Source organism: Neomonachus schauinslandi, chromosome 6, assembly GCF_002201575.2.
Source record: "Neomonachus schauinslandi chromosome 6, ASM220157v2, whole genome shotgun sequence".
NCBI lineage: Eukaryota > Metazoa > Chordata > Mammalia > Carnivora > Phocidae > Neomonachus > Neomonachus schauinslandi.
Window position 1 is genome coordinate 119,620,112 of NC_058408.1, and position 144,179 is coordinate 119,764,290.

The 144,179-nt window shown below is 39.4% G+C and overlaps 1 protein-coding gene across 2 annotated transcripts; it reads left to right on the top strand.

Moving 5' to 3' along the window:
* The first annotated feature begins 36,545 nt into the window (after positions 1 to 36,545).
* TNKS2 (tankyrase 2) lies at positions 36,546 to 104,406 on the top strand. Of its 2 annotated transcripts, none has more exons than XM_021699497.1 (27): positions 36,546 to 36,862; positions 51,653 to 51,877; positions 54,245 to 54,340; positions 57,462 to 57,498; positions 57,658 to 57,733; positions 58,105 to 58,199; positions 60,654 to 60,720; positions 64,403 to 64,589; positions 65,645 to 65,766; positions 68,334 to 68,425; positions 68,517 to 68,595; positions 71,429 to 71,600; positions 74,701 to 74,780; positions 77,693 to 77,838; positions 78,714 to 78,879; positions 79,839 to 80,058; positions 82,709 to 82,818; positions 83,524 to 83,712; positions 85,386 to 85,638; positions 86,493 to 86,575; positions 87,895 to 88,015; positions 90,700 to 90,797; positions 91,654 to 91,728; positions 94,554 to 94,659; positions 97,373 to 97,559; positions 101,087 to 101,243; positions 102,065 to 104,406. In XM_021699497.1, exons 1-27 carry the CDS (start codon positions 36,664 to 36,666, stop codon positions 102,125 to 102,127), a joined length of 3,501 nt encoding a protein of 1,166 aa, XP_021555172.1. In that variant the 5' UTR covers positions 36,546 to 36,663; the 3' UTR covers positions 102,128 to 104,406. The 2 variants fall into 2 exon arrangements, with proteins under 2 accessions (XP_021555172.1, XP_044772041.1); XM_044916106.1 differs by having other exon boundaries at positions 36,649 to 36,862; positions 85,386 to 85,650; positions 86,499 to 86,575.
* Positions 104,407 to 144,179: the final 39,773 nt, after the last annotated feature.

Consider the following 144,179-nt stretch of genomic DNA (forward strand, 5'->3'; position numbering starts at 1 on the left):
AGAGCACTACCCACTTACCAATTCCAGTTGGATAATCAAACAAATGCAAAAGAAAACATTTTATATTATTGTTGGAAATCAGGGAAGAATGCCATGCACATACCAGAAGACACTGTGGCAGAAGAGATGGCCCTGGTTGGTCACACTCATCTAAAAATGTCTGAAACAAATTTGAAGCTCAGCTGAGAAACTCCCTCCACACACACTACATTAATATTAGACAAAATAGAATCCAATGGAAAAAATAATTTTTAAAAAAGAAAAAAGGGTAATATTAGATGGATAAAAGGGAAAATTCAACCAAGAATACAGTCATGAGAGCGCCTGGGTGGCTCAGTCGTTAAGCATCTGCCTTCGGCTCAGGTCATGATCCCAGAGTCCTGGGATCGAGCCCCTCATCGGGCTTCCTGCTCCTCAGGAAGCCTGCTTCTCCCTCTCCCACTCCCCCTGCTGGTGTTCCCTCTCCCACTCCCCCTGCTGGTGTTCCCTCTCTCACTGTGTCTCTCTCTGTCAAATAAATAAATAAAATCTTAAAAAAAAAAAAGAATACAGTCATGAATGATCATGTACCATATAACATAGCATCAAAATAGATAAAGCCAAAGCTGCTGTAAATACAGAGAAAAGTCTAAAATTGCAACCGTAATAGGAGGCTTCAACATACCTCTCCCTTCTTAGTAGATCTAGTTAACAGAAACAAACATGGTTAGTGTATAAAAGCATAATTGAAAGCTTGAGTTAATAATATATATCACACTTTGTACCATAAGCTTTGTGTATTGTATCACATCCTAGTCAACAAGATTTCCACACATTTCAAAAACTAAAATATTGTACAGGCTACATTTCCTAACCACAATACAATTAATAAAAGGAAAAAAAACCAAAAAGGTAAGTCATTTGGTATTATTAAACACTGTCTTAAATAGTTTGAGCCACAAAAGAATATAATATTGCAGTTACAGAATTGAAGAAATAAATAGAACACTACATATCTAAACATGTGGAGAAAAAATGTGAGAAAACGCAGAGGAAAATGTGAAGCTGCAAGTATTTGTATTAAACAAATAAATAAATAATTCAAATATACTTTATTCGAGGAGCTGTAAAAAGCACCAAGAAATAAAGGAAATATGAGGAAAGACACAATGCAGCAGCTCACAGCGTAACCTAATCAATTCAAAGTATTAATTATTTTAAGAAATGGTTCATTTTTAAAGATCAATAAAACTGGGCGCCTGGGTGGCTCAGTTGGTTAAGCGACTGCCCTCGGCTCAGGTCATGATCCTGGAGTCCCTGGATCGAGTCCCGCATCAGGCTCCCTGCTCGGCAGGGAGTCTGCTTTGCCCTCTGACCCTATCCCCTCTCATGTGTTCTCTCTCATTCTCTCTCTCTCAAATAAATAAATAAAATCTTTAAAAAAAAATCAATAAAACTTAACTCTGGAAAGCTTAATCAAGGTAAGAAGAAAAAACACAAATGTACTACATAAGGAATGAGAAATGGGACACAAACAAATTTTTTAAATTTCAACTAAATAGACAATTTTCTGAAAATATGTATAGATATATATTATAAAATCTTTGGTGAAAAGATGATAAATCTAGTAGGATAGTAACCACAGGGGAAGCTTTTTAATGAGTCAAAAATATCCCCTCAAAGATATCAAGTTAGAGTCTCATGTTGTTTCACAGATTGGTTCTTGCAAATCTTAAAGAGGAATACATAATTTATATGCTCAAGAACACAGAAAAAGAAGGAATGTTGCCCAATTCATTTTACCAGATGATATGACTTTGATACTTAAACCTGAAAAAATATGCAAAAAATACAATTATCTAACACATAGATTCAAAATTCTAAATAAAATATTGAAATTATAGCCTAGCAGTATATCTTTAGAATAACTTAATTTAGAATTCAATTAATGTAATTCACCATGTTAACAAACTAAAAATGTAAAAGCCATGTGATCATCTCAATAGACCTAAAGAAAGCATTTGACATCTAATTCTCAGTGAACTAGGAATACAAGGGAACTTTCTCAACACATTAAAAAATACCTATGAAAAATGTACAGCTAATATCAAACTCAGTGGTGAAGGTCAGGAACAAGACAAGGCACTCTTAGCACTTCTAGTCACCATTGTACTGGAGATGCTGGCCAGTGCAATAGGTAAGGATAAAATAAAAAGCATCCAGATTGTTAAAGAAGAGGTAAAACTGTTGTTACTCACAGATGGCATATTTGTCTGTGTAAAAGTCTGACGGAATCTACAAAAAAGGTACCAGAAACTCATAAGTGAGTCTAGCAACATTGCAGGATACAAGATCAGTACAAAAGAAAAAAATCAATTGTATTTATATACTGCAATGAACAATGAAAATTTTATATTTTAAAATAATACTATTCACAATAACAAAATAATATTTTAGGGGGGGGCACCTGGGTGGCTCAGTCGGTTAAGCATCTGCCTTTGGCTTAGGTCATGATCTGGGGTCCTGGGATCAAGCCCCAGGTTGTCATTGGGTCCCTGCTCAGCAGAGGTCTGCTTCTCCCTCTCCCTCTGCCCCTCCATCTGCTTGTGCTCTCTCTCAAATAAATAAATGATTTTTTAAATTTTTTAAATATTTTAGGGATAAATCTGACAAAAGATGTAGAGTGTCTATGCTCTGAAATCTACAAAACCTTGAGAAAAAAATTAAAGAAAAACTAAATACATAGGCATACCATGTTCCTAAGTTTGAAAATTCAATATTGTTAAGATGGTGATTTTTCCCAAATTGGTCTGTAGATTCAACACAATCCCAATCAAAATATCAGCAATTTTTTTAAGAAGTGAACAAGCTAATTCTAAAATTCACATGGAAATACAAAGGACCTAAAAGCTGAAACAACACTGAAAAAGAACAAAGTTGGAGGACTAACACTAACTGATTTCAATACCTATTAAAGAGCTATAATAATCAAGATAGTGTGGTATTGGCTTAAAGATAGATAAATTGACAATGGAACAGAATAGAGAATTTAGAAAAAAATGCATACATTAAGAACTAATTTTTGGCAAGTGCAAAGGCGTGAAAAAATTCTTCAAAGAATAGTCTTTCCAACAAAGGGTGCTGGAAACTTAAATACTCTATACAAAAAAACAGCAACATCTGATCCATACCTTGCACCATATACAAAGATTAACTCAAATGGATCATAGACCCAAATGTAAGACCTAAAGGTATAAAACTTATAGAAGAAAATAGAGGATATATTTGAGACCTTGGGTTGGGCCAAGATATCTTAAATATGACAATGAAAGCACAATCCATAAGAGAAAAAAATGATAAATTGGACTTCATCAAAATTAAAAACGGTTATTCTGCAAAAGACACTGTTAAGAAATGAAAAAGATAAGCAACAGAAAGGGAGAAAATATTTGCCAAGCATGTACCTGAGAAAAGATTTGTATGCTGAATATATAAAGAATTCTCAAAATTTAACAGTAAGGAGACAAAGAACCCACTTTTTTAAAATAGGGAAAATTTTTAGGCACTTCACCAACAAAGATATATGGATGGCAAATAAGCACATAAAAAGATGGTCAACATCACTGGTCATTATGGAAATGCAAATTAAAGCCACAAGGAACTACCACTATATACCTATTAGAATAGCTTAAATTTAAAAGACTGACCATACCAAGTGTTGGTAAGGATGTGAAGGAACCGGAACTCTCATACAATGCTGAAGGAAGTGTTAAGTGGTACCACAATTTTGGAAAATAGGTTGGCTCTTTGTTTTAAAAGTTAAACATTCTTCTCAGGTTTCCCACCACAGATTCTTTTGCCTGTTTCAGAATTTCATCTAAATAGAATCACACAGTATTATTAAATCATTTTGGGTAAAGCTTCTTTCATTCATCACAATGCCTTTTAAGTTTATCTGTATTGTTGCATGTATCAGTAGTTCTTTTCTTTTTACCACTGAACAGTATTCAACTGTATGAATAAACTGTAGTGTGTTTATCTATTGTCTTATGCATGGACATCTGGGCTGTTTCCAGCTTGGGGTTATTATGAGTAAGGCTATGAATGTTCTTGCACAAGTCTTTCTGTGGACCATGTTTTCATTTCTCTTGGGTAGATGCCTAGGAATTAAATATCTGGATCATAAAGTGAGTCCGTTTCCTTTAATAAGGTATTGCGAGAACTTTTTCCAAAGTGGTTGTACTATCTTAGATCTTCACCAATAATGTACAGAAGTTTCTGTTCTGAGTAGGTACTGACAGAGCACAATTGTGAGCAACTTTCTGGGGTGCTGGAAATGTCCAAATCTTTATATGGGTTCTGGGAGGCACATATGCATGTATTTGTCAAAACTTAGCAGAGGTACACTTTTGTGTACATTTCATTTCATGTAAACTTTGTATCACAAGAAAAAACTGCAAACAATACTGAATACTGGCTAATGATTTGGTTACTGAAATATATAGGGGGAATCATACTGGTGTTTGTAATTTACTTTGTAACGCATCAAAAAAAAAAGATTGGACAGAAGGAGGTGGACAGAGTGATGATTGCATTGATATTTGTCTCATAAAGCAAGTAAATAAAATGTTAATGACAGAATTTTATACTGGGTAGAAAGGAGGTCACTGTAAAAATCTTTTCAACTTCACTATATGTTTAAAATATTTCAAAAAAATGCTGAAACTGAAAAAAGGTGCAATAAACATATACCTACAACAGGAGCCAACTATTCCACTCCACTCCTGGGTATCTACCCAAGAGAAATTAAAGCATACATCCATACAAAGACTTGTACACGGATGTTCAAAGCCACCGCCCCCCAAAAAAGTTCATACTGTATGATTTCACTTACATAAAATTCTAGAAGATGAAAACTAATCTATGGTGACAGAAAGCAGAACAGTAACTGCCTGGAGATAGGATGTGGGATGGATTGTGGGGAAGGGCAGGGAGGGGAAGAGGGAAAGATTACAAATGAGAATGAGGAAGTATTTGGGCCTGACTGTGGTGATGGTTTCACAGTTATGTACATGTGTCAAAACTTATCAGATTTTACACTTTAAGTAGACACAATTTAGGGTTTATCAGTTGTACCTCAATAAAGCTAGGGGGTGATTTGTTTGGGTTTTTAAATCCTAAAGAAAATATCAGAAATTTTAATCCATCTAAAAAATGTTTTAGAAGATTTTAATAATGTAAGATTTAAGCAATGAATGAAAAGATTATATAATATTGGAAAATTATTAATTGCTAAATTATTTAAAATTTTACATTTTAAGTATTTATTTGAGATAGAGAGAATGAGAGAGACAAAGAAAACACGAGTTGGGGGCAGAGGAAGAGAAGTAGGCTCCCCGCTGAGCAGTGAGTCTGATGCGGGCTCAATCCCAGGACCCTGGGATCATGACCTGAGCTGAAGGCAGACGCTTAACTGACTGAGCCGCCCAGGTGTGCTGAAATTTTAAATTTTAATTAATATTTAAAATTCTGTATTTTTAATTCTAAGATAATTCATAAATATTTTGTAAAATGATTTTTAGAAGTTTCTCAAGCTGATATCCAAAATGGTATTAATGGTAAAATCCTATATGGTTTCCCATGAAGTCAAGAATGCCCACTATTGCTACTTTTATTGTTTTTTTAATTAATCTGACATTCCTAACTAATAAAATTAAATAAGTAAATTGAATAAGAGATATAAATATTGGAAAAGAAGTGATAGAAATGTCGTTATTTGTACATGAACTGGTTTTCTACCAAAATTTGTAAAAATAAATCAAATGGAAGAGTAGTGGAAGAAATTCCAGTAAGTAGGTGGTTTGTTATGAAACATGTAAAAATAATCATTTTCATATTTACTAAAAACAACAAAAATACAGAATATTCCAGAATACCTTTAAAATAAATATGCAGACCTGGGGCACCTGGGTGGCTCAGTCAATCAAGTGTCTGACTCTTGATTTTGGCTCAGGTCATGATCTCATGGGTCACGAGATCAAGCCCAGCATCAGGCTCTGCATGGGGCATGGAGCCGGCTTGGGATTTTCTCTCTCCTTCTCCCTCTGTCCCGCCCCCGACCCCCCACCCACCACCCCACACCCTCACGCTTTCTCTAAATAAATAACTAAAAATGCAGACTTAATATGGAAAAAAGTTGCAAGTCTTTATTGGACTTGGAAAACTAGAGAGATGTTTTATGATCTGGAATAAGAAGGTTCGGTGGTAAGATGTAAATTCTGTAGAAATTAATCCAAAACAACACTATGACAGTAAAAATATCAACAGAATTTCTCTTCAGTTTGACATGATTCAAAATTTTATCTGCAAGAATAAACATACAAGAACAAAAAACAACAATGTTGAGAAGGAATATCAATGCCTGGAAACCTGCCCAACAAGTTAATAAAATGTACTAAGAAAGCACAATAACTTAAATATTAGGCTGGAATTTGGACAGTTGTAGGCAGATCAGTGGAACAGAGTTTAACATCCAGAGAAAGACCAGGATCTGATGACAGTAGCACCTCAAATCAACTCAACAGTATAAAGTGTAAAAACTGACAATAAAGACTGTAAACTTCTAACAGAAAATACCACAAACAAAAATGAAAAGACAGATTGTGGGGAGAAAAATATAACATGTGTGACAGAAAAGGTTAGTTATTCACATACAAAAGGATCTCTAACAAAATAATGTGCCTCATTAGAAAAATGTGCAAAATGCTAAACAGTGAATTTTTAAGAAATAATAATGATGAATAGACAAAGAATGAACATAATCATTATTATAAATCTGAGAAATGCATATTAAAATAATGAGATATTTTCACCTGTCGAATGGGCAAAGATACAAAAGCATAATAATACCAAATATTTACGAAAGTGACTTTTTGTTGCATTTGGCCAAAGGGAGGCACCAGAAAGAGATAGGAAGCAGGGGAGAAAGATTGGAATTTTTATTCCCCACATTAGGGCTGCTGTTTGCCATGCTGTTCTTCTACCTCTATCCACAGTACCCGTTAGATGGCCCACCAAGAAGCTACAGCTCCCATCAGGTTCTAATAATAGCTTCCTCCCCATACCTCTTCAGACCCACGGTAGAAAAGATTTCCTGCAATACCTAGTCCCTGGATATTCCAGCCTGCTGGTTCCCCTAACCCTGTCCCCACCCTTCTGTAAATGCTCCCTTTATTAAACTAACTCCCTTTAGCAACCTGGTTTCCTGACAGGACCCTGACTGATACATAACCCTACAGTATGAATTTATTGTTTAATTTAGTGTGTGTGTGTGTGTGTGTGTGTGTATGTATAAATGCAAATGTGCACTTACATGTAGGTAGAGACACTCAGAAAAATATCAGGATGTTTAAACACTAAAATGTGTTACGACAGATAACTTAGAAACACACATACACATATATATATACACATATACATATACATAATATAAATTCAATAAATGATAAAGAACGTAGGAAAGAATCAGTCCAAAAAATGCCATCACTTAGCTTTTTGTCCAAAAAGTCTATTTACACCTTAACTATAAAAAGATTATTTTAGGGGCACCTGGCTGGGTCAGTCGGTAGAGTGTGCAACTCTTGATCTCAGGATTATGAATTCGAGCCCCACATTGGTTGTAGAGATTACTTTAAAAAAATAAAATCTTTAAAAATATATTTGCAAAGACTATTCTAAAATTGCATGTGAAAAAATTAAAACCTTAAAAGAAGAAAATATAAATTAAAATTTACCCAATCTCGGAGCAATAGGAATTTATAAGCTCCACAGGAAGGTTGGATGGGGAAGGTTTGGAAAAGATGAATCAACCTACCATTTAAAAAACTTAATTTATACTGGCTATAAATGAAACTGAATAAAAGTGTATACAAAAAAATAATAATTATTATAAGACCAACAAGAAGTTCAGATCATTAATATAGAAAGGACAATAGCCAATGAGAAAAGAACTTGAATGGAAAGTCCACAATTTTTATACCTCCTTTCGAAACATTCAAGCCCCATCTCTTGTGGCCCCTTCTCAAACCTATGCCTGTTCCTTTGGCTTAGAATTCTCACCCCTTCCCAACCAAATGTTATCCCAAAACCCCACCTCCCCGGCAAGTCTCACCGTATCTGCCAACTTCACAGGCAAACATCTTACCTGGCAAAACCCCAGCCAGAAACCCCCACCCACCTCTGTGCCTACACCCAGGCAACTTATGTTGCTGGGGAAAACCACACAACCGTGCAGATGATTTGGCTTTGAGTGAATGACCATAAATCCCAATCAGATAGATATCCCGCCCTGTCCTGCTCTTAAAGACAGTAACTGAATTTTAAAGCATTGTCTACAAACTGGATCCACTTCCTTATCTCTTGTTCACTTTCAGTCTCCCCCCATCTACCCCCTTCACTCACCCACTCTAATAATGTGTTTCTTAATTAGGTTGCCAAATCCCATAGACACTTTTCAGTCTTCATCCTATTAAACCTCTCAACTGACCACATCCTCCGCATTGAAACGTCATTCTCTTCGGATTCTGTGAAACTTCACTCTGCTTTGTTTCCTCTTTACCAGGCCTCTATTCTGGGGTCTTCTCATTCTATATTGGATGATCTCATCCATTCACATTTATTCTAACATCAGTTCTGTGCTACCAACTTCCAGATTTTTACCTCCAAACCAGGTTTCTCTCCTGAACTCAAGACCCATATCACCGCTACATTCTTGACATCTCCATCTGGATGTCTTGTAAGCTTCTCAGATCTGATGTGTTCAAAGCGGAGCTCTTCCCTTTCTACACCCTCCCCCATCCAAGCCTGTTGCTCCACATGTCAGTAAATGACACCTCCATCAAACCAGTTGCTTAAACCAAAAACCTGGAAGTCCTCATTGATATTTCCCTCTTCCTTACCTTCCAGATCTAATCCATTACCAGTTTTTGCTCATTCAACCTCCAAAATAGATCTCAAACCTATTCTCCTCTACTGAGGACTTGGCCCCATCCAAGCCACCTTCATTTCCCTGCTAGACTACTTTCAGAGCCTTTTGACACTTCTCACTCCCACTGTTCCCTTTCTCCAATCCATTCATCACATAATGGCCAGGAAAATACTCTTGAAATGTAAATCTGATCAAAACTCTTCATTGGCTTCCTATTAAAATTAGGATAAAAATCCAGACTCCTCACCATGATTCTACAATGTCTGGCTCCATGTATGTTTTTTACTTCATTTCGTATCCTTTCTGACTTCTCATTCTACTCCAGCCACACTGCTCTTCTTTCAAGTCCTCAAACATACCAAACTCTTCCCATGTCAGGGAGGTCACGTGTGCTTTTCTCTCTACCAAACCATTTCCCATGACTCCTTGCCTGTCCAACCCCTATTTGCCCTTCTGGTCTCAGTTTAAAAGTCATTCCCTCCAAGCCAAGAGACTTTCCCCAACCACCACTAACCCCCCCAATCTAAATTTGGTCTATCTATTATACCATCTTATACTTTGCTTTCATAGAAGTTACTTTGGTTTGTATTATATACTTATTTATGCAATTATTTCTAATGTGTTTTCCCACTAGAGCTAGATCATATACTGCATGAGGACAGGTGCCAGCAAATATTTGCTTGGCTCATCACTTTTATAACCAGCACTCTGCCAGCACCTGGCACACGGTCTTGTTTTTTTTTTTTTTTTCCCCAACAATTGGATTAATGAATACATGAAGATTCAGCTCAAGCCTTACTTCTGTAATTTCTTTCTCAATCACCCTTCTGTTCCCCCACACTGGTAAATTTCAGCACGTGTTTCCTTGTTCCCCACTGGGTACTGTACATATAACTCACACTTGACAGTCTCACTGAACTTCTTTTGGGTCCTTAGATGAGCCATTACTCTGTTGTTTCTGTGTCTTCACATATGCTATTCCCTCTACCTGCAATACTGCTTTGCTCATTTAACTAAATAATCCTACTCACATGGTCAGGGTCAATTAATGTTAAAGAATGAATTGTGAACCTGCTTGAACAGCTCCCTCCCTAAGAAGGTGAGAGTAGATCTGCTTAGAAGATCTACGTCTTACACTAAAATTTTCAATGTGAAAATCACATTAGAAATAGGAAATTCTAGGGGCACCTGGGTGGTTCAGTCAGTTGAGCGTCTGACTCGATTTCAGCTCAGGTCATGATCTCAGGGTGGTGTAATCAAGCTCCGCATCAGGCTCTGTGCTGGGCATGGAGCCTGCTTGAGATTCTCTCCTTCTCCCTCAGTCCCTCCCTGCCCCAACTCTCTCTCTCTAAAAAATAATAATAATAATAATTAAAAAAATAGGAAATTCTAAAATGACCGACTACTGTTCCCAGAATCACACTTTGCTGCTGAAAGTATTACAGACTTAACTCTATCTCCAACCAATGGAGAGGAAATAAATAAACCAGTTTCTCTGAATTGGCCTCAAGGGACAGTGTCAGTGCTATCTGTGCTAACAAAATTTCAGGCAAAAAAGTAATGATTACATGAGAGTGCCTAATTTTCTACATAGCTGATTGGCTTTTTCAGAAGAACAGCCTTGAAAGTATCCAGAAATCAATTGATTGGGTAATGCACACTCAGCAACCCCAAAGTTGACATAGGATGAAAACCAGGGAGACCTTAATAGGCACTGTCCAAGTAAAGATGTGCCCTGAGAACAGAGAAAAAGGAAATGACTGACATATACTGATACAGAGTCAATCATCAATGATATGGCATGCGCTATTTTTTTATAATAACTATGTCGCAGTCACCATAGGTTGGCTTACTTGGCATCCGTCGCTACCCTTTGTTCCTTGGCTTCCTCTACTATAGAAGCTAGGAAAGCTAAATTACCACTTTCCCAGCCTTTCTCAAAACTAAGGATGGCTAGATAAAAAGTTTTGGCTGAATAAGATACCTCCATTCTCCCATTCGCTTAAATCAAAAACTTGGAGTCATCCCTGACTCCTCTCTCCCACACCCCACATCTGCTCCATTAGCAAATTGTTTGCTCCATTTGTGTGATATATTCCAAGTCCAGATATTCCTCACACTTCCACCACTATTATCTTGCTCTAAGTCAGCATTATCTGTTGTCTGAGCTATGGCAATGGTCTCCTGTTTGGTCTTTCTGCTTCCATCCTGCCCCCCTACAACCTATTTTCCAAAGAACCCCTGAAGATCTTTTTAAAAATGCAAGCCTCATCATATTACTGCTTTGCTCAAAACTTTCCAATGTCTTGGGGCGCCTGGGTGGCTCAGTCGTTAAGTGTCTGCCTTAAGCTCAGGTCATGATCCCAGTGTCCTGGGATCGAGCCCCTCATCGGGCTCCCTGCTCAGCAGGAAGCCTGCTTCCCACTCCCACTCCCCTGCTTGTGTTCCCTCTCTCACTGTGTCTCTATCTGTCAAATAAATAAATAAAATCTTTAAAAAAAAAAACTTTCCAATGTCTTTAAATACAGTAAAATATAAACTCCTTGCCATAATCTACAAGGCCTTGCATGATCTGACTTCCAGCTTCCTCTGTGGCCACCACTCTGCTGCTTGCTCACTCTGTCCAGCATCACTGGCCTCCTTGCTGTTACTTAAACATGCCAAGCACATTCCTCATTAGAGCCTTTCTGTTTGCTGTTCCCTTTGCCTGGAACACTCTTCCTCCAGACACATTTCTCCCTCATTTATTCAGACCTCTACTCAACTATCACCCTATCAGGGGCAACTTCCCCAAACACTATTATCTAAAATAGCATGCTGCCCATCATTCTCTACCATCTCCCTTTCCTAACTTCATTGCACACATTGCTACTTGGCTTTATCTTTAATATGTATTGATTTCTTTATTATCTCTCTAACACATACATACACACAAACACACGTATATACATGCACACTATTTTATTTACCAGTATATCCCCAGCATCTAAAAAAGTGCTTCACATGTAGTAGGAGCTCAATAATTATATTTGTTGAGTTAGTAAAGTTTCCATAGACCTCTGCCCATACTTGAATTATACCATATCACCATTCTTTATCATTTCTTTTATATTTTCTAGGTTAATAATTATGGCAGACATTGTTCATTGTCCACCCATCACTTAAGCCTCATACCCTGCTTCCATGACAATAAAACTTTGATCTGTTTGGGCAACCATAGAGCCATTGATCTATCCCAATCCTAAATGATGAATCATGATTTTCCTAGACTAGTCATGGTTATTCTATTCCACTTTGCCATGATTGTTGTACAATAGACATGCGATCTGATTTTGTCAAAGGGAAAGTTAACTAAAAGGTTCCTCTTCTCAAATAAAAGACAGAGTCTTAGAAGTAGCTAATCTTTTGTGCCTGTCTCTTCTTTCCTTCTTGGAGTATGAGTGTGAAGATAAATGTTCAGAGCTGTAGCAGTTATCTTGCAGCCATGAGGTGACATGCATGAAGACTAGTGAGGATAGTAAAATGGAAAAGTAGAAAGACAATAGGTCCTTGATGACATCATTGAGCCAGTGACTAAACTTGGAACTGCCTACTTCCAAAGTTCTTATTAAGTGAACAATAAATGTCCTTATGGCTTAAGCTATTGTTAGTTTGGTTTTCCTTCATTAACTACCAAATGAAATCCTAACTGATTCAGTTATTTTATTTATGAGTGTGTTTGTGAGAACAAATGTATTTTTCCTTTACATAGAACATTCTAGTTAAGAAAAGGAAAGGAAGGGCGCCTGGGTGGCTCAGTCGTTAAGCGTCTGCCTTCGGCTCAGGTCATGATCCCAGGGTCCTGGGATTGAGCCCCACATCGGGCTCCCTGCTCGGCAGGAAGCCTGCTCCTCCTCCTTCCACTCCCCCTGCTTGTGTTCCCTCTCTCGCTCTGTCTCTCTCTGTCGAATAAATAAATAAAATCTTAAAAAAAAAAAAAGAAAAGGGAAGGAAGAAGGGAGAGAGGAAAGGGAGAAATAAACTCAACAAACTAACTTATGGATGACATAATCCTGGAAGTGGAATAAATTACAGGAAGGATAATTATGTGTGTGTATGTATGTGTGTGTGTGTATGTATATATATGTATGTATGTAGATATATGTATATATATCTCCCTCACTCATCACCTAGTCTCAACCTCCTCCACTTCGTCTTTATCCAAACTTTCCACTGATATTAAAGGATCATAAACTAAGCCACTGTTTTCATACATCTACCACCACACTATAAAACCTTTAATGGCTTCTCCTAATTTATCAGAGAATGTTCATCTCATTAGCATTGAAAGATTCTAAGATCCAGTCACACCAATTCATTGAATTTTTTTAAAATTTTTTTTTTAAAGATTTTATTTATTTATTTGACAGAGAGAGACATAGTGAGAGAGGGAACACAAGCAGGGGGAGTGGCAGAGGGAGAAGCAGGCTTCCCGCTGAGCAGGGAGCCTGATGCGGGGCTCGATCCCAGGACCCCAGGACCGTGACACTTAACGACTGAGACACCCAGGCGCCCCCAATTCATTGAATTTACCTCCCACTATCTCCTAACCTAAGCCTTCCTGCTCAAATAAACAAATAAAAACAAACTCTCCTTATTGAATTCTTATTCCTTATTACATCTAAGTAATTGATCTTGACATTCCTAGTTGCTGAATGACCCAGTAGACAAAGTAGGTATTTAAAACACTAGCAAAGCAGAAAGAGAGAGATGACTATAACGGACTTACCCAAAATTTTGCAACCAGAAAATATGGAATAAACCATTTTAATTTCATCATATATGCAGGTTTTGTGCTTTACAGTTTTAGAATTGTTTATTTTGAATTACATCTGGTATACAAACATCATAAATTTTCTTCTAAAGGTTAAATTAAGTGCTGACCATTTAGAACACATCTTCTATCTAAAGCCTGCTCCATCCCTCGAGTGCAAGTCAAAATCCAATTTTCTCCAAATAACCTAAGACCACAATAGGATCTTCTTAATTGCATTTTTAGTTTTTATTAAAAACAGTTTATTAAAAATAATATTTGTTAAGAATATTAAAAACTGGACTCAAGTTTTCACTTAAATATACACACTTATTTGTATTGTAAACTGTTCTATGTGAGTTATAGCTCCTCTCTCTTATTAGACTCAAAATTTCCCACTCACAAAATCACCCTCTAGAATGCATCGTACTTTCGCTTTTGTCTCCCACATTGCAACTAGAACAGTAAGAATGCAATGAATACCTTTTGAACCCCTGACCTGCCAGTTTACATGACCAGTGTGCAAATGAATGTTTGAATAAAAATATTTTATGTTTCAAGAGTTATCAGCAGGGCGCCTGGGTGGCTCAGTTGGTTGGGCGACTGCCTTCGGCTCAGGTCATGATCCTGGAGTCCCTGGATCCAGTCCCGCGTCGGGCTCCCTGCTCGGCGGGGAGTCTGCTTCTCCCTCTGACCCTCCCCCTTCTCATGTGCTCTCTCTCATTCTCTCTCTCTCAAATAAATAAATAAAATCTTTAAAAAAAAAAAGTTATCAGCAAACTATTAGGCTAAAGATAAATCTCGGATTAAGTTATAAAGCAAGATACTATAATCAGCATCAATAAATGAAGAACTGAATCCTCCTTTATGAAGTTCTGCAGGAGTCCACCAATTTTAACCAATTGCTCTTGCAGAGTCTCTCCTAACAGGCAAGGGAAGAGCCACCCAGGAACTCCTTTGGTCAGACATTAATCATCCTTACCCATTCCCGCTCCTGTCCCTCTCACCCAGCACTACTATTACCCGCATCATCAAAAATATGTCTGTTTTAAATCAGAACATAGATTGGCAACCAACAGCATCTATGCCTTATCAGAACTGATTGCCAACACATGCCAACCCCCCTGCTGCCTATGATTGTCTGCTACCTGCCTCACTGACAAAAACTGGCGGCCAGCTTGCTTCTTCCTCCACTTCATTGTTAGCGGGCTATCCTGCTCCCTCCCTGTTTGGAAATCATGTCCAAAGATGCTCTCCATGAGCTGCCTCCAACATGCCAAAGGGAAGGGAGGAGTACTTTGGCACCCTAATTTTAAAAAGGTGCCAGCCCATGATGTAAAAGGAAGACAATATTCTTCTGCAAATGTGGACACTGCCTATTTCCGTTACTGCAGTCATTAGCTGATGTCTTTGGCAGAGAACATATCGAGTAAGCATTTCCAGGATGGGCCTGCAGCCTTGGAAATATATCATCCAAAACAAAAAGCCAAACTTCTGATTGTTTCTCAACTTGCACCCACATATTTGCCAAGACACCTCATTTTAAAACAAATTTTTTAACAAAGCAAGAGCCAAATTCATATTCCCTCTATCCCCATCCCAATGACAGGTCATTCTGATTTTTACTTTTCTTTTTGGCCTGTTTTCTTTCCCTTCTCAATTAAACATTTTCTGTCACCAGTAACTACTGCATTTCCCATTTGCCCATTTCTGTTCCCTGGCCTCATTTTTCCTGTCCGCTACCTGAACAATAGAAATTTAAAAAACTAAACTGAATTTTGGGTATCTATAATTGAGATTTTAAGGTCAGTATATTAAAAACTGGATATGAATAGGACCTGACTCAATAGATAATTTATTTCCTTATAAATCTGAATATAGATGTGTTTAAGATTCATTATAAAGTACTTCTAAAGAGAAATGTAAAGTTTTTCTCAGGAAACTTATTTTGGAAAGTTGTGTACTCACATTATGCCAATATCACATTATGATAGATAATAAAATTGAACTATTATAAACTCTTTTCTATTAGATTCAATGACATGAGTTTAATAGGCAATCCAGAGCTCCAACTTCAACTTCAATTTCAGTGTTAAAATACCTGATTATCATATGCTCCACTTAATGAGTAACTAGCTGGAGAGTGAGATCTCTTTGATTGCAGCATGATATGTACATACCAGACCACTGTTTTTTCCTATTTTTAGCACAGTTAAAGAGTAACAAGTATGTTTTAGAAGGCCATGGAAAAATACCACATAGCTAGGAATATTGAAAAAAAATAAATGCTTCTAATTACAAGTTAAGTTTCTCTCATTCTGGGCTTGATTTTCCTTAGGGTCTTAGGAGGATATTATATGATATATCAAGCCACAGAAACAATAAATAACTTCCACCAACATCCTATTATTTAAGGCTTGGTTGTCTAGTGTGAAAACTAGGTCTTCAAGCACTGATTCAAGCATACCCATAATTTTTAACCTTTTCCTAAGAATTGATCAAGATCTGAGTCCCAATTCTACCACTCAATAGCTGTGACATTAGCTTTTCTGGGTTTCAGTTTTCTTCATTTGTAAAACAGAGTTAATAACCCACTTCACAGAACTGTTGTGAGGATTAAATGAGAGAATATGTATGAAATACCTAGTTCAGAGGCTAGAATCTAGTGAATTTCCTTCAAACCCCTCTTCATCTTCAAACTTCCATGCTTACTATTATGAGCCAATAGGGATGTATGTGAGCGTCCTTTCCACTCCTCTATAGCGATGAGTTAAATGAGTATCTTTGTTTATAGGTGGTCTTGCAAAAAATATTGTTTTGTGTGTGCATGTAATTTTAATTTATATAAATAGTATTATATAATATATCTCATTCTACTCCTTACCCTTTTTATTTTTTGGTTTAGGGCGTGGAGGAGTTCTTTGTTTCTTATTACTGTAGTTTGGGAAAAATATAAAACTGTTATGAATTAGTCCTTCATAGCTCCTTTTCAGAAGAGAGACTTTCTAAGTCAGGTATGCCCAGACTTGCTTGGAACAACTTTATCTGAAAAGATTAGATATACGTGCAAAGCAAATACATGATGAAAGCATGCAGGAGGTTTTTTTTTATCTGCAGAGGTGGGAGGGTGCGGTGGATGCTCCAGGGTTGAGTTAATCATATTCTTCACAGTCCATTATCATCATTGGTCTGTGCAAGGCCTCGCCCTTATTTAATTTATTTATTCCCTTTAATCACCATTCTTCATGCCTTGTTCCTTCACCCCCTGATAGGCAGCCATGCCAATGAGTTGAATGGGTATCTTTTTGTTTATTAAGTGTACTTGCAAAATATATTGTTTTGTGGAAAGATAATTTTAATTTGTTTAAACAGTATCACTCTGTATCTTTTCATTTCTTATTTTTGTCACTCTGCACTATGCTTTTAAGTTCATCTTTAGTGCCATGTGTAAATCTAAAATCTACTTAGCCATTTCTAATTCTTTTTTGTTCCCATGGTGTGCAACGATCATATGTTACCTAACCACTTTCCCAGCAATGGACACTCAAGAAGGCATCAAACCACCTACCACCACAAATAATGCTGAAATGAAAATTTCTATGAGTTCCTACATTTACCTGTGTGACATTTCTTTGACGTATATACCCAAGAATAGAACTGCTATATACTAGCAATATAACTATATGCTATGTACTAGTATACAAGTAGAGTATAATATACTCGCTATAAACCTCTAATTTTATCAAGTAATGCTGGATAACGCCTGTCTAACAGTACCAGCAGTACCTGGGAGTTCTTGTAACATCAAACCTGGCATGACATAGCTTTCTAATAAGTGAAAACTGATATCTCATTGTTTTAACTTGCATTTCTCGATTACTGATACATTTCTTCATGTGCTTGTTGGAGTTTCCTATACTGTAAATCAGGCAATTTGTGTTCCTGTCCTTTGCACATTTTCCTATTAGAATTATTGTCTTTTTCTTGTTGATTTGTAGGCGTTCTTTGGATATATTAAATATTAATTTCTTGTCAGTTTTAAAATTTCAAAATATATTCACATTATGTCATCTATTAATTTTGTCCACAGTATCCTTTGTGGTAACTGTTAATTTTGATGTAATACCTTTGTCTTATGATCTGTGCTTTTGGACTTTTGTTAAGTCTTCTTTCCTTGCCCCTGTGTTACAAAAAATATTCTTTTAAGTTTGCTTCTATTAGCTTTGTAACTTACCTTCCTCGTGTCAGTCTTTCAGCCATCTAGACTCCAACTTTGCATGTGAGCTTAGGCAGGAATCCAGTTTTATTTTTCTTCATGTACTGAGCCAATTTTCCCAACACCACTGCTAATAAAATCTATAACACCCAGTGCTCATCACATCACGTGCCCTCCTTAATGCCCATCACTCAGTTACCCCATCACCTACTTACCTCCCCTCCAGCAACCCTCAGTTTGTTCCCTGTAGTTGAGTCTCTCCATGGTTTATCTCCCTCTCTGATTTCTTCCCATTCTGTTTTCCCTCCCTTACCTATGATCCTCTGCACTGTTTCTTATATTCCACATACCATCATGTTTATAATGCTGAGGTTAAAATACTGAGATTTCATAAGAAAAGTGAATTGTAGTGAAAATGATTCAATAGTCAAGAATTTCACACTGCCAACACTTGATTCTCTTTACTCTTCAAAGAAAGAAATCTATGGTATATTAATGGGCATATTTTAAAACTGCAACCAGATGCTGCAAGAGGATACCAAGAAATATTTCTTAGAGCCATATACAACCAAGGAGTGTGTTATTAGATATTCAAATGTTTGAAAAACTTGAAGCATTAGCATCTGACTGAGAACCAAATGTGCTGTTCAGAGAAAAATCTCCCCACACTTTTGGATCTGTATTCAATCCAAAAATCCAAAACTATCTGACAAAGTCTGCAAACACTTTTTCCCACTTCTAATGACTTAAAATTGTGATTTAGCATTTTCTAATTTAGAAGAAAATAAAGAGTAAGAAAACAGCTACATAAAACCTGAACTACAGTTCAAGTCATCCATGATCAAACCTGTCAGAGAGTATTATTATTAATTTTAATATGCTTTACTTTTTTAAATGCCAATAGATTTTAAACCTAAAATTGGTGATTTATATATGCTCTAAAAATCCATTAAGTGGCCCATGGACATCCAAAGTTAGAGAAACACAGGTGATAATAAGTTATGATGAGAGAGCGTTTTACTCTGTGCCTCTGCATACCACTGATTCACAGCTCGCATCCAAGGTTTCCGGCAGGAGCCAGGAGAGAGTCACTCTCTTCCTCGATACATGTTGTTACTATACCAAACTATTTTTATAAACAAGAAAACTGTAATTTGGATAAGTAAAATGAGCAGAGTCATGTAGATTGCACACACCAGAAGCAGATCTAACTCAGGTCTTCCCACCCCTAATTCAGATTCTGCTTTGCACCATTCCTTCTCAGAATTGGAGCCTTTGGGTGCATTTGGCATAGAACAGTGCTTTTCGGTTTTGTTTTTTGTTTGTTTGTTGCTTTTTTCTTATTTAGTATTGTTCTTCTCCTCCTCCTTTTTCCTCTCCTCCTTCTCCTCCTCTACCCTCCCCCTCCTCGTCCTCCTTCTCCACCTCCTCCTCCTTCTTCTTCTTTAATATAGGTGGCACATTGCTTTAGCTATTTAAACCATCAACTTAAAGGAATACTTATCCTAGAACTCTAACTGGGTTAATGGCTACTAACTCACTGAAGTTCCTACATCTCAACTAGCTGCAAAGCACTTATTCTCTCTTTTGCACCTATTAATGCAAAGCATCGGTTTCTCTCCCTACCCAACAGCCTGCCTCCCACTTCACTTCCAGACCTGCACATAAAATAAGAAAGCATGTGAGTACTGGATATTTTTTTATTTCTTTTTATGCCTTGAACCAACATTGTGGTTTGTAGTTGGGCTGAAGGTTCATATTCATCCTCTCTGCCAGTCTTTAAAACTCAGTAAAACTATTGCCACTAGATGGCGGTCTTTACCAAGAACTGTAAGAGCTATGCCAGCTGGTGGCAATTTACAAGTTTGAAAGCCTACCTTTTACAGAGGTTAAGTATATATGTGGCCATTAGTAGACTTACTCATACAAAGCTTCTATCTAGGATCCCATTTTTTAACCCCCACTTTGGAAAAAGTCAATAAATGTTTAAAAATATAATGTGCTTTCGGGCGCCTGGGTGGCTCAGTCAGTTAAGCATCTGACTCTTGATTTTGGCTCAGGTCATGATCTCAAGGTCTTGATCAGCCCTGCTTAGGGCTCTGTGCTCAGCCCAGAATCTGCTTGAGATTCTCTCTCTTCCTCTCCCTCTGTCCCTCCCCCAGCTCGCCCACTAAATAAATGAATGAATGAATGAATGAATGAATGAATGAATGAATGAATGAATGAATATCTTTTAAAAATGTAATGTGGTTTTGGGCGCCTGGATGGCTTAGTTGTTAAGCGTCTGTCTTCAGCTCAGGTCATGATCCCAGGGTCCTGGGATCCAGCCCAGCATCGGGCTCCCTGCTCTGCGGGAAGCCTGCTTCTCCTTCTCCCACTCCCGGCGTGTGTTCCCTCTCTCGCTGTGTCTCTCTCAGTCAAATAAATAAATAAAATCTTTAAAAAAAAATGTAATGTGGTTTTTAAAACATAGAACAACTGTGTTTCAAGTTGAAGTTTTTTGTTTTTTTCTTTTTTTGGTTGAAATATATTTGACCTATAACTGTGTCAAGATATCAACATGTTAATTTGCTGTATTCATATAATATGTTTGTAGCAATAATTAGCACCTCTATCATGTTACATATTTGTCATTTCTTTTCAGTAATTGGAATAATTAAGTTCTAGTCTCAGCAAATTTGATGATAAAACAGTAGAGTTGTTTATATTCACTGTACTGTGCATTAGATCTCTAGGACTCATTTACTATTCAGTGCAAGTTTGTTGCCTTAAACAACATCTGAAAATTTTCTTAAAGAAATAGGGAGTTTGGGGGTGCCTGGGTGGCTCATTCGGTTAAGTGTCCTGACTTTGGCTCCTATCATGATCCCAGGGTCCTGGGATTGAGTCCCGCATTTGTTTTGCATCTTTTCTCCAGGTGATAAAAATATTTTGAAGTTAAAATATAATCTATTGAGGGCCACCTGGGTGGCTCAGTTGGTTAAGCATCTGACTTTTGGTTTCAGCTCAGGTCATGATCTCATGGGTTGCAGGATCAAGCCCCTTGTGGAGCTACTCCCTGACCACCCCCCCAACCCTTGCGCTCAATGGGGAGTCTGCTTGAAGATTCTCTCTCTCTGCCCCTCCCCACACGGGTGCTCTTGTGCACATGCTCACTCAATCTCTAAGTAAATAAATCTTTTAAAATATATTATAGAATTTATTATGTGCTACAATTTTTCCTCTGGTCATCAATGAGATTGTTTCTTCCCCTCAGATGCCCTCTTATTTATTAATATTTAACAACTTATTATTTGATTAGTAGAAAAAATTGAGCACCTTGTTTGAAGGAGGATTGGTTGGTTGATAGTTTTTCAGTAAACTTTTTATTGAAGTATAACATAGCTAAAGAAAAGTACACAAATCATAAGCATACAGTTTGATTAATTTTCACAAAGTGAAATGAATGTGTTTTTGTGCAATTGCAGATTTTATGTTTTTAAAATTAATTTGCTATTTGTTTGGTTACACCCAAGTAATCAGCACGTAGATCAAGAATTAGGACACTACCAGCCACTCAGAAGCCTATCTGTGCTCCTTCCTGGTGGTCACTTCCCTGCAATGGTGACCATTATCCTGACTTCTAATACCATACATGACTTTTGCCTCTTTTTGAAGCTTATATGAATCTTCTTGCTTCTGTTGCTTCCCATGGTGTTTGTGAGACTAATCATGTTGTTTTCATTGCTGCATATCACAACTTTTTATTCATTCTACTATTAATGGACATTGGTTTTATTTCCAGTTTGAAACTATTATGAATACTGCGTCTTTGAAGTTCATAAATATACCTTGGATCAAAGTATGTATGCATTTCTTGGGGTGAGTATATACCTAGAATAGGTGGGATTGCTGGGTCATGTGATTTGCATATGTTCAGCTTTGGTAAATACTGCCAGTTTTCTGAAATGGTTGTACCAATCTACACTCCCACCAGCAAGACATGAGTTCCATTGTTCTATTTCCTCCCCAGTATTTGGTATTGTCAGTCTTTTTATATTGTAGCCTTTCTGATGGATAAGTAGTGATTGATATCTCACTGTGGTTTTATTTTTTTTTTTAAAGATTTTATTTATTTGAGAGAGAGAGAATGAGAGAGAGAGAGAGCATGAAAGGGGGAAGGGTCAGAGGGAGAAGCAAGCTCCCTGCCAAGCAGGGAGCCTGATGAGGGACTGATCCTGGGACTCCAGGATCATGACCTGAGCTGAAGGCAGTTGCTCAACCAACTGAGTCACCCAGGAGCCCCTCACTGCGGTTTTAAATTGTGTTTCCGTGAAGACTAATGAAATTGTTTATATGCCTATTAAGAATGTTCCAGGCTTTTGTTCACTTTCTTATCATCTTCTGTATCATTTTTAAAATTAATTTATAGGACTTCTTTATATATCTGAGGCTTTTCAAGTCAGTGGTCAGACATAAATATACTCTATCTTTTCCCACTCTAGGGCTTGACCTTTTTATTCTCTTAAAGGTATTTACCAACTTTTTTCCTATGTTAGCACATTCTTTGGGCCCTCTTTTTAAAACTTTGCTTATTCCAGGAGTGCCTGGGTGGCTCAGTTGGTTGAGTGCCTGACTCTTGATTTCAGCTCAGGTCATGATCTCGGGGTCTTGGGATCAAGCCCCACATTGGGCTCTGCACTCAGCATGGAATCTGCTTGAGATTCTCTCTCTCCCTCTCTCTCTGCCCCTCACCCCACTCATGCACTCTCTAAATTAAATAAATTAATAAGTAAATAAATAAATAATTTTTTAAAAACTTTGTTCAAATTTCATGAATGTATTACTCTATGCTTTCTTCTTAAAGTTTTATTATTTAACTATTTATATTTAAATCTAATGAATCTGCAATTGTTTTTTGTGTGAGGTATGAGGCAAGAGCAAAAACTCATTTTATTTTTGTTAACACCAACACCATTTATTAAAAAGACCATCATGGGGCACCTGGCTGGCTGAGTTGGTAGAGCATGTGACTTGATCTCAGGGTTATAAGTTCGAGCTCCACTTTGGGTGTAGAGATCACTTAAAAATAATAAAAAATCTTTTGGAGTACCTGACTGGCTCCGTTGGAGGAGTGTGCAACTCTTGATCTTAGGGTCATGAGTTCAAGTCCCACATGGGGTGTAGAGATTACTTAAATAAATAAAAAACCTTAAAAATAATAATAATGGGGTGCCTGAGTGACTCAGACGGTTAAAAGTCTGCCTTCAGCTCAGGTCATGATCCCAGGGGCCTGGGGTGGAGCCCCATATCAGGCTCCCTGCTCAGCGGGAAGTCTGCTTCTCTCCTTCTCCCTCTCCCTCTGTGTGTGTTCTCTCTCTCTGTATCTCTCACTCTCTCCCAAATAAATAAATACAATCTTTAAATAATAATAATAATAAATCTTCTAAAAAATAAATTAAAAGACCATCATTCCACTACTGTACTGCAGTTTTTTATCTTTGTCATAAATGAGGTAACTATATGTGGGTTTCTTTCTGGAATTTTTGTTTTCTTTCGGTGGTCTATTTGTCTTTCCCTGGCTCTTCATTATTATAACAACATAACAAGTCTTGACAACTGGTATTCCAAATCACCAGCCTTGTTCTTCTTCAAGATTATAGTATTGACTATTCTTGGTCCTTTGCATTTGCAGATAAATTTTTGATTCAACTTATCAGTTTCTTTTTTTTTTTTTTTTTTATTTGACAGAGACAGAGATAGCGAGAGCAGGAACACAAGCAGGGGGCGTGGGAGAGGGAGAAGCAGGCCTCCCGCTGAGCAGGGAGCCCGATGTGGGACTCGATCCCAGGACCCTGGGATCATGACCTGAGCCGAAGGCAGTTGCTTAACCAACTGAGCCACCCAGGCGCCCTCAACTTATCAATTTCTATGGGGCAATAAAAACAACTGCTAGGATTGCTATTAGAATTGAATTAAATCAGTAAGTTAATTTGGGAAAAATTGATACCTTTATAATGTGGTAGCTTTATAATGTGTCAATTTAGGTAGGCAAAACTACATCTTCCAGAATTCCCTTCCCTGATGGTTTTTTGTTAGAGTGGGCCACAAGAGACTTTTTTTGGGGGGGGGGTGGCGGGCATGAGATTTGAAGGGCAGAAGTAATGCAGCAGTCATAATTTTTATGTTTAGAATTCCGGAGCAGGCACTGTTACAGCTCGTGCACGTTGTCACTTACCTCATGGCTCACCTTGGTGTGGTTACAGCAGTGGCGCCTGCAATTGCTCCAACTTCCTGTGAGTGCTCTTTCAGCTTCTCTGACTTCTATTAATTTGGTCATCTTTGATTTATCTCAACAATTATTTGTAGTCTTTTGGTGTGATGGCCTTGCCCACCTTTTTAATATTTATTACTAGATATTTGATGTTTTTGATGCAATTGTAGATTTTATCTTTTTAAATTTTATTTGCTATTGTTTGTGGCTGGTAGATAAAAATACAAATTGATTTTTACATTGTGACCATGTATCCTACAACCTTGCTTAAATTTAGTTTTAATAGTTCATGAACACTTCTGGATTTTCTACATACACAATCATGTCATCTGAGATTAATCTGTTTCCTTCTTCTTCCTTTTCTTGCCTTTTTTGGACTGTCTGGGACCTCCAGGACAGTGTTGAGTAGAAGTGATGATAAAAGGTAACCTGTGGGGGCACCTGGGTGGCTTAGTTGGTTAAGCATCTGTCTTCAGCTCAGGTCATGATCTCAGGGTCCTGGGATCAGCCCTGCATCACGCTCCCTGCTCAGCGGGGAGTCTGCTTCTCCCTCTGCCCCTCCCTCTGCTTGGTAAACAAGGTAAACTTGTTTCATTGCCCATCTCAAGGGGGTGTTTTTAAATAACTTACTCTTACGTATTATGTTTTCTCCAGGTTTTTTGTAGATATTCCTTATCAGTTAAAAGAAATTCCTTCTAGGGACGCCTGGGTGGCTCAGTCGCTTAACTATCTGCCTTCAGCTCAAGTCATGATCCCAGGATCCTGGGCTGGAGTCCCACATTGGGCTCCTTGCTCAGCAGGGAAACTGCTTCTCCCTCTGCCTGCCGCTCCCCCTGCTTGTGCTCTCTCTCTGACAAATAAATAAATAAATAACCTTAAAAAAAAAAAAAAGAAGTTCTTTTTACTCTAAATTTGCTAGGAGTTTTTATCATCAATGGTTTTTGCATGATCAAATGCTTTTTCTGCATCTACTGAGATGATCATGCATTTCCTCTTTTTTCCATTAATATGGTGAGTTACACTGATTAATTTTCAAATGCCAAACCAACCTCAATTTGGTCGTGATATATCATTCTCTTTATACATTGATGGATTTAATTTGCTAATATTTTGTTTAGGATTTCTGCATATGTCCTCTTGTAAGAGATTGTAATGAAAATCATTTCATTTCTTAACGTCCTTTTCAAGCTTTGGTACCAGAGGTTATGCTAACCTCTTAAAATGAGTTGGAAGTGCTTCATATTTTTCTATTCTCTGGAGGAACTGTATAAAAGTAATGTTATTTCTTCCTGAAATATTTGTAAGAATTCACCCATAAGGCCATGTGGGCCTGAAAACATCTTTATGGGAAAGTTTTTAATTACAGAATCAACTTATTTAGTAGATATGGGACTATACAATCTATGTTGTATATATCATCTTATTTTTTTTAATGTCTATATGATCTGTAGAAATGGCCTCTTTTTATTCCTGCTTTGGAATTTTGTGCTTTCTTTCTCTTTTTTCCTTGATTTACCTTGCCACAGGTCTCTCAAATTTACTAGTCTTTTCAAAGACCCAACTTTTGGTTCTGTTGGTTTTCTCTATTGTGCATTTGTTTTCTATTTAATTAATTTCTGCTCATATCTTTAATTACTTCTTTTTTTTTAAAGATTTTATTTATTTATTTGACAGAGACAGAGATAGCGAGAGCAGGAACACAAGCAGCGGGAGCGGGAGAGGGAGAAGCAGGCTTCCCTTCGAGGAGGGAGCCCGATGTGGGACTCGATCCCAGGACCCTGGGATCATGACCTGAGCCGAAGGCAGACGCCTAACAACTGAACCACCCAGGCGCCCTCTTTAATTACTTCTTCCTACTTTTATAGATGTATTTGCTGTTGTTTTTCTAAATTTTCAAAGTGACTATTTAGATACTTCATTTTCAGTCTTTCTTCTTTTCCAATATATGAATTTATTTTATTTTTTTATTATTTTCAGTTAGCCAGCATATAGTACATCATTAGTTTTTGATGTAGTGTTCAGTGATTCATTAGTTGCGTATAACACCCAGTGCTCATCACATCATGTGCCCTCCTTAATACCCATCACCTGGTTACCCCATCCCTCCACCCCTTTCCCTTCTGTAGCCCTCAGTTTGTTTCCCAGAGTCCAGAGTCTCTCATGGTTTGTCTCCCTCTCTGATTTCTTCCCATTCAGTTTTCCCTCCCTTCCCCTCTGGTCATCTGCGCTATTCCTTATATTCCACATATGAGTGAAACCATATGATAATTGTCTTCTCTGCTTGACTTATTTCACTTAGCATAATCCCCTCCGGTTCCATCCATGTCAACGCAAATGATAGGTATTCATCCTTTCTGATGGCTGAGTAATATTCCATTGTATATATGAACCACATCTTCTTTATCCATTCTTCTGTTGAAGGACATCTTGGCTCCTTCCCCAATATATGCATTTAAAGCTATAAATTTCCCTGTATCTTTTTGGAGGAACACAACTTAACCCACGACACAGCCTTAAATTAATTGTTATTTTTACTACTTCCCTGACAATGCTAGGACTTTAGAACACTTTAACTCCATTTACTACCTCCTGCCTTTTGTGTTATTGTTATTGTACATTAATTCTATATATTTTAAATTGCAAAGAACATTACTGCTATTTTATATAGTCAAAATCCATTTATATTTACACATATATTTAGCTTTTTCATTGCCCTTCATTTGTTTTCTGCATTTTATTTTTCCATCTTGAAGCATTTGCTTTGCCTTTTGCTCTTAGTCTGCTGGGACTCAAATTACATGTATGTCAGACCCGTTCACTATGTCCCATTTGTCTCTGCTGAGATTCTCTTAATCTATTTTCTCCCTTTTTTCTATTTTCTTGACTATCCTCATCATAGTTATATTTTAAAAATTGGCTGATATCTATAATTCTAAATCACCTGTCTGATTTTTCTCTTATGTTCATGGTCATTTTGTCTTATTTCTTGGTATGCCTGATATTTTTGATTGATAGTCAGGTATTATATTGAAAAACCATAGAGGCTCTGGATCATGAGGGAATTTCCAGGGAGGGTTCATCATTTCCTCTGCTAGGTAGGTAGAGTTAAGGCAATCACCTTAATCTAATCGAGACTGACGACTCAAGGTTATGCTGCAGTTTTACTATAGGCTTTTTCTACCTCTTCATTATTCCCACCCCAGAGTACAGGCTGCAGAGTTCCAACCAACAACTTGGGCAGTTCCCCACAGTCCCCCCTTCATGACCTACCTTGAACTCTAATCCTTAACTCCTTGGTAGACTTAGATGACCAAAAAACTCCACTCTGCTTTTCAGAAACTTTCTCCCTAGCTTCTTGCCCCCTATACTTTGTTACTTCAGGATTCAGCAAAATGGCTTGGAATAAACCTAATCAATGGGGCTCAGTTTTCTGCCCCTCCAGCCTCCAGTTTGTGTCTGTTTAGATCCACAGGACTACCAAAAGCTTTGATGGTTTCTCTGCCTTCCAGCAGCAACCCTTTCCCCCAAGACTCTTAGGGGTTTCCAGCCACATTCCTTGAGCCCATATTTGTGAAATTCCTCATGGAAAAACATGACTGCAGAATGTCAGTTCAGCTCTCCATGGTTTTCCCCTGTTCAGAATCTTGACCTCTCAAGTTCTAAGTTGCCTTTACAGCATCCCCATACCCAAGATTTTTTTTAATCCAACTTCTCTATTCTTTTTTTTTTTTTTAAGATTTTATTTATTTATTTGACAGAGAGATAGAGAGCACAAGCAGGCAGAGGGAGAGGGAGAAGCAGGCTCTCCGCTGATCAGGGAGCCGGATGCGGGGCTTGATCCCAGGACCCCAGGATCACGACCTGAGCCAAAGGCAGCCGCTTGCTTAACTGACTGAGCCACCCAAGTGCCCCTCTAGTTATTCTTAAAGGGTGCATTTTTCTGCCATAAGTTACTCTATTGTGCTAAAAGTAGAAGGTCTAACCACAGAGTTTCAGAGCTTCCCCTTCAGTAAAGCTATTGATTATGATTTGGGAAGTTAGACTGCTGAACAAGAGAGTTTATCTTTTTTTTTTTTTAATCAGTATATGATGGTGTCTAAATCCCAACTGTAATTAGGTGTCTTATAACAAAATATATATTTAAATTATAGAACTTGTCACTGGACACTTCTGTCTGTAAATTAAATTAGAAAAAGAAATATACAGGGGTGCCTGGGTGGCTCAGTCGTTAAGCGTCTGCCTTCGGCTCAGGTCATGATCCCAGGGTCCTGGGATCAAGCCCCACATCGGGCTCCCTGCTCCTCGGGAAGCCTGCTTCTCCCTCTCCCACTCCCCCTGCTTGTGTTCCCTCTCTCATTGTGTCTCTCTCTGTCAAATAAATAAATAAAATCTTTAAGAAAAAAGAAGAAGAAATATACAAAATAAAAAACAAATCTTTCTCACAGTTCTGGATGCTGGGGCCGGCAGACTCATGTCTGATGAGAACCCTCTTTTTGGCTTGCAGATGGCCACCTTCTTGCTGGATCTTCACATGGTGGAAAGAGAGATCATCTTTCTCTGTTTCTTCTGAAGGCACTAATCCCATTATAAAATTCCACCCTCATGGCCTGATTACGTCCCAAAGGCCCCACATCCAAAAATCATTACACTGGGGTTTGGGGCTTCAACATACGAATTTTGGTGGGGACACAAACATTCAGTCCATAGCAGCCATGAATTGTGGTATATGATTAAGTCAATTTTCTGTAGCTATATGTGATAGATGCTGCATTTGCCACCCAGATCCCTCTCCAGAAATGGAGGACTTATCCCCTCAGCCCCTGGAAGTGCTGCAGGAGGACAGCCCTCAGCTCTCAGCCTTCTTTGGGGATTGTTTTGCCTGAAGAAAACTGGCCCAATATCCTACCTCCTTCCAAAGGTAGCTCATATCGAGTGACTAATCAGTGCAGGACATATAAGCACCTGTTCCCCTGGCCCAAACTTGGGACAATTTTGAAGGGCTGTCCCAGATCCAGAGTTTGTCATCAGGTTGGTTGATTGGGACGGCATCTTAGTTCAACTTTCTCCCTCTACCCAATCCTGTTTCTTTTGCCCCCCTTCCCAAGACCACTCCCTATTAAATGTCCTGCACACTAATCTCCATCTCAGAGTCAGCTTCCCAAAGAACCCAAGTTATGACACAAACATTAATAAAAGTACATGGTGTTAACCTTTGTTAACATATTTTTCCCTTTTGCTGACCTCTATTTTTCAAATTTTCAACAACAAACATTTGGGGAAAAGAACAAATATGAAAGGTTCTTTTTTTGTTTTTTTTTTTTCTTTTTTTACAAAATAAGATGAGGATATATTTCTATCAGCTTTAGCAATAACAAAACATGCCAAATTTTTGTCTTGAACATAAAATAGCTGAAAATACCATAGAAATTGAGAAGCCAAAATACCATCCCTATTTATCTAGAGAAATTCAAAGGAATACACAGATTAAAGTAAGTAGGCCAAATAAAAAATGCATTTTTATGAAGCCTGTGCATTTAGGTAGGTTTGAAGCTAGGAGGATTTTCTTTAGAATGCTCATTTGCATGTAAAGCACAAACTATGTTTCAGTTTAAATTCATGTCTTCCCTTTAATTTTTATGGGGAAGACAAGTGAGTCACAAACATTCTGTTGAAGGGAAGTCTAGTCAGTTGCTTGAAAGAGCACAGCCCAAATAAAACAAGGACTGACTAGGTTGTAAAGAAATGACCTTATGATTTAAAAGAATTGCTGCTTTGACATGCTTATTTAAAGAAAAATACTGTTGGAAAATTTCCAGTTTCTATGTTCACCATCTCTCATGAGATCTGACATATGTTGAAGTTATGTTTTGATTTGACACAGCATGTTCAGTGATGGTTACTCACCTAGTACAGGACATGGAGAAGAAACCTTTGGACGCAGAGCAGATGACACCTCCTTCCATTTTGTAGTGTATCCTGGTGTCATTTTCTGTGAATGTGGTCAGGTAGACTTGTTTTTGTTGTTGTTGGGCTTTCTTTTTTTTTTTTTTTTTGTCTCTTTTGGTGGGGTGGGGGTGAGCTAAAGCCATAGGAAGAAAAATGTGACGTATGTGTCCAGTATATACTATTTTGTTTTTGTTTTGCAAGAAGAGTTGAACTATTTTTGGTAACAAGAGTAAATGGTGGAAAATGAAAAAAAAGAAAAGAAAAATAAGAGGCATATAATCAGTTCCCATTAGGTAGTAAGTTAAATACCAAGCCAAAGCTTCCTCACTAAATCATTTTGCAGTGGCGGTCTCGTTCCCAGGCTCCTGCAACATCACACTTGAGCCGAGATTGCTTAGTAACACTTTTTCATTCCCTCACCACTTGTTCATTTGATCCATCTGCCCAGTCTACTATGATCTTGTGAGCTTTCAGTCCCACACATATCTGTGTTTGACAAGCATTTCTTTTTTTTTTTTTTCAAGATTTTATTTTATTTATTTGAGAGAGAGAGAGAGCACAAGAGGGGGTACGGTCAGAGGGAGAAGCAGACTCCCTGCTGAGCAGGGAGCCGGATGCAGGACTCTATCCCAGGACTCCGGGATCATGACCTGAGCAGAAGGCAGTCGCTTAACCAACTGAGCCACCCAGGTGTCCGACAAGCATTTCTTAACAACCATCAGTGGCTCAGTGTATTAATTTCCCAGGGCTGCGTACCATGAACTGGGTGGCTTATAATAACAGAAATTTATTATTTTGTAAGTCTGGAAATCAAGGTGTCGACAGGGCCATGCTTTCTCTGAAACACTCTATGGAAGATCCTCCCATGCTTCTTCTAGCTATTGGTGATTGCCAGCAATCCTCACATGACATTTTCCCTATGTGTCTGTGTCTATGTGTCCTTTTCTTTCTTATAAGGACTCCAGTGGTTGTATTTAGGGTCCATCTTAATCCAATATAACCTCAACTTAATTACATTAACAAAGACCCTATTTCCAAATAAGGTCACATATTAAGGTTCAAATTAGACATGATTTTAGAGGAGATACCATTCAATTCAGTATAGTCTGCCCTCTGGCTCCCCCAAACCCACATCCATCGCATGTGCAAAACACATTTTACCCCATCTCAAAATCCCCCCAAATTTTAACCCATTACAGCATTAAATCTAAATATCATCAACAATCAATTTGCTAGCTATATGAAGAAAATAAAAGATATTGAAAACCTATCTTATGCCATACTCCAAAATCAAGGGCAGAAGGATTAAGGATGTAAGTGTAAGAAGCAAAAATTTTCACTTTTAGAAGAAAATAAAAAATATGTTTTCCACCTTGGGGTAAGGGAAAATTCCTTAAACACACACAGAAAGGGGCGCCTGGGTGGCTAAGTCGTTAGGCGTCTGCCTTCGGCTCAGGTCATGATCCCGGAGTCCCGGGATCAAGTCCCACATCGGGCTCCCTGCTCGGCGGGAAGCCTGCTTCTCCCTCTCCCACTCCCCCTGCTTGTGTTCCTGCTCTCGCTATCTCTCTCTCTGTCAAATAAATAAATATTTAAAAAAAAAAAACACACACACAGAAACACAAAGTAGATGAAAATATTCATAATTCAACTATATTAAAGTTAAGACATCTTTTCATTGGGAAAGTAAACAAGCAAACCATAATTGGGAGAAGATAGTTTCAACACTGATGAAGGATTAGTATCCAGAATATATAAAGAATGCCCATAAGTCAATAGTAAAAGGTAAACAACCCAATAGAAAAATGGGCTAAAGGTATAAATAAGCATTTTACTGCAAAGGAAATACAAATAGACCATAAACATGTGAAAAGATACTCAACTTTATTTGCACTTTATATCATCTTAACCGTTTTTAAGTGTACAGTTCAGTAGTGGTAACTACATTCACATTGTCCTATCACCATTTATTAAAACTCCTTCTTTTCAGATGAGAGTTGCAGTGCCACTTCAAGCTTCCCTATATTCATGAGTCTATTTCTGGACTGTATTTCATTCCATTGATTGATTTAGATATTCCCCCTCCAATACATCTTTTTTTTTTTTAAAGATTTTATTTATTTATTTGAGAGAGAGAGTGAGAGAGAGAAAGAGCACAAGAGGGGGGAGCGGGAGAGCGAGAAGCAGACTCCCTACTGAGCAGGGAGCCCGATGTGGGACTCCATCCCGGGACTCCAGGATTATGACCTGAGCCAAAGGCAGTCGCTTAACCAACTGAGCCACCCAGGCGCCCCCCCCCCCTCCAATACATCTTAACACATCCTCTAGGACTATCATAGTACAACTTGGTAATAAGTTTTAAAATCGGGTAGGGCAAATCTCACACCTAATTCTTCCTTGCTTTTTTTTTGAGATTTGGTCTCCCATATAAATTTTGGAATGTGTCCCGAGTTTAAATCCCACTGGGAATTTGATGAGACTTGCATTGAATTTATAGATCAATTTGGGAAGAATTGCTATGTTCAGGTTATCGAATCCTCCCATCCTTGGACATAGCATATCTCTCTGTTTATTTAGGTCTTATTTAATGAATTTCAATAAAATTTTGTTGTTTCCTTCATATAGGTCTTGCACATTCTAGTTTTATTGCAATCATAAGTGGGTTTTTTTTAAGTATGGCTTATCAAACTACTGTAAAAAGACATTTTTGAAGCACTTGTTGACTTTTTTTTTTAAATATTTTATTTATTTGACAGTGAGAGAGAGAGAACACAAGCAGGGGGAGTGGGAGAGGGAGAAGCAGGCTTCCCAAGGAGCAGGGAGCTGGATGTGGGGCTTGATCCCAGGACCCTGGGATCATGACCTGAGCTGAAGGCAGACGCTTAACGACTGAGCCACCCAGGCGCCCTGCACTTGTAGACATTTTAAATGGACTGGATATTAGATGATATTAAGGTATTGATGTTAATTTGGTTACGTTAATATGTTCAAATGGTATTCATTATGGTAAAAAAAACAACAAGATCTTTGATTATTAGAAACTTATACCTAAATATTTACTAGTAAAGTGACATGATACTTTGTTTAAAAGTTAATAAAAATCATTTTACATAGTTTATTTTATAAATAAGGGAAGAGATAAAAGAAGAATGGCAACATTGTGACAATTGTTGAAGCTGGGTAATGGTTACAGGGGAGTTCATTATACTATTCTCCTTATTTTTGTGTATGTTTGAAATTGTCCATAATAGACTTTAAAATATATTTTCTACTTATTTTTTGTTAAGGTATAGAAATGTATATACCAATTCTGTGGTATTTTATTATGGCAGCCCTAACAAACTAATACATTTCATATAAGTGGAATAATACAGTATTTGTCCTTTTTGCAACCAGCTTATTTCACTTAGCATATTGTCCTCAAGCTTCATCCATATCATACCATATAACAGGAATTCCTTCCTTTTTTAAAAGTGGAAAAATATTCTTTTTTTTAAGATTTTATTTATTTGAGAGAGAGAACTCAAGCACAAGCTGGGGGGGGGAGGGGCAGAGGGAGAGGGAGAAGCAGGCTCCCTGCTCCTCAGGGAGCCTGACTCCTGACTTGGGGCTAAATTGAAGGACTCCAAGACCCCAGGATCATGATCTAAGCCGAAGGCAGAAACTTAACCAACTGAACCACCCAGGCGCCCCTAAAAGTGAAATAATACTCTATTGTATATGTATACCACATTTCGTTTATCCATTCATCTGCTTGTGGACATTTGAGTAGTTTCTGGCTATTGTGAATAATGCTGCTATGAACACAGCTGTGCAAATATCTCTTAGAGATCTTGCTTTCAGTTCTTCTGTATATATGCAAGAGGGATTACTGGATCATATGCTAGCCTGATTTTAAATTTCTTGAGGAAATGCCATAATGTTTTCCATGGTAGTCACACCATTTTATAGTCCCACCAAAAGTGTGCAAGAATTCCAGAATTTCTCCACATCCTCACCAGCACTTATATTTTCTGTTCTTTTGACAGTAGTCATCCTAATGGATGTGCAGTAGTATCACATTGTGGTTTCGATTTGCATTTTCCTAATGCTCATTCGGTATGTATAAAAATGCAGACTAAGACCTTTTTGAAATACCATTTACATCCACTATATTTATTGGAAAAATCAATCTGACAATACCAAGAATTGACAAGGACAGAGATTTAAAAAAATATACACACTGCTGGTGGGCATGTACATCATTAACAATCTCTTCAAAAAACAATTTGGCATTACCTTGTTAAGTGAACATTCATTTTCCCTCAGCAATTCTATTCCTAGGTAGTCCATTCCTGTGGTGCTTTTCAAACCCTGAGTCAACACTCATTTGTGAGTTCTGTAATCCATTTACTGAGAATCACAAATAGCATTTTTTAAGCACTGGGGATGTGACTAATTATTTCGTTAAACTTTTGTTCTATATATGTGAGTGTGTTTACTGGTTGAAGACACCAATTGCATTTCTGTCTCAAATAAATAAAATCTTTATAAAAAAATAAAATGATCATAATAACAAAACTTGGAAGCAAACCAAGTGGCCAGGAAATTGTAAATTTGTGGTGTATTCATACAAAGCAACTCTATAAAGCAATGAAAATGAATTCATGAGACTTACAAACATCTCCTTAAGTGAAAAAAGACCACAAAGACTGACATTTTTATAAAGCTCCAAAACAAGTAAAACTGAACAATATGTTGTTGAGGGATACACACATGGGAAAAGATTAATAAGGGCAAATTAGTATACACAGAATAATAAAACTAGGAACACATTTGGCAAGTGGATGAAATGGGAAAGAAAAGCGTAGATGCAATAGTATTGATGCTGTAGTTCCTACATGTATTCATGGATATTCATTTTATTAATATGCAATATAAATTACTAAATATATTATGATGTATATATAGTTATATAATTTATATATGTATAAAAATGTTCCTTACTGGGCGCCTGAGTGGCTCAGTTGGTTAAGCGACTGCTTTCGGCTCAGGTCATGATCCTGGAGTCCCTGGATCGAGTCCCGCATCGGGCTCCCTGCTCAGCAGGGAGCCTGCTTCTCCCTCTGACCCTCTCCCCTCTCATGTGCTCTCTCTCTCATTCTCTCTGTCTCAAATAAATAAATAAAATCTTTAAAAAAAAAAATTAAAAAAAAAAATGTTCCTTCCTAAAAGTGTACATCCTCTATCTTCTTGCACAGTAGTGAGTCAACATTCCCAAACAGAAACTGAATTTCCTGAAAAACAGGTTAAGAAGTTAAAGACAACAAGGGGAAAAATGCTTGTAAGCATGCCAAAGGTCAACATGTATCATTTCATGTAAGCGTACCTTACTTTCAAGCAGTTTCCTGAGGCCAGGGCATGGAGTAGGGAATGGTAACAGCTAGATCACTACCTTAAGCGTGACAGTTAACTGTGCTTTCCTTCCTTTGATTGTCTCTCTCTCTATATATATATAGCAAATCATCAAACTTTGTCGGTGATGCGTATACCCAGTGTATCCACACCCCAACCAAGTCAGTACAATGATGATATCCTTATGGGCACATTAGTAACTTCTGAGCTAACGACTTGGGAAGAGTAATTAATCAGAGCCATCCCTCTCAATTATTAATTTAGAATTGGAACAAACTTTCATCGCTTTCCTAATTTTTAAATGAACTTGAGGCAGCTCATCCAAACGTCCCATTAAGTGAAAGAAATTCATTTGTTTTCGAGATGTGACTCACAAGAAACAACAGAATAGCAGTTGCATGGGGAAGGGAAGAGACAGTAAAGAAAACGAAAAAGAAATCCCTCAGGAGAAAGGGATTGTGAAAGCTGAAAAATGGAAAACTTCCCTACTAAGAATTCCAAAATAATATGCAAGATTGGCGGGGGGAGGAACTTTCAAGGGCTCTTTTCAGTGTAATAACGATAAGGAAATTCAGCTCAGGAAATCCATGCCTTAAGAAAAGACAACTAAAACCATTCGACTTCAGCAAAACCCACTGCAAAGATGGCGGTGGGACGAAGCCCCTCTCCTCCCGCGGCCAAAGGTTCTCGCCTCGCATTTCCCACAAGCCCCTCCGCAAGGCCCCCGCTTGCCGAAACCTGCCGGGCCGGTCTCCCCCCACTGCGCACGCGCCGCACCACGTCACGTGCCCTCCCAGGGCTCAGCGGAGCTGGCAGGAGGGGCCTTGCCAGTTTCCGCCGCCGCGTCGCTTCGGGGCTCGAACGGCGGGTTCGCGCTGCCTCTGCCGCGGAGGCGTAGCCCGGGGTCGCGGGGCCGAGCGAGGGGCGCGCGGCGGCGCGGCCATGGGACTGCGCCGACCCCGGTGACAGCAGGGAGCCCAGCGGCTCGGGCCCTGAGCGCGTCTCCTCCGGGGGGCCTCGCCCTCTTGCTCGCAGGGCCGGGGCTCCTACTGCCGTTGCTGGCGCTGCTGCTGGCGGCGGCGGCGGCGGCCAGGATCATGTCGGGCCGCCGCTGCGCCGGCGGGGGCGCGGCCTGCGCGGGCGCGGCGGCCGAGGCCGTGGAGCCAGCCGCCCGCGAGCTGTTCGAAGCGTGCCGCAACGGGGACGTGGAGCGAGTCAAGAGGCTAGTGACCCCCGAGAAAGTGAACAGCCGCGACACGGCAGGCAGGAAATCCACCCCGCTCCACTTTGCCGCAGGTAACTGGGACCGACGTCGCCTGGCCTCGCCCTACACCCCACCTGCCCACCCTGGCTCTCAGGCCTGAAACCAAACACTGTGCTCCTCTGCCGCCAGCTGTTCCCCCCCCTAGGACTCCGGTGCTGGTCGTCTCGTTCTCATCGATTGGGGACCAAGGCGAGGACATAGGGCTAGGGGGCGAGCGTGCCCCACTCACTGGAATTTTTTTTTTTTTGCTTTGTTTTGTATCAACAATACCTGTACCAACTTCCGGTCTTGCTACTCCAAGAGCCTTACATACACAAGAAAGAGTAGGGGACGCAGTAGACTTTGTGGTTTGAAAGGCCAGTTATCTCCAAAATTTATCGTTCTTGCAAGTTCCACGATAACTGTATCAATTCTTTGGGTTAGGGTCTTAAAGGCCTTTGTAAAATACAAGGATGTAATTTAGGAGGAGTAGCTTAATTAGCCATTGACACATTAGTGTTAATGGGTTTATCAGGGTAGTCAGTCATTAGCAAGTTTCTGGAGAGGCTAGAACTGGAAATAGTCAAGTTTGGGTGAACTGAGATCTGACTTAGGGTGGGTGGGGGCGGGTCGTGGCTGCCACATACACACAAGTTGGGGTGGAAGGTGGTAGGATGAGAGGAAAAGATGGTGGAGGTACTTTAGGTTGGATCTGGAATTGAAATTGGGACGAACCTCGCCTCATTCTGAGAGATCGTTTGAATTACATTTCCTTTAATATTTACTAGGTTGACTTTATGATATAAAGGTATTTAGTTTAATTGAAGAATTTAAAAGAACTAGGAATGAAATAGTTTATTTCCATAAAGCATTTATACCTTTCACTTGGAGAAAAGATCATGACTATATTCGCAGGTGAGCTATGCATGATTGAAAATGGGAGTAGGTTCTCATACTTAACGATAATCATGGTTTTTTATTTTGTTTTACATGATTGTTTAAAGTAATTTTTTGAAAAAGCAGAAGGATACGTTTTAAAATGTTCCCTCCTTTTGGAGTAGAAATGATGGATGAGCAGAGAAAGAGTGTAAGAAAAATTTCCATGTTCACAGACATTGCCTTTACTTGATATGTTTGCTTTAACTTGTCCCTGTTTTAAAATCTAAATCCTACTAGAAGGTATGCTTTCTTTATCAGTTCCAACTTTGTTGGGTTCCTATTTGGGGAGCCTTTTTAAGAGGAAGGTTTGGTGGGAGAACTAGAAACAGCCTGTGGGCAGCAGAAAGGGAAAGGAGAAAAATACTGAAGTCAGATCTCACCTGTTTGCCATTTTGCCTAAAATTTTAGTGATCAGTGCTATCTTTTGTCAGCTAATTTGGATTGTCCTGTTTGGCCATGTAGTCAACATTTAAACAACCGATTTGGCAAATTGTCGTAACCAACTGATAAGTAATCCAAAGGGCAGTGTTACTTAGATTCTGTTCACTTGATCTGTGGGATAAAAATAGCCAAGCAAGATCTTAGTTGCTACCTTTCAAGAATTTGGTGTATTAATGAGTTCATATCTGAAAATAGTAATATTTAGAGGTTATGGGATTAGCTTCTTATTGTTCCTCCTCCACCATCCCACTCTCAGTTCTTTCCCAACATTTCAAAGTACTTTTTTACATGGATTTCATGTGGCTGTGACTGAAATGGAAAATTTGTTTTTGGAACCAGCCTGTCTCACTGTTTATCCAAATTATCTGGTAAGAGGTTATACAACTGAGAATTTAAGGTGTAAAAGGAGAGTAAGAAAATAAAAGTTGCTAATGGTGTACATTAAACCAGAGCATTAAAAGCCCTGCATTTAAACCCAGGCATATAAGAAACTTTTTTAAAAATTAGCTTTGTAAATTCAATCTGAGTTATTAATTAATGAGAGAACCTATTTTAATTTTTAAATAAATGTATCCAGCTGCATTTTCTCATATATGTGGAAAATAAATTTTATCATCTCTTGTAGACAGTGAGCTGTCACTCATGTTGGTGTGCATATAAACATGCCATTGGAAGCTCAGTGTAGGTGTGGGGACTGTGGAACTGCTTGATGAAGCAGTTCCTGGTGTTTGTACATCGTAGGGTAAGCTGTGGAGGGAAATTCTTTTTTTTTTTTTTTAACCAATTAAAGTTTGGCAGTTTTATGGGGATAGGACACATTTTTGTCTTTCTGTTTTGATTTCCAAGGAATAGGAATGAGATCTGTGCAGACTAAGGAAATGAATCATGATAGAACAGTTTAGGAAAAATTTGGTTTGTCTTCTGATCTAAAATATTTAGTTAAATTAAAAGAAGGGGCGCCTGGGTGGCTTAGTCGTTAAGTGTCGGCTAAGTGTCTGCCTTCGGCTCAGGTCATGGTCCCCTGGGATCGAGCTCCCTGCTCAGCAGGAAGCCTGCTTCTCCCTCTCACACTCCCCCTGCCTGTGTTCCCTCTCTAGCTGTCTCTCTCTGTCTGTCAAATAAATAAATAAAATCTTTAAAAAAAAAAAAAAGAATAGGCACTTGCTCCCAGTAGTTAACTCCCAAGGAGTTAAGTTCTTCTGTTAATGAAAAATAATCAACATAAATAGGAACTTTTTTTCTATTGGGTGCTTTTTACTCTTAAACTAGATTGCATTTCTTCTAGATAAATATGATTTAAGAAGCCATTTGGTTTGTTTGTTTGTTTTAAGATTTATTTATTTATTTTAGAGAGAGTGAGAGAGCTCAGGGTGGGGGGTGGCAGAGGGAGAGAAAGAATCTCAAGCAGGCTCTTCGCTGAGCTTCGATTCCGATGTGGGGCTCAGTCTCATGACCCTGAGATCATGACATGAGCCAGAATCAAGAGTTGGACACTTAACGGACTGAGCCACCCAGGCGCCCCTTCAGAAGCCATTTCTTATGAGAAAAATTGTTTCCTCTTCAGTCCCCCACCACACACAGAGGATATGAATGATTTTTTTTTGTAATACATCACAAAACCTGTAGAGGCAAGTTGATAGATAAGGAGGCTGCAAGTCTAATTTTGCCGAAAGCAATAGCATCTGAAATTCTTGACAGTATAATCCCCTAGAAAACAGCAGATTTCAGTAAAGGAGCTTGGTTCTCTGAATTTATTTCTGAAAAATAAAGAAGAGAGACAAAAACTTTGGGAGAAAGTCATGTTGTTTGTCATAGCCAAAGAAAGAAATATGTAGCATTCTCTAGAATCTTAGAATGGAGTTGGGGGTGGTGATAGAATTTCATGGCTTCGGTCTTTGGGGTGTGCAGAGAGGTATCACTCAGTAGAGAAATATGTAAAACATTTATTAGGTTTAAGGAATTCACATGTAGAGATGATGGAAAGAGATGAGGTACATATTTATATGTTATTAGACAATGACAAGTTGAAAAGAGCTTGTATTGTAGAGTTCTAGCTAAGCAAGGTAACACTTGTTTTGTATTTATATGCTACTCAGCTATCTACATTGGACTAAACCTGAATTTCAACTATTATATTCAGTTTTGTGTGAATTGCATGTAAAAGGGTTTTGGGGGGGTTGGTGTCTGTTTTTGTTTTTGTTTTAAAGATTTATTTATTTGAGAGGGAGATGGAAAGCGTGCTAGCAGAGGGGAGGGGCAGAGGGGGAGAGAGACAGAATCTCAAGCAGACTCCCCACTGGGTGCAGGGCTTGATCCCATGACCCTGCACTGAAATGAAGAGTCCAGCCGCCCAACCAGCTGAGCCACCCAGATGCCCCTGGTTTTGTTTTTTATTCAGAGGAGGGAAGTGGAATTAGAGCATCTGGAATTTATTATAAAAGCAACAGATAGAAAACTAGAGTCACTTTAGAGATGAAAGAAGACTACAGTTAGACAATGTGACTGTCTTCACATATGTAGAAGACAAGTATAAAAGTGAAGTGGATATTGGATATGAGTTGTGTGGCTTGGGCCATCAAAACCAGCGCCAGTAGGTGAAAGGTTACAAGGAGTCAGACTGCCTTTAATAATCTGTTCGACTGTGGAATCGGCTGGAAGTGTCCAAACAATGGTTGGAACATTGGCATCTTTCGGAGATGTTGTAGAAAGAGTGGGCAGTTGGACCAAATGGTCAGAATCTGGACTGGTATAAGAAAGTGGAATGTTTACCCCAAATGAATGTTCTAGCAAGTCAGCTACTGAAGATATAATAGCCTTTGTGATTGCCATTCATATCCTTTCCCAAAATGGTGCTGTTGAAGACCTCCAAAAACATCTCAATAGCATTTCTAATTTTGGCTATAGGCCAAAGCCATAATTATAGGAGATGCACAAAATGGACCCATATTCCTTACCTAGGACTAGAATTATAGATTGTTTCCAGGATTTGTTTTTGTTGTGGGAAATGATTAAACCCCACATCAGTAAAAAACCCCAATATCAAGTAAAGACCAGTCTAAGAATTCAGAATCTTTCTTGACTTACCAGATCTCCCAGTATATTACCAAGACTTGAGCTATACCTCTTTCTTCAGATCTTGTTGGACTTAGAGATTGACTTCAGTAATAACTAGTTTGGAGTATTTGTTTCAGTACTCCCCCATTCAAATTGTCAGGATTTGAACAACCCAGAGGCTATGGCACTCTTTTCCAGGTTTCTCCTAGTCTGACCAGAGAGGTAGTGTATCTGTCCCAGGTTGAGCTGAGCAAAACCTTATTCCTTGTATTCCTCATTCTAAAGAAATATGTATGGAAAATACCTTTTCTGGATCTTGGTAAACTAAAGTTAATAGTAAGTGAGAGGTTTAAAATGGCATCCCTCAGAAAAATCTGGTAAGAGTCCTGGCTGTCTAAGTCAAAGCTGAAGGCTTCTTGATTATACATTCCCAACTCCCAGACCACAAGAGCCTTCTCTGTCTCATGGTGTTTGTTGACGTTTTCTGTTTTAGAGCTTTTCCTTCTGACAAAACCCTGTGTGACACCAGCCTGGGCATCACTATCATTTCATATCGGACGGGTTATATCAATGGCCCATCCCACATTTGGACTGTAAAAAAAGGGGAGGTGGTGGCCCTCGGTGAAACTTCCTAAGAGGGGTTTTTCTGTTGTGACTTCCACTGCTCTTTGGAAGCCATTCAGATTAAATCATGTTTTAGTATAGTAGCAAAATAAGATGTTGTTAACAATAGTCATGGTTGGCAATAGTCCTGAAACTGATGACACCGAGATAGTAGTGAAATTTGGCAAGAAAAAAATTGAATAGACTCCTTAATGATCACAAATCATCAACTGCATATTCTCTTGTGAGGGCCATTTGCTTACTCTTCCAACAAAGTATTAGACAGTGTACTAAACAAATGTTTATCAAGTCCTGCTATATGCCAGGTACTGGCCTTGGCCAGTGAACAGAAATGAACAGGACAGGCGCCTGGGTGGCTCAGTTGGTTAAGCGACTGCCTTCGACTCAGGTCATGATCCTGGGGTCCCTGGATCGAGTCCCGCACCGGGCTCCCTGCTCAGCAGGGATCTGCTTCTCCCTCTGACCCTCCCCTCTCTCATGTGCTCTCTCTCTCTCTCATTCTCTCTCTCTCAAATAAATAAAATCTTTAAAAAGAAAAAAAAAGAAATGAACAGGACATAATACCTACCATTAAGTGACACAGTTTATTGATCAGCAAATTTACTTTCCAAATAAGCCTGTTTTGTTTTCCTGCCGGTGCTTTCTAGTGAATTCAAACTCAATGTATGATTTCATCAGTATTTTCAAATGTGGAACAGTATTTGAAGATGAGTCCTGTTCCACAATTATAAAATAGACTGCAGTGTACCTGAGCAGCCATAACTACTAACTTTAGGCTTCTGATACCTTTGTAAAGAGATCCTTAGGATTTGGAGATTGGCATTAACTCTAAGGATATGCCTTCTCATGTTTTACCTGGCCATGATTGGAATATATCCTGCAAAGCTTTTTTTTTTTTTTTTTTTTAATTTTTTAGAGTACTTACCAGAAGACTTTGAGCTGTTCTTGAGCCCATTAGAATGAGGATTTCATCGGGCGCCTGGGTGGCTCAGTTGGTTAAGCGACTGCCTTCGGCTCAGGTCATGATCCTGGAGTCCTGGGATCGAGTCCCTCATCAGGCTCCCTGCTCAGCAGGGAGTCTGCTTCTCCCTCTGACCTTCCCCCCGTCTCATGTGCTCTCTCTCTCTCTCTCTCTCAAATAAATAAATAAAATCTTAAAAAAAAAAAAAAAAAAGAATGAGGATTTCATCAAGGATTAGCCCTCAGAGCTTGAGAAGCATCTTAAATCTAAAGGTTTTGGGCGCCTGGGTGGCTCAGTTGGTTAAGTGTCTGCCTTCTGCTCAGGTCATGATCTCATGGTCCTGAGATCGAGCCCTGCATCTGGCTCCCTGCTCAGCAGGGAGTCTGCTTCTCCCTCTCTGTCTGTCCTGCTAGTGCTCTCTCACTCTTTCTCAAATAAATAAATCTTAAAAAAAAAATCTAAAGGTTTTGCCAAACTCCTAACAATAAAAGATTTTAAAATTTGAAATAGCTACTTACTGACCCCTCTAAATAATTTTTTTTCATGCCAAGAAGTGGCTTCAGACCTTCAAAAGCTCCAACTCTTCATTTAGTCTTTCAGGATAGCAACATGACCTCCACTCACATATTGTAGTCCTTACAATGCGACTTTAAAAACGTGCTGATTTTGAGGGTGCCTGGGTGGCTCAGTCTGCCTTTAGCTCAGATCATGATCTTGGGGTCCTGGAATTGGGCTCCCTGCTCAGCGGGGAGTCTGCTTCTCCCTCTCCCTCCGGCCCCCCAATTCTCTCCCTCTCTCTCTCAAATCTTAAAAAAAAAATAAAAAATAATTTTAAAAAAATAAATAAAAAGGTGCTGGTTTCTGCTGTCAGTCTCCATACAGGTTTCAGTGATCTTAATGGCTAGGGAATCATGTTGATACGAAGCTATTGAATTAGTCATCTGTGTCTCCGACTGTTGGTAACTATGTAGCTATAATTCCACCCATATCTTGTCCCCCGCTAAAACTTCAGTTTTAGTATTCAGTCTAGTATTCTTTCATACATGTCAGTATTGAGTCTCTTTAACTCTGGTTTTAAGCAAGCCTCTTCTCTTCCCAAATGATATTTTAACAAAAGGCTACTTCTTTTGTTAAAAAGAAGTGGCTCAGTCAGTTAAGTGTCAGCCTTCGGCTCGGTCATGATCCCAGGGTCCTGCTTCTCTCTCTCTCTCTCTCAAATAAATAAATAAAATCTTAAAAAAAAAAAAAAAGGCTGCTACTTGACCTGTCTTCAGCTAGATCACCAATCCTTCAGAACAGGTGTCTTCCTAATTGACACTATCTGTTGCAACAACCACATGTTCAACTAAAGTTATTTCTATGCCCACCTCACCTTTTTTGAGAAGTTAGCCTGTGAGTCTCCATTTTGATTACTTCATATGTGTTGATTACCACTGAAAAATAGTGATCCTTCTAAAAGTGCTTGGGCACATCGAGTAACTTTCCAAAAGAAGAGGTACTTTTACTAATTTTTCTTTATTCTGATTACTTTTCTCTTACTCTCCAGATCAAGAATTCTTTTCCAAAAGTATTTCTTCGTCCATGTGGGTACTGAATGGCTGGGGTAGCAGAAGCATTAATTGGGGCAACTGTGGATGACTTACTTGGAGAGGACAGTAAGATCAGTGATGCCCAGGCAGAGATAAGGAAGACTCAAGTCAGAGCATAGTGGCAAGAGATTTGGCCTTTTCCTCAGACTTTTCCTTCTTGGCTTCTGCAGTGTCATTCTTGCTTAATTTTACTTCTCAGTCTCCTTTTCTCATATTATGATGTATTAACTCAGCAAATATCAATAAATTGCTATGTGCCACACAGTATGAAGGACACTGGGACTGTAATGATAAACTAAGAGAGACTGGTTCTGGCCTTTTATGGAACTTAAGAGTCCAGGAGATAAGTAAATAGTAAATTCAAATTTTAGTAAATGCCAGTGGACATTGCTGTGAACAACAAAGACAAAAACCTCCATTTTTCTGCAGCTTGCATTCTAGTGGAGAAGAGGGGGAGACCAAGGAAACAGAACGTTAAGATAGGAAGTAATACAGGTGAGTAGAATGGACTGCTTTAGGGAGGATGGTCAAGGATGGTCTCCTTAAAGTGGCGACATTTCAACAGATTAAACAATAAGCAGAAGGAATGAATAGTGAGGGATGGCTACAGTGAGTAGTGAGAAGTGCAGAGAAGAAAGAGGAGCAGCCCAAGCAGAAGGGCAGCATGTACCAAGTCCCTGAAGTAATGTTGGCATACTTGATAAGCTGAAAGAAAGCTGGGTCACAGCTTGGAAACTGAAGAGTGGCATGAAATGAAGTTAGAGAAGTAGGTAAGAGCTAGTTCATGCAGCATGCCTTGTAGGACACAGTAGAGTGAATTTTATTCTGTGAGCAGTACTAGGAAGCCAGGGAACTATTTTAAAGAAATATTATATCACTGGGGCACCTGGGTGGCTCAGTCATTAAGCGTTTGCATTCAGCTCAGATCATGATCCCGGGGTCCTGGGATCGAGCCCCTCATCGGGCTCCCTGCTCAGCGGGGAGCCTGCTTCTCCCTCTCCCACTCCCCCTGCTTGTGTTCCCTCTCTCGCTCGCTCTCTGTCAAATAAATAAAATCTTAAAAAAAAAAAAAAAGAAATATATCATTGATAATATAATATTGGTACATATTATATCACGGTTTAAATAATTTAAATAACAATGATTATTTATTTGTTTTCTGGTGGAGGTTTTTTTGGGTTTTTTTGGTTTTTTGGTTTTTTGTTTTTTATGTAGGCTCCATTCCCAGTGTGGGGCCCAACCTGGGGCCTGAACTCACGACACCGAGATCAAGACCTGAGCTGAGATCAAAAGTCGGAGTCTTAATTGACTGAGCCACCTGGGCACTCCATGATGATTGGGGTTTTTTTTTGTTTTTTTGGTTTTTTTAAGATTTTATTTATTTGAAAGAGAGAGAGAGCACAAGGAGGGAGAGGGAAAAGCAGGCTCTCCACTGAGTAGGGAGCCCGACATGGGGCTCGATCCCAGGACTCTGGGATCATGACCTGAGCCAAAGGCAGCTGCTTAACCAGCTGAGCCAGCCAGGCGCCCCATCCGTGATGATTGTTTTTTAAAGGTCACTGGGAATAGAACTGGAGAGGCCCAATTAGACTATTGAAATAGTTCAGGCTGGAGACAGTAGTGGTTGGGTCAGAGCAAGGGTCATTGGAAATGAAGAGAAGTTTGGGAACATGTTGAGTTTGAGATGCCTTTGAAATATCCAGGTGGAGATATGTCCAGTAAACTGTCTGGAATTCAGCTGAAGAGTCTAGCTAGACTGGAGATTTAAATTTGGAGGTTGTGTATCTAAATGGTACTTAATGCTATAGGAGTAGATGAGATCATCTAAGAAGGGAAAAACGGATAGAGAACTGAGTCTGGAGGAATGCTGACATTTAGAAATTGGGTGGAGGAGGCAAGATGGCCTCAGGCAGATAGGACTGCCCAAGACTTGAACTCTTCCTCTTCTGCCACAAACCTATTTTGTCTTCAGCCTTCCCATCTAAGTTGATGCCAGCTCCACCCCTTTATCTCTCAGTCGAAAAACTTTAGTGTCCTCCATTAAATGTCATCCATCTCTCACTCTCACCTTTTCACCCCTACTCTCACCCCACATCCAATCCATGAGAAACTATGCTGGCTCTACCTTCAGAGTATCCAGAATCTGCCCTATTACCCTGACAGTTGCCACCAGATTCTTAGAGTGGTCCTCGAGCCTATATATCTGGCCCTCATTACTTCTGACCTCATCTCCTACTTTGCTGCTGCTTTCTCACTCAGCTCCAGTCACTCTGGCCCTACTGTTGGCAATTAGGCTAACTCCCTGTCTTTCAAGTCTTTGATCAAATGTTACCATCTCAACACCACCTATGGTGACCTCCCTATTCAACTTTATAACCCACCTCCATACACACACACAGATCACTCTCCTTATTCTGCTCTCTTTCCTATAACATTCTAGCATATTTATTTTTTGCATTTATTGCTCATCTCCCCCCATCTCCACAGAATAGAAGTTCCTCAAAGGCAGGGATTTGGTCTCTTGTTCACTAGCATGTCCCAGGCACCAAGAAAAGTATCTGCCAGATATTCCCTGACCATTTGTTAAATGAATGGATGAGACAGGAGGAAAACCAGGAGTGTGTGATGAAATGGAAATTTTTAGAGAGGCTGTTTCAGCAAGGAAGAGAGTACTTAGTTGCCAAATGTTGATGAGGGGTCTGGTCAAATGACAAATATATGTCCCTTGGATTTGGTAACATGGAGGTTTTAAATGACCTTGATGAAAGCAGTTATTAAGGAAGAAGCAGAAGCCAGACTGGATTTGGAAGAAGTGTGAATAGGAGATAGAATTGGTGACAGCCTTTAGAGATTGATTATGCAGGGGAGCAGAGAAATGGAAATTTGAGTTTAGGGAAAATATTGTTCATAAAATGAAAGATGTAGAACATGTTTACATACTGTCAAGAATGATCTAGTAGAAAGAGAGAGGTTATTGGGAGTGGGGAGAGAACAGAGACCTCGAGAAGGTAAGGGACTAAGGTGCAAGATGAAAAGTGATGGATCTTTGGTAGAAAGTACACCTCTTTCAACAAAATGGATAGAAAACTAGTGCTTTGTAGTCAGCCTCATTTATTTTCACACATGGCTTCAAATGCCATCTTGATGGTCACAGCTCTAGCTCATACTGGTTTCCTGAGTTCCAGATCTGCAGAACTTTCTACGTGGTATTTGATCCACAGGCACCTCACAAAGCATTTCCAAAACCAAATCATCTTAACTCACAGAACCTGTTTTGTTTCTCAGAGATCTGATTGTCACCCCCATTCCTTCTCTGTCCCGAAATTAAAGTCACCAGATGCTGTCAGTTTTCTCTTTTTAGTTACTTCTGGCAACATTGTGTACAGTAGCAAAAAATTAGTAACAACTATCCATGAGAAAGGAACTACAGATCTCCAATTGATGATAGTTTGACTTACGATTGTACAATTTTACAGTGGTGCAAAAGTGGTATGCATTCAGTAGAATCCATACGTCAAATTTTGAATTTCGATCTTTTCCTGGGCTGGCACTATGCGGTACAGTACTCATGATGCTGGGCAGGGGCATTGACCTGTAGCTTCAGTCAGCCATGCAGTCGCAAGGGTAAACAACCAGTTCACTTAAAGTAATCCTGTGCAACCATTATGTTACTCTTTCAGTATAGTATCCAATCAATTACAGGAGACACCCAACACTATTATAAAATAGGCTTTGTGTTAAATGATTTAGCCCAGTTGTAGGGCAATATATGTGTCCTGAGCACATTTAAGGTGGGCTAGGCTAAGCTATGATTGATGTTCAGTGGGTTAGGTGTATTAAGTGCATTTTTTACTTAAGAATATTTTCATTTTAATGGGTTTATCAGGATATAACCCCATCAGAAGTTGAGGAAGATCTGTAGTTAAATTACGATACTTCCAACAAATAAAATAGGTACTGATAGGAGTTGATTTCTGGGATATTATTAGATTTTTTTTTAAAAAAAGATACAGAGCAGTGGTTTGTTTGTTGTTGTTGTTTTTAAACACTACTAGGTATTTGCTTGTTCTTCAGTAACCTCTTAAAATGTATAGCAGTATTTTTCGTACTATTTCTAAGAGATGCCTCAGCAATACAGGGATAATTTTCTTTGGGTCTTTGTGAGGGGCTTTTGAAGGATTCACCCTGAATTGTATCATTACACTGAATTCAGTTAATTTGCAACTCTGTGAGTGCCAGTTATGTACCAGGCATTGGGTATTTTTGCAGTGATCATGCCATATATTGGAATTTTATAAAATTTCGTTAGGAATTGTTAGCTCAAAAAGGTATATGCACACCCCTGTTCGTTGCAGTGTTATTTACAATAGTCAAGACCTGAAGCAGCCTAAGTGTCAATTGATGGATGAATGGATGAAAGAAATGTGATATATGTATATATTTATAATGGAATATTTAAACCACAAGAGTGGGGGCTCCTGGGTGGCTCAGTCGGTTAAGCATCTGCCTTCGGCTCAGGTCATGATCCCAGGGTCCTGGGATCGAGCCCCGAATCGGGCTCCCTGCTCCGCGGGAAGCCTGCTTCTCCCTCTCCCACTCCCCCTACTTGTGTTCCCTCTCTCGCTGTGTCTCTCTCTGTCAAATAAATAAATAAAATCTTTAAAAAAATAAAAATAAAATAAAATAAAATAAACCACAAGAGTGAAATACTGCCATTTGTGACACGGATTGACCTTGAGCACATAATGCTAACTAAAAGAAAGAAATATTGTAATTTCACTTATATGTGGAATCTTATAAAACAAAACAAAAACCCAAACTCATAGATAGAACAGATTGGTGGTTGCCAGAAGTAGGGGATGGGGATGGTGCATGGGTAAAGGTGGTCCAAAGATACAAGCTTCCAATTACAAAAATAAGTGCTGTGGATGTAATGTACAGTATGGTGACTATAGTTAATCACTGTATATTTGAAAGTTGCTAAGGGATGAGAGATTAGATCTTAAAAGTTCTCATCATAAGAAAATTTGTAATTATGTGTGGTGACGGATGTTAACTAGACTTACTGTGATCGTTTGACAACATATATAAATATTGAATTATTATATTGTATGCCTGAAACTAATATGTTTTATGTCAATTATATCTCAGATTTTTTTAAGGACAGAAAATGACTCTATTAAAATCTGCTGCCTGAAAACAGTGTTAAAAAACACTATTCACTATTCCATAGACAAAATCCAGATGCTACCTTAGCATGACATATAAAAGGTTCTTCCTCATCTGGCATCTGCCTAATTGGCATTCTGTATCCTATTAGGAATGATTTGCTCTTTCATGTTCCATGCCTGTGTACATTTTGTCTCTTCTGCTTGTGCTCTTCCCTTATTCCGATCCTTCCCCTCATTTTTCCTCTCCCTATTCTCCTAATGACCCCTTAATTCTTCTGTAAGCCTTCAGCTCAGATGTCATTGCTGGAATCTCCTTGGGTAGTCCTTCTTAGTCTCTACTTTCCCCCAATTTGGGTATTCCCTTCTTTGGACTCTAGTAACATTTTATATATACCTCTATTATGGCAGTCATATTGTATTGAAATTCTTGGCTCTTCTTGTTTCTCCCTGTCTTAAATTGTGAACTGTTTGAGAATAAGGAGAATCAGAGATACAAAGATACTCATTTTTGTGACATGGAGCCTAAAATATTAAAAGAAAACATAGAATCCAGTTAATCTTTGCAGCCATCTAATTCTTCATCAGCTGCAACTAGGCCAGCCCCGGGCATACACCTTAAAAGCATTCTACCGCTGCTTTCTCATTCAGCTCCCACTGTGGTCTTAGAAGAACTAGTATTCAGCCTTGGTGGTTTTAAGAATATTGGGGTAAAACTTTAGATGAGTGAGAAGGGTCTTCTGTCTCTCCCAGCACAAAGGTATACCTCCCCATCTGCTTTAACATATGCCTGAAATTCTTTTCATTTCATTTTTTTAGCTGTAAAAAGGTTTTAAGTGCTGTTATGTGAGAATGAGAATGGTAAGAGATTGAAATTCATTGGTACTAAATCCGTAAACCATTATAAATGAGTTGTAGGACTTTTTCGTTTTGTTAGATATGGGGGCAGTTATAGCAGAACTGTGGGACATGGTTTTCTAAAGGAGGCCTCCTACCTAGAAAGAAGTTGCTTGTGTTGTGCATGTGACAAAGTAGGGGCTCCTTTGAAGACACCTGACGTCACACCTTTGCCTAGGATCACTTTTATCTTCCACTGCATAGACAAATATAAACTGTAAGCAGATTTCTTTTGTTGCTATCTCATAGTCCCCCAATTTAGTGGAACCATTTTATGAGATAGATGTGGGAAAGGGATTCTGTAGCAAGAGTTACTTAGCACATCTGAAAATGTATGCACTCTAGGGCGCCTGGGTGGCTCAGTTGGTTAAGCGACTGCCTTCGGCTCAGGTCATGATCCTGGAGTCCCGGGATCGGGTCCCACATCGGGCTCCCTGCTCGGCGGGGAGTCTGCTTCTCCCTCTGACCCTCCCCCCCTCATGTTCTCTCTCTCTCATTCTCTCTCTCTCTCTCAAATAAATAAATAAAATCTTTAAAAAAAAAAAAAGAAAATGTATGCACTCTAAATATGCAGAACTCCATATTTGCAATTAGAAATGCTCTTCTAGAGTGGAAAACATTTGAATGTTGGGCTTTCGGCCACCTATTTCATAACCATTCTCTGAAGCTGGTAGTACAGTTGACCCTTGAACAACGTGAAGGTTGGGGTGTTGACCCCCCTGTGCAGTCAGAAATCTGCATATAACTTTCGACTCTCCCAAAATTTAACCACTAACAGCCTATTGTTGACCATAGAAGCCTTACTGATAATATAAACAGTCAAGTAATACATATTTTGTATATTATATTTACTGTATACTGTATTCTTACAATAATAACGAAGAGAAAATACATTTACAGAACTGTAAAAAATCTGCTTATAAGTGGACCCATGCATTTCAGACCCATGTTGTTCAAGGATCAACTGTATTACTTAAACTGTTAGACCCTTGGCTTTCTCGTTAAGATTAGTGATATATTCCAGATCCTCTTTTCATCAGTTATTTTTTGAATTGTTGAATCTTTTGTTATTCTTCATCCAAAGACATTTTAGCATGGCTAGAACTTAGCGACACTAATTAATATATTTTCTTTGGCGAACTTAAATGTGGATAATTTGCTTTCTTCTAGGTTTTGGGCGGAAAGATGTAGTTGAATATTTGCTTCAGAATGGTGCAAATGTCCAAGCACGTGATGATGGCGGGCTTATTCCTCTTCATAATGCATGTTCTTTTGGTCATGCTGAAGTAGTCAGTCTCCTTTTGCGACATGGTGCAGACCCAAATGCTCGTGATAATTGGAATTATACCCCCCTCCATGAAGCTGCAATTAAAGGAAAGATTGATGTTTGCATCGGTAAGACTATTTACTTTCCTGAATTTTCCTGAAACAGTTTGTAACTATTCTAAGTCTAAATTGAATTCATTTGTTAATATGATCAAATTCTGCCAAGCTGAATTTAAATACTAAAGAACACTTTGTGATTTAATCTAACCATTATTTACTGAGTGTCTGTTTTTATATGGTACTAAGCTTAAGTTCTTTAAAGAAGAGAATACAAAATTCCTGTTCTCTAGAAATTTAGATTTCTTCTGAGAGAGTAAGACACATGAAGAACCAGGTAAAGTCATGGTGGACGTGAACAGGAAGTGTTAGAGGGAACTGATTACAGTGACTTGGTTGGAGTCAAGTTGCTTCCTCCTGGAGTCTTTCCAGGAAGTAGTGGGAGAAAGATTGAAAAGGTAGGTAGACTTCTTTAAAAGAGCTTTGAATTCCAGGTTAGGGAGCTTGATATTTTTATGTAGGTAGTATGGAATCACTGAAGACTTCTAAGGAAACAGTCTGATCAGAGTAGCATATTTTCAAAAGAATGATCTGATAGGGGGCTAGATTGAATAGATGGCATCAGAGAGACCAGCTAGGAAGCTGTAGAATAACCCAGATGAGAAATGATGAGGGCATGAAGTAGGGCTTACAGAAACATTTGAAGGACGAATTATCAGTCATTTAGAATGCTTTAACAAATGATAGAGAATTTCCTGACAGGTTGATCACTGACAAAAGTATCATTGAAAAGGTTGCTTATTTGAGAGTTTTCATTAATCTGGTATTGACTTTTCTGAGCCTACCAGTCAGGGACTCCCTGGTAGTAAGCAGGACTCTGCTTACCTTAGCTCTATTTCCTGATGCAAAACAGGGGCAGTTGAAATCCTGGAGACCGATAGAAAACCAACTGTGTGCATTAGGAAAAGTCCAGGTGCTCTAAGCTGGACTTAACTGTTCTCCCCTCATCCCAATGCCCCAAATCACTCTTTATACTGGTCAAGTTAGTTCAAGTTAGGTCATTTATAAAGATACACATTACCTAGTAACCTCTGCCCAATTCTCCTTTCCTGTGTGTTATCTAAGTTGCTACTCCCTCTGCTCATAGTCCTTTTCTAGTTCCTGAGTCTCAGGCATATAAATAATCAGCCTTAATAATAATGTAGGGTTGGGGCGCCTGGGTGGCTCAGTTGGTTAAGCGACTGCCTTCGGCTCAGGTCATGATCCTGGAGTCCCGGGATCGAGTCCCGCATCGGGCTCCCTGCTCGGCGGGGGGTCTGCTTCTCCCTCTGACCCTCTTCCCTCTCGTGCTCTCTGTCTCTCATTCTCTCTCTCTCAAATAAATAAATAAAAATCTTAAAAAAAAAAAAATAATAATAATAATAATAATGTAGGGTTTTCCAAATATAGTTATAGGTCTTCACTGTCCAATATGGTAGCTGAGGACTTGTAATATGGCTATTTTGAATTGAGATGTACTTTTTACAAACCGGATTTCAGAGATTTACTTTGGGGAAAAAAAAAAAAGGAATGCAAAAATCTCAATTTTATATTGATTACAATATAAGTAAAATACTGAAATGGTGGTATTTTGGGTATATTGGGCTAAGTAAAACGTGTTTAGAATAACTTAACCTGTTACTTTTTATTTTTTTAATGTGGCTACTAGAAAATTTTAAATTACATATATGGCTCACATGTTATTTCTATCGGCCAGCACTATTACAGGTAGTAGTAGAGTGGAATGAATATAACCCTGTCAAAGAACAGGAGGTAGGCTCCCCTTTCTGCATGTTACTTGCCTGTCTTTCCCCAGCACCTTATTTATAGAGTGTGCTAGAATATCCTTATATAACAAATAACAATACAGAATATAGCACAAGTCTTTTTTTATGTGCTCTAGGATGTAATGTAACGGTTTTGATTTGGGGTTTGTTAATCCTACAGAGAGTATTTTTTTCTTTTTTGAAGAATTTACCTGTGTGATTTTATTTTTCTTTTTTAATTCTATAGATCCCTATTCCTGGGCTATCCGTAGCTTTAGAAATTCCATTTTTGTTATGATAGGACAGTCTAACATAGACAGTCGTTCATTTGGAATGAGAGAACAAGCTTTCAAGCAAACTAGCCTTTTATTTCCTTATATACTTTTATCTCCTTAGTCACAAAGCAAAGGAAACCTGACATTGAGCTTAGGGGACATTTATTTAACGTGTCTTGTACATTAAATAATGCAATATTTTATACAATCTTATCTTTAAAATATAACATTTAGCATGCTATCAGGATATGAAAGGTCTTTAACTCAAAGACTTCTGGACCAGAATTTTTGAGAAGATGATTTACTAAAATCAGATTGTCATGATTACCATTTTGAAAGGTAGTGTTGCTCTGTTGCAGTGCTCTTACAGCATGGAGCTGAGCCAACCATCCGGAATACAGATGGAAGGACAGCATTAGATTTAGCAGACCCGTCTGCCAAAGCAGTGCTGACCGGTAAGTCTATGTACTCATTGGGTATTCTAGGAAGAATATAAAGAATTGAGCTTGCTAGGTAGACGGTCTGCTTCCTGTAGTTAATGACTTCAGCTAGATTTTCAAAATACTATCAATTCAGTTGTTACTCTTTTCTACATCTGGACAATTGGCATTTGATTCTTGTCTAAGAAAAGTAAAACTTCTCTTTTTTCTTTTTAAATTGGTGTTTAGATTTGTGCTTCCTGCCTTATTTCGGTCAGGGGTAATAGATTATTGTGTGTTACTACCATGTCTTCAGGATGTTCTTTAAATGTCCCTGACTTTTCCAAGCAAAAATAAACAATTGGGACTACATCAAAATAAAAAGCTTTTGCACAGAGAAGGAAACAGTCAACAAACTAAAAGGCACCCTACAGAATGGGAGAAGATATTTGTAAATGACATCTCTAATAAAGGATTGGTATCCAAAATATATAAAGACCTTAGAAAAATCAACACCCAAAAAACAAATAATCCGATTAAAAAATGGGCCGAAGACATGCACAGATATTTCTCCCAAAAGACATATAGATGGCCAACAGACACATGAAAAGATGCTCAACATTGGGGCACCTGGATGGCTCAGTCATTTAGCCTCCAACTCTTGATTTCAGCTCAGGTCATGATCTCAGGGTCATGAGATCGAGCCCTGCATCAGACTCCATGCCCAGCATGGATTCTCTCTCTGCCTTTCCCTCTGCTCCTCCCCACCCCACTCCTGTGCGCACACGCGTTCGTTCTCTCTCTCTCAAAAAAAAGATGCTCAACATCACTTATCATGAGGGAAATGCAAATCAAAACTACAATGAGCTATCCCCTTACACCTGACAGAATGGCTAAGATCGACACAAGAAACAACAGGTGTTGGTGGGGATGTAGAGAAAAAGGAACCCTTGTGCACTGTTGGTGGGAATGCAAACTGGTGCAGCCACTATGGAAAGCAGTATGGAGGTTCCTCAGAAAGTTAAAAATAGAACTACCCGACGATCCAGGAATTGCACTACTGGGTATTTAACCAAAGAATACAAAAACACTCATTCAAAGGGATACATGCACCCTGATGTTTATAAAAGCAGCATTATTTACAATAGCCAAGATACGGAAGCAGCCCAAGTATCCATCCATAGATAAATGGGTAAAAAAGATGTGGTATATATACACAATGGAATATTACTCAGACATAAAACGATGAATTCTTGCCATTTGCAACAACATGGATAGAGCTAGAGAGTATATGCTAAGTGAAATAAGTCAGTTAGAGAAAGACAAGTGCCATATGATTTCACTCTTGTGAGGAATTTAAGAAACAAAAAAAAACAAGCAAAGAGGGAAAAAAGAGAAACCAAGAAATAGACTCTTAACTATAGAGAACAAAACTGATGGTTAACAGGGAGGTGGGTGGGAAGATGGGTGAAATAGGTGATGAGGATTAAGGAGTGTACTTGTGATGAGCACCTGGTGATTAAAAAAAAAAGGAAAGTAGCTTAAAATATTTGAAATCTCAGAAATTAATGTGCCCAGTGAGTAGGTTTATGAAACATCTCCTTTTGAAATCAGAGAATTGATATTTCCAAGCTAGAACTGCCTAAAAATGCTACTTTTCTAAGCATTGCAGTTCTGATAAAAATTTTTTGTAATGTATATGGTTTTATGATAAGGTTTTATATAGACTGTCAGTTTTAAAAAGTAAAATATTTTAAAATCTAAAAAGAAAATAAATGTCCCTGAGTTTTCCAGATAACATGTTTTACCCCTTTATATACTATTTTTTTAATGTGTTTTAATCTTCTTTTTTTTTTTTTTTTTTTTTTTAATGAAAACCTTTCAAAAAGCTCTAACCGTTATCTTTTCTAAACAGTGGATTCTGGTCATACCAGTTTCAGTACCTTGAAGCATGTCAGTTAATGTTCTCTCATAACATATTCATGTCTTTGGAACCTATTAACATGTATAAGGCTTAGTCTCAGGTTCATTTTAGACTGTCAAGATTTTTGGATGGTAGTATCCACTTCACATGTTTCTTCCTCATCAGAGTGTTCCTCTTGAAAAGCTCTCTGCCATATTGTTTTCTGGATTCTTATCTGTGTGATCACCATTAGAATCATGTCTGATCTAATAGTCAAGAGCCTGAGGGGTTCTGCTATGAGCTCTTGTGCTTGGACTTTGTGATATTTCTTCTGGTATTACCAGGAAAATTTAGACCAGTCCCCAAAGAGGTTCTAGAAAAGTGAGCTGTTATTGAAACTCTCACTTCTGTGTTCATTTCCCCCTTCACTATACCATTTTATTCCCTGCTTTTCTCTTTTTAAAAAACCTTGGGGCTCAAAGAATCCTTGCATTAGCAATCTGTATATATTTGTATTGTGGACAGCAGTTTGGATTTTATTCAGCAAATCAATAAACACTGTCCGTGACATTAAATTATGTTAATTTAAGTTGTATTCATTTTAAAGTTTTGTTTGTATGCATTTGTAAATATGGAAGCTAAGCTATGGGCATAAAGAGTTTACATTTAATCCTGTTCTTATGTGTATATATTTAAAGTAGCACTATAATATAATTTTAGTGTTGGAAAATCTGCATTCATAAAAATATTAAGGATTATGTCCAGTTGGTAATGCCATAAGATTATCTTTTGTTATTTCTATAATGTTGGCATATTGGATTTTGTTTTGTGTTACTTTTGAATGAAGTTGTGGGTGCATTTTGTCCGTTGCACAAATAACATTGGTTTTAGGAAATTTGAGGAGTAAAAAGAAAAGGAAAAGCTCTCAGTAACCTACCACCTAAGACAAACTTTGTTGAAATTTTGGTGTATTTTCTTCTTGGCTTTCCTTTTTTGGTGCATATTGTTTTCAAATAGCTTCATTATGTAATATTGGATTTTTTTTTTTTTTACTTAAATAACAAATGTATTCCATGTTCTTCATATAAATATTTTTTAAATTGCACAATATTGTGTTAATTAATCATTTTGTATTTATTGGAAATTTATTTCCAAATTTATCTACTTTGAATGTAGTTCATGAGGATCTTTATGCATTAAGTTGTTATTACTTTTGTGATTAATTTTTTAAAAATTTTTCCCCCTAATTCACAGGTGAATATAAGAAAGATGAACTTTTGGAAAGTGCCAGGTGTGTACTGGTGTTGTAAATATGTATCGTGGATAACTTCATCATTAATTTTTTTAAATAATAAACTTTAATAGAGAATGAATTTTTGTTTGCTCACATACATGTCTGCAGACGGGATCTGATGAATACAAATTGCTAATACGTTTTTTTGTGTGCTAGGAGTGGCAATGAAGAAAAAATGATGGCTCTGCTGACACCCTTAAATGTCAACTGCCACGCAAGTGATGGCAGAAAGGTAGTTCCTTTGACAGCTAAGCTGTTGTTCTTCCTCCTGGTAACATGAAAATGCATTTATCTTACTAAAAATTAAAACATTTGATGAGAATGCTGATACTTTCTTTTAAGCAGTAATTTGGATTAATTCTTAAACTTAGTAAAACTTTACTGATAAACATTTAGTTGTTTGCTTCCTACTTACAATAATGAACTTACAAACTTATACTATGCCTTTGGTAAATATGTTGGATTTTGTAAACCCAAAATGAGAACTATGAAGATGGTAAGTTTTTTTCTGGAATTCTGGTATTATATTTGGTTTTTTACCTTTTCACACATTTTTTTTAGCTATTATTGTAATTTCATTCATTTGTCTGATTAATATTTCAGTCAACTCCATTGCATTTGGCAGCAGGATACAACAGAGTAAAAATTGTACAGCTGTTACTACAACATGGAGCTGATGTCCATGCTAAAGATAAAGGGTAAGTAAGCATTGGGAAAAAATGAGGATTTCTTAAATGTTACTGTCTTTATTATAATCTCTGTAACCATATAAAAATCTTCTTGCTAAATAGTGTAAACATTATTGAGCTTTTACAATATGCAGATTGCTCTGAGACACAGGAATTATAAAACCTTAAAGCCACCACTTAGAGGGCTTACACTACACTTTAGGAAGCATGACTAGATACCTAACAATATAAGTTCTCTACTAAGTGTGAGGTGATAATAGAGATAGTACTGTAGGAGTTCCCAGGAGGGAACTCTCAGTGATAGCTGTCCTGGATAGAAAATCCTTCAGGAGGAGGTGATACTCAACCTGGACTCAGCTCAAGAAAGCAGAGAGTTTAGGGAACATCATTGTGCAAGAAAATTTGTGTGAGAGGATGTGCTAAAGCAGATATTACAGCATATTTAAGAAACAATGACTAGACCAGTGTGGCTGAAGCAGATGGATTTACATAGGGGAGAAATGAAGGCTAGGGTTGGAGAAGTAGGTACGAACCAGGTTTTAGAGGACTTGATATTCCAGTCTAAGGAATTCACACTGTGAGCCACAGTAGCCGTTGAAAGATCTTAAGCAAGGGGAAAGATTTTTTCTAAAAGAGGAGTTTTAGGGGACACATTCTGGCAGCAATGTGTAAGGTAGTTTGGAGAGAAGGACCAGAGGTCAGAGAGCAGTGAGAGTAATCATTGTAAGGGTTCAGGCATAATGAGGATCTATAATAATGTTGCAGAGGAATGGAAATAAAGACACAGGTGCAAGAGATACTATAGTATAAGAATGGGTAGGATTTGTTGACTGTCTGGATGTGAGGAGAGAGGAATAAAAAGATAACTACATTTCAAATTCTGAAGCTGAGTGACTGATACCCAGTGATACACATACTAAAATCCAGGAGGGAAAATTATTTTGGAGGAATTATTTTGGAACCAGAACTCAGGAAACTCAAGTAGAGGTAGCCAGTAGATAGTTGGGGAATGAAATTGGTGCTCAGGTTAGAAATCATACAATAAAAAATGGTGAGGGGTGCCTGGGTGGCTCAGTCGGTGAGCATCTGACTCTTGATTTCCACTGAGGTCATGATCTTGGGGTTGTGAGATTGAGCCCCGCATTGGGCTCCACACTCAGTGGGGAGCATGCTTGAGTGCTCTCTCTCTCTCTCTGAAATAAATAAATCTGGGACACGTAGGTGGCTCACGCGGTTAAGCGTCTGCCTTCGGCTCACGTCATGATCCCAGGGTCCTGGGACTCAATCCAATACCAGAAATCCAGAAATCACATTGGGTTCCTTGCCCAGCAGGGAGCCTGCTTCTCCCTCTGCCTGTTGTTCCCCCCTGCTTGTGCTCACTCTCTTTCTCTTTCTCTCTCATAAATAAGTAAAATATTAAAAGAATAAAAAATAAAATAAATTAAAAAAAAAAAGTGGTGAGGAAAGCCGTAAACCTTTAAAGAGAGGACAGGTAGAATTAATGACTACACTGTCAGTGGCCATTACTCACCAGAGGCCATCATAGCAGTGTCTGTGGTAATTAGTGAGTGATTCCCCAAGTAAGAGCAGCTTAAAGATACAAGTCAGGATTTTAAGGTTCCACTGTACCTTCCTATGTAGAAAGTTCTTTCTCCATGGCCATCATGAAGGAATTGGGTTTAGTTTATTAATTTACCCTATAGAATCTGAAAAAAAGTTTCAAAGAAGAGCCAGTGTTCGAGCTCTGAGTTTGGAAAGGATTGTAGGAGTGAGCCAGGAGGGAGGAAATCTGTTCTACACCAAGGGGACAGTATGCCCAGAGGCACAGAGGGAACTACATGTGGTTGAGCATACCATCACTAAAGGGTAAGGCTCCAGAGTGTTAGACCATTGCATTCCAGGCTAAGCAGTTGGAACCAGTTTTCAAAAGCAAGGAAGAACCAATGAGACATTAAAACAAGGAGTAACTACATCAGCGGTGCCTGGGTGGCTCAGTCGGTTAAGTGTCCGACTCCTGATTTTGGCTCACAGTCATGGGATCAAGCCCCACATGGTGCTCCACACTGGGTGTGGAACCTGCTTGAGATTCTTTCTCTGCCCCCCCCCCCGCTGTCTCTGTCTCCCCCCTTAAAAAAAAAAAAAAAAAGGAGTAGCTACATCAGATTTACTTTTAGAAAAATCTGGCTACAATTTGAAAAAAATTGAAATAGGGTCTGTTTGAGTAGTACAGGAAGAAATATTAAAGGCGTTGTGGTAGCCTTGGAGAAAAAAAAGATGGATGTGAAAGAGACTTGAAAGTTAGAATTATTGGAACTTAGTATTCAGATGGATGTTAAATTTTGTGCATTTCTATTAAAGATCACAAAAGCCGTTTGCTATTTAAATCTAAGTGAATTTAATTTAAATTAAATGAACTAACTGTAATAACACAAGCTTCTTTCATCCCCCGCCCTCATATTGTAGTGATCTGGTGCCCTTACACAATGCCTGTTCTTATGGTCATTATGAAGTAACTGAGCTTCTGGTCAAGGTTAGTTCTCTTCTGTTTTTCTTAGAATTATATAAAATCACTTGAAATACATCATATACCAATTTACTTTGTGTTTTTAGTGCTTGGTGGATATAGAAGGAATACATATAATCAATTCTAAGATGTAGATGAGTGATAGGTCAACATTTGACTGCTTTGAGATTTTTGAAATACCTTAAGATTTTAAATATAAAATAGCACTGTCATCTTGTGAATAGCACCTTAAATAAGATTCTATAATTTGTGGCTAACGGTGAAGTTTCAAAATCCTTGAAAATACCAGAAAGCAATTTTTAGTGATTCATATATTATGAAAACCACCGGTTACATTTGCAAGATCTTCCCAGTTATACTTTGGGTTGCAGCAGGCTCATTTGGTAAGCTGCACTTCTTCCAATATGCTGGGCGGCTCTTGTTTAACAAGCAGCTTCCCAGGACCAAAAACAAACTTATTTTGCTCCCTGTTGGATGAAAATAGAAGATACATATTCTCCTTCAGAGTAGGCAGGAGGATGTTATCCACATCTATTTCCTTTTGTCCCCCAGTCTCTGCACATATATTTGACCACATTTTTTAGGCTTCTCTTACTCTGCACCATTCTGCCCCTTTGAATGCTTTCCCTCATTCTAGCAGCAGCCGTCATGGCAAAGATATCTGTTCCCAATGCCTCCATGCTTTCTTTTCGGCATGTGCTACAACAGGATTATTTTCCCACAGAAACAACTTCAAGGATTAGATACTCTCTGAGTAGCCCCTAAGCCTTTTTAAATGTATAAGGCGGGGGCTGCAACATTATACATTTGTAGCAGTAATGCTTTTCTTATTGTAAAACTGAATCTTGAATTCAGCAGAACATTTGGAATATTATTATGGATAAAAGTGAAACATGAGACAGACTGCATTGGGACCTACAGACAACTGAACTGTGTTTTCCTAAGACCTGATGTTCAATAAATAAGAATGGCAGGCTGGGGCGCCTGGGTGGCTCAGTTGGTTAAGCGACTGCCTTCGGCTCAGGTCATGATCCTGGAGTCCCGGGATCGAGTCCCGTATCGGGCTTCCTGCTCAGCAGGGAGTCTGCTTCTCCCTCTCCCGCTCCCCCCTCTTGTGCTCTCTCTCTCTCTCAAATAAATAAATAAAATCTTAAAAAAAAAAAAAAAAAAAAAGAATGGCAGGCTGACTAGAGGTCATATGTATAGAGGAGGTTAGCTGAGGTGAGGTTGCAGTTACCAGAGCACTCAAGCTCAGGAGTGTCTGGATTTGGCAAGTAGATAAGAGACAGGGAATACAGGCAGAAGGTGTAGGCAACACTGAGTCAGTTGGCAACTCTTGCTAAACAGTTGGCTAGCAGAAGCTGGCATTTAACTGCAAACATTCACTTAACTGCTTTTCATGACCTGGACACTGTAGAAATTGTGATGTGATTGCTTAAGAAGCTAACATGATCTTATAGTAGAGTAGAAGTAATAGTGTCAAAAGCAAATGTAGCAGTAGATGGAATGTACTTTTTCTCAGACCAAATTGAGACTCTGTTGTTATTCTAGGCACTCAATAATTTCTTTAATGGAGCTTTTAAACTAAAGTATATTTAGCCAAGGGCCGTGAGGGTGAAAGGAAATCTAGAAACCATCTGATAAGAAAGATGAGTGAAGGAGCTGAAGGTGTTTAAACTCAAAAACGTAAGAGTTGCTCTTAAATATTGCCAAGAATATGGATCTCTTTTGCTCCAAAGAAAACCAGTAGATCAAAGTTTAAAATACATATTTAACTTAATGTAGAAAAGAACTTCTAGTAAGACAAGTTATCTAGTAATTATGAAAAGTCATATTAGTTGAGAATTAGTTTCCCATCATTGAAAGTACTAAAGGAGTGAGTAGCTCATTTGCCATCTGAAGGAATGCTATGGAAGGGATTGTGAGAGATGAGAGATTGAACTAGAATGACTTCTGTGGTCTCTCCAACTCCAGTACTTGGAAATGGCTGAAATTAAAAAGACTAACAATACCAAGTATTAACAAGGATGGGGGAACACTAGAACTCAAATATTGCTGATGGCAGTGCAGAAATAATACAGCCACTTTAGAAGACTATTTGTCAGTTTCTAATAAAAGTAAACCTGTATCTACTATATCATCCATCCAGCAATTCCGTTCCTAGGGACATAGCACGTGTCCATAAAGAGACTTACAGATGAATGTTCATAACACCTTATTCAAAATAGTCAAAAACTAGAAATAGTCCAAATGCCCATCAGCAGGATGATGGTTAAGTAAACTATGGTCTGTCAGTACAATGGAATGCTACTCAGCATTGAAAACTATTGATAACGACATGAATGAATCTCAGAAACATTGTGTGTGAAGGAAGGTAGACACAAAAGTACGTACCATGTTATTCTGTTTTTATGAAGTTCAAGAACATATAAATCTAATATATGGTGCTAACAGAATGGGGGCATAATTATCTATAAAAGGAGCATGAGGGAACATTCTGGTGTAATGAAAGTGTCCTGTATCTTGAATTGGGTGATGGTATCATGGATATACACACACACACACACATATTTGTCACAATTCCTCAAACTATTCACTTAAGAACTATGTTCTACTGTGTGTAAATTATACCTCAAAAAAGGGGAAAACTTAGAGAAGATGCAAGTTAAATCTAAAGCTTCATTCTTTTTTTTTATGTTAATCACCATACCTTACATCATTAGTTTTTGATGTAGTGTTCCATGATTCATTGTTTGTGTATAACACCCAGTGCTCCATGCAATACGTGCCCTCTTTAATACCCATCACCAGGCTAACCCATCTCCCCACCCCCTCCCCTCTAGAACCCTCAGTTTGTTTCTCAGAGTCCATAGTCTCTCATGGTTCATCTCCCCCTCCGATTTCCCCGCCTTCATTTTTCCCTTCCTGCTATCTTCTTTTTTTTTTAACATATAATGTATTATTTGTTTCAGAGGTACAGGTCTGTGATTCAACAGTCTTACACAATTCACAGCGCTCACCATAGCACATACCCTCCCCAGTGTCTATCACCAGGCCACCCCATCCCTCCCACCCCCCACCACTCCAGCAACCCTCAGTTTGTTTCCTGACATTAAGAATTCCTCATATCAGTGAGATCATATGATACATGTCTTTCTCTGATTGACTTATTTCGCTCAGCATAACACCCTCCAGTTCCATCCACGTCGTTGCAAATGGCAAGATTTCATTCCTTTTGATGGCTGCATAATATTCCTGTGTGTGTGTGTATACACCCACATCTTCTTTATCCATTCATCTGTCGATGGACATCTTGGCTCTTTCCATAGTTTGGCTATTGTGGACATTGCTGCTATAAACATCGGGATGCACGTACCCCTTCGGATCCCTACATTTGTATCTTTGGGGTAAATACCCAGTGGTGAAATTTAAAGCTTCATTCTTAACTGTTTTTAACAATAAAAGAGTTAAGTAAGGGTCCTTGTGCACACGCCTAGCAACCGGCTACTTGGTTTTCCATGGGGAAAAAAATGTATTTCTGAAATAATAGGTTTAAAAAATGAATTTTGAGGGTATAACCTGTTTAAGCTTGCATGATGTTAAATTACACAGTACTAATAATTCTAAATTCTCTTAAAAAATTGAACACTAAATATATGCTTTACCCTCCCCCCCCCCAATCCCTCAGCATGGTGCCTGTGTAAATGCAATGGACTTGTGGCAATTCACTCCTCTTCATGAGGCAGCTTCAAAGAACAGGGTTGAAGTATGTTCTCTTCTCCTAAGTTATGGTGCAGATCCAACACTGCTGAATTGTCATAATAAAAGTGCTATAGACTTGGCTCCCACACCACAGTTAAAAGAAAGATTATCATGTGAGTATAATATGATGAATGTTCAACTAGGATATTAAGATGCCAGCAAACTAAAAATTTGTTCTTTCTCATTTGTTTTTAGAAATTTTTAAATAATGGAAAATTTTCCTTACCATGGGTATCTATTGTTCATACTAGCGTATTTAGTCATCTGGAGATTTCTACTCATTCTACTCTTAAGATGCTATGAAAAGAAAATATATTTGTATTTGTTTTTTCAAGTCAAGTTAAATGAGATGGTAATGCTTTGAAAAGAATGAATTTGGGTTTTGTTCCTATCTTTGGTGTGAGTTTCTTATTAATCTGCCATGTCATTTGTAGGATTACTGTCTTGTAAACATGGTCCCCAGATCCTAACCATCTACTGTTCTTTGGTATCTGGCAGTTGTGTGGTTTTCTGTCTGTAACTGAAGTAAACATAGTGAGAAACAGCCACCTAGTTCAGATATAGTATTGCTATACATAAATAGGAAACTTGTATTAAATTTGTATTATTCTGGAACAATAAAGGATAATGGGTGGTTTCATAAACCTGATGAATAAAAGAGGAATCTTGAGAAAATACTCTTTGATTTGTTCATCAGTAGGTGGCTCTTGGAAATACTCAATTTTCTGGTCCCCAGTTCTCTGATGTTTGAGCAAAAAAATCATCTGCTACCGCCATGATGTGTTAGTGTACGAACCATGATCACTCTTTGTTTTATTTCTTTACTGAGAAAAGTTCTCTGCTTTGGAAAATTCTTAGAACTCTCAGGTCTGGTAATATATTGCAGTACTCCAGATTCCTACAGACCAAAATAGACCCTGAGTTGGCCATGGGCTAAATCCGTGTATACATTTAGGGATGAATTATGTCATAACTGAGGGAAACTGGTATAGCACTGTCTCTGTTTTGGGGGGTTATATTTGGAGAATATCTTTACAGCTTCTGTCTGACTATTTTGGTAGAGAATTTTGAAAATAATTTCAAGAAAAATACTGAGTATCTTTTACTAGGTAAGTCCCATCAATTTGATAATTCTCATGCAGATTTACATGTTTTTCTCTTCATCTAGATGAGTTTAAAGGCCACTCACTGCTGCAGGCTGCCCGGGAAGCTGATGTAACACGAATTAAAAAACATCTCTCTCTGGAAATGGTGAATTTTAAGCATCCTCAAACACATGAAACTGCATTGGTAATGTTTCAGATTAAAGTTTTTAAGATGCAATAACCAAAAACATGTTGAACTGATCATAACATCCTACTTCTTTTGATGATACAGAGTAACATAACGTCCTACTTCTAGTAAAAGAATTTTTAAAAATCTGTGTTTTTTAAAAATTAATGCCTGAACATAAAGAAAAAATGTCAAACAGTACAGAAAAATAGACAGCCTCACCCCAAAAGGCAATACTATTATTCATTTGAGTATCCTTCCAGAAAAAAACTTTATTCATATACTGGCGTATGTATGTAGCTTTTTTATTATTGTAATAGTACATATCGTTTCCTTTTCTTATTATAAAAATTATAAGTGCTTGTGATTGAGAATTTTAAACCCACTGAAAGTAATGAAAAAGAAAATAATTCTGTCATCCATAGAAAAACCACTTGATTTTCCTTCCAGTATTATAATTTTTTTCAAAATTAGATCTGAAGTCTGTATATATCCCCTCTATACTATGTAAGTAAAGTGTCTGTGTGAATAGAGGCTACTTCCCTGGTAGAGGTAATAACACTTCTGTGGAGCTGTAACAGAGTAGATGAAAATCGGACAACCTATGGAAAAGCAGTCAAAAGAGAATGAGAGCTAGTAGAGATAAAGTCATGGAAGATAGGAAGGCAATGGTGTAATCAGAGACTACCTTAGAAATACCAATTTTTTTGGAAGATTTTTATTTATTTATGAGAGAGGGCACGTGAGCATGGGGAGGGACAGAGGGGAGGAAGAGGCAGGCTCCCCACTGAGCAGGGGGCCCAATGCAGGGCTCGATCCAGGGCTCAATCCCAGGACCTCGAGATTGTGACCTGAGCCAAAGGCAACACTTAACCGATTGAGCCACCCACACGCCCCAAATAACAATTTAGAAGGAAGAAAATCAGTCCTGCTGTATGAATTGCAGAATGTGGTTTGGGTGAAGGAAGAGGACCCTAAATAGACCGATGTGTTGCAGGGCAAATTTAACTCATACTCTTACCTAATATTTTGTAGGTAATTAATTTTCTTGGTTATTGATTAATTTTCTTCCTTATACCATGATGTGCACTATGTGAAGGTTATGTAGAAACCTATCTATAAAACATATTAAGCCTTTTTGCTAACTTAAGTTGTAAAAAAAAATCCAAGTAAAAAAATAACAAAGCTGCAGATTAATAAGAAATGCTAGTGCAAATTTAAAATCATAACATTATCAAGATGGTGCAGAGAAATTTAGAAAAACTGACAGGAAAATTTTCTGGTCTGAAAAGCTAATACTACCTATTATCTCCCCCTAAATATTCTGCTATTAAGCAACTTATTTTTGTTATTAACCTTAAAACATACTAGGAGTTAAGTATTGATGGGCAGTTGTGGTGCAGGGGCAGTGTCTTCCAGGTTTTCAGAGATTATAGGCACTGGCTCAGGATGGGACAGAGGAGTAGATGTGCTGTTTTGAAATGGACATGATCAAGAATACTTGGAAATAAACCATTTCCATTCTGTGTGCTGTCCTGATAGATGTCCTGGGATGATTACTCATAACATACCAAAGTAACTATGTTTACCAGTTAGAAATGGTTTTATTGAGGGCAAAGGAATGATTTTGGTAACAGCAACCACAACAAAGAATGAATCTGAAGCAAAGTCATGAAGATCAGATAAGCTTTATAATTAACAACAGGTTAAAATAAGAGAATAAATTTCATATGTACTGTATATTCAGATGTATAGAACAACTTAGCAGTTATCCAGAACTTTTATTCCATGAATTCTCAAGCTTCAGTTTAGCTTCATATTTTTACATTGATCTAGTCATTCATGCATCCAGACATTTATTGAACGCCTGTTGTAAATGCATATCATTTCAGAATTGGGGATGCAAAGATTTGGGACATGACCATGAGATACATTCTAGGTTTATAACTAGCAAATCCCTACCACCCGTCTCCTTTCCTCTTTGATATATCATAAATATAGATGCTACAGACTCCAGTTTAGTGTATCATCTGCTCCCATTGATTTTGACAAACAGGTAGTCCAAGCTCCTTATTCTGTTTGAGCAACTAATTGAGAAAGATGTAAATACTAATCTTGTCACCTGTTTGATCTGTGCTGTTACCAGGCAGCATCCAGAGCTGATGAGTGTCTTTTATTACTTGACGTAAAGAAACTCCAACCTTTGGAGTGTTTCATTAATTAAACTTTTAAAAATAACATAGACACCGTGCTATGTGGGAATAGCTTTAAAAGGAGTGTTGGTGACATTAATTTAAATTTCCATCACATCAGTAGTGGCTTTTTCAAAGATATAGGGCAACTGTAAAACTTGATCAGAATATTTAGTAACATATCTGATAAATAGGATTTGCAGCCCTGGCCAGAATTTGGTAATTGTTGTACATTCTATCCAATAGAAAGCCTTTGAGTAGCAAAGTCAAGTCAAAAATAAAACAAAGAAGTTAAATAACTTCTTAGTTGTTCTTGATTGGAAACACAAATGTTCTTAAGTAAAAATTAGTTCTGTATAGTCCTTGATTAATGCTGCAATTTAAATTATCTAGCATTGTGCTGCCGCATCTCCGTACCCCAAAAGAAAGCAAATATGTGAACTGTTGCTAAGAAAAGGAGCAAACATCAATGAAAAAACGAAAGAGTAAGTCTACTTTTAGTAATTAAAAATTACTGACACTTTTTTTTTTTTTTTTGAAAATACATTGATTCTCGGCTGACTTTTTCTTTTTAAGATTCTTGACTCCTCTCCACGTGGCATCTGAGAAAGCTCATAATGACGTTGTCGAAGTAGTGGTGAAACATGAAGCAAAGGTATACTTCCTTTTTGGTAATCTTTGGTAAACCACTGAGTTATTTTCTGTTTAGCAGATGAAACTCCTGGCTTCCTAAACTGTTTACTCTCATAAGTACTACTTTTTTCCTCTTAATCTGTACTTAAAAGTAGTCTAGCAGATACTTTCCTTTATCTGATTTTTTCCTAGAAAGCCTAAGGATTTACTCAAAAATACATGCTTCCTATATATCCTTCCTTCTCCATTCCTTTTACTCACACCCCACTGGTCTAGTTATCCTTAAGGTCTTTTTTTTTTTCCCTTAAAGATTTTATTTATTTATTTGACAGAGAGAGACACAGCGAGAGAGGGAACACAAGCAGGGGAAGTGGGAGAGGGAGAAGTAGGCTTCCCACTGAGCAGGGAGCCCGGTGCGGGGCTCGATCCCAGAACCCTGGGATCATGACCTGAGCTGAAGGCAGATGCTTAACGACTGAGCCACCCAGGCGCCCCTTTTTAAGGTCTTTTTCTAATAGAATACTCTTCAGAACATCCTCAGCTAGAGACACACTGATTATGACCAATCATCTCCAGTCTTCTCTCACTCGTATCTTCTGTTCCTTGGCTACCATGATAACTCTTGTTGTTTACACTAGCCACAGTCTTTCTTACTCTGTTATTTCTGTGACTAAACCAAAGGACTTGAAACAGAAAGAAATAAATTATTTAAATAATTTGACTGAAAACAGTTCCCCTTTTTGTGAAGTCAGTGTTCTTTAATTGGCATTTGTATACAAAGCATTTTATTCTTGGAATAATTATGTTTTCATCAGGCTAGGAATCATCATTTCTTACCCAGGAACTTTAAAAAACACTACTCAGTAAAAGATACACCTGGCATCCCAGATTGGAAGAGATGACAGTCACCTAATTCAACAGTTTTCACAGTTTTTAGCCACGGATCCTTGCCTTTTCCAAACAAAATCTTTAGTAGAAATTCATTATGTAACAAAGAATGGTGCTGCTCTGAATGAAGGGAAAAGAAAGGAGTAGAGACCCTTAGCCCTTGGGTGACCTAAGGCTCTTCCCTAAATGTGCTTTGCAAAATAGTTTTCTGATCTGTCCTTTCTTGGGTTTCCACTCAAGGAACCACTTAGAATTCTTTCTACAACTTCTTGTTTGTGTTTCCTTTCAGTGTCCTAATTTCTCTTTGATTTGGGGGAATTCTTGATAATGTATAATCTCAATCTTTCCTATTGTAAATTATTGAATAAAATAAAGTTTATTCTGCTTGACTGCTTGGCATATCTCGTCTGTCTGTTCTATAACTTCTCATTGATTGCTTTTTTCATACATGTGGTACATTACTAGAATATCTGGATACATACTAAATGTGAGTTGTGAAACTCAATGAAACAGTCATGACTAGTGGGACCAACCATCCAGGAACTGAGGGATTTCCAGAAACACAGGACTGTCAGTACTAAAACCAGGGAAGTCCCAGGCAAACCAGAACAAGTTCGTCACCCTGATCTTAACACAAAGTGGTACCCAACTAAAGTTTTCAAGTGGATGTATTTCACATTTCAGTGAGTTTTGGTATGTGAATAAGTAGATTAATTGTCCTGAGCAGATTAATTGTCCTGAGCATTTTAAATCAGTTTTCAAGTTCCATAAGCATGGAGACTAGCAATTTATAATCCAGTTTTTTTTGGTTTCATTGAGAAAGTCTTACTATATTCCTGTTCAAATATTCTCCAATTCCATGGATAATGAATTGGACTATGTGTCAGATCACACTAGTGGCCACAGGGTTGATTACTGAGGAACTTAATTTCTCACTTGTGTTTTAAAAAATTAGTTACCTGGTGGGGAAGGGTGCAGGTACAGATGAGATGGGGGAGTTAATGTTTTACTGTATTGTCTTATTACATATCCATCAGTTTCTCCCTTTATCCATAAATGTATATATACATATTAAACATTTCAAAGTAATTTGCAAATTGCTATGCACTTCTCCCTAAATATTTCCATGTATTCATCACCTAGAGGTCAGTATTTATTTACAGGTTTTTGGGGGGTGCAAAACTTACATGCAGTGAAATGCACAAATCTTCCATGAACATCTGCTGAATTTTGACTAACGTATACACCTGTGTTACCAAAACTCATCAAGGTACAGAACGTTATTTCATGGCTGAGGCAGGGCCCCATCCAAGGCAATCTCCACCCCTAGATGCAACAACCATTTCATTTATTTCCTAGGTAGATTAGATTTGCCTGTTCTGGGCCTTCATGTCTATGGAATTGTACAATTCATACTCTTCTCCAAGGCTTTCTCCTCTGTATATTTTGGAGATTCATCCATGTACCGATCCTTTGTTCCTTTTATTGCTTAAAATAGACCATAATGTATTTATCTATACAGATTATATTTGTAAAAAAGGTAGAAAAGCCAGTAGGAATAAATATTTTAATGCTAAGTTAGTCTCTGGCTTTGTTACTGTTGTCTATCTTGGAGTTAGTCTCCACATTTCTGGACCTCAGAGATCCATAAAAACATATGGATTAAACTTCGTTAGGCAATGTCTACCTCTAAGTGCAGTAAATATACTAATACTTTTTAATGGCAAACACAACTGTTATTCAACATTTCCTGCTTTTAACCCAAAAAAGTCTTTTCTGATATCAGCCTTCATGAACTGATGAATTTATGCTCTAAATTTGAGCAAAAACATTTGTTTTGGCCCTGGATAATAGGCTTCATGAGAGAATAATTGGGATTTTTAAATTAGTAACAAGTGTTAAACACATGATTGGATGGTTTTAAATTTTGAGTTACACCTAATTTTAGCACTTTCTGCATTGTTAAGGTTAATGCTCTGGATAATCTTGGTCAGACTTCTCTGCATAGAGCTGCACACTGTGGTCATCTGCAAACCTGCCGCCTACTCCTGAGCTATGGGTGTGATCCGAACATCATATCCCTTCAGGGCTTTACTGCCTTACAGATGGGAAATGAAAACGTGCAGCAACTTCTTCAAGGTATTAAATGCTTTCATGAAATGAACTTTTTTTTTTTTTAAGATTTTATTTATTTGACAGAGAGAGACACAGTGAGAGAGGGAACACAAGCAGGAGGAGTGGGAGAGGGAGAAGCAGGCTTCCCGCGGAGCAGGGAGCCCGATGTGGGGCTCGATCCGAGGACCCTAGGATCATGACCTGAGCCGAAGGCAGACGCTTAACAACTGAGCCACCCAGGCGCCCTCATGAAATCAACTTTTTAAAATTAACCTTTAAATTTTTTCACATGGGGCGCCTGGCTGGCTTATTCAGAAGAGCATGCAACTCTTGATTTCAGGGTCGTGAGTTTGAGCCCCACTTTGGGTGTAGAGATTACTTAAATAAATAAAACTTAAAAGTAAAAATAAAGTTTTTCACATACTATGTAGAAGTTGGTAATAAAAAGAAAATGTAGAATATTTGTTAATTCATTATACTCAAGTGTTCCAGATGTCATTAAGTCTTACTATGATTTTGTTCCAGAAGCATTATCTGCTCAAATTCTCTAATAGCTGGCTCTTAAGTTTTTATCTAGAAAGTATTTAAGATGTAATAGTTGCTATTTTTTTTAAAGACAGGAAAACATAAAAAAGTAGGTGTCTCCTGGGGAGGGTATGTGCTCTGGTAAGCTCTGTGAATTGTGCAAGACTGTTGACTCTCAGATCTGTACCTCTGAAACAAATAATGCAATATATGTTAAGAAAAAAAAAAAAAGGTAGCAGGAGGGGAAGAATGAAGCGGGGGAAATCGGAGGGGTAGACGAACCATGAGAGACCATGGACTCTGAAAAACAAACTGAGGGTTCTAGAGGGGAGGGGGGTGGGAGGATGGGTTAGCCTGGTGGTGGGTATTGAGGAGGGCACATTCTGCATGGAGCCCTGGGTGTTATGCACAAACAATGAATCATGGAACACTACATTTAAAACTAATGATGTAATGTATGGGGATTAACATAAGAATAAAAAAAATTTAAAAAGTAGCTGTCTCTCAGTTGAGCATCCATAATGATAAATAATACTCTAAAGACTGGCCCTGCCTCTTCACTGTTTTTTTTAGGTCTTTTATATATAAGGCATATAGAATTTTTGTACAAGGTAACCAACTATTTGACTTACTAAAACATATTTAACTATTGAATACGTGTATATTCATTATATTTTTAAATATTTAGATCAAATATATCTATACATTTTACATAGGTTATACATTTCACCCTAGAAATCTGGTCCAATAAATTTTAAAGTGACTTTGACGTGTGAAAGCTCAGATGAGAAGAAATACAACAGATCAAGCCTCTTGTATCTTTAACATTTTCGATGATCTTTATGCCTGTGATCTGGAAACCACCTTTTGAGAAAAACACTCAATAGATGAAGGCAGGTTGACAAAACAACCTGGAAACTGCCAAAATTGAACTAACTATGAGACTCTTTCAGAATTCCCTTTAGTTCCTCATATAACACACATTTGTTTCAGTGTCAGTTTGGGGGTTATAACACCAGTCCTATTCAATTGCCTCGTGATGGACGTTTACAGTCTTACTAGTTTTGTGCTAAGTGCGATTTCTTACCTTTCCAGCTAGTTTCTTTTTTTTTTTTTTTTTTTTAAGATTTTTTTTATTTAACAGAGCACAAGCAAGGGGAGCAGCAGAGGAAGAGGGAAAAGCAGGCTCCCCACTGAGCAGGCAGCCTGATGCAGGACTTGATCCCAGGACCCTGGGATCATGACCTGAGCTGAAGGCAGACGCTTAACCAACTGAACTACCCAGGTGCCCCTCCAGCTAGTTTCTAGTAAATTGTCAAGGTAGAGTTTCCAGGTCAAAGGATAACATGTAATTGTTAAATCATCTTCTAGAACAGTTGTTAAGTACCATATTATATTCCTACTAACAGCATATGACAGGACTTGTTTGTCAGCACTGGGTATTATGATTCTTAACCTTTTCGTTTGGTGGACGTGTGTGTATGAACTTAAGAAGTAATAGATGCTTTTTTTTAATACAAAGTATAGAAATATTGTCAGTGTAGTTCCCCCATTTCCTCTTTGCCCACTAATGGATAAAAAAGAAAAACCCAAGATCTCTCATTTTAATTTGCATTTTTAAGATATATGTTGCAATATTTTTTCCATTTTTTATTTGCCTTATAACTTTGTTTAATGTTATGTTATTGCCTGACATATTTTTCCAAATCATCATTGGTTCTGCCTTTAGTGTACTACTCTAAGATGCTTTTCTACTCCAAGTATAAAAATACTTATATTTCCTTTTAATATTTTTAAGGTTTAATTTTTTTATCTTAAGGTCTCTAATCCATTGGAGTTTATTTTGTTATACAAAGGTACATGTTTTCTTCCTTTCCTGTGAGATTTTAAATGAGCTATAAAACAGAATTTCAGATCTGAAAATGACTTTAGTTACCTTCTAGTCCATCTCTTCTTTTTTTTAGAACTGAAAAAATCTGAGGCCCCTTGCCCCAGTTTAGATAGCTACTTAAGGGCAGAACCATGGTTAGGTCTCTGGCCATTGGTCTCCTAACTTAAAGTTTTTCCACCATCCAGTGGCCTTGGTTATAGAACATGCCATCTTTCATCTGTTTTATATTCCATTACATTGTTTAAATCACATTTATTATTCATATTTACGCACGTTTGCTTATTCATATGTATATACATGAAATGTTTCCCCCAAAAGCTTTTTTTGTCTCACAAAAAAAATTTTTTTTTTTTTTAAGATTTTATTTATTTGACAGAGACACAGCGAGAGAGGGAACACAAGCAGGGGGAGTGGGAGAGGGAGAAGCAGGCTTCCCGCGGAGCAGGGAGCCCAATGTGGGGCTCGATCCCAGGACCCTGGGATCATGACCTGAGCTGAAGGCAGTCGCTTAACGACTAAGCCACACAGGCGCCCCTTGTCTCACAAAAATTCTTAACGAAGTCTTCCTGGTGTTCCTCTGCTACCATGGAGATTTATTATATAATCTGCCAAACTGTAAAAGAACTTTACTTTGAGATAAGCTGCCTCTCTTAAAGCTTGGTCCTGCCTTTTCCATGGGAGTTAATCACTCTTTCCTTCTCTTTTCAGAGGGTATCCCGTTAGGTAATTCAGAGGCAGACAGACAATTGCTGGAAGCTGCAAAGGCTGGTGATGTAGAAACTGTAAAAGTAAGATATGATCTTATGTTTTTGTTAACTTTGGGTTTTTATTTTCCGTATTTAATGAATCTGTACTGTTGTAATGAAGAGCCTAGTTATATGTGCCTTGTTTTAAAAGATAAATAATGATAATCTAGTTCTCTGAAAGTAAGAATCATTGTTCAATGAAAGAAATATTTTTTAGTTTCACATGCATCTCAGTAAATACCTCACAATCACAAATTTAAATAAAGTGCATGTTTATGGAAATAAATTTCATTTAAAGAGCCTATTCGTTTGTCCCTTTAAAAGAAAAAGATATCAAATTATTGTCCATTGTTCACATACGACACAACAGGAAAGGGACAAAGAACTAAACAGTGTGTCACTGTGTCGATGTATTTCTTCTGGTTTCATTTCTTTGCCCTCTCTACCACTGTGTTGCCACTGTCTCCTAATAATCTTCAGTTCATAGAGCCAGCTTCAGCTCTTATATGGCCCATCTCCTGTGGTTGTCCTCTGTAGAATAACCCTTCCTCAGATTTTCCTTTACTTTTTATCATAGAGTCATATATAATGTCTTAATAAAACATATTTGTTACCTACAGAAGTTGTATATCCCAGTAAATAACTCAGAAGCCTAACGTTCTGAAAGAGCAAGACTACGTTTCCATTCAACTAATATGGATTAAAATTAACTCAACATGTTTTATGAATGAAATAATTCTTCAGTAATGCGATGGAGTTTGGGGGTTTTTTCCACTTCATTCTAATATTATTTTAATTCCCAAAGCTAGCAGGGAGATAAAAGCTTTGTTATATTCGCCCATCCCTCCCCCCATTGCCCCTAGACTTTTTCAGAAATAGTGCTGGTCCCATTTGAGGGAACAATGACATATAATAAGTTTTATGAAAATCTAAATTTGTTGATTTGTGACAGAAGTAGCTACATGAAGCAATTTCACTATATTTCTATTTGGTGTCCTCAATCCTGAACAGATCCACCACACAAAGTCAATTTTAGATTTTCTGAGAATGAAATATGTTGGGCCCATCTGAACTTGAGCTCTGAGGAAACTTACTCACTGTCCTTTTAAGTAAAGAGATTTCGGGAAGTTGATTTAAAAGTCCATGGTATCTTTTCCTACTGCTTTATCTGTGTAGATAGTACAGTCATCTCCAAGTAACTTCAGATTTTGTTTTTTAAATAATTTCATTTTTCAAAGAAAAAACACCATTATAATGGAACCTTACTGTTTGACATGTTTTATATTTACATTCTCATTCCCTTAAGTGGGGGGTTAATAAGATATTAGGAGGATTTGGTTTCTATTACTAAATACTGCTGACTTGTGGAAAAACAAGTCACTTGAGTTAAAAGTAGTGAGCTGATTTTTTTTTTTTTTCTGGAAAATTGATTTAAAAATTAAAGGCAGGGGCGCCTGGGTGGCTCAGTCGTTAAGCATCTGCCTTCAGCTCACATCATGATCCCAGGGTCCTGGAATTGAGTCCCACATTGGGCTCCCTGCTCGGCGGGAAGCCTGCTTCTCCCTCTCCCACTCCCCCTGCTTGTGTTCCCTCTCTCACTGTCTCTCTCTCTGTCAGATAAATAAATAAAATCTTTTTAAAGAAAAAAAAAGAAAAGAAAACTTGTTTCAGAGTACACAAAACTAAACTGAGAAGTAGGGAGTAAAGTGGCTGGTAAAAACTACCCAATGTAGCAGCACTTGGCACATGTATTAAAAATACTCATTCCTAGGGCGCCTGGGTGGCTCAGTCGGGTGAGCTACTGCCTTCGGCTCAGGTCATGATCCCAGGGTCCTAGGATCGAGTCCCACATCGGGCTCCCTGCTCTGCGGGGAGCCTGCTTCTCCCTCTCCCACTCCCCCTGCTTGTGTTCCCTCTCTCGCTGTGTCTCTCTCTGTCAAATAAATAAATAAAATCTTTAAAAAAAAAAAATACTCATTCCTAGAGCCCAACTTCAAAGCCATGAAATACTGTTTCAAATGGGACCCTGAATCTATATCTTAACAGCCTCTTCTTTGGGAAGCATAAAAAAGCTTTGTCAGTCTGGTAATTAAACCCCTTGAGGTGAAACCCACAGATAGCTACCTCCATTGAGTTATTAGGCTTAGGCTATCCCTAAGGGATAGGGTAGAATAGTAAAAAGTAAGACTTTTTACTAATATTGATAGTCTTTAAACTTTTTTTGAGCACCACGATTTATTATTTATATTGCTTTTCTTCCCCAAACATTTGTACTTTTCATACAAGCATGAATAAAAGTGTTATTCTCAAAGCTTTTCTCAGCCAGGCTTCCTCATCGAAACCAAAGAACATAAAAAAGTACTTGAGTATTTTCTTAATTTTCCCAAGGATCATAAGTGTAGTTCCTTGACTATAAGCATCACCTAAGAACTTGTTAAATTCTCAAAAAAAAAAGAAGAAAAAGAAATGCAAGTTCTTAGGCCCCACCCCAGACACACTAAATTAGAAAATCTGGAGGCAGGACCCAGTGCACATGAAAATTTAAGAACTGCTGGTGTAGAGCAGAACTTTTTAAACTTTAATGTGCTTACAGATCATCTAGGGATCTTGTTAAAATGCAGATTCTGACTCAGTAGATGAGGGCAGAGATTCTGCATTCTTAACAAACCCCAGGATCCAGCATACCTCTACTTATATTTGTCACAAAATGAAAGTTAGGATTGCTGATAATTGGTACTTTAGATTACATTTATGTTACTATTTGTAGTAGTGGTAATGATAAAATTTACCCACCAGCTTTAGCAAAAGATGATACAGGTGTAGATAAGAGGACCACAGGGATTCCCAATAAATGACAAGGTGAAATAAGTAGTTTCTGAGAATACTGATTTAATGAGATAAGAAATTAAATCAAAATATGTAGTGTTATGTGTATACTGTGTTTCATCCTGCAGAAACTGTGTACTGTTCAGAGTGTCAACTGCAGAGACATTGAAGGGCGTCAATCAACGCCACTCCATTTTGCAGCTGGCTATAATAGGGTGTCTGTGGTGGAGTATCTGCTGCAACACGGAGCTGACGTGCATGCTAAAGATAAAGGGCAAGTACCAACAATTGCCATGGCCTCCTTTCCTTTATCTGACCTTTTTAGGAAAATCTGGAAAAACATTTTTTTAATAATTTTATGATAATTGGTAGCTCTTTTGTTTTCAGGGAAGTCTGTTACCTAATACTGGCTTAAGTGTAGCTTCTTAATTTCAGTTAAGATTTTATGATGATTAGCATATATATATGTAAAGACTTATTTGCATAATGTCTTATAATCTTATAATGACTAAGGAGATTAATGTGATTGATTTTTAATATAGTAAATTTTTCAGTTTGCATTGAGGATATTTGAATTCTTCCAATTTGTCTTAAAATTATTTTTTTTTTTTTAAATATACAATTCTTGGGATGCCTGGGTGGCTTAGTCGGTTAAGGATCTGACTCTTAGTTTCAGCTCAGGTCATGATCTTGGGGTCAGGGAATCAAGCCCCACTTGGAGTCTGCTTGAGATTTTCTCTCTCCCTCCCTGCCCCCCCATGTGTGCGCTCTCTAAATAAATAAATAAATAAATAAAATCTTTAAAATACACATACACACCTCAATTCTAGATCGAGTCTATAGGTGTTTGTTACGTTCTCTACAATTTAAAATATTTTTAGAGCAACCCTCTCACATCCCCTCCCTCTTCCGGAGCTTTGTACTAACACTTTACTATTGCTCCCACCAAAAAGAAAAAAAAATATATTTTTAAAATTTCCTTCCCACACCCTCCAAAAATAATTCCATTTCTGCTTTCAATAAATTTAGGTTCTATAAAATATAAGCAGTGTTGGCCCTTATGCAGTTCAAGGAATTTATCAACTATATGCAGTTATCTAAATTAAACATATCTTTGTGTTGCATCGCTTATGTAGTCTTTCATTTCAGAGGCCTTGTACCTTTGCACAATGCATGTTCATATGGACATTATGAAGTTGCAGAACTTCTTGTTAAGCATGGAGCAGTAGTTAATGTAGCTGATTTATGGAAATTTACACCTTTACATGAAGCTGCAGCAAAAGGAAAATACGAGATTTGCAAACTCCTACTCCAGGTATATTTAAGTACTTACTGTGGACCTTGTTTATTACATAGATGTTTATATTTCTAATAACTTTCAATATAAACTTAAACTGGTAAAGGGGTATGAAGCAAAGCTATTTAATTCTCTACCTAGATTTCAGAATAAATGTCATGAACACTGTATTTTAACCTATGAGGATGTTTACCACACACAGGTTTATTATTGTATAAAGTCAGCTATCAGCAAGTAACAGTTCTCTGATTATTATCCTAATTTTTCCTATATAGTACTTTAACCTCAAAATATTTGATGGATTATGTAATTTATAAGCCAGATTTATTTGGCACTAATAAAATTGATAGTACTGGTTTAATACAGGTACCCATGTAGATATTTTACAGTAAAAGCAAAAGTTAGGGCACTTGGCTGGCTTGGTAAGTAGCTCATGTAACTCTTGATCTTGGGGTTGTGAGTTCAAGCCGCATTTTGTGCATAGCGCTTACTTAATAAATACATTAAATTAAAAAATATATATATGTTAAATTTATACTTTATTTCAGGGTTTGTGGAAACTAAAAATAACATACATGAAAATAAGTTATTAATGAAATTCTGCCTTATTTTGAATGTAGTTTAAAATTTTTATTAAATTACGTTATAGGGGCTCCTGGCTAGCTCAGTCAGTAGAGCATGCGACTCTTGATCTCAGGGTCATGACTGAGTTCAAGCCCCACGCTGGAAATGGAGCCTACTTGAAGAAACAATAATAATAAGTTGACTTATAAAAGCCCAATAATATTTAACTGTCTCTATTCTTTTTATTATAATTTTCTGTGTACTAAATTAAATATAAGAAACGTTGACCTTTAAGGTAGAGTGTGTCAGTTTAAAATAGTTTTTTTTGCTATAGTTCCACTGACTATTTTCTCATAGATAGACTAAGGGCAAACTTAAGTCAGTTCCTCCTTATCTGTTTTTCACATGCCCAGCATGGTGCAGACCCTACAAAGAAAAACAGGGATGGAAATACCCCTTTGGATCTTGTTAAAGATGGAGATACAGATATCCAAGATCTACTTCGGGGAGATGCAGCTTTGTTAGATGCTGCCAAGAAGGGTTGTTTAGCCAGAGTAAAGAAGTTGTCTTCTCCTGATAATGTAAATTGCCGTGATACCCAAGGCCGACATTCAACCCCATTACATTTAGCGGGTAAGTGAATGAAGTTTCACAGATTTAAGCTGGTGACATCTAAGGTTCATTTTATCAGAGTAAAATATTTCCTGAAAGTAAACTGAAAAGATGCAGCTCAAATATCTCCTAATGCCACCATAAACCTGAGTGTTTGTGCAGGCCAAGTGTGTTTCGCGTTCACTTTAGTACTGGTGTGGTTACCTGCAGTAAGAACAATGGAAGGAGACTCTGCCGGTCAGTATAGTGCTTTGGAATCTCTATTCCAGTCACCATAGTTTTAAGTCCTCTTTGGTGAGTGAGTTTTGGCTATAAAAACTTGAAAAATCAGCCTGCTTGAACAGCCTTTCTCATGGGAAGCTAAAGCTTTCCATTCTTTTGAGGACAGCCGTTAAGCACAAGCAGAAAAAAAATCTTAAGGCTTTCAGAAGTTACATAAACCTATTACCAAAGTTGTTACATTAATTCATGAGGCCTGCCATAACAAGGTACCACAGACACTGGGTGACTTAACAGAAATTTCTTTTCTCACAGTTGTGGAGATAAGGCATTGGCAGCATTGGTTTCTCCTGATGCCTCTCTCCTCCGCCTGCAGATGGCCACCTTCTCACTGTGTCGTCACTTGGCCTTTTGTCTGTTGTGTGCACTTGCCTGGTGTCTCTCACTACATGTCCTAATCTTTTATAAGGACACCAGTCAGATGGGATTAGGGCCTTCCCTAACAGCCTCATTTTAACTTTTATTACCTCCTTAAAGACCTTACCTTCTAATACAGTCACATGCTAAGGTACTGATGGTTAGAGCCAATACAAGAATTTGGGAGACAGTTGAGTGCATAACATTTTTGTAAGTTTCACTCATGAAATTGACACAGTCCACCTTTGTTTCTAGTGCAGGTGCACAACATTTCGGTTGAGCTTTAGCTGCATTGAAAATGCTAAGGAATGGGACATTAAAATCACTGAGCTTATAGCTAATACTTCAGTGGTGTTACGTTGTAGGCATAATTTGACTCAGACAAGTTTATCTAAATACATATAGTTTAAAAAGAAAAAAGTAAATAGAGAAAAAAGTAATGCAGATGATTCTGCCACTTTGTGTAATATGGGAGATGGAAGTCTACCCTTCTCTTTTTTTTTTCCTCTGTTTATTTTAGTTTCATAGTGTGAATAACTGAGTGTGTTCCTAGTATTTAAAAGATAATTTTGGTTATATGTGATTTTTACCTTTAAATTTTCACCCTCTGTAAGTTAGGACCCCACTGTCCAAGGAAAAGAATTATTGTATCTATATGTCTTTTAGAGAATTTTGGAAGTGATAAGCACAAATGCTAACATGGTGAGAAAAGGCTTTTATACTTCCACTTGCAATCAGAAGTTTCTCGTCCATGCAAGATAGGATGTGACCTGTGTATATCTGAATTATGCTGTGTATATTTATTTAGATTAGCTTTTCTATATCTTTATGGTAGCTTATCTAGAACATTTAATAATTACTATTTAAACCCATGTTGTTGGGCACCTGGGTGGCTCTGTTGGTTAAGCGTCTGTCTTCAGCCCAGGTCATGATCTCAGGGTCCTGGGATTGAGCACCATGTCAGACTCCCTGCTCAGCCTGCTGAGCCTGGGAGCCTGTGGAGCCTGCTTCTCCCTCTCCTTCTGCTCTTCCCCTCTGCTCGCTCTCTCTCCTCACTCTCTTTCTCTCTCTTTCAAATAAATAAAAATCTTAAAAAAATAAATAAATCCATGCTGTCTCTGTGAGTGGTAAATAGGTTGTATATACAAAACATTTCTGCCCACTTGTGCAGTATTATACCTTGAGACTTGGAAAGACTTTGGATTCATTGTAATACTTAGCTTATGGTAGTTCTGTGGTTTTGTTTTTCCCTCCTTGATCTTATTAAATTTTTTGGCTTTAAATCCTTCAGCAAAAGAATAAAAACTACAAGAAAGTAAATGTGAAAAATATTTTGAACTGTTCTAAAGTTTCAGGTGATAGCTGGTTTTATTTTGGCGAAGTTAAGTTCCAGATTTGCTCTCGATCTGTGATACTAAGCTAGCTGACAATTCCCAAGATGACAGCTAAGAGGTTATGGTATATTTATAAAATGCTAAGTTTTATTTCATGGCTTTAGCAACACTAGATTTTGCTGCCAGACTTGCAGAGATGTATATCCCAAAGATCTCTCTCTACAAAATGTCTCTATGTCCTTCTGGGAAAATAGGGTCCTGAGCCCCATGCTGGTGTGCTATCTCCTACTCTGCTGGCCTCTTGTGTTCCTAACTTGGCTTTTATATGCTTGAATGCCTCTTACTTGTAGCCCTTGAGACCATGTACCTGAATTTAGGAAGTTGCATATAACAACCATAAAGGCAAAGACTTTGGTAGAAGATTTTAAAAGGAAAGATACAAGCAAATCCATCATATAACTTTTGAGAGTCTCTGAAATGAATGAGTGTCATCACTGAAAGCTTCCAACTTGAGACCAGTGGGCAGTTTTTTCCATAAGATAAATTTTTAATAGACTCCAATGGGGAATATCAGATTTCTATAAAATCTCTTTATTTTTTAAAGAATGTTTGTGCTTTTTATACAGATATACACAGATACATAGATGTAATTAATTTTTATATTAACAAGTGAAAGTAATTTTACTTCTTTTCTAAATTAGCTGGTTATAATAATTTAGAAGTTGCAGAGTATTTGTTACAACATGGAGCTGATGTGAATGCCCAGGACAAAGGAGGACTTATTCCTTTACATAATGCAGCATCTTATGGGGTAAGTTCTTTCATATTACCTTTAAAAATCTCTGAAATTTTCTAAGTGAAAATCAGTATTGCAGTTCAAAGGGCATTTAGTTTGACTTTCTCATTTTATAGAGGAGTAAATATGAGGACTAAAGAGATTAAATAATGTCCAAGTCTCAATTCTGAATCTGTTGTAAGTGAGCTGTGTGACATGCAGCACATCTGTCATTCATTGTATTACCTTTCTTAGCACCTCTTATTTTCAGTGGGATGTTGATGGTTTTGTTTATTTGTTGGTGCCAGGAAACCCACTAGGACTCCTAGGAATCTGTAGAGATTCAGGTGCATTGTTCCTGAGTTTATAATAGCCCTAAATGTTATAATCAGTATTGACCATCTTCAGTAGTATAGTTGGATAAGTGCGAAAGGTTGCTGGTTTATAAATTGATGTTCAGCAGTTATAACACTTGAATAAATGAGAAATTGTTTAAGTTGTATTCATTTATTTAGTTCCCATCCTGTGTAGAATTCTTAAATATTTTCTAATTTCTCAAGTTATTAAAACATATGTAATTTTTAATCAACTGCCCATAAATTATGATGTTGGGGAGAAACACAATTTTTCATTTCCAGAGTAGGTTTGAAAATATGGAAAAATAGGTATATAGCTAGTTTCTTTTTAGGAACTAAAATGTGATAATATTTCAGAGTGTAACAGGAGTATTTTCTTTTACAGCATGTAGATGTTGCAGCTTTACTAATAAAGTATAATGCATGTGTCAATGCCACGGACAAATGGGCTTTCACACCTTTGCATGAAGCAGCCCAAAAGGGACGAACACAGCTTTGTGCTTTATTGTTGGCCCATGGAGCTGACCCTACTCTTAAAAATCAGGAAGGACAAACACCTTTAGATTTAGTTTCAGTAAGTGATGGACTCTTTGAAAAATCTCAGTGCTTTTCTGACTTTTTAAAGTTCACTTGGTGTATATAAAATGTCTTTGTGGTGAATGTGGCAAAATCTATTTTTTAGCCCAATTTAAACATAGGACTTCTTTGGTGTTAAAATATAATACGTAAATAATAGGATTATCAGTCACTTATTGTATCCTGAGTGCTTTTGGAAATAGGAAAAAGAAGTACATGGTATAGCTGCTTACATTATAGTTGGGAAACAAAACAGGCGCAGGCCCTCAGTGAAGGCTGTTAACAGTGCATACTGTGCAGAGTCATACAGGACATACGGGTCTTGATGAACTTGCCTAGCCAGGGACATTGCCCTCAAGGTACAGCCACAGAGCCTGCTTCTAGTAGGGATTCCCTTCCCTCCCCACCGCCTCTTCCCAGAGTTCCTATTGCTTACCTCACCAGTAGTGTTCATGAAACAAGCTTGTTCCTCCAGTTTTCTATGAAGTTTTTGGGTTTTTTTCCTTCTTCTCCAAGGGAACTCGTGTAGGCATCTCCATTGTAGCCTTTACCTCTGCTTTGGCTGCTGGGACACTGGCGCCTCTCTGGCCTCGACCACTGGGGAAGTTGACCAGCGTGGTGGAGGGAAAGGGAGAAATTCTTGTTGCGATGGGATGGAAGGGAAGTCTTTTCTGCAGATTGCTTTCTACTGAGAGAGAGTCCACTGTTACAAGTTACACTGAGAAGCTGATTCAGTTCAGCTGCATTGGGGGTTAAATAGATTTTTCTCAGCAGGCTGACAACCCAACCGTATCTGCAATATTTCTTCAGGGAAATGTCTTTCTGGTTCCAAACTACCTGGGAAGTGCACTTTTCTAATTCATTCCACCCATTTGTTAGTCGACCAGACGTAAGTGATGTGAAACAAAGTGCTCTAGAGGACAGGTATGGGCTTTAGAGTCCAACAGACCTGCCGTAGAATTCTAGCTCTACCACTTGGAGTTGTACAGTCTTTCACCTTGCCTAATCTCGAAGCGTCTGTCAAATCATCTATAAATGGGGGTTAAATATGTCTGGTTAAGGGGCACCTGGCTGGCTCAGAAGAGCATGCTACTCTTGATCTTGGGCTTGTGAGTTTGGGCTCCACGTGGGGTATAGAGATTACTTAAAAACAAAATCTTTAGGGGCGCCTGGGTGGCTCAGTCGTTAAATGTCTGCCTTTGGCTCAGGTCGTGATCCTTGGGTCCTGGGATCGACCCCGCATCAGGCTCCCTGCTCAGCAGGAAGTCAGCTTCTCCCTCTGCCCCTCCCCCAACTTGTGCTATCTCACTCTCTCTCTCAAATAAATAAAATCTTTAAAATAAATAAAATAAAATTGATACTGCTATAACTCATTTCAGTGTTTTTCAGAAAATCATAGTATCAAAGTTAGATTTTTTTTATGCTTTGCCACATTTAACAGGTTTTTTTTATTTTCTGTGTCTTGAAACATGTTCTGAATTGTTTTATATTTAATAACAGTTTGATGATATCACTTGTTCTACTTTTTAAAATAATTGTTTTTATATAATATGCAGTTCTAGTGCAAATCTGCTGAGTCTTTGTCATATTTTTAAATGCATTCTGTTGGGTGTAGGAGAATTTTAAAACTTGCTTATCACAGATTTAATCTCTCTCTTACACACACACTAGGCAGATGACGTTAGCGCTCTCCTCACGGCAGCCATGCCCCCTTCTGCTCTGCCTTCGTGTTATAAACCTCAAGTGCTCAATGGCGTGAGAAGCCCAGGAGCTACTGGAGATGCTCTGTCTTCAGGTCCATCCAGCCCATCAAGTCTTTCTACAGCCAGCAGTCTTGACAACTTATCTGGGAGTTTTTCTGAACTGTCTTCGGTAGTTAGTTCAAGTGGAACAGAGGGTTCCTCTAGTTTGGAGAAAAAGGAGGGTGAGACATTCTGCAAAAATAACTTTCTGTCTTGTAGCCACATATTTGTCATTTAGAATGCTAACAAGTCATTTTTTAACCTTAAATACAACTGTTAGTATCAGATTAATTAGCATAGCCTTCAAGTTTTAGTCTTTTATTGTTTTCTTCATGTTAGTAGAATTCCTAATGAAACTTTCTCCTTCTGAGTTGAGAGTTCATGAGTCTTATGCCGCTAACCTACTACTTAGATGTAAATATGCTTTTTGAAAGGTTTAGAAGTCTTGTGGTTGAGTAGGTCTGCCTTTATTTACCTCTTCCAGTGCATTATTACAGTTATGAAATACCTTTATTCCATGTCAAAATACCCAATTGTGAAGATCGTTTTAAGAGAAAGAAAAAGACACACATACTTACAGTCTATAAAACTGTTCTCTTTACTTTTTACCTGTCAAAATTTATCTCACCTTATGCAGCATTGTGGAACTTATTTGTATAAACTCTTTTGTGAAGTAGATTACATTCTCAAAGATAAGGAATTTTTTTTTGAGCAGAAATAAAATTGACTTATTAGTTTCAGTATGGACACTTATTTTAAAGATACAGTTAAAAGTAAAAATTTTTTTAATGAAAAGATTTTTTTTTTAACCTGAGAGTGCCCCAGAGGCTGTTTCTTCTAATGATGTTGAAATTTTGTAGCTTTTTCTTTTTGCAATTTTTGATGCTATGTTCAGATATTCAGTATTATATCCCAAATGCCAATTAGTAGTTTGCTTCATCTTTACATTCTTCATGTGTATAGTAATACCACAAAACTTTGATGTTATAATGTTGATATACGTTACTCTGTTCGTTCTGGATTTTTTATTTTCCAGTTCCAGCAGTAGATTTTAGCATAACTCAGTTTGTAAGGAATCTTGGACTTGAGCACCTGATGGATATATTTGAGAGAGAACAGGTGAGTAGATGAATTATTTTGCTTGGTTTGGTTTTCTATGGGACCTCAAGGAAAAATTAGGACATACTTGAAATGCCCTGGACCATTCAGCCTGTTTGCGGGGAGAGGAGAATGGTTTTTTAAGACTGGAAATCAGTCACTCTTCTAATTTGGCTATCTTGGAATTTCTACTTAGTTTATTAGCACATAAAGGTGGACTCTCATGAAATTAAAAAAAAATACATGGAAACAAATGAAAGTACACATTTCTTTCAAGTGCACATGAGACATTCTCCAGAATAGATCACATTATTAAGTCACAAATCAGGCCTGAACAAATACAAAAAGATGGAGATCATAGCATGCATATTTTCTGACCACAGTGCTATGAAACTTGAAGTCAACCACAGGAAAAAGTTTGGAAAGACCATAAATACATGGAGGTTATACAGCTTTGCTATTAAACAATGAATGGGTCAACAGGAAATCAAAGAAGAAATTTAAAAATGCATGGAACAAGTAGTAATAGTAAAATAGCTTTCTCCAGTGGAAAGCTTAGCTTATTTAGCCCTTAAAGTAGGTTATCTTTCTGCTCTTGTTTGTTCAGTTCAGTTGTGTCAGTCACTACCTGCTCTGACACTTCGCTGGCCGCTCTGGGAAGGCATATAGTAGGTACTCTAGGTATATATCTGGGCTTTTCTGGAACAGTCCCAGTTTAAAGTACACTGTCAGAATATATTTACTGATTTTTTTTGGTTCAGAGAATCTGGTTAACGTAGACTTGTACCCCTAAGAAACTTTTGATCTACTTATGGAGCTCTAACAATATATGAAGAAATAACTTTGAGGCATGGATTTTAGAAATTCCAAGAAAAAAAGGTTACTGCGTGCTGGACTATTCAGGGAAAGCTTCAAGATTTCTGAATGTCTTCAGTTTCATAAAGTGAGAATAATATATTTGAGGGAAAAGGAATAGTTTGAACCCTGAGGCAGAAGTACTAGTTAGCGTAGTCTGGAGTCTGGAGTCTGGAGGAAGCAGTGAAGGCATTGTATAAATAGGTTGGTTGTAGAGTGATGGTAGATAAGTGCATTTTTATTTTGCAGTTTAAGTCAGCTCAGGTTCTTATGCTGAATGAAAATAATTATATTTTTGGTAGTTCATACCTGTAATTTAATTAGCTGCAACTTTTCAGCTTCAGTTTATAACTGGTTTGCTTTCATTTCTAAGCTGTTCACAAAAATCCGAAGTAAATATATAAATCTAATACATTATAAAAACACCAGTATATGAATGTCTAGCGAACGTAAGCCTTCTAAACAGTTTCATCCTCTTTTGTCAGATCACTTTGGATGTATTAGTTGAGATGGGGCACAAGGAGCTGAAGGAGATTGGAATCAATGCTTACGGACATAGACACAAACTAATTAAAGGAGTTGAGAGACTTATCTCTGGACAACAAGGTATTTCATTTTAAATTAATGCTATCATCAGTTTAACAGTTGGCATAAAGACAACCCTCAACTTACTAAATGATAATATATAAATCTGTGAGAGCAAGTCCATTTAATACGAAGAACACTAGGATTCAGGAAACCTGGAATCAAGTTGTAACGCTGCTACTGTTAAGTTTCCTGAGCTTCTGCTGGTAATTTTGTGAACCTAAGTAAAATTTCTGGGCCATTCAGAAGTTTGGGAATTTTTTTCGCTCTTAAGTTACTCTAGCTCTAAAATTTTATGATTCTAAAAGATCAGAAACTTGAATATCTCCTATCTTATGGTAATGTAATAGGCAACACCTAGGCATTCAGGCTGCCTATAAAATGTTGTAAATCTTTTGTTGTAAATGGCTAAATTCTAAACACTTATAGTGGAAGTACTGGGAAACAGTGTTCTGAGGAAATCTGGCAGAACAGCATTGAATAATCTCTTTATTTCTTCTGAATGTTGGTACTTTAAAAAAATGCAAATTGCATTTGTTCAACAGATGTCAACATTTCCTATGTACCAAGTCCTGGGTATGAAAAGGTGAATTGTTCTAAGTATCAAGACCACATTGTTAAACTGAGGGCGTGATTTACCATGCCTGGGGTCAGACACTTCCTGTCATTGAGGTCCTGTCTATACACCTGGAGTTCAAAAAAAACCTAGACTAGCAAAAATGAAGACATTTTCAGGGAAGGATGTGTGATAGGATAGGGTCCATCTCTTGAAAAAGAAAAAATACCTCTAAAAATTAAGTGATTGAAGCTAAGGAATACTTTAAACTGGAATTCTGGAATAGGATCAATTAAAGGTAGATATACTTTACTTGCCTGGTAGGGTCTAAGGCAGAAATGTTTAAAATATGAGGTAGTCTGGAATATGTCTTATAATGACAAAATTGTATAAGAAAAAGGAGGGAACACCCATGGCTCCCTGGAATGTTAGTATACAATATAAAAAACATCAAAAGTGAAGAGAAACCAGAACCCTCAGTTGTGGACGGCCATCATGACTCTACTAGAATGATAGGTAGATCTGGTTAGGATAGAAATTACAGTGGAGTACTGGAATAACGGATCATTTAGGATAAAGAGGCAGGTTAAAAAAGAAATTAGGCAGTGTTTGTTCATTAAACATACAGTGTCTGGGATACAGTTACTAAGACTGCATTGAAAGGCTCAGGAAACAATGGCAGAAACAAGATATACTGCCCCCAAGTGGCAGAGGTATGTAACTCCATGCCGTCTCTGGTCTGTAGTCATTCTGTTACATCCAGCTGCAATTGCAAAGGAACGTTTGTTCCTACATGAAGGAGAATTGTCATGACACAGAATGACTGTGTCTGCTCTAGCACATCAGGGTCACTTGCCTGCATAAAGTTACCACCTTTCTTGTCTTCGTTTGAAGCCAGGATTCTATACATTTGTTATACGCAATTTTGCAAAGTGGAACCAGTGGTAGTCTTCTGACAGTCTGTCATTTTGCTGGCTTAGCCCTAGCTATAATTCAGTGCATCAAGTCAATAGATTACTTGTCCTTATCTTTGAGCACTGATAAAAGATCTTGGGATGGTACACAGATGCTTTAGTCAAGCATGTGTTGTAGTCTTTATTCTGTTAAGTCTTTATTCTCTGAAATATTCCCCTTTATAAGTCCCCACACTTCTTGTAGCTATTGTAATTCAGCTATAAGTCTTTATCAGAGTTTAGCATGTTGCTGGTAGTCTTGTTATTCAGACCAGTACTCAGAACTAGAATAGTGCTCTAACTCTCCAGGGCAAACTGCCATGCGCTGATCTAGCAGTAATGGATTTGATCCCTGCCTGGGAAAACAGCAGAGCTTTAGAGATCTTGTTGTAAGGACTGAAGGAGAGGTGTGTTACAAATATACCAAAGAAATTAGAAAATTCTTTTTGAGATTCCACATAAGAAACTTTTGTGAGAGTAAAGGTTCAAAATATATAGTTATCTTGACCATTGACGTTCAGAAAACACAACATTCATTGCTGAATTAAAAACTGTTATGGGTTAGAATAAGCATTAAGTAGTTAGTAAACATTATGGAGTTATCATTCTGAGATGATTCAGAATTATCTGAGGCTATACAAGTTCCTGTCATAATTTATCCTCATATTTACAAAAATTAAAGACTAAATGCTGAAAGGGCTGTATAGTTAGTGAAGGGAAGTAATCTGAAGAAAAAATGTGTGACAAGCTCCTTAAGAATAAGAGATAAAGAATAAAAAGATTTTCTGAACTATTCCCAGAAAACCCTTACAGCTTGTTGAGTCAAAATTAGTAGTCCAAATGCAGTGTGGTGTTCTGATTTGGATCCTAGAACAGAAAAAGGACATTAGTGGGAAAAACTGGTGAAATCCAAATAAAGTCTATAATTTACTGTGACAGATGCACTGTGGCTATATAAAATGGTAACATTGGGGGAGCATTAATGTCCTTAATGGTAACATTTGGAAGTTGACTGAAAGGTACACAGGAATTCTCTGTATGATCTCAGCCTTCCTGAAAATCTAAATTCGTCTAAAATTAAAAGTTTTTAAAAATCGGTAGTAAGCATCAGATAAATAAAGTGGCTGTTTTTGGTTGATGTTAATTGGGACGTTTTTTTGGCAAATATTTTTTTACCTTCAAATTTCATTTGCTAGGTCTTAACCCATACTTAACTCTGAACACCTCTGGAAGTGGAACAGTTCTCATAGATCTGTCTCCTGATGATAAAGAGTTTCAGTCTGTGGAGGAAGAGGTATGTTCATACACCTTAAATGAATCTTGGTTCAGTAGCTAAACTTCCTAGAGGTTTCCAGATCTTAAAAATGTAGGGTTTTTTAATTGTCCCTAACTCTTTACCACCTGGAAAACATTCACAATCAGCATTTAAGGTACACTCCCTCATTAAACTTTAATTCCAGTAATTTGGTTCAGTACTACAATTAATACTAACCCAGAATTCTGTTGGAGAAGAGTTTACTGTCATTTGGAGAAAAAAAAAAAAAAAAAAAGCCAATATTCCCTCCCTTCATGAAGGCAATTACAAAGCCCAGTATCTCAGACAAAACCCAGAGTATGTGGATGCTACTTATCCAGGAAATTTTTCTTCCAGCTTTCTTTCCACAAAACTCTAGGATCTACTGAAATCTCTGAATAGTGCCTTACACTTTGAAGAACATATGTGTGAGGAACACAGATAAAAAGTTGAGTAGGACTGAGTTCTAAAATTCAAGAAACTCCAATTCTCAATGAAGTACAAATTGTGCTTTGTTATAAGGGCAACATGAATGGAAACAGATAAATAATTGTTTTGTTTTTTAGCCTGTCAGGTGGTTAGCTTTGTATGTTTAACTCACCTGTGCATCTGTTTTTTCTTTAGTTTGCATTATATAATTTTCACCTGTAGTTTTCAGATTGACTAGCTAATTAGCTAATAGCTATCTCTAGAAAATAATACTTGTGAACTTATAGAACTCATTCCTTAAACAACAAAAATATTAAAATCTCATTTTGTATTCTCAAAAATAGAATCATAGGAGTCAAGAACCATGTTCTCCATATCAGAAAAAACAAAAGTTAATACACATATATTTGACATATTTTTCCATCAGATGCAAAGTACAGTCCGAGAACACAGAGATGGAGGTCATGCAGGTGGGATCTTCAACAGATACAATATTCTCAAGGTAAGAAGTTAGTGAAAACAAAGTTTTCTGAGACCATAGTTTTTCAAAGCCTGAAATGATAATTAACTTTCATAAGAATATAATGGTCTTTCTAGCCTCGTAAGTCTGTGACATAGCATCAGGGGCTATTTTGGGAAAGATTATATCCTTGGAAGGTTAAGATTTTCAAAATCCTATACTCTTTTTTTTTTTAATACTGTTTTCTTTTTGGTGCTGTTTTCATAATGAATAATTAAGCCCCTGCTGAACATACTCAAGTTTAGAGGATATGCTTTATCTTGGAATAATGATAAATCCTGTAGGTTTAGGACTTTAAATATATAAACTACTGTTAAGGTACTCTGTTATAACAAAGCTGAATTTTTTTGTGGCTCAGGAAAGGCCTCCATCTTTATATTTATACCATGCTTCCTTTTATTCCCCATACATATCACTTTTCTATAATTTTAATAGTACTCCCTCTATATCTTCATCTTTTCCAAAAACAGTCTTTAAAAAATGTTTTAAGTCATTCAAATGAGAGTCCTGTCTTTTACTTGACAGGACTTTCTCAGGTATTCTTCTCAGGGCCTTTTCCAGCTTTGCTATGTTTTTCTTGAACTACAGCAAGCAAAAATGCATACTCTACTTGAGATGCATAGATATTTTTGTTAACTATGTTGATATATTTTAATTCTAAAATAAGACAATTAAAATGTGGCAAGTGTCTTTATAATACCTAGATTTTAAACTCAAAAGTGAATAGTATCAAATCTTTCATCTGTTTTATATTAGTTTCAGAATAATAAACTATTATGAGTATAATATTAGATATCATATTTTAGAGTTAGTGAATACTAAAACTATTTATTGAGATTGCTATGTTCATACTATTAAATGATTTAAAAGAAAAACACACATTATTCAGGTAAAGGAATCCTACTTCTGGAATTTCCTTTTTATTAGTTTATATCATAGTATGACAAAATAACGTCTTGAGATTTCCATTCATGAACATATATAGTAATTTTTAATAAAACAAATAATTATGCCTATTACAGGCAAATTTCAGTCAAGGCTGCATTATCTGCAAGCAGTAACAAAATGTGTACAGATTTATTAAGGGTAAGGGCAGGAGAGAGAATATGTTTTTGATTTTCAAAATAGTTAAAGTCAAGCAAAGATATGCTGTTTTCTTCCTCTGTAAAGATATTTTAATGCAGTATTTAATGAATTTTTCAATGATTTTTGTTCCTTTTTTTTTTTTTAACATGAATGAGATCTCTATGTCAGTTGTGTTCGTTGATTACATCTGTGGCAGTATTTTGAGTGTTGTTTTTTTTTTTTTAAGATTTTTATTTATTTATTTGACAGAGAGAGACACAGTGAGAGAGGGAACACGAGCAGGGGGAGTGGGAGAGGGAGAAGCAGGCTTCCCACAGAGCAAGGAGCCCAATGCGGGGCTCGATCCCAGGACTCTGGAATCATGATCTGAGCCGAAGGCAGATGCTTAACGACTGAGCCACCCAGGCGCCCCTATTTTGAGTGTTTTTGAGCCAAGACTAAAACCACCACTCCCAGATGTGCTCTAGGACCAGCAGGGGGTGTAACACCTTTAAACATAGCCAAGAAATAGCTCTAGGATTGTGAATTTTGATCCTAGAAATACTCCAAATAAGACCAGCATCCATCCGTCTTTAACTCTTCTCCAAACAAAAATTTTAGGAATTGGAGGGATAGGGAAGAGTAGAGGGTGTGTCTGTGTGTCTGTGTACGTATTTTAAAAATGGTGTTTGAGGGTGCCTGGGTGGCTCAGTTGGTTGGGCGATTGCCTTCGGCTCAGGTCATGATCCCGGAGTCCTGGGATTGAGTCCCACATCGGGTCCCGGCTTGGTGGGGAGTCTGCTTCTCCCTCTAACCCTCTCCCCTCTCATACTGTTTCTCTCTCTCTCTCTCTCAAATAAATAAATAAATAAAATCTTCAAAAAAAAAAAAATTGGTGTTTGGGGCACCTGGGTGGCTCAGTCGTTAAGCGTCTGAGGTCTTCAGCTCAGGTCATGATCCCAGGGTCCTGGGATGGAGCCCTGCATCGGGCTCCCTGCTCCACAGGAAGCCTGCTTCTCCCTCTCCCACTCCCCCTGCTTGTGTTCCATCTCTTGCTGTGTCTCTCTCTGTCAAATAAAATCTTTAAAATAAATAAATAAATAAAATGGTATTTGGTGTGGCTATTCCAAATATTTTTAATTAATAACAGATAAAGATGATACTTTGAGCCAGATAAGGTAGGGAGAGGTGAAAGAGACTGTCTCTTTTTATTTTTTTTTTTAAAGATTTTTATTTTTTTGAGAGAGAGAGAATGAGAGACAGAGAGCATGAGAGGGAGGAGGGTCAGAGGGAGAAGTAGACTCCCCGCCGAGCAGGGAGCCCGATGCTGGACTCGATCCTGGGACTCCAGGATCATGACCTGAGCCGAAGGCAGTCGCTTAACCAACTGAGCCACCCAGGCGCCCCAAGACTGTTTCTTTTTAATACTTATATACAGAACTCAACCTACCTGATCGGGAGATGTTTTAGTAATAATTCTAAATTAGAATGGAAGTATTTTAGTCAATTGACAGTATTCTTGACATTCACATAAGGCTGTATAAGTTTTTGATTTCCAAAATGTAGCTATATTTCTATCTTTATGTTTGAGACCAAGTATTTTTAGTTGACTAAAATAAAACAGTTTACATTTCAGAAAAAACTTTTGCCTCTCTACTGGCTATGTGGCCCATTTTGGTTGAGATGAACAAGTAGGTAAGTATGACCTAAAGATTTTGATTTCTCCGATTTCTTTTTTATAGATTCAGAAAGTTTGTAACAAGAAACTATGGGAAAGATACACTCACAGGAGAAAAGAAGTTTCTGAAGAAAACCACAACCATGCAAATGAAAGAATGCTATTTCATGGTAAGAGTCCTCTTCCCCGAGATGCCTGGCTGGCTCAGTAGGGAGAACATGCAACTCTTCATCTCAGGGTTGTGAGTTCAAACCTTACTTTAAAAAAAAAAGATTCTTCTTCCCCTACCCTACCACCATCCTCTTCCACATTAGTTTTTTTTGTCACATAGGAAATAATGAGTCTGTTTTTCTCATGCCATTTTTAAAAAGTAAACATTATTTCTGTAAATATTACATTTATATTTGTATTTCCAATCTCTTTTGAGTTTGTATATTTTATAATGGATTTAAAAATAGGATTGCCATAAGGACAAAATGTAGAAATGGAAATGTTAACTATTCATATTTTCCTATTCTCTTTATATCGATGCTGCATATTATGATCACTCTTGAGAAATGGTGTATTTTACTTTTAACTAGTTGATTGAATTAAAATTAAAATAAGGTCTGAGGGGTGCCTGGGTGGCTCAGTCAGTTAAGCATCTGACTCTTGATTTTGGCTCAGGTCATGATCTCAGGAGGTTGAGCCCCGAGTTGGGCTCTGTCTCCTCTGAGTGTGAAGTCTGCTTAAGATTCTCTCTTTCCCTCTCCCTCCCGTCTGCCCACCTCACACAAGCTCGCTCGCTCTCTCTCATTCTCTCTCTCAAAAAAATAAAAATAAAATGAAATAAGGTCTACAAATCGCCTCAGAAGACCGTATACATCCTATTCTGCCTTTGATTCTAAGTGTCAAAACTACATTTAACTTCATTGTGTTAAAAGAGCCATGGTCAGTTAGGGGTGCCTGGCTAGCTCAGTCGATAGAGCATGCCACTCTTAATCTTGGTTTCCTGAGTTCAAGCCCCATTTTAGGGATGGAAATTACTTAAAAAAAATAAATAAAATATTTTTTAAAAAGCCATTGTCATTGAACTTAGAGAATTTTCTGAGAACTTCTGTAGAATTGAGAGCACCTTTATTCTTGAAATTTCTTGGGTTTTTTTTATGTTGCAAACTAACAGATGTTGATTGGTCTTTTTTTTTTTTTCTCTAAGCAGCGTGGAACCCAATGTGGGGCCTGAACCCACAACCCTGAGACCAACACCTGAGCTGAGATGAAAGGTCAGACGTCCAACTTACTGAGCCACATAGGCGCCCCTGGTCTTTCAAATTTATAGCAAAGATGAATATAGATAGTAATATAGTGTTTATCAAGTCTTCAAGCACATAGTAGCTCCCATCTGTTTTTTCATTTGGCCTTAATTGCAGAAAATTTTTTAGAGACCTATAAAGTTCTATAAAACACAGCATTTAAATTTCACAATCCCCTGGAAGAATGGCTATAGCGAACTGAATTGGTGCATAATATCTAAATAGCATTTCTCATTCTGAAACCCTAAAAATCATTATGATAATGATTTGGCACAGAGTATAATATTTATTTATGTACTGACTTGATGATTATAATGAATGATTTTTCTATTTTATAGTATAAATGATTTTGGTTTTTCCAAATTAATTCAAATAAGTGATTCTATTCTTCAGTGTATCTGTAAAGTGGAATTTAGCATATTTTCCTGTCCCTTTATGAACGGGGACCTAATCTTGATGAATCAGTTAACTGTTATATTGGCTTTTCCCAACGCCCACCCCTCACCCTACTCTCCGGCCTGGTTCCCATGGCTACCTCCTTCCCTTTGGCTAAGCTCTCCTTGGCACACATGCAAGGAAGGGGGAGAAAGTAGTCAGTATGCAGAGAATGAAGGAACATACCACATATGCAGATAGAGTCTGGTATAACAGGATGAAAGGCAGAAAAAGGAGAGAAGAGGTATAAAGAAGAGAATGAACAGGGGCGCCTGGGTGGCACAGTCAGTTAAGCATCTAACTCTGGTGTTCGGCTCAGGTCATGATCTCAGGGTCGTGAGATCGAGCCCCAGGTAGGGCCCACACAGAGTCTGCTTAACACTCTCTCTCTTGACCCTGCCCCTCCCGCACCCCCCCCCACACACATACACATGCATGCGTGCTCGTGCTTGCTTGCTCTCTCTCTCCCTGTCAAATAAATAAATCTTTAAAAAAAAAATGAACATGAGAAGACCACTTTGGGGATGCCTGGGTGGCTCAGTTGGTTAATCTCCCCCTTTGGCTCAGGTCATTGTCCCAGGGTCCTGGGATCAAGTCCCACATTGGGCTCCCTGCTCATCAGGGAGCCTGCTTCTCCCTCCCCCTTTGGAGCTCCCCCTGTTTGTGCTCATGCTGTCTCTCTGTCAAATAAATAAATAAAATCTAAAAAAAAAACAAAGACCACTTTGGCCACTTTTGATACACAGATATGAGTGTCAGTGTAAGACGTAATTGCGTTCAGCCTTGCTGTATGAGGTGAATTGTAAAACTCTTGGTTCTGGATTTGTATGGATTTGGGGTCTGGAATTTGATAACTTTAGCATTGGTATTTCAAGTAATCTTTTTTCTAGTTGAATCTATGTGTGCCTTTTTTTTTTTTTTGACAACTCATGCACCACCTTATTAGAAACATCAATCAATATTAGCAATTCTTCTAAAGTAGTTATTTATTCTAAAGGCATAAACTAGCTGACAGTTAACTTGTTATCCTTGTTTTTTTATATTCTTTATTGTGGTGTTCATGTATATATGTTTAAGAATTTAACTCCAAAGAGGATTTCATTTTATTCTTCTTCTAAGATAATTTTAAATTGTTACCCATCTACATGTATTTTAGGATCTCCCTTTGTGAATGCAATTATCCATAAAGGCTTCGATGAAAGGCACGCCTACATAGGTGGCATGTTTGGAGCTGGGATTTATTTTGCTGAAAACTCTTCCAAAAGCAATCAGTATGTCTATGGAATTGGAGGAGGTACTGGGTGTCCAGTTCACAAAGACAGATCTTGTTACGTTTGCCACAGGTAAGAGATGTACTTGTTCTCATTTTTTTTTCTTTAAATTCAGTTAACATATGATGTATTATTTGTTTCAGCGGTACAGGTCTGTGATTCATCAGTCTTATATAATACCCAGTGCTCATTACAACACATACCCTCCCCAGTGTCCATCACCCAGTTACCCCATCCCTCCACCCCCGCTCCCCACCAGCAATCCTCAGTTTATTTCCTGTGATTAAGAGTCTCTTATGGTTTGTCTCCTTGTCTGGTTTCATCTTGTTTCTTTTTTTCCTCTCTTCCCCTATGATCCTCAGTCTTATTTCTTAAATTCTCATTTATTTTGATAAGAACTGGTTTCATATTTGAGAAATTTGGGGAGAAGGGCATCATCTTCGACAACTTTAGGTATCCAAGCCAGGCATGTTTCAGGTTGCTTTTGGCCCTCTCACCAGTTGTAATAATAGCTAGTATTTATTAAATGATCTGTATAGGACAAGCATAGTTCTGAGAACTTGACCTATTTAATCATTGGAACACCTAGTGTTTTAAAGAATATGGAGTAGAAAATACCTTTGGACTTGAGAGATTTTATTGTGTCCCTTAAATATTATAGGACTGTAGATTTTTTAAAAATATAGTATTCAAAGGGCCCGTGGATGGCTCAATTAAGCGTCTGACTCTTGATTTTGGCTCAAGTCATGATCTCAGGGTTGTGAGATCAAGCCCCATGTCAGGCTCCATTGCTGGGTGTGGAGCTGCATAAGATTCTCTCCCTCTCCCTCTGCCCCTCCCATCCCCCCTATTTAAAGTTTATGGGGGCTTTTTTTTGGTTTTTTGTTGGTTGTTTTGTTTTGTTTTTTTAATTTGAGAGAGAGTGAGAGCGAGAGAGATCGCATAGGGAGAGAGAGAAGCAGACCTGCGGCCTATCAGGGAGCCCTGTGTGGGGCTCGATCCCAGGACTCCGAGCCAAAGGCAGACGCTTAACCAACCAAGCCACCCGGGCATCCTCCCCGCCCCTCCTATTTAAAAAAAAAAATATATATATATGTATGTATATACAGTATTCATATATATATATAGTACTCATATATATATTATTCATATGCTAAAATGGCATTACTTGCCAAGCCTAATTATTTCATAGAAATGCATGAAGGAGTGAGGGAGTCTCTCTTCCACTGAGATAGGATCCTAATCCTCTATTTATGATATTACTACTTGAAAAGTTACAGTGAAACATATCAATCCCTTTTAAAAAGCACGTTATTATCAAATAACTACTTCACACTTTCTTTCTCCACCTTTAGTTACCCTGGTCTAATAACTCAGTTGTTAAAATCATTCAGATAACTTGCCCCTATTAATAAACTCCTCATAGGTAAGTATAAATTATCTTTTGCCATTTGAAAAATTGAGTAAAATTAATTGTTGAGATTTATTCTGTAGTTAGGACACTGCTTATAAAAATCTAGAACAATCTTCATCAAACATTAGCAAACATGAGAATCATTTAGAGGGCTTGCTAAAACAGAGATTCCTAAGCGCTGCCTACTCAGTTGCTGATTTAGTAGGTCTGAGATGAGGCGCCAGAACTTGAATTTCTACCAAGTTCCCAGGTGATGCTGATGTTTTCTGGTCACTGATGTAGAAGAAAGCCCGAGAGCAGTAGTTCTCAGCCTTGATGACACACTGGAATCACCTGGGGAGCTTTACAAACTACTGATGCTGATGTCTCTCCCCGCCCCCGCGCCAAGAGATTCTGTTAGAATTGATCTGGGCATTACGAATTTTTGAAGTCTTCCCAGCTGATTTTTGAAAGGTTGCCAAGGTAAAGAACTGTAGTCCTGGAGGAAAACAAGGTCTGTTTTTATATTACTCTTGTTGGTTTCCCCTTAAATTTAGACTTGTGTGGGTGCCTAAAGTCAGCCCTTCTGGGCATGAACTCCCATCCACTTCTGTTTTAGATCATAAATTAATTGGACAGGTTAAAAGGCGTATAATTTCTTGAGATTCTATAAATTGAACTCTGCTGTCTTACTATCTGGAGGTAAAAGTTCTGAGCATTTAACCTATTTGACTTATAGTTAAATAATTCTGATTATAACAAGCAGTGTTTTAGTACCTCTTGTAAACTGTCTTTTGAACGGAATGGTTGGTTCTCTGCAAATAAGTTTATTAACTTAAGACTTTTGTATTTGGATTATCATAGGGCTGATTTTAACTGTAATAGAAATCTATTAGAAATGCTAAGGTTTCCAGCAGGCATATTTAGAACAAAAAGTATAGATAGCTTCTCTTCTTTGGAGAACAAATCAACTGGTTCACCAAAATCTTTTCTCCTCTGAAAAACAAGAGAAACCATGAAGTAATTAAAAAAAAAAAAGTTCATTGGAAATAAGGAAGGTCGGTCATATGCCTGAGGGGATTGGGAGAGAATCTACTTAAACTTCTGGTAAGGGAACACTATTTGAAGAACTAACATTTTGGCTGAAACCTAAAAAAATGAGTGTTAGCCAGTTGAAGAGTGGCAGAATAGACACCATTTTTTGTGGTAGAGGAAACAGTGTGTATGATGGCCGTGGGGTTAAGAAAGTTGGCCTGTGTGAAGAAAGAAAATTAATGTTCCTGGTGCACAATGAACACGAAGCAAGATTTGAAAATCTGGAGCCATTGTAAGGAATTTGGATTTTCTTCAAGTACACTGAGTAGCCTCTACAAAGTTTTAAGCAGAAAAGTGATGTAATTTGATTAATGTTTTATGTGTTGGGTTGTTTTTTTCTAAATAACTGGTTGCTTGGATGGAAAATAGTTTAGCTAGGAATTAGAGGAGAAATAGGAAGAGAAGTTCAGAGGCCATTGTTCCCAGTCCAAGTTTGTTTTTTCTGTTTTTTGTTTTTTTAAAGATTTTATTTATTTATTTGACAGAAAGAGACACAGCGAGAGAGGGAACACAAGCAGGGGGAGTGGGGGAGGGGGAGAAGCAGGCTTCCCGCAGAGCAGGGAGCCTGATGCGGGGCTCGATCCCAGGACCCTGGGATCATGACCTGAGCCGAAGGCAGACGCTTAACGACTGAGCCACCCAGGCGCCCCTGTTCCCAGTCCAAGTAAAAATTTTGGTGATTTGAACTTAACAGTAGCCATAGAATTAAGAGCATGAATTTCAAATACATTTTGAAGGTGGAATCAATTAGACTTAGTTAAATGTCTTAGATAAATGTCCAACTTTGCAAGTTACTTCATGGGAGCCCCTTAAATCCTCCTTCCCACTTGGGCTGTGGTTTGTGCTTTTGCTCTGGGTACAAGATAGCAGAGCCTCCATCTCTATAAGGTTGTTAACATTTTCAGTTTATATAGTTAACATAAGAATTAAAGTGGCAGATTCATTAATGAGAGTAGTAGAAGACATTCTTACAAAGTTTTTTTTAAGGATGAAATGACAAAACCAACTCTGTTTATGTCTGAGTACATTAAAAAACTTAGGTAGCATACAGAAATGAAACTGCCCTGTACTTCCTTGTTGTCATGGAGATCTTTTCCTTTTCCTGTTACAGGCAACTGCTCTTTTGCCGGGTAACCTTGGGAAAGTCTTTCCTGCAGTTCAGCGCAATGAAAATGGCACATTCTCCTCCAGGACATCACTCAGTCACTGGTCGACCCAGCGTAAATGGTCTAGCATTAGCTGAATATGTTATTTACAGAGGAGAACAGGTAATTCAGTTTTATTTGTTCATCTTCAGAAATGATTTAGAGCCATACTTCTTACTAGTCTCTTAAATTGACAAGGCATATTGCCTTAAAAACTGGGTTGGTTTTTTTTTTAACTTTTATTTGGAAATAATTTTAGATTTATGGAAAAGTAGCAAAAATAATAGAGAATTCCTATATACCCTTTACCCAGATTTTCCCAGTGTTAACATTTTATCATTCTCCCGTGTATGTGCAAATACAGATTTTTTTCCTGAACTGCTGGAGAGGAAGTTGTAGGTTTGCTGTGTAACCTTAAATGCTTCAGTGTGTATTCCCCAAAAACAAGGACATTCTCTTTTAAAATTATCAATATTGGGAAAATACCATTGATAGACTATTATCTTACAGACTTTATTCAGATTTTGCCAATTCTGGTGGATCTTTTTCTTTTTTTTAACCTTCTGTAAAATATAATTAATCAGAATCCTGTATTTAGTAGTTAACCTGTCTGTAGCAAAGAAGCGTACAATTCCTTCTTGCTGTTAGTGACACAGATCCAGTCAAAAGCATCTCTAGAGCAGTATTCTGAACTGAGGATATGTAGCAGGATCACCTCAGTTACTAAAAACAAACACATGCTTAGGATTCATCCTAGACCTGCTTATTCGGAACCTAAGTGGGATTGAAATCAAGGTAAGGATGTTTTTAAGAAAATGTCCTTAGATGATTCAGATCCACACACTAACTTAGAACCTCTTCTCTAAAGATTAGGAATCCTTATGGTAAAATCACCTTTCAAAAAAATTTGTTTACCAATATTTAAATTAATCTTTCTCTTCCAGGCTTATCCTGAATATTTAATTACTTACCAGATTATGAGGCCTGAAGGTATGGTTGATGGATAAATAGTCGTTTTAGGAAGCTAAATCCACTGAACCTAAAATCATCTAAGCAGCTGGTGGCCTCTTAAATTTTACTCCTTTGCTGAGAAATATCATCTTGTCCACAAGCCTGTGGCAAAAGGATAAAAAATGTGAAAGAAGTTTAACATTCTGACTTGATAAAGCTTTAATAATGTACAGTGTTTTCTAAATATTTCCTGTTTTTCAGCACTTTAACAGATGCCATTCCAGGTTAAACTGGGTTTGTCTGTACTAAATTATAAACAAAGTTAACTTGAATCTTTTGTATGTTGTGCATTGATTCTAACAGAAATTGTAATCCTCTCAACAGAACTCATTTTACTAATACAGTACTGTGTTCTTGAAAACACAGCATTTACACTGAATACAATTTCATTTGTAAAACTGTAAATAAGAGCTTTTGTACTAGCCCAATATTTATTTACATTGCTTTGTAATATAAATCTGTTTTAGAACTGCAGCGGTTTACACATTTTTTTCATATGTACTGCACATCTGTACTTCATCTTGCATCATCATGATTGAGTGAACTTTACATTTGATTCCAGAGTCTATGTTAAGCTGTTAACAAAGACTTTGTCAGTTGGGAAAGATTGATTTATCAGATTTAATTTGCTGATGGAAGCATTTATCTCTCATTAGGAATCTTTCCCATTGAAGAACTTATTTCATGAATACTCTGGGGATTTAATTTGTGATAACTTTGTATGTATAAGACACATTCCAAAGAGCTCTATGAACCTCCTGATTATTAAAGACACTTCTTTTCTGGGTTTCACATGGGAAAATTTTCTCATTTCATTTTGTGAAAATTAAAGCGAGTGCTTCTTTGTTTTAGAGGCTAAATCCTGCCACTGAGCAACTATGTATTCTTTTCGTGGAGTGTAAATAGGAAGTTACATTTCAGAGGTAGGAAGGGTAATCCTGAATAATTTTCCAATCTTTTCTAATTACCCTAAATCGAAAGGGGAAAAAAAAGCAAATGGGAGTGGGTCATTTTTTTTGTCCTAAGTATTTTTTTCTTGTTCTTCTTCCTTGGCCTCACTGTTATAGCCAATCTGTACACCATAAGTAGGCTGAACCCAGAACCATGAAATAAATGTGGGTGTCCCAGTTCTCTCCAGGTCACCTGCATGGGCAGGTGCTGTGACACAGTGCTTCCTGGTCCTGGGTAGCCTCACTGTGACATTCACAGTCACTTGGAAATATGCTTTGTGCACACATGGTGACAGGCTTGTTGGGCAGCTGTAGAGGGGAATGCTGTCCCATAAAATGCCATTCCTGTTTTCTGATGGAAAACTATCTTTTCCATGAAATAGGCTTAACGCTTCTTGGCACAGAGACATGAATTATATATAGCTTGGCAGTCTATTTGTTGACTCTAGCTGCCTCAGGAGGCAAGGCAGGTTTATACTGACTTAAGTCTCTGTAAGTGAGAATGTTCCCCTTCACTCTATGTACCAGTTCACTTTTGTTTTATATTTTATTCCATCTCTAAATTATCTGGCTCTTTACAGTAACTTGTACATAAAGTGCTAGAAAATCATGTTTCTTGTCCTAAGTAAGAGTTAATCAGAGTAAATGCATATCTGGAGTTGTTTCTATAATGTAAATTGTGATCATTATTTAAGAGGTCAATTTTTGACCTTGAAAGTGCTTTTATACAGCTCTCTAATAATTGCAATTATGATCCTAAAGTAATTTCTTGGAATACAAGTGGAGTCTGCCAAACTTTATATAATTTTTCAGATTCTGGAAGCTTCCAGATTTTATAATTAGAAGGTAATGAGATGAGTTAATGGAGTTTATATTTACATATCTCTCAACATTGAGCCCATACCACTCCCCCTATAAGTGAATCTGGAATTGCTTATCACATAAAGTCATCAAGGTCTCTGAGTTTATATAGTGCAGCCTGTGTTCTTTCATCTAATCCATTGCTTAATTACTGTGTTGTTTTCCTATGAATGATTACATTGTGGTTAATATGTTAGCATGGCAATATTTTCAGATAGCTTTTTGTTTGTTGGCAGTTTGGGGGTGGCTTAGGGGGTGGTTGGGAGGATTTTTTTGGAGTGTTTGCATGAAATATCTTACTTTATAATGATGGAATTGCTTTTCTTTTGTCTTGTGATTTTGTTTTTTTTGAAGTGAGATTTAACTTTGTGTGTGAGTAGTGCTATTCTATCCATCTGGGGTGTCTTGTACTGTATCACATTCCATGCCCTCATTTAATTCTTAATAAAGTGTTCATTGGTTTTTCTGGGTAGCATGGTAATTACTGGAATAGTATAAATATGTTGAATGGTCTTTGAGAATATGGATTAAGATTACAATAAACCACAATTGCAGGAAAACAATGTAGTTCTGAGTCTAACAGTGATAGAGTGCAGTTTAAAGTTTGAAATTTTGAATGTTGTGACCATAACTTACTCAGATGCTTTAAGATGGAAGTAACTGTAAGATGCTTTCAGACATTTAATTGCTCCAATACAAGTTTTGGCAAACCTTGAAGCTTATTCCTGGGAAATCTGTCTTCTTCTAAAGAGGATTGAATTTTTTGTTTTCTTTTTTCTGTTTTTTTTTTTTTTTTACGTAAGCTCTTGACCCAGCTTGAACTCATGACCCCGAGATCAAGAGTTGCTGTTCTACTGACTGAGCCAGCCAGCCACCCCTAAAAAAAAACTTTATAAATTTTAAAATCTTAAAGTTAGTGGTATTTATTACTCTTAAAAGATAGTAATGTCTCTTTTATATTTCAGTATAAGTGTTTTTGTGTATGTGATCAATTCTCTGCTTTCCATGATAAGAAAATAATGATGCAGATAACCCATGAGTCATTTTGCTTTGAAAGATTTTTCAGCAGCTTTATCTTACTGCTTCAGTTAGGATAATATTAAAGTGTGTGCTTGTTAGTTCCTAAGCATCCCAGTGTCTGATATGATCCAGTTGTTTGCTAGGTGGTGAGGAAAGAAAACATGTAAATAAATTTCCATAAGCTTTTGTAATTAGTATTCCTGACTGGCCCTTTACCTGCTGTCCTGCCCTGTTAGAGAACTAGAGTGACAGAGGAAGCAAGTAGTAGTAGCCAATCTTCACCAGGAAAACGATCAGATTTTTATTTTTATTTTTTTAAGATTTTTTATTTATTTATTTGACAGATACAGCGAGAGAGAGAACACAAGCAGGGGGAGTTGGAGAGGGAGAAGCAGGCTTCCCACGGAGCAGGTAGCCCAATGCAGGGCTCGATCCCAGGACCCTGGGATCATGACGTGAGCCGAAGGCAGACGCTTAATGACTGAGCCATCCAGGCAGCCCACGGTCAGATTTTTATAAAGTTAGACCATAATGTGGCCTTTTCACTATCTGCTCAATCTACACCCCCCACCCTGCCACCTCCTTTTCATGCATATTCCTTAGGCAGACTGTGACCTAAAATACTTATACCCCCCTTTTTTTTTTTCAAATTTTTATTTAAATTCCAGTTAGTTAACATATAGTATAGTATTGGTTTCAATTATGCTTTTAGAAGGCTTTTGCTCCCTACAGAGAAGCCACCATTGTCAGAAGTATCTTTCTAAAAAAAAGATAAAGAAAAAAAAGTATCTTTCTACTTCATCATCCACCCACAGTTGTCATCCTCAGAGCCCCCCACCAGGTGGTCTTCCAGTAGACCAGTGCCGCAGAGAAGTTCCTGCAGGGGGAGTTGGTCTGCACACTGTTTGGTACCAGCCCATGGAGAGATGAAAACAAAATTGAGGGGAAATTTTTTTTTTAAAAGATTTTATTTATTTATTTATTTGTCAGAGAGAGAGAGGGAGAGCACAAGCAGGGGGAGCCGCAGGCAGAGGGAGAAGCAGTTTCCCCACTGAGCAGGGAGCCCAATGCGGGACTCAATCCCAGGACACTGAGATCATGACCTGAACCGAAGGCAGATGCTTAACCATCTGAGCCACCCAGGCATCCCGAGGGGAAATTTTTATAGCAATTTGACATTGCTACAATGTTTTTAATTTCTTTAACAAAAATATTGGTCTGCAACAAATTGGAAGTTAAGAGGAAATAAAAACTGGCCCCTTACAGATCATTTGAAATAGGAAAAATATCTGTTTTGTTAACCTCATACTTATCACTTCACACATCTTGGCACATAATAGTTCCTCGGTAAATTTTTGTTGTGTGAATAAATTAATAGTGATTAAGTGATTGGGTTAGTGATTGGGTTCTAGTGTCAGATAGGTCTAGATTTGAATTTTACCCTGTCCCACACCAACTGTGCAACCTTAAATTATATAACCTTTATAGTACTCATTTCCTAGGGTTGTTGAGAGAATTGAATGATGTTCTGTATGTGCCACTAAGTAGTTGGCAATAACTGGTTATTGTAACTAATATTACTGTTTCCTAGAATGCTCCAGGGCTAGTGGTTGAGTGTTCTCAGTTGTCATGGAAACATAGAACATAGAATTTTAAAACAGCAAGAATTATTAGCCACTGATCCCTTCAGTGTTCAAATGAAATCTTTAAAAGCTCAAAATGTCAAGTATATAAATCTTTAGATGCCTGAGAATCTTAGTTTGAAAATTGCTGATAAAAGCACATAGACCTTCTGGCAACCTGGTTGGAGAACCCACAGCCCAAGCCGCATCGTATTCCTACAGTACAGAAAAAACAAGTGGACTCATTAAAACCATCCATTGTAAGCACAAGTCAGCAGACATAATCTTGGAGGATTAGCACCCCCACAAACTTAAAATAGTAGAGGGTGCCTGGGTGACTCAGTTGGTTAAGTGACTGCCTTCGGCTCAGGTCATGATCCTGGAGTCCGGGGATCGAGTCCCACATGGGCTCCCTGCTCAGCAGGGAGTCTGCTTCTCCCTCTGACCCTCCCCGCTCTCATGCTCTCTGTCTCATTCTTTCTCTCACACATAAATAAATAAAATCTTAAAAAAAAAAACTTAAAATAGAAAAACTGTGAAATAAAAATGGTTATAATGATTGGAGCAAGGGAAGAAAGCATAAAAACCATTAGAAAAGGCACTATGAAAAAGGCAAAACAGATACAAAAAGCTAAGTCTCTTGGAAAAAGTGTAATTTGTGAAATTAAGAACACAGTGGACAGATTAAGCCACAGATTGGGCATATCTGGAGGGAATTCGTGAACTGGAAGATAAGTCAGGAAAATACCTGCATTGTAACAGAGGAAGAAATGGGAAATAGAAGAGGGCTAAGAGACAGGGAGTATAGAAGATCCAACTTAAGAGGGGAGGGAAGACATTTGAGGATTTTTCCTCAATATTAAGGACATGAAATGGAAAGAAAACATAACAAATATCTTGGAGGGTGAATGAAAACAAGTCTACTTCTAGACAGGTAGTAGAATTGCAAAAGACGAGAAAAATCTAAAAGCAACCAAAGAGAAAAGACCTCACCTGCAAAGGAAAAATTACACTAACAGCAGGCTTTCCAATGGCAGCAATGCAGGCCAGGAGACGATAAAATAAGTGCTGAGGTTGTTGGCTATGAATTCTACATACAGATAAATAAGTATTTAAAAGGGAGGATGGGGGACGCCTGGGTGGCTCAGTCGGTTAAGCGTCTGCCTTCAGCCCAGGTCATGATCCCAGGTCCTGGGATCGAGCCCCACATTGGGCTCCTTGCTCATCAGGGAGCCTGCTTCTCCCTCTCCGTCTGCCTGCCGCTATCCCTGCATGTTCTCTCTTAAATAAATAATAAATAAATAAAATCTTTTTTAAAAAAGAAAAGGGAGGATGGAAAAAACATTTTCAGATTTTGCTGAAAGAACATAGGATTGTTCTTTAGGAAAGAAGGCAGTTGAGTCCAGAAGGAAGGAGTTAGATGCAAGCAGGGTGAACGAAGAAATTGGTAAACAGAAATACTTCTGTAAAAACAGAGTAAGTGTTTTATTAACTGGTAGGGAATAATCTTCAAGACATAACATGAAAAAGGCATGAAAAGAAAAAAGAGGTTAACCAATACCTATGATTGGCTACTATTCTATAAAAGGAAAAAATAAAATATGCATTTGCTTCTTTATGCATAAAATACCTCCGGGATACATATGAACTGTTGGAAGGACACCTGAGGTACCAGGGGGACAGAGGTGTTAAAGACTTTTCACTGTATATCCTTTTTTTTTTTAAGATTTTATTTGAGAGCAAGAGAGCAAGCATTAGGTGGGGAGGGGCAGAGGGAGAGGGAGACTCCCCACTGAGCAGGGAGCCTGACATGGGGCTCAATCCCAGGACCCTGTGATCGTGACCTGAGCCAAAGGCAGATGCTTAACAGACTGAGCCACCCAGGTGCCCCTTAAGGCAGTGTATATCCTTTTATTCTTTTTGAATTGTGTATCTGGGCTATTTTATCTATTTAAATGAAACACTGTAATAAGTGTTGTCTATAAAAATACTGTAGAAGTAAAAAATAGATTTGATGTTTTAAAGACAAGGTGGAATGTACTACTTGACAATAATATAGAAGATGGGAGAAACTTTAAAATGTTGATGAATTTCAGAGTTTCTTAAGTGTGCATATTAAATTTTTAAGAATAATCACTAAAAGTGGAAATAGAATTGTAAAGATAAAAAAGGGTTAAAAAAAATGAATACTCCCATAGAAATGAAAATAACAGACAAGTCCTGCACTTTTTTCCCCTAAAATAACCTAGGGTAAGTGGGAAATACCTGTAAAGGGCTAAGAATAGGCTAGACACATTCCGGGGGAGAAAGGGGGTGGAGATTAAGAATATAATTAATGCTTTAGCAACTAAGTGTAATATTGGTGCAGGAATAAGCTCATTTAACCATTTGAGCAGAGTATATATGGGATTTTTATATACACCAGAGATAGCATTACAGATAATGTGGAAAGGAGGACCCTATGGAACAACTGGTTATCCACATGAAAAAATCTATTTGGATACATATACAAAAATTGTAAATGTATTTTATGTAGTACTTATATATGAAAAGCAAAGTATGTTAAATGTTTAGGAGAAACTATGGAAGACTTTCTGATTTGGAGAGACAAGAGAACTTTTAACTGAGCTTTAAAGAATGCTAGCCCTAAAAGAAAAGACTGATAAATTTAACGTGTTAAAATTAAGAACATGTGTTCATCTAATAACGTCTAGTTATTAGTAGAGAAAGTAAAGAGGCAAGTACACAAAGTGGGAGAAAATATTTGCAACACTTATAAAAGGGCAAAGGACTCAGACTATATTAAAAACTGCATATAATATGTGTATTTAAATCAATTTTATGTATAAGCCAAAAGCCAGCCTCCTGCTTATGGGAGAAACGTAAGTCAAGAACCGGATGAAGGCTGCCCATTATCACTACTTAGCACTCTTCTAGAGGAGCTAGCTGATACTATTAGTCAAGAGGGAAGACGTTAAAAATGATAAAGGAGACAGTGAAACTGTTTACTTACAGTTGATAGTATATGAAAAACGCAAGAAAATTGAAAAACTTAGAGTAAGAAAATTCAACAAGATGAGTAGGTACAAAATAAGCAGAAAGTAGTAGACTTCCTATTTATGCATAAAAAGCAGTTGTGAGATGAAATGGAAAGATCTCATTTATAATAACAAAATATATATAATACCTAAAAAATATGTAATGCTACTTAGAGACAGAAAATAAGACAGCACAAATAGAATACCATATATGCTATTCCTAGAAAGATTCAGTATGATAAAGATTTTGTTTCTCCCTAGATTGATATATAAATTTGCCATGACCTAATAACATACCAAGCCTTTTCTGTTTTAATTGAAATAATTGAAATACAGTTGACACACAATGTTACCATTAGTTTCAGGTGTACAACACAGTGATTCCACAAGCCTGCTTACGCCTGCTCACCACGTGTAGCTCCCATCAGTCGCCTACAACACCGTCACAGTACCATTGACTACGTTCCCCATGCCGCACCTTTTATCCTGGTGACCCGCTCATTCCATCACCAGAGCCAGTGTCTCCCACTCCCCTTCACCCGTTTGGCCCATCCCCCCACCTCCTGCAACCATCAGTTTGTGCTCTATTTATGGATCTGTTTCTGCTTCTTATTTGTTTATTCACTTGTTTTTTAGATTCCCTGTGTAAGTGAAATCATACACTATTTGTCTTTGTCTACATGCCAACCTTTTTGATGGAAGGAGTGGAAAACCAAACATTCTAAAGCTACCACGGAAAAATTAATATACAAGGACTCTTACTAAAAATTCCCTAAGGGGTACCTGGGTGGCTCAATGGGTTGAGCGTCTAATCCTGAATTTGGCTCAGGTCATGATTTCAAGGTCCTGAGATCAAGCCCCGAGTCAGGCTCCACGTGGAGTCTGTTTCCTTCTCTCTCTCTCTCCCTGTGCCCCCCCCCCTCAAATAAATAATAAATAAAATCTTTTTAAAAAAATCTTAAGAAAAAAGTACTGAAGGACTATTAGCCATATCATATGTTAAAAATATTTTTAAACTATTATTAAAACAGTAACCCTGATACATGAGCTAATCAGTGGAATGGAAGAGGGAGCCCAAAAGTGTGTGATAAGGGAGCCCAGTATGTGATAAAAGTGTAGTACATTATGAAATTGTGGGAAACATAATGGTCTTGCAACAACTGAGCATTCATCTGGACCCAAGACTTATTCCTTACATCAGAATATTTCAGGTGAGTCAAATGTGTAATGATAGAAAATGAAAAAACAAAATTATAAGAAAAAAGGCAGAACAATGTTACTCATCTAGGCATAGTGAGGATCTTTCTGATGTAACACAAAACCCAGAAGCTATGAATGAAAGGATCTATAAATCCAACTTAAGAAAAATGTTACGTCTGCAAACAAAAAGGTAAATGGCAGACTGACGAATGTTTGCAACACAGACAAGGAATTGATTCTCTTTAACAAAAAGTTCCTGAAAAATCAAGAAGCAAAACAACAACCCAAAAGAAAATGAATATACAGAAAAGGAAATTGGCATTTAAATGGCATTTAAAAAAGAGAAATGCAACTTAACCCATGTACTGCGATACCATTTTCCACCTCTATTAGCAAAGATCAAAGAATGGTATTCAAAGTATTTAACACCCTGGTCCTGGTCAATCAGAACAGACTCTGAAGACTCCTTCTTCTGCCTGTTGTCAATCCTTCAGTTGGTGGATTGTGGGAGGGGTGTTGGAACTGGAGCGGAGATATCCCAGTGGAGCACTGGGGGGGCTTGGGGCAGCAGCTGTTGCTGGTGGGTATGGGCGTATGCTGATATTTACCAGTACAATCCCAGTGCAGTGTAGCTACCTATCACACCTGGTGGAGGAGAGTACCTGTCTTGCATTGTTGAGAAACAGCCTCGAAAAGGAAAACAGTATTATTTGCCCAAATTGTAAATGGGTCCTTTGAGTGAAAGGACCCATGATAAGAAAATACACCACAGCCTTATTTGAAAAGACAAAGTTGTACGTAACACATCTATCTATCAATAGGAAACTGGTTAAATAAATTATAGCACATTCATACACTGGAAAGTCTGGAGTTATGAAAAGAATGAGCCAGTCCTGTGTGTACTCATCAAGACAGATTATTGGAGAAGGGAGTGGGGAGCAAGACTCTTGATCTCAGGGTTCTAAGTTCGAGCCCCACGTTGGGTGTAGAGATAAAATATTTAAAAAACAGGGCGCCTGGGTGGCTCAGTCGGTTAAGCGACTGCCTTCGGCTCAGGTCATGATCCCAGGGTCCTGGGATCGAGTCCCGCATGGGGCTCCCTGCTCTGCGTGGAGCCTGCTTCTCCCTCTCCCACTCCCCCTGCTTGTGTTCCCTCTCTCGCTGTGTCTCTCTCTGTCAAATAAATAAATAAAATCTTAAAAAAAAAAAATTTAAAAAACAATATATATATTTTGTTTTCATTTTGTTTTAAGATGAGATTAAGTTAGGGAATATCTAAGGGTTCTCTTAAGCTCTAAGTCTGCAAAAGGGTAACCAAAACTGAACTGAGAAGATCCCCAAACCTGCTCTATCTTGAGTCTTCCTCTTCCTGGTTCATGGCCTCTCCATTCTTCCGGGTGTTCAAAACAGAAACCTTGGAGTCATCATCGTCTTTCCCTCATGGCCCACATTCACCCTTGTCCACCACCGCCCCCCCCCCACTTCCAGATCCCATAGTTTTGGGGTTTTTTATTTTTTAATTAAACTCTAGTCTACTTTCAATTCAGGAACCAGAATAATCCTATTGAAGCATCAGTCGAACTATGTCCTGCCTCTCGCTCAGAATTCTGCGGTCACTCCCCACTTCGCTTAAAAAGATGAAGTCCTTCAAATGCACAGCTTGACATGCATGACCTGCCTGTGCCACCCCTCTGTCACTACTCTCCCACTCAACCCCTGGCCACTTCAGCCTAAGGAACAGGCAGGCATCTTCCCCCCAGTATTCCCCATGACTTACTCCCCCCCCACTTCCTTATTGTTCAAATGTCATGTTCTCCAGGAAGCCACCTTGTTTTAAATTTCATCGCATTCTCCCTCTTCCCCAGCTCACTCCAATCTTCCTTAACCTGCTCTATTTGTCTTATTAAACAGGTTCTAAATTCAATATAGTGTATTGATTATATTTATTGCCCATCTCCCCCCACTGAAAGATAAACTTCACAAGGACGGATTACTGTGATGTAGCCCGGTGCCTAGAACAGTGCCTGGCACATAGATGACAATGAATACCTGGTGAGGGAGTGGGCTTCTATGTTCTTCACTCAGGTCCTGTAGAGTCTGCTTAACCATTATATGGAGAGAGCAGTAGCTAATAGTGGTATTACCAGTAGTAACAATCATAAAGACAGTCATTTATCTAATTCACTGCCAGCAATAATGTACTGTCAATACTTATAGTTATTTTTAAAGTTCACCCCCTATAACAATAATAGCAGCAATCCCCGTCACCATGTATTAAATCCTTACACCAGGAATCAGATAATCCCACACTGAATATCTTTCAGATAAGGGAACTAGAGCCTAGAGTTAAACTTAATGCCCATGGCCAAGGCTGATAAATCTTTTCAGATTCCCTTTCTTCTGTGTTCCTCAACCTTGTAAGTGCTCTTGGCAAGCTGTAGTCTTTTCTCGAGACTCTGTGGGAATGCCGTTTGTTGCCCGAACCACACAGAGATGCAGGATGGGTCAGTCTCTGAGTTTTCTGGTACTTCCAGTCTCAAATCATGGGTCATGATCGCTGTGTTTCTCTCCTGGAGCCAGCACTTCTCCCCACCTCAGTCAGCTCGCAGATGCTGTCAGAGGAGCTTTATGTCCCTAAAGCAGAAAACTAGTCCACCGGGCCTGCAGTGCCTCCCCTCTTCAAACAGATGCTGGGAAGGATGTTTTTACTTAGGATCTCGAATCAACGGAATTTTAAACTGACCAATTGGAAGAACAGATGGATTCTGGATGAAGCTGTAATCCGGAGGTTGAAACTGATTTCTGTTGGCAGTTTCAACCCTATTTGTCAGGAGGGGAGAGTGGGAACTCTTCTGGGGGAGTGTTCTGTCCCAGGAAGAAAAGAATGTTTCCTGTTCTGACCACTGAATAAAGGGAGAATGAATCTAGGCAGAAATGACCTGGCTGAAGTTTAATAGATTTTAATATAAAAAGGCTAGCAGATTCCAGTGGAAGCGAATATAGTCAATTTGTATTTATAGACAGGGATTAAATAAACTAATCCGACAGGAGTCTTTGCAGGCAATTGTTTGGGAGCAAGATAGATCCATCTGCGTGCAAAGAATCGTGAATGAATGAGGATCCATGGCTCAGTGGGCAGGCGGAGCCTGGAGGAGACCACCAGTCCGGATAATCAGACATTCACATTTCCCACTGTTTTGTTCTATTGTATCCAAATGTGAGAAGCTGCTTTCCAGTCCCCCGCATACAAAGCTCTTTATTGGACTTTACTGAGGCATGAACCCCACTGCTTTACTGAAGCTGCCAGCCTCAGAAGGAGTTTTGCTTGATGGCGTCTGGCAGCTTGGCTGTGCCCCCAAGTAGATTTATGAGCTGTGAAAGATGGTCAAATTCACACCCTAAGCATTCCTGATAGGATTAGAGGGTCGGAGACATGCCTGCATTTGCATACCGCCCCGATACAGGGCACAGCTTTGTGCCTTCCCAGCCCTTCTGGGTGGGGTGCGGAGAGGGGCGCAGGAGGTGACACGACGCTCCCCTCTTGCAGCTGGCAACACAAAGGGTCACCAGGAGACTCCAGATGATGTTATTTGGCATTTAACATCTTCGAATGGCAGCATCTCCCAATGAAAAGGACTGAACTGAAGTGGTAAATGCATCCCCTTTCAGGGCTAGCTACCCGTCCAGGACTCCCCATGGAGAGAAAGATCATCTCTTCTCTGGGGGTGGGATTGACTCTTCCAACCAATGGGTGTTTTTAAGGCCCAGACGAGCCCTGAGGGTGGGCTCCAATGGGTGTTTTTAAGGCCCAGACGAGCCCTGAGGGTGGGCCTTAAAAACACCCATTTACATCGTGCTAATTACCGATTGTTCTGATGGTAGCAGTAAAGCACAGTGATTGTAGAAAATCTGGAAAAGGCTGAAAAATACAGCTAAGTGAAAATCACCTATTATCCCATTTCTTAGAAATAGCTAACCATTACCATTTTGGTTATATTTATTTACAGTCTGCTTTCTAGGCACATAGGCAAGTAATTGGTGGTTTTTGTTTTAACAAAGCCGGATCTTATTGTATAACAATCTTTTAATATTCTATCTGAAGCATTTTCCCATGTTCTTAAGTATCTCTTTAAGAGAAAAGCTTTTTTTTTTTTAAGATTTTATTTATTTATTAGAGAGAGAGAGAGATCACAAGTAGTCAGACAGACAGGCAGGCAGAGGGAGAGGGAGAAGCAGGCTCCCTGCTGAGCATGGAGCCCCATGTGGGGCTCAATCCCAGGACCCTGGGATCATGACCTGAGCTGAAGGCAGATGCTTAACCATCTGAGCCACCCAGGCGTCCCAAGAAAAGCTTATTTTTAATGACTGCATAGTGTTCCATCATAAAGAATAAAATATCTCAGCTTAGGTTACATTAGCCCAAGTAATGTGTTTTACTTCAGGGGACAACGTGCATGAACAAGCGTGTGCCACACAAACAAGATGAAGTATTAAGACTCTCCCCCTGAGTTTAGCCTGACACTAAAAGGCTATAGGAAATTATATTAGGCTAAAGGATATTCTAAGTCTATAATAATTAATTAAAATATGGGCTATCATTGCAAGAAGAGACTGAAAATTATTAAAACAATAAAAAATATTTCAAATCAATGGGGGAAGAATTCTATAATGGTTCTAATACAAGTGATTAGGGGAAAATTTAAATTAAATCCTTACTTCAGGGGTGCCTGGGTGGCTCAGTTGGTTAAGCATCTGCCTTCGGCTCAGGTCATGATCTCAGGTTCCTGGCTGGGATCGAGCCCCACACCGGGCTCCCTGCTCAGCAGAGAGCCTGCTTCTCCTTCTCCCAGCCGCTCCCCCTGCCTGTGCTCTCTTTCTCTGTCAAATGAATAAATAAAATCTTTAAAAATAAATAAATGCTTACTTCACATCATATTCTAAAATAAGTTCCAAGTGGGGCTCCTAGCTGGCTCAGTCCAAAGAGCATGTGACTCAGTCTTCAGGTTGTGAGTTCTAACCCCACATTGGTGTAGAGTTTACTTAAAAAAATAAAATCTTACAGGGTGCCTGGGTGGCTCATCGGTTAAGCATTTGACTCTTGATTTTGGCTCAGATCATGATCTCAGGGTTATGATCTCAGCGTCGTGAGATCAAGTCCTATGTTGGACCCTCTCTCTGTATATAAAATAAATAAACAAGGGGCCCCTGGGTGGTGCAGTTGGTTAAGCACCCAAATCTTGATTTCGGCTCAGATCATGATCTTGTGGTCATGGGATCAAGCCCCATGGCAGCTCTGCACTCAGCTCAGAGTCTGCTTGAGATCCTCTCTCCTTCCCACTCATTCTCTCTCTCTCTCTCAAATAAATAAATCTTTTTTAAAAATTAAATAAATGAAATCTTTAAAAATAAAATAAATATTCTCTACCTTCCCTCTACCGCTCGTCCCCCCCGCAAAGAAAATAAAATGAAATAAAATCTTGGGGTGCCTGGCTGGCTCAGTAGGTGGAGTGTGCAACTTGATCTCGGGGTTGTGAGTTTGAGCCCCACGTTGGGTGTAGAGTTTACTTAAAAAGTAAAATCCAAATAAATACAAATAAAATAAAATCTTTTAAAAAAATAAATAAAAATAAATCCCAAGTAGATTAAAAGTCAAATATTCTTTTTAAAGATCTAATTTATTTATTTGACAAAGAGCACAAGCAAGGGGAGTGGCAGGGAGAGGGAGAAGCAGGCTCTCTGCTGAGCAGGAAGCCCGACAAGGGGCTCGATCCCAGCCAGGACCCTGGGATCATGACCTGAGCCGAAGGCAGATACTTAACCAACTGAGCCGCCCAGGATTCCCTCAAATGGCAATTCTTTTAAAAGAATAACACTCTGTAGTGAAGGTGCTAAAAATGGGTACACCCACACTGCAGGTGGGAGTGTAAATTGGTGGAACCCCCCTGGAGATCAATCTGTTATATATAACACCACACAGTAGATGATACTTGTTACTATTTCTTTTACTATCTAAAAACGGGGGCTGGGAAGTGCTATTGGAGGATTTCCAGATTGTACAGCAGTTAAAACATCTAACGCCATTCTATTTTGTAATACTGCTTTATGCATTTGTGGCTTAGCGAGTGGTTGGAGAGTATGAAAAGGTCAGATTGTGGCCTGGGAGATTCCAGGTGGTATTGACCACAGGCCAGAGAGTAACATTGCACTTTGTTACAGAGCAATCGTGAGATATTTGAGTCCTAGATCCTAAGACATAGTTATATAAGGCATGCCAATCTGTGCCCTGAATGGGGAGACCCACCGGGGCAGACCAATACAGGCAGAATCCTACATATCCAGCAAGCTGTTTGGTTTTGAAGTTCAGCATAATGCTGTGCCCATTGTAAGAAGGGATTATCAGTATAAATTAGGGAAAAAAAGAATGAGAAAGAGAGATACAACCTTCATTGTCGTTTGAAGAGAAGTCTGAGGTCTTCCACAGTTCAGAGGAGTAAGAAGGCATGTTCACTGGCACGTGGATCCCTGCGAGGAAGATACAGGTTTAATGCTTGATATGTGAATCCATGCGGAATGTCCTTCTAATTTTATGGCTGTGGGAATGCAAAAAAATGACCCAGTAGGGGCTCTTCCATTTTGGAGTTAAATCCCCTGCTGTATTAGACTTCCAATCCTTTAAGTAAACCATGTCTCCTGGGTTTACGTGAGGTAGGTTGTTAGTAACAGTTAAATCAGTGTGGGGAGGATATGGTCTGTGCGTTCGTGTAGAGATTAATGAATTAGCCCAGCCTCAAGTGAATAATTTAACAAAGCAGTATAGTCTTCATCTGTTGGTAGGTCTACAGTGAGAAAAGGCTTGCCATATAATAATTCAAAGGGGCTGAGCCCTATTGGGTGTTTTTGGGCAACTCTCATTCTGAGACGCCCTACTGGTGAAAGAGTAATCCAATTTTCTTGAGTCTCAATGCTGAGTATAAAGACTTTTCCTCTATCGTTTATAAGCCAGTCTTGGGCACATTTTTTTTTTTTTTTAAATCTCTGTTCCTGGGCTGCTTAGATTTCTTGATGTAAATAGACCAGGGATATATCTTTTATTGGTATTAGGACTGGTCCAAGACTCAGTATTTGCAGACATTGTGAGGCTTGCTTGGCTGCATGGTCTACCAAGTTATTTCTTTTTTTTTTTTTTTAAAGATTTTATTTATTTATTCATGAGAGATAGAGAGAGAGAGGCAGAGGGAGAAGCAGGCTCCCCGCGGAGCAGGGAGCCCGATGCGGGACTCGATCCCAGGACCCTGGGATCATGACCTGAGCTGAAGGCAGACGCTTAACTGACTGAGCCACCCAGGCGTCCCTCAAGTTATTTCTTTTAGATTCCATAGACATGTCCTTTTGATGTCCCCTGAGGTGAATTACAGCCACCTCTTTAGGGTTGTGTACAGCCTCTAAAAGCGCTATTATTTTAGGTCCGTATTTGATGGGACAGTCAAGACTTGTTAATAACCCTCTCTCTTTCCAAATTGCCCCATGCGGGTGAGTGCTTTAGCTCCGCTTTCTGGACACATGTATTTGCTGGGAGGCCTTTGGCCTCAAGAGTCTGGGCTAGACTGACTAACGCATTACCCCACTTTTCTTATCCCCTTTTCCATGAAACCACTGCCATCAGTAAGCCAATTGTCATCTGCATTATCCATAGGAGAGTCTTCTAAATCTGATCTGCTAGCATAAACAAGACTAATCACTTCTAGACAGTTATGTTCTCTAGAAGTACCACAGTCAGGTCCAAGCATAAGGGCAGCTGGGTCTGAAGTCTGACGGGTCTTAACAATCACGTCGGTGTGTCCAAGAGCACAGCCTGGGATTGAGTCAGTCAGCCCCACCCCCCACCCCCCTTCATTCATTGGTGGCCTTTAGTGTCTAAAACACTTTCAACCTGACGTGAAGTCCTCAGTCAGGGACTGTCCCATAGAAAGTTCCGGAGGCTTCCTCTGGCAGGAGGGCTGGTGCAGCCCCTGCTTGAAGACAAGCCAGCCACCCTAGTGCTACGTTGTCAAGCGGCTTTGAGAAATAGCTGGTCTTGTTTCATTTCCTAATTTCTGGGTAAGAACTCCCAAAGCTTGACCCTATTTCTCAGCTACATATAACGTGAAAGGTTTTTCTAAATTTGGTAGAGCCAAGGCTGGGGCTGATAAAAGCTTAGCTCTTAATGTTTGAAGGCCATCTGCTGGGCTTTAGTCCAGAGTAAAGGCTCTTCATCAGGGCCTTTCACTGAATCAGAGCATGGCTGGGCTAAGAGCCCAAATCCAGGAATCCACAGGCGGCAGAAGCCTGCCTAGGAAAATGTGGAGTTGCTTCTTTGTAGTTGGGGGCTCAAGATATAATATAGCTTTTTTTTTTTTCTGTCAGTAGATGGAGTACAGTGACCTGGTGTTATTAGCTCGTATTCTAAATATTGTACTTTCTGTTTGGATATTTGTGCCTTTTTGGGGGAGATGCGATACCCTGTCTGCCAAGAAATCAAGGTTATAGAATTACTGTCAGATATTTCCTTGGTGGGACTACAGATTAAAATATCATTCACATATTGAATTATAGTCCCTTAAGGCAAGGATTTATCAGGTCTTTACTAAGTGCAGTCGCAAATAGGGGAGGACGGTCTCTAAATCCCTGGGGCAAGACTGTCCAGGTGGACTTGAAGGTGAGGTCCATTCAAAGGCAAATAGTGGCTAAATCTCTTCACTTAGAGGGATGCAAAAGAAAGGGTCTTTTAAACCAAGTGCTGTAAACCAGTTAGCATCACCTGGGTGAGAAGAGTATATGGATTTGGCACTATGGGATGAATAGGCACCACTGCCTCATTTATTGCTCTTAAATCTTAGACCATGCGACCCATTCTCCATTTGGCTTTTTTTTTTTTTTAAGATTTTATTTATTTATTTGACAGAGAGAGACACAGCGAGAGAGGGAACACAAGCAGGCAGAGTGGGAGAGGGAGAAGCAGGCTTCCCACTGAGCAGGGAGCCCGATGCGGGGCTCGATCCCAGGACCCTAGGATCATGACCTGAGCCGAAGGCAGACACTTAACGACTGAGCCACCCAGGCGCCCCACTCCATTTGGCTTTTTACCTTTGGAGTGTTATAAGGAGATTGACAAGGCCTTAAAATACCATGTTTAAGAAACTTATCAATATGTGGTTGTAACCCAGGCATTGCTGCAGGTTTTAAAGGGTGTTGTCTTTTATAAGGTATAGTAGTTGGGTCCTTTAGGGTCACTTTAAGTGGGTGGGCTTTAAAAGCCCATCCTGGGACATCACAATCCCAGACCTGTGGATTTACTTCCTCCCAGATATTAGAAGGGATATCAGGGTAAGGTCTTGGTTCCCCAAGTGTTAAAGAGAACAAGATGTCCTTTTTTTTAGTAAGAGCAAATCTGCTCCCTAGTTTATACATCAAGTCTCATCCAAGTAATGGATTGGGACAAGATGGAAGGACCAGAAAAACATGAGTAACCAATCGGCTTTTTGTATTTACAAGTTAAAGGCATTGTCTGATGGCACATTTTAGTTTCCCCTTTTATGTCAAGTTTTATGGTTAGAAAGACAAGCAGGACCAGGAGTGCTGAACAAAGGGCGGAGTAAGTAGCTCCTGTATCAGTGAGAAAATTAATGAACTCACCTCCCCCCTCCAGGGGGACCTGGGGCGCAGTGATTTTGCTGTCAAAGGGAGCCAGGCCAGCCTCAGGGGCCCTTCATGCCAGATTCTCTGGTTCCCGCTCTCGGGCGGGGTAGTGGGTACCTGACTTCCCCTCTCTCTGGAGACAAGGACAGCCTCTCTCCCAATGTCCTTCTTGTTTCCATGCAGGACATGGCCCCGGGAGAGAGCTTTTGTCGGGACATTTTCCGCTCCCTCTGAAACATGGGTCTTACCTGACTTCTTGTCTGCAGTCGGCCATTGCCCCTGCTCAGTCTGGTGTGTGTGGGGGGGGGTCCCCAGTAGGGATAGCCAATACTCCAGCCTGTGTCTTACCCTGTAACTATGCCTTTCAGTCCTTTCCCTGTCTGAATATAATGTCTCTATTATTAAAAACTCCTGTAGCCACCTCCAGGAAGGATTGGACAGGAGTTTGAGGGCCTAAAGCCATTTTAATTACCTTTCGGCCGATGTCAGGTGCCAACTGATTCCTGAACACATGTTTAAAATAGTTATTCCCTTGGGGCGCCTGGGTGGCTCAGTTGGTTGAGCGACTGCCTTCAGCTCAGGTCATGATCCTGGAGTCCCGGGATCGAGTCCCACATCGGGCTCCCTGCTCAGCGGGGAGTCTGCTTCTCCCTCTGACCCTCCCCCCTCTCATGTGCTCTCTCTCTCTCATTCTCTCTCTCAAATAAATAAATAAAATCTTAAAAATAAAATAAAATAGTTATTTTCCGGGGGCTGGCTCGGTAGGAGGAGCGTGGGGCTCTTGCTCTCGGGGTCGCGAGTTCGACCCACATTGGCTGTTGAGATTACTTAAAATAAATAAAAATTTTTTTAAATGAATCAAATAAAAGAGTTATTCCCTCAAGCATAGTAGGGTCCAGGTTTGTATATTTACGGATAGCCTCTCTGAAGCGACTCTGAAATAGGGCAGGATTTTCATCAGCTCTTTGAGTGACTTCCCAAATCTTGTCAAAGCTTACAGGTTTCATAAATCCTTTTTTCATTCCTTCTATCAGACAGGTGATGGATCATAACGATTTCTTCCCCGACTATCCTCTTGATGGGGCCACTGTGATTCAGTAATTGGGACAGCAGTGCCCCCTACTGGGTAACATTCCCTATCAATAGTCACCGGTTCATCAGCGAACCCTTGAGGCGCCCCCCCATTCCCCGCCCAGATCCCGCTTTTCCTCAGGGATGCAGCAAAGAGCTAGTATGATTATATATATATATATATACACACACACACACACACATATACATGTATACATATATATATATCTTGCCAGGTCAAGTCAAACATATTGGACACTTGTTGAAAAACCTCAAAAAACTGAGAAGAGTTTTCAGCATGTCATCCTAACTCTTTGTTTGAGCCAAGTCTGCCATGGAGAACAGGACATGGACTCTGATAGTGCCCATTTCTCCATTAGCAACCTCCCTTCAAGGATCAAATCCTGATTTAGGGGGTGTTCCAGGAACATAAGGAGTCCCGCTCCTCACGTGCCCTGCCAGGCTATGTGCAGAAGACTCTGGCGGCTTATAAAGAGGAGGAAAGGTGACAGAATCAATGTCCCCTTTATTTGGAGAGGAGGCCTATGATTCCTCCAGCAAGCTGAGTTCATTAGGAGGAGGAGCAGTGAGAGGCTCAGCGTCCCCTTCGTGAGGGATGGCCTGTGAGTCCTCTGGCAATCTGGGTTTATCAGGCGGAGGAAGAGGCCTGTTTAGACAATCATCATCCAATATATCAGGAGGGGGCTTGTTAGCCTGGTTAGCAGCCAAACACATTCTGCAAGAGGCCTTTAGGTCGCGGTCCTGATTTAGGGCCACAAAGGCCGAGACATAGGATCTCACGCACGCAATTTTCACTTGCCTTGTTTCTACAGAAGAGATCTAACTAATAGATGGTATTGAAGTTTCGTGTCCCATTAATGGGCCATTTTTTCTTGTCTCCTAAGGGGTCCTGAGGCCATGCAGCATTACAGAAGATCAGTTTTTTCTTTCTTGAATCTTGCAATCTGAATTGTTTCCATTGGGTTAAAAGGCATCCCAAGGAAGAGTCCTTGGGAACTGAAGAAGACGATCCCATGCTCCTAGAAAAGTAGAGAAGGTCCATTCCTAAGAAAATCCCACCCCACCCTCGACTCCCAGGTGGCGTCCCACGAAGGATATGTCAGAGGTTCCTGGTGTCAAGGCAACCTGAGGCATCCCTTAAACAAAACCGCTATGACGACTGCCCCACCCAGTAGGAGGGATGCCAGCATCCCCCCACTTCCCCGTTGCATCCTAGCCTACAAATGGGTGCCAGTGAATGGACCAAAGAAGAACCCACTGTTCCAACCCATGGAGAACACTAGGAAAACTTTACAAGGGGAAATTACCCAGTATTGTAGGTTAAGTAGTCAGTAGGGGTCATTGATGAAAAACAGTAAAGATAGAAATCCATCATGATCTCAGTAACATTCCAACGTATGTAGTCTTTTCAGCCAACTTTCCTAGAAAACGGTCCCCAGTTGGTTTTAATTCAGCCGGGTACTGGTTTCAGCCAGCTCTGAGTGGAGAACTCTTGGCCCCAAGTGGCAAGCCCAGAGATGTGAAGGCGATCACATTAGACCAATGAGGAGGAGACCTTACCCGGGAGTCAAGATCAGCAGCTGTCCTAGTGACGCAGGTGGCTGTCCCGTGCCCCCAAAAGACAATTTGTGTAAGAATAGGGATAAAGAAGGGGCACCAAGTTTCGGGTCTGGTTACCATTCAGGCCAGGGTACTAGCTTCCAGCCAAAAGGCCCACTTTCTCCTCCCCATAGAGTAGCCAGAGGCTAGAGGATTGCAGCCTGAGCGATGGACAGGAAAGTGTTCCAGTAAGACCACACTCCTTGAAAAGCCCCTGGAATGAAAGTAGAAGAGAAGGAGTACTCACCAAGTTGGCACTAAGGCTGAGTCCAGTTGAGAAGACTCAGGCCCCGCTCTCGGGCGCCAAAAGGATGTGATGTGGGCCAGGAGCGAATGGTCGAGAAAGAATTCTTGGGACGTTTTCAGTGCAAAAAGTTTCCCTTATCACATTATATGAGGACAGGACCCGTTGGCAGAAAAAGCTGCACCTGTGTCCGTGAGAAGTGACTGATTAAATACCTTCTAGTTAGTGGGGGACTGAGGATAGCCTAAGTCTCTAAGGAATTTGGAAGTGAAGCTGTCAGGACCGTGAGGGGCTAGCTGCCGCTAAGATAAGGTTACTGACTCCTGCCTAGCAGCACAGACGACTTGAGACCCTTCGGATGTATGTCAGCGGGCCACAGGTTTGAAGGACGATTGCTAACATATATCTTGGCAAGTGTTTACGGCTTTCAGGGAAAGCGGCACTAACGAGAGCAAAGCTATGGTGCGAAAGCAATAAAGAAAATCCTGGAGAGAGCTGTGGAAGCATGACGATCTGCACACCTCACGAGTTCTGCCCGGAGACTGTGGGCTGAAGCCAAGTCTGGGCTTCGCTTGTTTTCTCCCACCATTATCACAAGGGGGGCCATCCTGTCCATGGCTAAGCCACCATCACTCTGTGGCCTGTTAGACTATTGTATGCCTCGCATTGGATATTTTTTAAAGCCTGTGTTTGGGCCTCTTGTCTTTTATTTTCAGGATTAAATTGTTAGTGGTATGACATGGGTTTTCAGAGCAGTACCCTAGTTTCTAGCCTTGTGTCTACAGAAAATAAGTTCAAATTCTATTATTCAAATAAGGATTATCATCTAGGAGTCATTTAGATTGTATTATTAAGTAGGAGGTTGTGTAAATCCATTGTGCTAGAGAGGGGATCCCCATGCTGGCTGTCGGTAGAATCACCTGGAAAGTTTAAAAAACACGCTGTTTGGGCCTCACCTCCAGGAATTCTGATTCAATTGGGCGAGAATGGACTTAGAGTATTGGTTTTTGTTTTTTTTTTTTTTAATCCCCAAATGTCAGGGGCGCCTGGCTGACGCAGTCAAAAGAGCATGGGACTCTTGATCTCAGGGTCGTGAGTTCGAGCCCCATGTTGGGAGTAGGGGTTACATACATGCATAAATACATACATCCCCAAAAGTTCTAATGTGCAGCCAGAGTGGAGAGATGCAGTTTTTGATTCCTTGTTCAATTGCCTCTCCAACAGGGCTGCTGGCTCCATGTAGACAGGGACTGCTTCGGTCTTGACATGACTATCTGCCCAGCATCCAGCACAATGCCAGGGACATCTGTATTAAATGAATGTAATGATGCCCTTGGGAGTTCATTGATTTGAAGCTTAAATGGCAGCTTGTTTAGACCCAGTACTGGCTTTGGGCAGGGGTGGGGGATGGTGGAGGAGTTGTGGGCTCTAAGAACTAGTATGAGCAAAGTTTGGAGGTAACTGAAGCAAACTGGTGAAGATAAGCCTATGAGAGCTGACCAGGGTATGCGGGGGTTTCAGCAAGGGCTGGGGACAGGCTCAGCTGGCCCTGAGTGTGAGAAGACTGATGCAGTGTGAAAGGCTGAATTTACTTACTCCTTGAAGAACCCTGGGATATCAGTTGTACGAGAAAAGTGAGATGGGAGGCCGGTTAAGAGCTTGCAGTAGAGGCAGGGACTGGCCAAGCCCAGGGAGCTGCGGAGACCCCCATGGTCAGAGGCCCCCATGGTCAGAGGCATGCCCCTGCTTTCCTGTAATTCCAAGCACGAAGTTGTGCTATACATCAGAGCTCTAGAGGCTAGAGCAGTGATCAGAGGGCAAGACTGATGAAAACTGAGTAAGGGGATGGGTAGGGGAAAGAAGGATTAAAAAGCTGGTATAGAACAGTTCTGAAACTAGAAAGCCAGAGGGAAGAGATTCGGCTTTGGATTTTCTGCAAGTGACTGTCTGAAAGGATGAGGGGAGGCCCAAGGCCTGGCTTCTTTAGAAGTGTTGTGTTGTGTTGTGTTGTGTTGTGTTTCTGGCCCGGAAACAAAACCATAATGGCAGTGCTTGGTGTAAAGGAGGGGGACGCCAAAGTGTAATTTTTATATATTGGCTTGTTTTGAAATATTATTTCATTTTGAATAGGTATTATATTTACCATGATTCAAAATTATTAAAGGACAAAAAGGTATTCAATAATGCCTCTCTCCTCTCCTCATTCCCCAGTCACCGGATTCTCCCACATTTGATAAATGCTATTATGGTTCTAGTGTACCCTACCAGAGATTGTAATATATACACAAGCAAATAGAATATCTATCTACGAATATGTCTTAGCCCCCCTTTAAAATTCGTATTATACACACTATTCTGCTTTTTCTTGTTTTCACTCAATGACTATCTTGCAGATCTTTCCACATAGTATACGGAGAGTGTCCCCAGCTTCTTTACAGATGCACAACATTCCTTCTGTGGGTGGGTCACAGTCCATATTACCAGTCTTGTATTGCTAGACATCGACAATGTTTCCAGTATTTGTCATTACAGAAAGAAAGAAAGAGAGAGAGAGAGAGAGAGAGAGAGAGAGGAAGGAAGGAAGGAAGAAAGAAGAATGGGGGGCGCCTGGGTGCCTCCAACTCTTGATTTCAGCTCAGGTCATGATCTCAGGGTCGTGGGATGGAGCCCCACGTCGGGCTCTGCACTCAGCAGGGAGTCTGCTTGAGATTCTCTCTCCCTTTCCTTCTACCCCTCCCTTTCCCCCACCCTGTGCTCTTGCTCTCTCTCTTTCTAAAATAACCTTTTTAAAAAAAGATTTTATTTATTTTTTTGACAGAGAGAGAGCACAAGTAGGCAGAGTGGCAGGCAGAGGGAGAGGGAGAAGCAGGCTCCCCACTGAGCAGGGAGCCCGATGTGGGGCTGGACCCCAAGACCCTGAGATCATGACCTGAGCTGAAGGCAGACGTTTAACCAACTGAGCCACCCAGGTGCCCCTCTCTCTAAAATAACCTTAAAAAAAAAAAAAAAAAGAATGCTTCAGAACAACTATATGGTCACATTTCGCCTGTGTGAGTATATCTGCGGGATCAATTCCCAGAAGTGGAATTGCTGATCAAAGGTTCAGAGGGAGTGTGGGGGAAACCAAAGTGCAATTTTAAAAAATAAATGTATATAGGGCAAAATTCAAAAGATATAAAAGAGCGTAGAGTGAAAAGCAAGCCTCCCTCCCATACCTTCCCCTGCCACTCAGTTCCCTTCATCGAAACAGTCAGAATTATTGGGGCGCCTGGGTGGCTCAGTCATTAAGCGTCTGCCTTCGGCTCAGGTCATGATCCCAGGGTCCTGGGATCGAGCCCCGCATCGGGCTCCCTGCTCCACGGGAAGCCTGCTTCTCCCTCTCCCACTCCCCCTGCTTGTGTTCCCTCTCTCGCTGTGTCTCTCTCTCTCAAATAAATAAATAAAATCTTAAAAAAAAAAAAAAGAAAGAAACAGTCAGAATTATTCATTACCTGTGTACTTCCCCAGAGATTATGTGCATAATCAAATATATATATACATACATATACACATATACATACACATATATATACATGTATATATATATATATGTATGTATATAGTGGTTTCTTCTTTCTTTTCTTATTTTTTTAACCCAAATAGTAGTACACAAAACACCTTGCTTTTTTTTTTTCCCTACACTAAATCTCCAAGATACTTCCATGTTGGTATAATGTCGCCTCTGTACAAAGGGGGATTTCCTTTTTTTTTTTTTTTTAAAGATTTTATTTATTTATTTGACAGAGAGAGACAAAGCGAGAGAGGGAACACAAGCAGGGGGAGTGGGAGAGGGAGAAGCAGGCTTCCCCCGGAGCAGGGAGCCCGATGCGGGGCTCGATCCCAGGACCCTGTGATCACGACCTGAGCCGAAGGCAGATGCTTAACGACTGAGCCACCCAGGCGCCCCCAAAGGGGGATTTTCTAACCATACTCGGTGTGATGCAGTTGCACACGCTCCTTTTTACTGTGTTTCTCATCTCCTCTGAGTTGGAGGCACCCAGGCGCCCCCCATTCTTCTTTCTTCCTTCCTTCCTTCCTCTCTCTCTCTCTCTCTTTCTTTCTTTCTGTAATGACAATAACTAGAAACAAGTTAGCTCAAGCCTGAGATTCTCATAGAGTTGGAAAAATTTAGAGGTTACATCTGTTTGTAAGATGCGTGTGATGTGATGGGGGGTGTTATTATTTAAATATCCTACTTGCATTTCCATCTCTGAACCATAACGTGGGAAGGAGAGGATTCAGGAGGACAAACCCGAAATGAAGCCTCACGAATGCTCTGTACTGTCTGACTTGCCCAGTCCTGGGGACTCCTGGGATCTGTCACTTCAAGCTCCTGCAAATCTCCTATCCCACTCAGCCTTCACCTGCTTTACGCATTGGTGTTCAGCATAAGATTTTGTTAGAAGCAAGGATTTGTGTCTTGATACACCCCCGTGGATTTCAGAAGAGGGTAGTGAAGCCAAGAGAGACTGAGCAACTTATGCAAGGTCACTCTGCTGGTACGAGCAGGACCAGAACCTGGGGCTCCCAAGCAACGCCTACATCCTTCTCCTCTCCTGTCTCCTCCTCATCCACAGATTGCGTCCTCCGTGGGCAGCAGGGCTTCTAACCAGCTCTTCTACATGGCAGTTCCGCCTGTTATCATGCACCACCTGAGCGAAAATAACTGCTTGCACAGCGGGTGTTCTGGGCGTCCCAGCAGCACCCACTGGGGGAACCTCAGGGGAAGAAGGCAGTAGGCAGATCCCTCCCGCAGCACTCAGTCATCAGTGCAAGGCCAAGGAAACGGCAGACCCAAGAACTCACCAAAGAACCGTGAATCAAAATGAGACACTCCCGGGTCTTGTCCAGATGATTTGCATGGTAGTTACCAATCGTGGTATTCTTATCAGAAGCATCTGGGCAATCCGCAGGTTAAAAATAGTTTCCCAGGTGCTGCCGCCCGGGGTCACTCTTGGAAGATCAGAGTGGGGTCCTGAAATCTGTATGTTTCCCAGGCTCCCCAAGGGTTTCAAATAGTGCTAATGCTGAGCCCAGGTTTGAAGAAATCCCAGTGACTAGAAGGAGCACGTTAGAGTCAGATATGGGTTCAGGGGCAGCTCTTTCCCTCAAGACACCTCCTCTGAGCCTCAGTTTCCCACAATGTTAAATGTAGGGAAAGATCATGCATGCCTCGCAGGGTGGCTGTGAGATTCAGACGAGGTAATGTCTGTGAAAATATCTGGCAAATTATTCGCGGCATAGAAATGTGAGGAGGCGCTACCTCGCTGTGCCCAAGAGGAAGATATTTGGAGGAGTCTGATTTATTTTCAGAGCTCAGCAGCAGCTCCCAGTTATCCTTGGGAAGTCTGCTTCAAACTCCATCCTCCTTTTCCTACTGAACATCCTCTCCTTCCCTTGCCAGCGGGCTTGGCTTGTGACTTCATTTGAGGTCAGCTTCCCCTTTTCGGGGCTTTGCGCATTGGTTGGTTTCAGAGGCTCGGACTCCTGGCATCAGGTATGGGACAATGAACAGTCCTCTCCCCACAGACCCATTCCCGGCCCTGCCCCTCAGGGTACCCTGGATTTAGGAGCGCCCTTGTGGTTTGAATCTAGGTGACAAAATTGCCCTTGGTGATCCCGCGAGGTCCCGGTTGCGGCCGGCGCGGCAGGGGAGGGCCACTGAAGCGGAATAGACGCCTTACGTTTGCCTCCCCGCTTTCCTACAGAGAGATGCAAAGGTGTCTAAAGGTTAATCCGATAGAGCCCGAGTGAGGTTGGCTCCCTGGGGCTCTCCCTGAGGGCTGTGATGTCGATTCACAGGGTGTTTAGTGAGGCCTTCAGTAGGTCTCTTAGAATGGCAGATAATAGCACGCCCTCCTCCCAAAAAAGGAGTTCCCACTCTCTGGTCTCTGATCTAATGAGAATGCACCCTGCCTCAGCCTGGATTAAAGGAGGTTTTCTTTTCTCTTTCCCTTTTAAAGTGTCTGTAGGCTTGGAACTACCATTTAAAACAAGAGATAAATGGCAAGAGGCCATTTCATTCCGAGGTGGAGTAAAATCTCAGAGAAGGTTAGCTAGCAGAGAGGGATGGGCAAATCCTTCCCCTCCTCCCCCCTCCCCCCGCGCGGGCATAGAGCGTCGCCCTGGGTGGAGAGAGCTCGAGATTCCCACCTGCACAGCTGACCTCAACTGACACTGTGGCCTCCTCCCTAGGCTGGCTGTTCTTGACCTTCCATGGCTAATGTACATGGACTCATCATTTTGGCAGGCCTTGTGATTTTTTTAATAGAAAAGGGGAAGCCATTTGAAGATAGGAACCATAGTTCATCAACTGTTGTCTATGAACGGACAATTACAGCACACAGCTGAAGATGAAGCAGGAAAATCGAGAAAGGAATGAATTTTTTCCAGTTGCCAAAATGCTGCATTTTGCCTTCTCTTTAGGTGAGGACCTGCCAATACAAGATTTACACCCAAATTCGTGCACAGTGAGTGTGAAGGGCATTTTTTAGGAAGACCTGGGTTTTTGTTATTTTGTTTGCTGGTTTGTTTTAAAAGATTGATTTATCGGGGTGTCTGGGTGGCTCAGTCAGTTAAGCATCTGCCTTTGGCTCAGATCGTGATTCTGGAGTGCCGGGATCCGGCCCTGCATTGGGCTCCCTGCTCAGTGGGGAGCCTGCTTCTCCCTGTGCCCCTCAACCCACTCGTGTGCTCTCTCTCTCATATAAATAAATAAAATCATGATTTATTTATTTATTTGAGAGAGAGAGAGAGCAGGGGGAGGGGCAGGAGAGGGAGAGAGAGAGCCTCAAGCAGACTTTCCATTGAATGCAGCCTGATGAAGGGCTCCATCCCACAACCCTGAGATCACGACCTGACCCGAAACCAAGAGTTGGACCTGGTTTTCTTATACATCTAGAGTTTGATTAGCTTTTGCTCCAACTTCAGTAAACATTTCCTGAATGCTTTTTAGGGACAAGGCAGTACAAAGGAGGAGGGAGCAAAGAACAATTTCTAGCGCTTATTACGTGCCTTGCAGCAAATGTTTTCCTTCAGAAAACGAAAAACCATCAGCTTCCCTCCCTTTGCCTTAGTAATTGCCCCGACTTTGCTCTATGTTGGAATTACCTGGGAACTTAAAAAAAAAAAATAAATACTGACTTCACATTCTCACCCCCATTTTGATTTAGTAGGGGTGTGACATAAGCCACCAGGATTTTTAAAAGCTCCCCAGGTGATTCTAATGTCCACAAAGTTAGGGAACCACTGGCTTAACTTCTATCTCTTCCTTCAGGAAAACTTCCCTGACTTTCCCCCTCTCCTATCATCACACACATTCATGACCCTGACCCTGTGGGGTGGCCCTCCCATGGGCTCCTGTGGGACCTGCTACTTAGCCTTTCACAATACTGGTCACTTTACTCAACACTCATCCTTGGGAATACTGGGAGATTCTTGAGGGCAGGACCAGTGTGAATCCCCACAGCCGGGCACATCCTGGGCTCTCTAAATTCCAGTTGAAGGAGTGAATTAATTTTCCTTGTGTGTGTGAATTAATTTTCTATTTGGACATGTCATTTTACTCATTGTGACCATGCCAATTTACTTTCTCTGGTCATAGATAATAAATGTAATTGTGTATTGCCCACTTAATCACACTTCCTCCAATTTTCATGGTCATTGGATCGTGTAATAAAAATGAAGCTTTTACAGTATTTTATCTTTAAGGTATTTTATAAATTATTTGAGGAAATACTGCCAGCTCGAGCTATCAAATAACAGATCCAAAAATGTGGTTTTTCACAAGAGAAGGTTAGATGATTAGACTTGGTGCAGGAGCGTTACATGTGAAAAGACGTATTTTCATTTAGGTTTCTGTAGAATTGAAACTTGGTTTTTCCCTTTTATTTAAAAAAAAGTTGATAAGATACACTTTGCAAAATTAGGCAAAGGCAAATCAGTAAAAATGTCCATTTTGCTCAGTCTGTATGGATTTAATGAAAGGCCGCGCACACGCGCGCACACACACACACACACACACACACACTTCTGAAGTTGAATCACGCTTTATTTCCAAAATCAGACAAAGACACAGATCTGCAAACACAGGCCCCCTGTAACATCACGGAAGGGCTCAGATTACACGGCGGGACGGCGGGGGCCCTCAGAACGCCGGTAATTGTCTTCACGTTCCCGGCCCCGCATTTCCAGCTCCGGCGACGCCCGGAGACTCCTCAATGCCCCGCTTTGTAACCCCGCGGGGCCGCGTGAATGGCGGCGAAGGTGACGTGACGGCGCCGCGCGGGGCAGCCCAGGGAGGGCCGCGGGCCTGGCCAGTGGGAAGGGCGGACGCGGAGCAGCGACATCACCCCACCGGCATCAGGCCACCGCCTCCATTCAGCGGCGGAATGTGGGCGGGCGGGGGGCGCGGGCCCCTCGGCCTGCCGTTAACCCTGTGCGCGCCCCGGCCCGGGCCCCACCCGCGCCCCGCGCCCCGGCCCAGGGTCCTCGGCCCCACGTGGGCGCGCGGCTCTTTCGCTGTTGTCCTTTTTGGTTTTAATCTCTCCATTTAATCACTGTGATCACGTCCCCCACAACCATATATTCTCGCTGCAATTCAGATGCTTTAGAAAGCGTTTTAAGGTAATCGGGGGCCCGGGCAGCCAATGCAATGTTGGTGGCCTTTCTTCACTGGAAGTCCTGGCACGAGCGCCCCGAAGGGGAGCCGGCGGCCCGGCAAGCTCTTAAACGGCTGCCTCCTTCACAGTTTGCCCCTGGGAGCACCGAGGCAGAAGCCCTGTCTCTTTCTTTTCTCCCCGTCTCTGTAACTTAATCATATTCCTAAGTAAAGGCGTGATCAGTTTCCAGTTAGTTTTTCTTCAAACTTTTTTTTTTTTAAAGATTTTATTTTTTTGAGAGAGAAAGAATGAGACAGAGAGAGCATGAGACGGGGGAGGGTCAGAGGGAGAAGCAGACTCCGATATGGGACTCGATCCCAGCACTCCGGGATCATGACCTGAGCCCAAGGCAGTCGCTTAACCAACTGAGCCACCCAGGCGCCCTCTTCAAACTTTTTATTTAGGAAATAGTCTAACTTACAGAAGAGCTGACAGTGGAGTGCCATAATATAAATGAACGTTCCATCTAGATTCACGGCTTGGTAGCATTTTGCCTTATTAGCTTTATCATCCATCTGTATAGAGAGATTTCTTGCTCCTGCATCTTTTGAAAGTAAATGGCTGATCTCATGACTTTTTGCCCTGAAATAATTTGCATGCAGCAACTAGGAATAAGGACGGTCTCCTTCATAACCACAATTATCACACTTAAGGAAATTAACACTGATTAAATAGTACCACTTAAAATATAGGCCACATTTAAATTTTCTCAATTCAAAAAAAAAAAAAAAACTTTTAAGTAATTTTTTTAAAATCCAGAATCTAGGGATGCCTGGGTGGCTCAGTCGGTTAAGCATCTGCCTTCGGCTCAGGTCATGATCCCAGGGTCCTGGGGCCGAGCCCCGCTTTGGGTTCTTTGCTCACCAGGGAGCCTGCCTCTCCCCCTGCTTGTGTGCCGCTCTCTCTGACAAATAAAATCTTAAAAAAATAATAAAATTAAAAAAACAAAAACAACAAGGGGGCGCCTGGGTGGCTCAGTTGGTTGAGCATCAGATTCTTGATTTCCACTCAGGTCATGATCTCAGGGTTGCAAGAGGGAGTCCCATTTCCAGCTCTGCAGCAAGGTGGAGTCTGCTTGTCCTTCTCCCTCTGCTCCTCTCCCTGCTCCCTGTCTCTCTCAAATAAAATAAATAAAATCTTTTTTAAATAAATAGATAAAGGGGCGCCTGGGTGGCTCAGATGGTTACGTGTCTGCCTTCAGCTCAGGTCATGATCCCAGGGTCTTGGGATCGAGCCCCACATCGGGCTCCTGACTAAGCAGGGAGTCTGCTTCTTCTTCTCCCTCTGCCTCTCCCACTGCTCATGCTCTCTCTCTCTGTATCTCTGTGTCTCAAATGAATAAAATAAAACCTTTAAAATAAATAAATAAATAATAAATAAATAAATAACTATGAAACAACAACAACAAACAAATAAACCAAGCTTTTGACAGAAATCCTTTGTTGCTAAGCTTCTGGTACAAATCTTGGGTTTCACATGCAGACCAATGGGCCCGTCTGCCCTGGGGTCTCACCCGAGGCTTATGCAATAAAACTCCCTTTCACAGACCCTTTTCTCCAGAGCCAAGTGTCCCGTGGTGGCTCTTAGTCTTTCCATTTTCTCTTACTTCTCCTTTGGATCCCAATGATTTACTTGCTGCTTTACAACAATTCTGATTAAACCCAAATTAAAGCATTCTGTTTTCTCTTTTTACGTTGACCTTTAAAAACATATTTGAACTTCTCCAAAGTCCTATCACTCTTGTCCCATGTGTGGACCTCCGAATTCTTTTCCTACAGTCCTTATTGCCTTTTTCTCTTGGCTTAGATACAATGTGTACTGAGTGCTCGCTATATGGCAGATACTATGTTAAGTGCTTTATATACACCTCACTTAATCCTCAGAGCAGTCTTAGAAAGTTGGCACCATTAATGTTACTTCCATTGTCTTAACATTTTTTTTTTTTTAAAGTAAGCTCTATGCCTAACTTGGAGCTTGAACTCACCACCCCGAGACCAAGAGTTACATGCTCCGTGGAGTGAGCCAGACAGGCTACATTTCTTTTTTTCTAAGAGAGGGGGTGAAGTGGGCGCCTGGGTGGCTCAGTTGGTTAAGCGACCAACTCATGATTACGGCTCGGGCCATGATCTCAGGGTCTTGAGATCAAGCCCCGCGTCGTGTTCTGTGCTCAGCCAGGAGTCTGCTTGAGATTCTCTGTCTCCCTCTGCCCCTCACACTCTCTCTCTCTCAAATAACATAAATAAATAAATAAATAAATAAATAAATAAATAAATAAATAAATAAATAAAGTCTTTTTTTTTTTAAAGATTTTATTTGTTTATTTGAGACAGAGAGAATGAAAGACAGAGAACATGAGAGGGAAGAGGGTCAGAGGGAGAAGCAGACTCCCCGCCGAGCAGGGAGCCCGATGCGGGACTCGATCCCGGGACCCCAGGATCATGACCTGAGCCGAAGGCAGTCGCTTAACCAACTGAGCCACCCAGGCACCCTAAATAAATAAAGTCTTAAAAATAAATAAATGCTCCTAACGCAGTAAGACTTAATTTAGACAAAATATGTGTGGGGCGCCTGGCTGGCTCAGTCAGTGGAGCGTGTGACTCTTGAATAAAAACCATCTAAGAACTATACAGACTCAAAAATTATTCTCTAATTTGGCATTTCTGGCAATAGACCACAAATTATGCTGTTATAATCCCAACAGCGTAATTAGCAATTCTGCTGAAATGAAGACAAAAAATATACAATAACTTGTGAATTATATTTTGCTTTTACTCATCCTACATTCACTGCCCTATCAACAGAACACCAGACATGCACCATAATCATTAATTCCATTGTCTTGGACATTTTGCCAATTTTCATTCATATAAAATCATAGTTTTCATATGTAGATATTTAAAATTTTGCTATTTAAAGATAGAGTGAAGATAGGATAGAATATATTATAAGCTTTTGTTATGATTATTTAATATTTAGACATATAAGTGAACTTCCCTCCATTGGAACTCTCACCCCAGGGCCTGCAAATGTTGGAGAGAGACCTAAAGAGGCAAGTGCTATTTGGTGTGAGGTTTCTGTCTAGTACTTGGGCACCTGGGTGGCTCAGTTGTTGAAGCATCTGACTTTTGATTTCAGCTCAGGTCATGATCTCAGGGTCGTCATGGGATCGAGCCCCGCTGTCAGTGGTGAGTCTGCTTGGGATTCTCTCCCTCTCCCTCTGCCCCTCCCCCTGTACTTTCTCTCTCTCTCCCTCTGTAAAAATAAATAAAAACTAAAAAAAAAAAAAAAAAAAAAATCTCAGTATTGTCCACCCCTATTTCCACAGCTCTGAGACCCTTACCTCCACGACCTCTCCTGCTGTCTTACCCTCTCCCTCTTGGGTTTCCAAAGAGACATGAGTGGGACAGAGCTTCTATGACACGTACTCCTCCGTTCAGTGCAGCCCACCCCTCCCCGAGGACACGGCACAATTTACTAGGGTTTGGACCCCCGTCTGTCGGAGCAACACCATGCAGTATAAGGTGCCTTTGACTCCCACCAGCTCTTATACCTGGGAGGTTAATAGGCAGCAGTGGTTGCCCAACCACATGCAGGGTTCGGACGTGGGAACGCTCCCGGCTCAAGCCCACAAGCTCACAGAGCGCATTAAGTCCCCTCCCACACTCAGATCTGAGCTCTCCCTTTCAATATTTAGCAAGTACTGGGAGATCTGTGAATTTCAATTCAGAACTAATGGCAAACATTGAGATAAACAATAAAATGACAAACAAAGGAACTTTTGTGTCATCGATACTGAATTTTGTAAAACTGCACTACCAAAATAACACCCCGGTCTTGCAAATTATTTTCAAAGTTCAAAGAAGATACTTTAGACACTAAACAATAGTTGTGGTGGTTCAAGTGGCAAATGGAACTGCGTGGCTATTAAAAGAGACTATCTCTTCTGCTATTTTATTGTATTTTATTTTTTTAAAGATTTTATTTATTTATTTGACAGAGAGAGAGAGAGAGAGCAAAAGCAGTGGGAGCAACAAAGGGAGAGGGAGAAGCAGGCTCCCCACCGAGCGGCTCTGATCACAGGACCCCCGGGCCATGACCTGAGCCAAAGGCAGACACTTAACCGACCGAGCCACCCAGGCGCCCCATCTTCTGCTATTTTAAACAAATTTACCACTAAGTAGTTGTCAAATTTTGAGGCTCCTAGGAACTTAGGGCTGCAGCCAAAAGCCCCTGCTGGCCACTTCCGGCCCCTCCCCTCTTACATCCTACCAACCAGGCTCATTATCCCGCCGGCAAAGAACGTCAGCGCAGCAGCCTTCGCTCCGCCCCAGCCTTCCTCAGGCAGCCTACTTGCTTTTAGGGACACGTGTAAGCACACATGCTGGCGGTGAGGTCCCCCTTCATTCTGGGTGACTCACTCGAAGTTTTTTATAACACTGTAGGCGCCAGCCATTCAGTTACTCAAAGTGGCTTCACCCTCCAGATTTTCCCAAGGGTTTATGTTGCAGACTTTACAGGGCTTTGCGCGAACATCCAAACCCATCTAAGGAACCAGTGGCATACCCACAGGTTGAGGCCGCAGGTGTGAGCTAAGGAATTAAAGATAGGACTGTCCTAAATATCTTTCCTCTAGGCACACTGCTGGTAAGTTTTCAAAATATTCCCACCCTCTGTATGTGTGTGTGTGTGTGTGCGCGCGCGCATGTGTGTGCTGTTGTGTTGGGTATTGTTTTGCTTTGCTTTGCCTTTTTTTTTTTTTTTTTAAATTGAGAGCATTCCCTAGCCTTGGGGCAGGGAATGGAAGGGATGAGAAGAGAGAAGGATAAATAAGTCCTGTAAATGCGGGTAAATATTTCATCCTGGGGTACTGCGAAGGAATACTCATTCATGGTTGAACATAAACTGTGACATCTCCCCCTCCTGGGGATCCCACACCGGCCATCTTCCCTTCACCCCTCGCCCCACGTCTTCAAATCAAAGCACCAGGGCCCTATCGCTGTCTCGATTTGGAGAAGAATCCTTCTCATTGTGATCATTGTACGTGGGAACAAAAGAACATATGGATCAAAGGTTTAGGGTCTTCAGCCCCACCACGATCACATGACCACCCAGCTCAAAGGAGGCAACTGTCAACCGAAGCATTGGTTGGAAGCTTCTGGCCTTTCACGGAGAGCCCCGGTGGTTACCTAGAAACAGTCCTCTCACGTCATTTACATTGTTTTGCAATGTGCTGCCAACAGTCCTTGGGGAGATTCTGTTTTTAGCCATTTCCAGTTGTATGCTAAGTGAAAGCATCCTTTTTTTTCTTTTTGGGTCTCTCTGAAACATAGAGTCCTGCTCCCTCCAGCCCCCCAGATTAATTTTGGGTTTCCTTGAGAACTTTGGAATCAGTGGCCTCACACTCCAAAATCCTGGTGGAGGTTTTATTGTCATCATTTTTACATGAGTAAATATTTTACATGATGTAAATGTAAATATTGTTTTAATTGAATAAATTATTTACTGGTTGACATTTTTTAAATGTTAGGACTTTTAATCTAATAATAGCATTAAATGCATTTGTCTTCCTTTATTTAGGTCTTTCCTTTCTGGCCTCAGAAGTGTTTCTGTGTTCCTCATATGGCTCTTGCAAAAGTCCCGAGTTTGTTCTTAAGAATTTTACCTTGTGTTGCTATTACTAATGGCACTTTCCATGATCTTTTCTAACTGCTGTTGTCTGTATATGATGACCACCCATAATATTGCTGAAATGGCCTTCTTGTTTTAAAGGAGAAAGGAGGGCTTTGCTCTGCTGTTATGCCTGCTTTTAAAAACTGAAACAGGGAAGAGTTTGAATGTGGTGAGCTGGAGGTCACAGGAGGGACACACTTGGGGTAAGTTCATCAAAGCCCTGCAGCTGTAAGCATCGGTCAAGGAGTAAGGAGAGTAGCTCTTTGAAGCTTTAAGGAAGCTGTGGAGCTGGGAGGTCAGCTGTGGTCCAAAGCCTCCAAGGCCACAAACGTTCTTGTCTCTTTTCAAGCTTTTCTCATCGAAGGAGGTCTCACATACCCCCTTGCTTCCATATCAGGGATGTGAGCACTAGATCTCATACTCATCAGATACTTCTCTCTTCTATAGCTACACGTTTCTTGCATATTTCTTTTCATGCTGTTCTTACTAAGGTGGAGGGTTGCTGATTCCCCTTCGATGCTTGTACTGGAAATGGGGGCACTTACGGCATGTTTGCAATGTGCCAGGGACTGTGCTTTCCATTAGCATCTCACTTAATCCCCCCAACAACCCTATGGGAAATTACTAGTATCTTCCTCCCTATTTTACATAGGAGAAAACTGAGGCTCAGAGAGATGAATACATTGTCCAAGGTCACACAGCTGGTTAGTGGGAACCCCAAGACTTGGACCCATGCATATTGGTCTCCGTCACCCAATAGCCTTTTGTGGTAGTGGAAGAAAAAAGACCTAAATTATGCCTCAACCAAACGGAAATTGTTTCTTTTATTAAACGTGTGCTGCAGCCGTGGGGGTGCACTGCTCAGATCTCCCCTTCAGTGAGAGCCCATCGTGAGCAGTGTAGTTAGCTGCCCGTGTCCAGCAGCAGCGCCTTCAGAATCTACCACAGTGTTTACACACAAAGCGTGTCCTTCCCAGGCCACTCCCAGCCCATGGCTGTGCCAGCAGGAGAGCTAGAACCAGGCCATTCCTGTCCAGAGTGGGACTCCTCCAATCTCTGTGCTGGGGCTCCACACTGGCCTGGCCGAGGTCTCCTCAGAGCTGCAAGAGCCAAGCCTCTTCCTATCCAATCCTCTTTCCTACCACTCTCTCTGCATAGGACTCAGAGGTTCTCCCCAACATGAGGCTCAAGCTCACAACCCCTGAGATCAAGAGTAGCATGTTCTACCAACTGAGACAGCCAGGTGCCCCTGTAATGTCACTCTTTCTCCTTTTTCTTTGTGTTGGAGTTTCCTTTGTTGGATATTAACCTAGCCCCTTGTGGTAGGCAGAATAATGGCCCCCAAAGATGTCCGTGTCTTTTTTTTTTTAAGATTTTATTTATCTATTTGACAGAGCGAGACAGAGAGAGAGGGGACACAAGCAGGGGGAGTGGGAGAGGGAGAAGCAGGCCTCCCGCAGAGCGGGGAGCCCGATGCGGGGCTCGATCCCAGGACCCTGGGACCATGACCCGAGCCGAAGGCAGACACTTAACGACTGAGCCACCCAGGCGCCCCAAGATACACGTGTCTTAATCCCCAGAATTTGTGACTAAGTTGCGTTAGATAGCTATAGGGTAGTAAGGTTGCAGACAGAATTGAGGTTGCTCATCTACTGGCCTTGAGATGAGGTGACTATTCTGGCCTATTTGGGCAAGCCCGACACAGTCACAAGGGTCCTTTTATGTAAGAGAGGGAGGCTGGAAAGTGAGAGAGCAGGAGATGTGGTAATGAAAGCAGAGGCCAGAGAGAGGTGATGGCTGACTTTGAAGATTGAAGGCAGCCATGAGCCAAGGCATGTGGGCAGCCTCCAGAAACTGGGAAGGCCAAGGAGATGGATTCTTCATTGTTTCTTTTTTCTCAGGTTGGCCTGACTGCCTACTGCTTCTAGCTGGACCTTTTCAAGGAATCTTGTTTTGTCTTTGAACCTTGTCCTGTTGAAGTTTCTTTCAGTCATCAATTTCCTTTCTGTCATTAGAATGCAGAAAATTAAGACAGATTTTTCAGGTGACAGTCTGCCCAGGCAATGAGATATGGTTGCAAGTTGGCATCTTATGGGCCCAGTAATATTCCTGTACATATTTGCTTTCTGGATTGAAAATGCAGGGCAGACTGACAGCCTGCCAAGTATATTGTGACTAGCCATTTCCCATGAGTGCCAAGCAAATTTACAGTCAAATTGGATCGGTCTCTAAATATCTCTTTCTAGTTAAATAAAATTGAGAGAGGAAAAAAATGAATGAAAACTATATCCATAGCAAAAGGGAATATTTTTGTGTATAATAACAAAAGGACTGATTTTTTTGGTGGCAATTGAGGGGGGCAGAGAGGTTTATTACTATAAATAATGGGTTGAATTGTGTCCCCGACAAAATTCAGTTAAAGTCCTAATCCCCAGTGCCTCAGAATATGACCTTATTTGGAAATAGAATCATGGCAGATGCAGTTAATTAAGATGAGGTCCTATTACAGGGGAATAGTCTCCTTTTCTGGTGTCCTTTTGCAAGCTCTGTCTCTTTATAAGAAGGGAACATTTTAAAAAAAAAAGAGGAAGAAGAAGAAGGGGACATTTAGATACAGACACTTACAGGGAAAATACCATGTGAGGAAGGCAGGAATCTAAAAGCAAAGGAGGGGTGACTGGGTGGCTCAGTTGGTTAAGCATCTGCCTTCAGCTCAGCTCATGATCCCGGGGTCCTGGGATCGAGCCCTGCATCGGGATCTCTGCTCAGCAAGAGCTTGCTTCTCCCTCTCCCTCTGATGCTCCCCCTGCTTGTGTGCTCTCTCTCTCTCCAATAAATAAATAAAATCTTAAAAAAAAAAATAAAAGCAAAGGAATGTCAAATATTACCAACAAAATGACGAGAAGCTAGGAGAGAGAGATGGAACAGATTATGTCTCATAGTCCTGAGAAGGAACCAACCTTGCTGATACCTTAATCTGGACTTCTAGACTCCAGAATTATGAAACAATAAATTTCTATTGTTTAAGATGCCCCGTTTGTGGTACTCTGTTATGGCAGCCCGAGAAAATGAATACAATTACTATTTAAAGAAGTATAAGTGTAGAATAAAACTTTATGGAAGTACTCAGGTGATTTCAACTTTGTGATCATTTCCTATGCAGCTAAAGAGATTTTTGTTTGTTTATTTAAATAACAAATTTTTAAGAGATTTTCTTTTTCTTTTAAGTAATCTCTACACCCAAGGTGGGGCTCGAACCCACAACCTGAAGATCAAGAGTTGCACACTCCACTGACAGTTCCAGCCAGGTGCCCCAAGAGATTTAGTTTTGTTCATCAAGAGGGAAGTGGTTCCTGTGGAAAACAGTATGGAGATTCTTCAAAAAATTAAAAATAGAAATACTATACAATCCAGTAATTCCATTACTGGATATTTACCCAAAGAAAACAAGAACACTAATATAAGAAGATATATGTACCCCTATGTTTATTGCAGCATTATTTACAAGAGCCAAGATATGGAAGCCAAGATATCTATCGATGAATGGATAAAGAAGACGTGATGTATATATAAAATGAAATATTACTCAGCCATAAAAATGAGATCTTGACATTTATGACAACATGGATGGACCTAGAGAGTATTATGCTAAGTGAATTAAGTCAGAAAGAGAAAGACAAGTAGCATATGATTTCATTTATATGTAGAATCTAAAAAACAAAACAAAAGAACAAAGCAGAAACAGACTCATAAATACAGAGAACAAACTCGTGGTTGCCTGAGCGGAAGTGTGGGGGGATGGGCAAAATGGGTGAAGGAGCATGGGAAACACAGGCTCCCAGTTATGGAATGAATAAGTCACAGGAATAAAAAGTACAGCATACGGAATATAGTCAGTGGTATTGTACTAGTGTTGTATGGTGACACATGGTAGCTACACTTAGGGTGAGCACAGCATAACAGAGTTGTTGAATCCCTATGTTGTACGCTTGAAACTAATGTAACATTGTGTGTCAGCTGTACTCCAATAAAAAAGGGGGGAGTATTAAGTACAACTATACTTATTTTGTGTTCATACTTTGTGTTATGTATCAATGAAAAAGTCTGAAGTCTAATTATATATCACATGTGCTAATTTGGAGACATCTTGAAAACATATTATGTGAAAAGTAAATTGTAGCATAATACATACAGCATGATTCTATACAAAACCCAGTATATTTGTAAATACATATATGCACTAGTACTGAACAAGGCCTGAAACTTTACGTATACCTTAAGTTAAGAACCTCACACCACTTCGCAATGGTCTTAGTATCTATCACATCCACAGGGGGAAAACAAAACCCTAGTGGCTCCCACCAAATTATAGCAGTCAGTGGTTACTGCTATGAAGAGGAAAGGGAGGAGAGAGAGAAAAGCTGAATAGAGATTTTCACATTTTACTCTTTATACATCTATATTTTATTTTTTTAAAGATTTTTATTTATTTATTTCAGAGAGAGAGAGCGCACAAGCAGGGGGAGCAGGAGAGGGAGAAGCAGGCTCCTCGCTGATCGGGGAGCCCAATGCGGGGCTCTATCCCAGGATCCTGGGATCATGACCTGAGCCAAAGGCAGACACTTAACTGACTGAGCCACCCAGGCGCCCCAATTATTATTATTTTTTAAGTAGGCTCCATGCCCAATGTGGGGCTTGAACTCACAACCCTGAGATCAAGAGTTGCATGCTCCACCAACTAAGCCATCCAGGAACCCCTATACATTTATATTTTAGAAAATTTCAATGAAAATGTCTTTATCAGAATTTTGTTGGTACAATGTTATGGAAGGCCTTTTAAACACCTCAATACCTTTTATTTTATTTTTTAAATTTTTAAAAAATATTTTATTTATTTGACAGAGAGAGACACAGCGAGAGAGGGAACACAAGCAGGGGGAGTGGGAGAGGGAGAAGCAGGCTCTCCGTGGAGCAGGGAGCCCAATGTGGGGCTCGATCCCAGGACCCTGGGATCACGACCTGAGCCGAAGGCAGACGCTTAACGACTGAGCCACCCAGGCACCCCACCTCAATACCTTTTAAAGTCCTAAAGGCAAGGCTCCTGGATGGCTCAGTTAGTTGAGCATCCGACTCTTGGTTTAGGCTAGGTCACGATCTCCAGGTCATGCCCAGCTCTGCGCTCTGTGCTCAATGCGGAGTCGGCTTGGGATTCTCTCCTCTCCCTCTGCCCCTCCGCATGCTCATATGCACTCTCTTTCTCTATAAATCAATCAATCAATCAATCAATCAATCAATCAATCTTTAAACAATAAAGTCCTAAGGGCTCATGTCCTCATGTCCTTTAAGCCAGAGATTCCATGTATGAGAATTTATCTTACAGATACAGTTGCATGTGTGCACAATAAAATAATTTCAAATGTATTTTTATGTATTTATATTAGTTATCTATTGCTACATAACAAATTGCCATGGACTTAGCAGCTTAAATAACACACATTCATTATCTCACACTCTATGGGTCAGAGACAGCTCAGCTGGATCTTCAGCTTCAGAATCTTTCATGAGGCTTCAATCAAAGTATCAACCTGGGCTTCAGTCTCATCTGAGGCTCAGCTGGGGCAGGATCTGCTTCCCAATTCAGAGTTGTTAGCAGGATTTAGTTTCCTGCAGATGTCAGATTGAGAGCTTCAGCTCCTTGCCAGTTGTCAGCCAGAGTCTGTTTTCAGTTCCTTGCCATGTGGGCTTTTCTGTATGGTGGCTTACTTCATCAAATTCAGCGAAAGAGAAAATCAATAGAGAGTCTACTAGCAAGAAAGAAGTTGCAATATTATGTGATATAGTTATGGAAGTGACATTTCATGTCCTTTGTTGCATTCTATTGAGGTTGGAAGCAAGTCACAGGTTCTGCCTATACTCAAGGAGAAGGGATTACACAGGGGTGTGACTACTAGCAGGTGGGATAAATATAAGTAATTATATATACTTCTATACTCGTATATACAGTCTGCCACAGTATATAACTCAGAGTGGCTAAAATCAAATAATATAAATATTTATTCTTATTTGAAGGATTTGGATTTAACTTTGATTTCTTTTAGATAGATTTTATTTTATTTGTTGCTTGAGGTCATAGGTGTTTAGGTTGCAAGGACCAAGAACTTATTGTTTTAACATAATATGCAACTGTATGTTCCAAATAGAGGACCAAAATGTTCAGGATAAAACTACCCCCCTTGTTAAGAAGAAAATGAAAACTGAACTTCAAGATTGGGAGTGAGTAGTTGTCAAATGGGATCATTGCATTCTGCCAAGTTTTCACTAACAATCATTAACTGGTATTCTGACTCTCCCCACCCCTCACCCTGATTATATTTATAT

Coding starts and splice junctions, on each gene's coding strand:
- TNKS2 (XM_044916106.1), top strand. CDS start 36,664: ATGTCGGGCCGCCGCTGCGCCGGCGGGGGCGCGGCCTGCGCGGGCGCG. Junction 90,798..91,653: donor TTCAGTCTGTGGAGGAAGAG/GTATGTTCATAC, acceptor TTTTTCCATCAG/ATGCAAAGTACAGTCCGAGA. Junction 91,729..94,553: donor ACAGATACAATATTCTCAAG/GTAAGAAGTTAG, acceptor TCTTTTTTATAG/ATTCAGAAAGTTTGTAACAA.